Source organism: Idiotropiscis lumnitzeri, chromosome 17, assembly GCF_059441095.1.
Source record: "Idiotropiscis lumnitzeri isolate Australia: NSW breed Sydney's pygmy pipehorse chromosome 17, RoL_Ilum_1.0, whole genome shotgun sequence".
NCBI classification, from domain to species: domain Eukaryota; kingdom Metazoa; phylum Chordata; class Actinopteri; order Syngnathiformes; family Syngnathidae; genus Idiotropiscis; species Idiotropiscis lumnitzeri.
The window spans coordinates 3,577,077-3,718,960 of NC_142407.1; the positions used below are offsets into that span (position 1 = coordinate 3,577,077).

General features: G+C 40.9%; 10 protein-coding genes, 1 long non-coding RNA gene and 1 pseudogene across 16 annotated transcripts in view; 7 read left to right on the forward strand and 5 right to left on the reverse strand.

The window, feature by feature from the left end:
• The window catches only part of hsd20b2 (hydroxysteroid (20-beta) dehydrogenase 2), a 4,180-nt gene extending 1,124 nt beyond the window's left edge, over positions 1–3,056 (reverse strand). The window contains 9 exon segments of the mRNA XM_088279810.1: positions 642–718; positions 721–884; positions 971–1,005; positions 1,088–1,132; positions 1,231–1,298; positions 2,187–2,297; positions 2,399–2,474; positions 2,589–2,635; positions 2,891–3,056. Of these exon segments, the coding sequence (XP_088135936.1) occupies positions 642–718; positions 721–884; positions 971–1,005; positions 1,088–1,132; positions 1,231–1,298; positions 2,187–2,297; positions 2,399–2,474; positions 2,589–2,635; positions 2,891–3,041 (774 nt within the window). The 5' untranslated portion in view covers positions 3,042–3,056.
• A 3,996-nt stretch (positions 3,057–7,052) lies between these two features.
• gucy2d (guanylate cyclase 2D, retinal) lies at positions 7,053–22,527 on the forward strand. 2 transcript variants are annotated; one of them, XM_088279357.1, is made up of 19 exons: positions 7,053–7,443; positions 9,301–10,299; positions 10,372–10,673; positions 10,756–11,128; positions 11,200–11,281; positions 11,360–11,465; positions 12,545–12,664; positions 12,748–12,828; positions 12,906–13,082; positions 13,149–13,305; positions 13,406–13,555; positions 13,930–14,078; positions 14,159–14,322; positions 15,468–15,660; positions 15,730–15,904; positions 17,153–17,251; positions 20,038–20,132; positions 20,218–20,300; positions 21,621–22,527. In XM_088279357.1, the coding sequence occupies exons 2-19, from the start codon at positions 9,453–9,455 to the stop codon at positions 21,703–21,705; spliced, it is 3,438 nt and encodes a 1,145-aa protein (XP_088135483.1). In that variant the 5' UTR covers positions 7,053–7,443; positions 9,301–9,452; the 3' UTR covers positions 21,706–22,527. The 2 variants fall into 2 exon arrangements, with proteins under 2 accessions (XP_088135483.1, XP_088135482.1); XM_088279356.1 differs by having other exon boundaries at positions 9,305–10,299.
• Positions 22,528–24,050: 1,523 nt separating this feature from the next.
• Positions 24,051–37,625, forward strand: LOC148319748 (insulin receptor substrate 1-B). 2 transcript variants are annotated; one of them, XM_088280137.1, is made up of 4 exons: positions 24,051–24,713; positions 26,484–29,498; positions 33,068–33,141; positions 33,505–37,625. In XM_088280137.1, the coding sequence occupies exons 1-3, from the start codon at positions 24,365–24,367 to the stop codon at positions 33,094–33,096; spliced, it is 3,393 nt and encodes a 1,130-aa protein (XP_088136263.1). In that variant the 5' UTR covers positions 24,051–24,364; the 3' UTR covers positions 33,097–33,141; positions 33,505–37,625. The 2 variants fall into 2 exon arrangements, with proteins under 2 accessions (XP_088136263.1, XP_088136264.1); XM_088280138.1 differs by lacking the exon at positions 33,068–33,141.
• Positions 37,626–43,887: 6,262 nt separating this feature from the next.
• slc25a15b (solute carrier family 25 member 15b) lies at positions 43,888–48,180 on the forward strand. Its single transcript, XM_088280044.1, has 6 exons — positions 43,888–43,942; positions 44,725–44,983; positions 45,076–45,213; positions 46,714–46,889; positions 46,984–47,142; positions 47,223–48,180. The coding sequence occupies exons 1-6, from the start codon at positions 43,888–43,890 to the stop codon at positions 47,342–47,344; spliced, it is 909 nt and encodes a 302-aa protein (XP_088136170.1). The 3' UTR covers positions 47,345–48,180.
• Positions 48,055–51,652, reverse strand: tm4sf21a (transmembrane 4 L six family member 21a). Its single transcript, XM_088280045.1, has 5 exons — positions 51,313–51,652; positions 50,740–50,805; positions 49,536–49,669; positions 48,682–48,893; positions 48,055–48,586 (listed from the first exon to the last, which is right to left on the reverse strand). The coding sequence occupies exons 1-4, from the start codon at positions 51,487–51,489 to the stop codon at positions 48,698–48,700; spliced, it is 573 nt and encodes a 190-aa protein (XP_088136171.1). The 5' UTR covers positions 51,490–51,652; the 3' UTR covers positions 48,055–48,586; positions 48,682–48,697.
• A 2,259-nt stretch (positions 51,653–53,911) lies between these two features.
• LOC148319751 (mannose-P-dolichol utilization defect 1 protein-like) lies at positions 53,912–65,512 on the forward strand (annotated as a pseudogene). Its single transcript, XR_015839640.1, has 6 exons — positions 53,912–54,010; positions 63,376–63,508; positions 63,853–64,027; positions 64,590–64,699; positions 65,303–65,422; positions 65,500–65,512. The product of XR_015839640.1 is annotated as a mannose-P-dolichol utilization defect 1 protein-like (transcript).
• Positions 65,513–66,053: 541 nt separating this feature from the next.
• On the reverse strand, positions 66,054–74,415 carry slc25a35 (solute carrier family 25 member 35). Its single transcript, XM_088280329.1, has 5 exons — positions 73,884–74,415; positions 72,921–72,986; positions 72,184–72,336; positions 70,577–70,711; positions 66,054–67,518 (listed from the first exon to the last, which is right to left on the reverse strand). Exons 1-5 carry the CDS (start codon positions 74,253–74,255, stop codon positions 67,348–67,350), a joined length of 897 nt encoding a protein of 298 aa, XP_088136455.1. The 5' UTR covers positions 74,256–74,415; the 3' UTR covers positions 66,054–67,347.
• A 2,943-nt stretch (positions 74,416–77,358) lies between these two features.
• Positions 77,359–88,791, forward strand: grk1b (G protein-coupled receptor kinase 1 b). Its single transcript, XM_088280328.1, has 8 exons — positions 77,359–77,517; positions 79,810–80,522; positions 82,702–82,829; positions 83,747–83,904; positions 86,526–86,609; positions 86,705–86,829; positions 86,908–87,109; positions 87,901–88,791. The coding sequence occupies exons 2-8, from the start codon at positions 79,824–79,826 to the stop codon at positions 88,182–88,184; spliced, it is 1,680 nt and encodes a 559-aa protein (XP_088136454.1). The 5' UTR covers positions 77,359–77,517; positions 79,810–79,823; the 3' UTR covers positions 88,185–88,791.
• Positions 88,792–94,123: 5,332 nt separating this feature from the next.
• Positions 94,124–97,885, forward strand: LOC148319754 (claudin-15-like). Its single transcript, XM_088280330.1, has 5 exons — positions 94,124–94,340; positions 95,127–95,291; positions 97,461–97,542; positions 97,611–97,721; positions 97,792–97,885. The coding sequence occupies exons 1-5, from the start codon at positions 94,124–94,126 to the stop codon at positions 97,883–97,885; spliced, it is 669 nt and encodes a 222-aa protein (XP_088136456.1).
• Positions 97,886–100,782: 2,897 nt separating this feature from the next.
• Positions 100,783–103,465, reverse strand: LOC148319755 (uncharacterized). The gene is made up of 3 exons (XR_015839654.1): positions 103,264–103,465; positions 103,087–103,138; positions 100,783–102,636 (listed from the first exon to the last, which is right to left on the reverse strand). It is a non-coding gene; the product is annotated as an uncharacterized LOC148319755 (long non-coding RNA).
• Positions 103,466–109,411: 5,946 nt separating this feature from the next.
• sat2b (spermidine/spermine N1-acetyltransferase family member 2b) lies at positions 109,412–118,878 on the reverse strand. 2 transcript variants are annotated; one of them, XM_088279708.1, is made up of 7 exons: positions 118,715–118,864; positions 113,922–114,765; positions 113,662–113,713; positions 111,756–111,839; positions 110,337–110,438; positions 109,865–109,905; positions 109,412–109,790 (listed from the first exon to the last, which is right to left on the reverse strand). In XM_088279708.1, the coding sequence occupies exons 3-7, from the start codon at positions 113,690–113,692 to the stop codon at positions 109,611–109,613; spliced, it is 438 nt and encodes a 145-aa protein (XP_088135834.1). In that variant the 5' UTR covers positions 113,693–113,713; positions 113,922–114,765; positions 118,715–118,864; the 3' UTR covers positions 109,412–109,610. The 2 variants fall into 2 exon arrangements, with proteins under 2 accessions (XP_088135834.1, XP_088135833.1); XM_088279707.1 differs by lacking the exon at positions 113,922–114,765 and having other exon boundaries at positions 118,715–118,878.
• A 446-nt stretch (positions 118,879–119,324) lies between these two features.
• Positions 119,325–124,998, forward strand: cdc23 (CDC23 (cell division cycle 23, yeast, homolog)). 2 transcript variants are annotated; one of them, XM_088279705.1, is made up of 16 exons: positions 119,325–119,463; positions 120,122–120,194; positions 120,370–120,507; positions 120,589–120,631; positions 120,708–120,813; positions 121,429–121,561; positions 121,654–121,831; positions 122,240–122,337; positions 122,452–122,533; positions 123,186–123,339; positions 123,409–123,528; positions 123,601–123,676; positions 123,753–123,814; positions 124,194–124,272; positions 124,501–124,620; positions 124,707–124,998. In XM_088279705.1, the coding sequence occupies exons 1-16, from the start codon at positions 119,351–119,353 to the stop codon at positions 124,869–124,871; spliced, it is 1,740 nt and encodes a 579-aa protein (XP_088135831.1). In that variant the 5' UTR covers positions 119,325–119,350; the 3' UTR covers positions 124,872–124,998. The 2 variants fall into 2 exon arrangements, with proteins under 2 accessions (XP_088135831.1, XP_088135832.1); XM_088279706.1 differs by lacking the exon at positions 119,325–119,463 and adding an exon at positions 119,496–119,663.
• The last annotated feature ends 16,886 nt before the right edge of the window (positions 124,999–141,884 follow it).

Below are 141,884 nucleotides of genomic sequence, written 5' to 3' on the forward strand. Positions count from 1 at the left end.
CAAGTTTTTGAGCGATAGCATCCCCCTTTTCTTACAAAATCTGAAATAAATGGGTAGGTATGTAAATGAAACACTAAGATGGAATAGTTAAAAAAAGACAGCATAAAGTAAACTTACAAAAGTTGCCCATTACAAGGTTTAAGCAAAAACCAGCACTAATCATTTTAATTCCTACTATACCAATTTCTTGTTTGCAGATTTTGATAGTACTGACCTTTTGGGAGCTGTACACACCTCTCTCCAATCTCTCAATTGTGACTGCACAAATTGCCATGTAGCTGTAGATGAGTCCAAACAAAATGAGCTCTTCTTACTACAGTAGCTAATCAGTGAAATTTAGCTTATCTGGAGGGTAAAGATGTGGAGAAAAAAACTTGTCATGCTAGAAAAAAAAAACGTCTGCAATTTGGGAATCAGCATGCCAATTTGGGATTAATCATCATAAAAATCTCACTTTTTTTCCCCAACCTGTTCTTCATGTTTACTGGCGGATTTTTGTTATTCACGGCACTCCTTAGCCTATTGTAGTTTGTGGTGCAATGAGTTTTCCGACATCAGTCTTTAGGAAGCATAAAGAGCGCTCTGCAAGTGAATGTGATTTTTTTTTTTAAACGTGTTTTTAAAAGTGTCACTTTGTTTACCTGGACCGTAATCCCTTCTGCCTTGTACTCAGCATGCAGACACTGAGAGAAATACATCACAAACGCCTGCAATAAATCCAAATCACAGAAGGGTTTGAAAGAGCAAAACAAACACATGAAAGTGAAAGTTGATGGCACACTTGAATGACAATGGACTATACCTTGGTGGCAGAGTAAAGTGCCAGCAGAGGCTGTGGATGGATTCCCATTTGCGAGGAGATATTGATGATCAATCCTGTCCTTCTGTAGTGGGCGTGAGAGGCAACCGTGAAATGATTGGTAATCCAGCAGTAAATTCTATTAATCGTGTGACATCATCATTAGCATACCGTTCAAGCATGCCAGGCAGAACTAATCTTGTCGTCTGAGAGACGAGGGGAAAAAGAAATCTACTGTAAAGTGCAGATAAGCCCATCATGACTCATGTTATCATCACATGATCTTACTTGAGCAACAGACAACGTGTTACAGTCGAGGACCTCTGTGATTTTCTGGTATTGAGAAATACATGGGAGAGAAACGGGGTGTCAACAACAACTGGGATGTGATCCACAAGTAACGGAAGTGTTTGAATGCATTAAAAACAGACCTTTTCAGCATCAGGAATTTCAAGGAATGTGGCAAAATCGTCAGAGTAGGACATCGCCACATTGTTAACTGTGTAACAGATATTAACAAGCAGATTGACCATTTATTATTGTTTCTTGGTTTGTTCTGGTGTAAAACTATCGACTGACAAAATTATTTTGTATTAGATTTGAACAATTAATGAAATTCAATTCCACAAGCGGCACGCAATTAGATTATTTTTTTAAATCGTTCTGACTTAATTGAGGCCCTGAAGTATCATGTAAAAATACTTAGGCTTATTCCATTTAACATTTCATCTTTGTTGAACCACATTTATATCGGGAAAAGTCTAAAAAAAAAAAAAAAAACAATACCAACAATATTTCCAACGAATTTAATTTTTAAATTTGTCTTAATACATTTCTCAAAGCATGTTCTATTAGGATCTACTATCCTAACCCCAAGACAAGGAGTTTGTACTAAACAACAAATTAGCCACATAGTGTGATGAAGCAAGGTGCCACTTACAGTGTGGTCGCCAGTTGCCCATCCCTGCTACACTTAAATACAACATTTGAGTCCTTGTATACTCTCTAGCCTGCCTCTCTAAATTTATCACCTGTTCTCGACACGCACACACACGCACACACCCCCCCCCCCACCCACGCACACACACACACACACACACGCACACACCAATGGAACTAAAAGTCTTGTGTTGCTAGGCAACAAGCATCCGCCTCTCAAAGCCCCCTTTCACTGGAGAGAAATGCCCCCCCCCGCCGCGCACACTCTTAACATTTTTTTGAGTCACTCTTGCTTTTGGCAAATGTACTCAGTCTGTCAGGTAATGCTAATGCTACGCTAACGGTAAATGACCGCTGCTTTGTGTTATAACTGACAGCAACACTTCAATATTAATAATTCTAATTTCATATATGATGTCATCACAATCCCATTCCCTTGTCTGCTTACCCAAAATTCCAATCTCCAGACCTTGTAGTTGCTTGGCTATAAAAGGGTAAATATCATGGCCGTGCGTGAAGTCCACTCGGATGGTGTGAGTCTTTCGACCATACTGTCCCTCTGAAGGAGAAAAAAACAATGAGTTTTTACGTTTGTTATGAGAGAAATAATTTGGATTTGAAGAATGTCATGTCCGTGCTCTTTGTTGTTATTTTGCTCACCGATCTCTTTGGTCACCTGTCGAAGTTTCTCAGCACATCGGCTTACTAAAACGACATCCAGGCCTCTTTGAGCCAGCTGAAGGAGAGAACACACACGCATAATTAAATCAAATACGAACCGTCAGTGTCTACTTGGATTGAAAAATAAAAATAATAATCAAGGATTTTTGCAGCATTTTCAAAGCCTCACCTCCATGGCATATGCTTTACCGATGCCAGATGTGGCTCCTGTGACAACTGTGGGAACAATGAAGAGAGAAGTTTTTCAACTCTATCATAGCTAGCAAAACCTTTCTGTCCTTTTTTTAGATGATTTTAATGACAGGAACTACTGCATTGTCTAATTGAGTATTTTTCTTACCTTACAAGAGAAGAAAGACAAACAGAGAGGTTGCTCACTATACAGTGTATTTTGGTTGAACTCGGACACTCAATGTAACAAAAGTTTCAATAAATTCTACAATCAAAAATGAAATTGAATTTGAACTTTACCTGCCCACTGCCCATAAGTCCTTAAATCCACTTGCCAAAACCAAGATAAAATAAACTCTCTGAATCCGGAGTAACATTTCCAGGCTGCTTTTATCGTGTAGAAAACTAATGTGAATCCACCAATAACGACCAGTGCATCAGTCAAAGACATTTTTGCACAGTCAACAACGATCGTCCCTCCAACCTACAACTCAACATGAGAGCGAATAACAAGTATTTATGTTCTGTGATAACCTGTGCTCCTCCCTTTTTGCTCCACCTCTTACCGTGTGTGTCATTGCCTTGTATGCATTTTAATGTTAGAAAACACATCAGGGAGAAAGAAAAAAAGAACGACAATTCAAATGGATGCGTAGACTCATATAAGCCAATATGAACATCATAACTAAAGATAAAAATGCACCAAACAGATTAAAATGAGTTCCCCAAACTCAATTTGTTGACAAGCTGTCAAAGTTGAGGATAGTCCCCCCTTCTCCATCTTCACAGTTTTGTAATCACCATGCTGAACGTTTGTTGTGAAAAAGCCCATGTAAGAGATAACCATGCCTACATCACAATGACATCATCAAATTGAGCCGCTGAGGTTCACGTCCAGTAAAATACACGCTGCCAATCTAATCAGAGCAGATTGGAGAAGACGTTTTGTTTACCTCATTAACAATACGTACATCCATCTATTTCCTGCCTCACTTATCAGACGGGCAGACTATACTATGCTGACTGGCAGTCATTAACAAAATGAAGACTATTATATCGTACAGTCAAGCTTTGTCTTGAATTCTGATACGCTGAGTCTAAAACGTGTTTCCAATACAATGTTGTGAATGTGTGTGGTGTGGGATACAAATGGAGCAGAGTTAAATTATATAATATGAAGCAACGTCCGTACATTGATAAGCTGACAATGATTAAATGTTAGAATGATAATATATGCTGCTTGTTGTGAAGTGATTTCACTGCCACCATATGGTACTTGTACTTCAATTTTTTCAAGTCGAAGCAAAAAAAAATAAATCAATTGAAAGATCGCTCGTATCTTCCAAAAAGTCATATGTGAAGTTTGTCTTAAGAAAATAAAGAAATCACTCAATTTTAGATTATTATAATGTGTTACTAATATTTTAAAATCAGTCAAATAAAATGCAGGGTGTGTGTGCTCTGCAGCTGGCTGGGAGCCAAAGTCATCTGGGATAGGCTTGAGCTCACCAGCAACCCTAATGAAGGACCAGGGCTCCAGAAGGTGGTTGGGTCGGTGGATTTCTGTAATACCTGGCCATTGGTTGAAGTGACAATTCTCATTTTATTTGCTGGGAAGTTTAAAAAAACAAACAAAAAAAAAAACAAGAACGTTTGCCAGAAAAGGCCTGAATTGAGATCCGGTGAGCCACTAGAGGGAGCCAGAACTGGCTCAGACTTTTTACAGGACAGAAGTTGATGAGGAAGAACCCATCATGTACAATACAATACAACTTTATTTATATAGCACATTTCACAAAAGCGGGAGCTGTAAAAAACAGAAAACAACGGAAAACACCATTTTACTTTTACTTTTAACATAGACCTGACTGAAATGCAAGTTGTTTTTCTGTCATAACTGTGTATGTTATTTTGTGCATGATTGTATGATCCAAACAGATTATTCCTTTCTGTTTATCTTCTGATGACTTAATCAATTTACGTAAAATTCCCAATCTCACTGCTTTCAGACTACTAGTACGTTTGAGTTGATTAAAACAAATGCTTATGTAAGAAGCCACAGAGAATCAATACAAACAGCATGCACACATATATCCATAGACATTCACATAAAACACAAACAAGAACACCCGCGGCCATTTTGTAGAGTTGTGATCCTGGAAAGACATGCATGCCATAGTGCCACCGTCGTGGTGCCCATGTTAATTGACTTGATCAATTAAGGGAGGTCAATGAGGAGGCAAATGTCTAAGCCACTCCTTGGCTCCTCCTACAGGGTTTGATTAATTCCTGGTGGCAAGAAGCTTCCTCTGAGAGAATAAGGAATTCCCGGAGGGATGTTCTTATAAAATTGACCAATGTCAATGACTACATCGTAAATAAGAAAACTCAGGACTTGTTGGAGGGCAACAATTTCTGCCAACGTTCAGAGGTTATGTTAAGTTCAGATCAGTGCTCAATGTTGCCATTGCTGCTTCTCATCTTTGGCACAAGCTGCTTCTTCGCAGAACGTGGCCGACTTTACTTGGCGAGGCTCTCCGTCAGTGCCGTGAGCCATGTCACTAAGAGGCTTGCAGGCAGCAAGATGAGTTTAGCACAGCCTCCCCTGACTAATCTGATTATTGCAACGAGGCAGCTATCAGTGCGCGAGTCAAGACAAACACATCATCGCACTTGCATGTGGAGGAGGGCCAGAGATGTGAAGGATCACAATGGAGCCTGATTGAATGCATTCATATGCTGACTGTGGGGCTGTTTTGCACTTATCGAAATGGGAGGTTCATTTCCAACTGCTCTATACTGGAGAGAAGAGCAGAGCATGCCTCCGGTTATTTTCAGCCATCACCTCCAGATCATCTAACACTTGAGTGGCACAGCCATGTGGAAAATGCTCAGCTTCAGCTTTACCACTATGGCTTTCTTGAGCCTGTAAATTTGTGGGACGAATTTTGTTAAATGGTTAGTGAAGCTGCCTCACAGTTTTGAGGGTCGGGTGTTCGAATTCGATTACTTCAAGGATACTGTAGCTAATGAAAAATAACAAAATAACTAGACATAACATAAGATATTTTGGTTAAAGGGCAAGTCAACCCAAAACAAGTCATTGCAATAAAATGTTCTATGCACATTCACTAGTCTAAACATGGCATTCTGTTTAATATTACGTTTGTGGAATGAGTTAAGCAGCAAAATCCACCCCTTTTTAACCATCCGAGCGGGTGGCCATTTTGTCACTACTGTCGATTGAAAATGAATGAAAATGAAGCGACATCACTGTTGACCAGAGCTCAGCTAATGACCAATAATGGCTCAGCTTCAGAAAACAAGTCTGCTTAACTCATATTCCGAAAATGCAATATTAGTCAGAATGCCATGTTTTGACTTGTGGGCCTGCATAGGACATATTGTAATGAACATTTTGGCGTTGACCTGCCCTTTAACAAATTAAAATAAAAATATAAACACTTTGTAAAATTAAAACGTCATCTCACATTTCTAAAACAAATGATTAGAATCTAATTAAACCCAAATTAATTTAACGAAACAAAACTCAAAATGAAATAACGCTGATTCATACAAATTCACACACACACACACACACCCCCCACACACACACACACACACATATATATATATATATATATATATATATATATATATATTTATCCATCCATTATCTGTACTACTTCTCACTAGGGTCACGGGGTGTTCTGGACCCTATACCAGCTGTCTACGGGCAGTAGGCGGGGGACACCCTGAATTTGTAGCCAGCCAATCGCAGGGAACACAAAGACGAACAACCATCCATGCTCACCTAGGGCCAATTTAGAGTCTCCAATCAACCTGCCATGCATGTTTTTCGGAAAGTGGGAGGAAACCGGAGTACCCGGAGGAAAACCACGCAGGCACAGGGAGAACATGCAAACTCCACACAGGGAGGCCGGAGCCGGAATCGGCACGATCCCCCGACTGGTTAGCATGATGGCCTCACAGTGAGAGACAGCATCGGTCATGGGTTCAGTCACGGCTCAGGCCATCCTGTGTGGAGTTTGTATGTTCTCCCCGTGCCTGCGTGGGTTTCCTCCGGGTACTCCGGTTTCCTCCCACATTCCAAAAACATGCATGGCAGGTCGATTGAACACTCTAAATTGCCCCTCGGTATGAGTGCGAGCGCGGATGGTTGTTCGTCCCTGTGTGCCCTGCAATTGGCTGGCAACCAGTTCAGGGTGTCCCCCGCCTACTGCCCGAAGATAGCTGGGATAGGCTCCAGCACCCCCCGCAAACCTAGTGTGGACAAGCGGTACAGATAATGGATGATGTGTCTGATTTTAACCATCTAACCAGCCTAGTGGTCATGATAATGATGATGCCACTGTCCCATGCTGTGGGAATCCCGTCCGAGGTCCGTGAACATCCTAACTTTCACCTCATCTCCTTGAGCCCTCCCCCCACGCTCACTCTCCCTACACTAGTATGGATTAAAAGCTAAAGAAGGCTGAGAAGTCACAGCTTGAATGTCCTCCCTGGTCCTTTTCATGTCCTTTTACCTTTTATCTTGTCCTATTATTCCACCCCCCTCGTTTCTCATTTTTCAAAATGAGAATTTAATTTTTTAACTTGTTCTTGTTCTCATGCATCACCTGAGATTTGGGGAGGGTCCCAGGCCCAGGCAGGGAAGCAACAAGCGATGGGAGATTTAACAAATGGACATATGGAACTGTGGCTGTATTTTTAAATTTAAAGAAAGATAATACTTTTTTTGTGTTGTTTTTCTCTTGGATGACTGTAAACTAGCTGGAATTTGGACAGCATGCAACAGTGATATGGATCCTCAAAATAGAGAACCAATGCAGGTAAGAACTTTCCAGTGAACAATGTCATTATCACTCTGACTGGAAATATTTTTAAAGAGTGATCCTCTTGAGAACCTGTTTAAGAAAAGCTACTGTTTCTGTGAACCTGTTAGCACCTGATACTGTTAGTCATCATCATTAGTCTTTGTGATTTATCTAACATCTTCTTAATTTATTTATTTAAATTAAACTGCACCAACAATCTTGCAAAAAACATTTTTTTCAGAATGCAAGTGTGCAATTAAAGTTCAGACAAATTAGCAGTTGACCTTCGTTTGAGCAAAGCTTTAAGTCAATTCACTGCCACCGTGCATGAAATCGCACTATGTGGTTAAGGAATCATTTAATACAAATTTCAGGATAGCCAATGCAAATGAAGAAACCTTTTTCAACAAAGTGGGGACGTTTTTTTTTTTATTTAGTCTGACTGATTCTTTGGATGAAAAAAGCGATGCAAGACCAAATGGACATTAAGGCCAGATTTACCTGTATAGCCACAGCAGCGCTAATAGGCTTGCTAAGCACATGCGAGTAATTCTGAATCAGGAACATCACTTTAGGGACGGCGCACTCAAGGAGAGAGCGGGATGTTAATTTGAAAATTGTATCCTATTCAAAGTTTGGGTCAAAGTTCATGTCTGAATTCTGCCCAAAAATTCCCCAGCCCTCCTCCAAAAATGCTACACAAAATGGTTTTCTAATTTGTAAAAGCATGAGCTGTCAGGCATAGGCGGTTGCACGGGGAGTTTGCACCACCTTGTGGAATTGCCCTTAGTAGGACAGATACACATGGCGATGCACTAACTCTTAGCAATTGAACACCTTTTGGAGATCATTTCCACCTCAGGGCTGAATTATGAACAAAGCATTTGAACAACTCTTTGAAATCAACTGATTCTCGTGATTCAGTGCAATCAAAAGAAATATCCTTCGCAGGGAAAACAAACATGGTGGTGATTGATCAGAATATTTGTGTAAAAACAAAATTATATTTCAACATTTATCAAATTGGTAGAACACATACAACAATTTCATAAATAATACTGAAATCCAAACATGATTAATCATTTTGGGAAGTGGGATGTCATGCTATTGCGACAGTCACTGGCTGTAATTAGTATCGTGCATGTCTGTCTGACTGTGCCTGTTCCTGCCATGCCGGCGGCGCGTTTGCCATTCAGGGGTGGGCTACTTGCAAAGGGCTCACATGAGAAACCACAATGGCTTCCAAGGGCCAAGCTAACCTTATCTTAAAAAAAAAAAAAAAGCTGTGTGTGTGTAAACATGGTATGTGCTGTTATAATTAGGAAATGCAAATTTTATACAAAACAAAACATTCTTTAAAAGTTGTAACATTCATTTCATGCAACTCACTAGCCGTTGCTAGGCAGGACTACCAAATCTCTAAATAATGGAAAGTGATCTCTGCTATCATAAATCATACCAAAACTTTCAAATATAAGAGCACCGCACACAGTATTTAACATTTTATTTTGACTTCATGGTCATTGTGTGGGCTGGCCAAAGACTGTGGGCTGGCCGTATTTGGCCCCCGGGCCGTATTTTGCTTTGGTCTGGCCTACTGGGTGGGGCTGGAATATGCCAATTTACAGTGGTTCAAGGTGTAGTTAGTATGGGGGATATGAACAACAAATGACTATAAAAAAATAACATGCCAATTTTCAAGTTTCAACATAACTAAGTATAATAAATGTATACATATTTGGTTTTTGGGTGAAATTTTTGGCTGAATCTAAAGTGCACTATAACCTTCACAGCTGAACTTAAATTATTCAATCTTTGTAACAATACATGTGCATCTCTAACTCTCTCCGCATCTTTTCCTGTTGCCTCGAGGTAGTAATGGATCGGAGTTTTGTCGACATCTGTCCAACTTAGGACTCAAACACTGCTGAGTGCCAAGGGAGTGCCTCCCACCACCCACTGTCGCACATCCAATCCACGCACACGATCTCCCTGAGAGGACATCGTAAAAGCTGTGCCAGGGAATGGCAAGTCACAAAGACCCTCGCTTCCTGCACAACCTGTCCTACCATCCTCGATGGCAGCACGACTCATTCAAACCGAGGAGGAAAAGACACACATGGACAAACAGAGGCATATCTCATAGTCTCTTTCTTTCCTCGTCCACATCATCATCATTGTTCAAACCACAGTTGCCATGGTCCCCAGTGCAGCGTTTTAAGAGCTGTTGGGCAAGTTGGCTTCTAATGCCCTTACTCCTAATCTCATCCCTACCTTGTCAAGCCTGGGCAACCACATTCAAGGTGGCCCTGGTTGGACCTTGGACTTGTGACCCCTTTTACTCCAAAGCCCTGCCCGACACTGCGGCCCGCCTCGCCACTGCACGCATCAACAAGGACCCCCATCTTAACAAAGGCTACTGGTACGACTATACGCTGATCAACGAGGATTGCAAGTCCTCCCGTGCCATGGCTCGCTTCGCTGAGCTGGAAGGATACGGTGCGGCGTTCCTGGGCCCAGCCAACCCGGGTTATTGCTCTTCAGCTGCTTTGTATGCAAAAGAGTGGGATGTTGGAATTCTCTCTTGGAGTTGCTTGAAACCAAACATGGGGGAAGGAGGGATGTATTCCACTTTCCTCCGCCCGCAGCCGTTGTCTTCACGTGTTCTTTTCACGGTGCTACGCTACTTCCGGTGGGCCCATGTGGCCATCATCTCGGAGGAGAGTGACATCTGGGAGGCCACTGGACATGAGCTGGGTTCTTCTCTGAGGGCTTTGGGCCTGCCCGTTAACCCTGTAGTGACCATGGAGGAGGGCAAGGACGGGCCGAGGAAGGCCTTGACAAAAGTCCGGGAAACAGATCGGGTTAGAGGTGAGTTGTGTTGCGTTATGGCAAAAATCTCAACGATAATAACCTGCTAATGAAGGCGCTTTCTCTTCACAGTGATCATTATGTGCATGCCTTCTGTGCTGATTGGTGGCCAATCGCAGTACGAACTTTTGATATCTGCTTTAACAATGCGAATGATCGACCGGGGCTATATTTTTATCCCCTACGACACACTGCTCTACTCACTTCCGTACAACGACGCTTTCTACTACATCCTCGGCAATGATACCAAGCTGAGGAAAGCCTACGATGGGGTGCTAACCATCACCATGGACTCTGGAGCCCGCAATTTTTATCAGGCTTTTAAAGAGGCTCAGGACAGCTATGAAATCCGCAGCAGCACCGCAGCAGAGAACGTGAGAACATCTGTTCGAAGTATGCATGACTTTCAGGAAGCGCAATCATTATCACATTATCACCATCTGTCTCCCTTTCTAGGTTTCGCCATTCTTCGGCTCCATCTACAACATGATGTATTACATAGCTATGGCAGCTGAGCAGGCTCGTGCGGATAGCGGCAGATGGGTGACCGGTGAGATCCTCAGTGCCAGCGAAGGCGGCTTTGAATTTGAGGGCTTCAATCAACACTTGAGGGCGGGTAGGGACGGGGAAGGCATGCAGGCGCGCTACGTCGTGCTGGACTACAGCGGGATGGGAAACTCTCTGTACTCCACTCATGCTCTGGAGGCTGCACACACAGACGGAAGAATTGGAGGGTTGAAATATCTCGGTCGTTCAATTCATTTTGCTGGCAGTACCCCCTACACAGACTCCAGTTGTTGGTTTAGTCCTTATTTTGCCTGCAGTGGAGGTGGGTGACACTGCTGGGCCATCATAAGAATTTTGCATTCCACCATAGTGAACCTCTTGTCCTCCTCATAGGAATGGACGCTACTAGTATCTTCTTTTTCCTCCTCTTCGCTATGGTGGCTGCTGGTGCTGTAAACATCTTCATTCATTTCAAGTATGCACAATGGGAAATTCTCATCCGCCCAATGCCCGTGCGGGTATACATTTTCATTTGTTTATCTTTTTCATCCAGGAGGAGTGGAAGAGTGGGCTTTACCTTTGGAGATAGTGGTGGATCCACCAAAGTACTCCTAAATCTGGACGACCTGGTCTTCATTAACACTCAAATCAGCAAAAGGGTCAGTTTTCATAGCGTTGTCTCGATTCCTCAAAAGAACGTTTCTCATCCATTGTTGTTAGCTTGTCTTGCTCAGAGGTGTGCTGTGTGCGGCGTGGTTTTTGTAATTTAACTTGGTTTGGTTTTGAAGTGGACTGCCTATTTTCCAATGATGTCGTGAACTAGGGGCTTTTCTTGGGGTTTTCTTTGGAGGGACAGTTGCTCATTCCAACTTTTAATACCAGAAAATTATTGTAGTTGGACTCTTTTGTATAAGCTAAAAAAATATTTACAATAATAATAATACAAGGTGTCCCAAAGTCACAATACCCATTTATTCGACTTTATTTAATTTCTCGTTAAAATGTGTGACAATTTACAGTTTTTATAAGCATACTGTACCATTTGCATGTCCATGGCTCACCAATTGACATTGGAGCAACATTGCAAAATTGCCATCTGGCAAAACCCTTTTCTGTCCTTGACTGCAGTACGGTGCCAATTTGAGAAGCGTTATGTCTGTCTCACTGCTCTCAGTAAAATTCTGCTGAAAACAATGAACTCTTGCAAGCGTTCACACAAGCCCAAATAAAGTCAATCCATACAGCTGCACTGAAACTAAGCATCAACAAAAGATAGATTCAAAAGCGGATGGAGAGGTTGATAAAGCTGCACCTGTACTGACTTCAGTTTGCTGAGTATTATAACCTTCCATTTAAAGCCTTTGAACAACCTGAAACTTGCGGTGGATCGTGTAAAGTGTACTAAGATTCAGAGGAGTGAGACAGCCATCAGGCTTCTTAAACTTGCAACTAAACTGCAGTTGGGGACACAAAATCTTCATGCTAGGTGTAAATTGCGAACACTGCTCCATCTGGCTCGCCAATTGATTAGTGACATGCACAAAAAAACTGTAATGCCTGCGCTGTCAAATTCTGATGGCCACACATCTGGACAAATGAGACCTGAAATAAAATAGAAAACCTGTATTAGCATACATATCTTTTCTCCCATAATCTTCCCGAGCATTTTCTCCTTGATGTACTGTTTAGATGTACCAATAATTTTGTGAACATACATTTGCTGTGATGTTGAAAGCAGAAGCTGAACGATGAAAGCATCATGAAAAGTCAACTGGACATGAAGACGCCTCACCACTCGGTGTCTGGTCGCAGTTATTTAGCCTGTACACCAGACAGCTCCAATGTTGCTGTTTTTGAGGTGAGTTCTGTTAGGATCGTAGCTACGTTTTTGTCCGCATTTTTTTTCAAACAAAATTCTGTGATGTTTCCTTCAAATCTCAGGGTGATTGGGTTTGGTTGAAGAAAGGCCCACCTGGAGCTGTATCAAGCGTCAATAGCAGCACTGAGTCAGTCTTCATCAAGGTCAGTGTTTGAAGGGATGAGAGTTCTGCACGGGAATGATTTGCATTCTGTTTACATTTTGTCATTATTTTTTGCAGCTCAGAGATATGAGACATGAGAATCTCAATCTGTTCCTGGGAATCTTCTACGACTCTGGCATTTTTGGAGTGGTGACGGAACATTGTTCCAGAGGTAGCTTGGAGGACCTGCTCTTGAACGAGGATGTACGTCTGGACTGGATGTTCAAGTCCTCCCTGCTGATGGATCTTATCAGGGTACGGAAGAAACAAAAACAACTTGTGCTTGTAGTGCGTTTTTTCAATGGCGGCATGTCTCAACAGGGAATGAAGTACCTGCACAATCGAGGAATCATCCACGGACGCCTCAAATCTCGAAACTGTGTGGTGGACGGGCGCTTTGTGCTGAAGGTCACCGATTATGGCTTTAATGAACTTCTCAGTGCGCAAAGCGTCAGCATGGAGGAGGAAAAGCCGGAGGGTGAGTTTCTGTCAGGTTCTGTCTTTCCTTTCCTCTATACAAAACATAACTTTCATCTTCGTCTTTGTGTTATCGTCATCTTTTTGGCTTCAACAAAAAGATCTGTTCTGGACTGCTCCCGAGCTGCTACGTAATCTTTCTATGAGGAGAAGGGGGACATTTCCAGGGGACATCTACAGTTTTTCCATCACTGCACAGGAAGTGATTTCCCGTTCTGCACCTTTTTGCATGCTGGACATGCCACCCAAGGGTGAGTGGCATGTCAGTGACGTCAGTCCCCATTAAAGACGGACCACAATATTTGTCTTTCTTACAAGTATATTTATCAAGAGCATGTCATAGTCATAATATTAGCTCTAGAAGAAATAGAAATTGTGTCTTAAAGTTTTCTGGAATGTAACCTATTAAGGGTCACTGAATATTTTTAATCTTGTCATCATTGTCTCGCATCAGTTAGAAGAGGGAAATAAGCATTACAACTGTGGCTGAAAATTCAAAACAATGCCTTGTTTTCATCACTGTAATGCAACAATAGTCAGTGTACATGATAAGACAAAGATATTCAATCTGCATGTGCGTCTCGATGTTATTGTTTATGGCAGTGTTGTCTGTGTGTTTTTGCAGAGATTATCAGCAAGGTCAAAGAGCCCCCTCCTTTGTGTCGGCCCTCTCTTTCAGTGGATGAGGCACCCCTGGATGTCATCCAGGTCATCAAGCAGGCCTGGAGTGAAGAACCCGACAGGAGGCCCACATTTCATGACATTTTCAAACAGGTGAAAATATACAAAACACACCTGTGGTGGACATGAAAACTGTATCCTGGTGTCATTCTGTCTCCATTTTGTCTGAACAGTTTAAAAGCATCACCAAAGGCAAGAAAACCAATATTATCGACTCAATGTTGCGCATGCTGGAGCAGTATTCCTCCAACTTGGAGGATCTGATCCGGGAGAGGACAGAAGAGTTGGAGGTGGAGAGACAAAAGACGGACCAACTGGTGGCTCAGATGTTGCCCAAGTGAGTGACAACAACATCACACACGTGGGAGAAAATCTAACCAATTATTGTTATTATATTATGATTGTTTTGAAAACCCGATGTGATATTGAAAAAAAATGAGGGCAGATTCTGAATCAGCGCAAAAAATATCTAAAAATGTTTACCTGCATTTCTGATTAAATAGTAAAAATTTCTTGACGAGTATAATTGAAAAAATACTGAACAAAATGTGTTTCTTATATCACATGTTACGTCCGCTATGGTTGCATTGCTTTTGTAATGTCTACTGTTTCATCAACCTGGATATCAACGTGTACCATTATATTTCAACATCAATCCATACATATAATGGCAAAAAATTGTCCATCAAGTCAAATTTCATCTAATTTATTTTAAACATCATTTACGGTATGTATACCGGTTCAGAAAGTGTAATGTGTCAAATTAGCCATTTAGCCAAGTCAAGTCAGATTTGACTCAGATGCCACATACTGCACCGCAAGACCATAAAACCAGGTTGTGACGATTAAGGACATTGTTTTCATCAAATATAATTAATGAAATGTATGTTATACTAATTTGTTAATAATATGAACATAAAATTTGCAGTGGAGAAGGAGTTTGCATTGCTAAAACTAAACTGAGATTTCAAAGATTTCAATGTAGCATCACTTCACTAATCCCTCCCCCCCTCGAGTCATGTGTCCAAAGCCAGACCCGTCACGCACATACAAAATTCTCAAATATGGTTATTAATGATTGCATATGTTTATGAAATTGCATAGAGAATGCATATCTTGCTTCAACAAAATAGCAGTGCTAGCTGTACTAAGCTAGTCTTAGCAATGCATAAGCCGACATTGGCTACAGCTGCTACGTCGCTAGCATGACTCTTTTGGAATAGAGTGTTGCTATAACAAAAAGGTTTCCTATTTTGGAATGTACAATCAATTCAAACTCCAAAAGAGTTGATAAAAGTATCCACTGAGCATAAATGCTGCTAATTCCGCTCACTTTTGAATCGTCAGCGGCCCAAGTTCCCTTGGTGTTGCTTCTGTTTGCTAGTTTGGGATATTGAGGAAAGTTCCTCGCGTGAATGTAATACATGGAGTCACTTTGTGATGGTGAAGTGACAATCCTGTTGTCTGCGTTTTTGCCCCCAGGTCTGTGGCCCAGGCGCTGAAAACAGGCAAGCCGGTCAAACCTGAGCACTTCAGCGAAGTCACGCTCTACTTTAGCGACATTGTAGGCTTTACCACCATCTCGGCACTCAGCGAACCTATTGAGGTGGTTGACCTTCTGAACGACCTCTACACACTCTTTGACGCCATCATCGGGCTGCATGACGTGTACAAGGTGAGTGCTTCGTTATCTAACCTGGAGACACATAAATGGCATTTAATGTCTCATTATGGGGGCCTTTAGGTGGAAACTATTGGAGATGCATACATGGTGGCCTCCGGAGTTCCCAATAGGAATGGCAACCGTCATGCGGCTGAGATGGCCAACATGTCTCTTGACATCCTCCACTGCATCGGCACCTTCAAGATGAGACACATGCCTGAATTAAAAGTCAGGATCCGTATCGGCTTGCACTCTGGTGAGCAATGTCACGTTAAGAACTATTAAATTAACAGGAATGAAGTAGAATTTGGTAAAATTGCAAGTTTGTCTATAAAAAGTAACAAAGCATGCTTGGTTAAAAGAGGCTGACTTAGTACCTATTCAGTTACATTTACAAACAGAACAGAATTTTTTGGAAGCCAATTGAGCACACACTCTTCTGCACATACTTTTTTTCATTTAAACATCACCGCATTTTTGTCGCGGGCCAGTGTGTACTTTGGAGAGCCGTTATGATTGTGAAACCAAATAAATGCAGCATGATCGCCTCATATTATATATACAGAAGAAATAGATGAATAATATTTTTGGCATTTTATGAAGAAAAATACAGACGATGCTTTCGAAGGCCGCATAAAATGATGTGGTGAGCCAGATTTGTCCCCCGGGCCTAGGCTTTGACACTGGTGATCTACACTAATCATCGTGCATTATTTTTTATTTTTATTTATATATTTGATTTGTTTGTGGAAAAAAATAATGATTCAAAAGATGTGATTTCATTTGTGTGTCATCAATCCAGTTATTTGTTCAATGCAATAAGTTGCAGAAAATATTATTCACAAATAAGACAAAGTATTGAAAAAAGCCATTTAAAAAAAAATCCTTATTTATTTCTATTGTGCCCTACTTTTAAGATTTTCCTATTACCTCATCGTTTTTTGTTTTTATTTTCAGAAAGAATGCACCATAAATCCTTCCCAGATCTAATAATGCTTCAAAACATATACTGTAATTCTGTACATATACTTGCAGCGTAACTGTTGCCGGTAATTTGGTATATAGATAGGAAATAAAATACAATAAATTGAAAGTTAATTTGTAGCTGATTGGTACGCATGAGGTAACGCAAGCTGCTAAGGAAAAGAGGTATTTTTACTTCCTAATCCCCGTCTGGAACTTATTCCAGGAATAGTGAAGCGCTATCCACTTATGGTGCTGTCATCCAATTAACACGCAGCATCCACCTCAAGTCAATGCTATTCATCCAATGATAGAGGAATGCTTTCATTTTTCAAAAAGCATATTTTGGAAATTGGAACGGGTATTACACGCTTTTCAATTATATTAATTGACAAAGATGAAAACAAAGGATACTTTGACACTTCTTTTTAAAGCATTTTTGTTTATTTTATTTTGTTAACAAAAAAGTCTTTTCAATATTAGTTTTATTAATTTGTTAGTTTTCATGAACTGTAATAACCTTTGTGCGTGTGCTTTCAAGGCCCAGTCGTGGCAGGAGTTGTGGGCCTCACGATGCCTCGCTACTGCCTCTTTGGAGACACAGTCAACACAGCATCTCGAATGGAGTCCACCGGGTTGCGTGAGTATGAATTCACATACTTTCTAGAAGAACAGAAATTGTGTGTGGGTTTTTTTCCCGCCTAGGACTAACATGTGGCTGAGGACAGGTGAGTGCATGTTGCTTGAGGCTAAACAGGGCTTTAAGTGACGAGTCCTTTCTAATCTCTTAAGACTATAAACAGAATTAGAGGTCAATTCAAAGTTTTACTGTAAATAAGCTGGGATGCCCTGGTGGCCCGCTGCATGTTCCAGGAATGAAGTACAAAAGCCATTTCCAAGGAGATGAACTGAAATGCTACATGCACAGATCATAAGGTGGCATTTAACATCATGCTGGGATGGAGTTAGCTTTCAATGGAACCTCTCAGATAAAGCGCCATTTGTCCCAAGACACTGGTCGACCTCCAACTTGAAAAGAGTTAGAAAAATGTTTTCCTGTAGAAAATAATGGAAATTGATTTGATCCTTGCTCGTGACAAAAAATGCCACCATCATAAAGCCTCAAACTATTCAGTGAGAGTACACTCCTATTTACAAGTTCACTTGCTTATGTTTTTTGTAGGGCTGTCAAGCAATTACATTTTTTTAACCAATTAATCACCAAAATATTCCATAATTAATTGCGATGAATCGCATTTTTTCTACTTCTATTTTTCCTGTAGCTTTTAACAGGTATTTACTTAAAGAATATTTTGTAATTAATTTAAAATCACCAAATATAAAGTGCATTTTAAATCAAAGACTGTTCTAATAGCTTTCTTTGATCCTTGAATACGATCTAAATTGAGTCATCTTTACAGGAATTTTTTTTCAAAGCAATTATCTAAACTTATATATACAGTACATTTAGTTGTAAGCGCCACACTCCAGCAGTGTTGGTTTGCAAGGCCCAGTGGTTAATTTAGCACGGTGTTTTATTCTGAGATGATGTGCTAAAGATGTACAGCTAATATGGTGTTTGAATATGGCTTACAAGTATGCAAATTAATTTTTGAAGTAAATAAAACTGAGTTAACTGTGTTTATCCATCCATCCATCTTCTGTACCGCTTCTCCTCACTAGGGTCGCAGGGGGTGCTGGAGCCTATCCCAGCTATCTTCGGGCAGTAGGCGGGGGACACCCTGAACTGGTTGCCAGCCAATTGCAGGGCACACAGGGACGAACAACCATCCGCGCTCGCACTCATACCGAGGGGCAATTTCGAGTGTTCAATCGGCCTGCCATGCATGTTTTTGGAATGTGGGAGGAAACCGGAGTACCCGGAGGAAACCCACGCAAGCACGGGGAGAACATGCAAACTCCACACAGGATGGCCGGAGCCGGGATCGAACCCACGCCCGATCCTGAGTTAACGCAGTGCTTCTCAATTATTTTATGTCACCAAGAAGAAAACAATTCGCGCCCCCCAACCACCAATTTTTTCACATTTTGTACGAATGTACATGTTCATTGTATATTGATGTTAGAGTATGTCAATAAAATTAGCAAAGCTAAATTGATAATGAATATAATTTTGAGAACTATTATTGAGAGGATCTCGAAACTCAGTACTCTGTGGGGCAAATATTGATGATACGACAAATATTTGCTATACGTTTGACATCAAACCTCTTCGTTGTGGTGACATCATCCGTTTCCGGGTTACTGTCTGAGAGCGTCTGCTAAATTGCTAATGTAGCCATCGTCTTATTTTGTTTCTATACGTAATGGCTAGAATACAACATTTCTGTTCATAGCTGCTGGCTCTCCGCCCAAACGCGGTTCGAGTCAGACTTCTGTTAAAAGTCGAGCGTACATCGAAGCACTTATTACTCTGTAATTCGTTTTAGCGATGACCTCCTTCTCGTTCGTCGACTCGTTTAGAACGCTTCTTGTTAGCGGGGTCGTTTATTTGTCATCGCGCAGCTCATTGCTGCTGCTGTGCACCGACTTAGCTATCGTACAAGTAAAACTCATACTGCTGAGGTGCAAGATAGCTTGGCGGCTAGTATTCAAGTAGCGGCAAAAGAAATTACTTCCGGGACAATGAGCGACAGGGCAACGTTTTTTTTTTTAAAATCAGTACTGCAAGACCTACTGTGTGAACTAGAGGCACAAAGTGCAGCTTTGACAATTTTAAATTTGCGTTGTATGAGATTGCAATTTCGGTTCCAAAACCATACATCGTTCAGCCGTACTACAGTGGAAAAAAGAAAAGCATGTTTCCCAAGGGGAACACGCGCCCCCCAGCGATGCTGAGGGGGTGCACCCCACTGTTTGAGAACCACTGAGTTAACGCTTCAATTTTGACAGCCCTAGTTTTTTGTGCTCTTTCTGTAATGTTCCAACGTGACAAAGGATGGGGGCCAAAGACCTGAAATGAATTGCTGTTTCAGAAATTATGTTGAGGTGTCACATATCCCATATATATTGGAGGTGATTGTAGCTCGGGGAGTGAGTTGGAGGGTTGTTCCATGTAAAATCACCCAGCGGGTGTAACCAAGCAGATTTTGATTTCAATCAAACTTGGTGTATTTGTTGATAGTAATAACACAACACTAAAGCTAAAATTTAAGTTCAATTGGGAGAAGGGGTTTGGGAGGTACAACCTGCTGAATTTGAATTCATTAACTTGAAACACTAGACATATGGAGCAAGTCTAAGAACTAAAAACTCCCACCCACAATCAAAAAACTCTTGAAACACCAAGGTCTACTGCCTCCAAGTGGTTGAATCTCGCATATCAAATCACATTTTAACAAATGGATTTCAGTTTTGTACATACACGAATATTAACTTAGTGTGTGTGTGTGTGTATGTGTGTAGCTTACAGAATACACGTCAACCAGTGCACAGTAGACATCCTTAACAGTTTGAAGCTGGGATACAAAATTCAAGTTCGAGGTCTGACGGAATTAAAGGTAAATTGAGTAAAACTCACCGAATGAATAGAAAAACCAAGAATGTTCAAAATGCATGCAACTTGGAAATCTTTTTTTGCAACAGGGTAAAGGTATTGAGAACACATACTGGTTGGTGGGAAGGGAAGATTTCAAGAAACCTCTGCCCATTCCACCAGACCTTCAAGGGTAAGAGACACTGCAGTGATTTTTGAAATGCAGTTCTTAAGATATTTAATAGACCGCCACCATCTAATTGCCTTGGAGACCTCAGGGCTCATGGAGTGCTTTAAATGCAAACTTTCAGCTCTTTTGATTTCAGTGAGCTCTTTAAGATGACCATTTATGAACAGAAATGAGAAATTTCAAACTGAATCACTCAGTGGGCTCACTTTCTCAGTTTTTTTATTAAAACAAAACTGTACGTTTGAGAAATAATTGTTCAAGATTAAAATGCTTCAAAGTGGTGCATTAAATAATAATTTGGATATATTGTAAAACATAGATGCGTCTATTTTGGTGCTCTAAAATTTAGTCTCAAATCAAAATATTGATTCTTTTGATACTTCAGTCATTCAAAATACTGGAGATCATAAACAGGAACACAGTGGAAAGTAACCAAAACTATTGACATTAGTCGCTAATTCTTAGACAAAAAGAGATTGCGTGAAGTCATGTGTGGAATTATGTCAGTTCCACAAACAAGCCAAGACAGGGCTAGTGGAAAAATGGTCTGGCGTTCAGGCAGACACTATCCAGGTACAGATGGACAAAATGCGAAGCTTTACACGGCACTATGCAGTTTTTCAGTTGTTCAATTAATAAATACTGTCATGAAACAAGTAACATAACAAATGCATGCGTCAACTAATAGATGCGTGATTTGATCTTTGCGTAATAATATGTATATCACTGATATAATAATGGCACACAGAAAAATAAAGCGCAGCTTTACTCAGGGACGGTTTCCTAAATAATTAATTCGTTCAAGTGGATCGCATAGAACAGCAGGGATAAATACATTGCAAGAGAAATTGTGATAAAATAGCCATTGTGAATTTTGAAAAAAAAAATATTCAAGAAAAAACATAAAAAATAAAATGACTAGTAATTTATTGAAAAAATATATAAATCATTTACATTCAGTCTAAAATCCTTCAACTGTTAAATTATTGACAAACAGGTGCCAGAATTGGGCATTTTTTTTGTTTAAAGAAATATTTACTAGTTATTCAAATTTGAGTCAACCAGTAATATGAAACAACAAATTATCCTTTTGATCTTATAATAAATAAATAATAAATAAAAGTACTCTGTAAAAACACTTTCTTAATATATTTACCAGATACGTTTGGTATATTTTTTGCAAAACATCACCAATATTACTTTTAATTTTACTCAAGTTTGAAAGCGAAATTGGCGGTCTCAAATCTCGCTACAACATTAGTTGGTGATCCAATGCATTTTGCACTCTTTTGATCCTGTCTTTTGTCTGCATTTCTCTTCCAGGGGAAGTAATCACGGTATAGGCTTGGATGAGATTCCTCCTGACAGAAGACAGAAGTTTCTGGATCGACAGAAGAAGATGGGCTAGATTGGTGCTTAATGCTTCGTTTTGGTTTTAAACAAACCACACCCGTTGAGATTGTGAAAAGAAGCGTGTGCACCATTATCAAATACACATGACATAATAAAGCAATATGTCCTGTTGAGGTCTAAAATGTGGGCTGCTAGTAGAAGAGACTGACGTAAAACAACTTGACTGCTGTTTTACCTTCATTTATAGTAATGCTGCACAAACTCATTGCATATCTGGTCCCAGGTATAGTGAGCGTTACTCACACTAGACATGAAAACTTTAGATAATTTCATTGATATTGAGTCATCAATTGCCTCTGTATTACAGTAAATTCATCAAAAGTGATGATATCAGAACTTGTACAGCTCTGCTCAGTGGATCGTGACCAAGGGTGTGACCATCTCTTCACCAGGCGTTAGTTAGGGGGCAGCATTTTCGAGGAAAAAAAATGTTGACTCATATGAAGTGTAAAGATTAACCAGAAAACAATAATCACAATATATGTTATAAGGCGATACAGAATATATATTTTGATGATGTGTGTATTTTTAACATTTTTTATGTTCGCCCCTTGCAGAAGACAAATGCAATAATAATAATAATAATAATAATAACAACAGAGTTTGAATTTCAGGGGAAGGTTATTTTTCATTGTTGGCTTGAAGTATGTATCTTCTTGGATAGCAGTAGTAGGACCTTCTTTTCATAGACTTTGAATCATTTTTGCCAAATACAGTTAGATACACCTGACTCACCCCAAATGAAGTGGGCTGTGCTGATCATTTTGAAAGGAAACTTCTTTGTGTTTATATAAATAAATTATGACTTCAGTGAAAATGCTTGTTGACTGTTTTGCTGCCTGAACCTTGATGGGTTTAATACACTAAAATGGAGACCATTGTACAGATAACATTTAGTCCATCCATCCATTTTCTAAAGCAATCATCCTCACAAATGAAATTTCTCCACGATGCAGATTTCAGCGTTTTGTTTCCATATACTGTATGGTCTTTTGTTTTAGCCAACGCTCAAATGCAAACAATGTTATGAAAAACCTCCATCCAAAATATGCATTGTGTTTATAACACCATCAGGCTCTTGTCTGTTATATTGAGGTGAAATCTTTCATAAACCTCGAGCACGAAAGAAAAAAAGCTGCTCATTTCGCCCCCGTGTCAGACGTACATCGTGTTCCAGGCGCACCTCCGGTGTCCTGAAGCCGCCCTGGATTTTGACTGGCACCGGCTTAAGCGTGCCAGTCTGACAGAAATTTGTGAAGTCAACTAAAGAAAACCAGAACACATCCGGAAGTCCACAAAACTGACTTTCAAAATAAGAGTGTCTACTCTTGCGGTAATTGGAGTCGCATTCTATGGAAGACTAAATACCTACAGCCAGTAGAGTTGCCCAAATAATACCGATGGAATACTTCACATAAGAAACAGATGACCTCTACCGAACTTTTATGACTTTTCAAAGTTGTGAACTGGGGTTACTTTGTAATTTTTCACACTGTGTTTATATATACCTATTTTGTGTTTCACACCATTGCACCAAACCACACACATGCAGGCATGCAAGGAGAGATGCGAAATGAGCGAGCAATTTTGCCTCACCTTGAGTTCAGGTGTGATTTACATGAGGACCCCTCAACGGAAGCCACGAAGTCGAGTGGCATGTCTGCAACAACCCGCCATTTTTACATTTTTCTTACCCCACTATGAGTTGATGGTTCCGAAGCTGACAGATTGATCAACTGCAACACACCAGTGTGCAGAAATGTTAAGGGTGTTTAAGTATTATGTCTGCTTGTCTTGATGAAATAAACTCTTTTTAGGGGTTATGCAAATGGGCAACTGTTTACGCAGTCCCCTATACAACTGAGCCAATTGCAATTCCGACTGTTGTTACAATGACAACCAGGGGTGGAGCTTAATTGCGTCAAAATATAACGTGTATGATGACGTGGTTTGTTTAAATACTAATGATCCAGGACATGTACTGGAAGGATTCACGCATCAAACTCCTGATTTGAATTTTACAGTTCAGCGCCTAGCTACAGCACACCAAGCGTTGCACACTTGCGTACAATGACAATAAAGGGATTTCTGATTCTGATTCTGATTCTGATCTTTTTTTGAGTAGTGCAATTCACCAAATTCACCAAGGTATTTTTTTATAGCTTATAAAAACGGTATCAACAAAATATTACTTATAGTCTATCAACTATTTGTGGCTTATTGTACAAAATATAGAAAAAACAAGTCAATTATGCTTTTATTGCGAAACAACGTGGCAAGTTGTCGTGTTTCAATCCGCCCAACTTGACCTATGTGTCTGGAAACTGAGGGCAGCCTCAGTCAGACAGGTGGAGGAGAGGAGACGTTGCGGCTCGACTGAGTTGCACCCAGCGTATTTCGGACTTGGATTTGGGCAGGACCGAGCCGGACAGCGCAGGACGCCGTTTGTATCCTCCTGCAGCTGCTGAAGCGTGCATGGAAGCTCACTGCGGCTCGGTTCTCCATCCTAATCACCGCGCACATGCTTGAACACTTCGGCGAGGACGCGGCGAGGAGGAGAAGGAGGCATGTAGTTGCAATGGATTAATTAACGAGGGCCACATGGACGTGTTCGTTTTTTGACATCGTGAGTGCTTTCTAGTAACGAGTGGGCCATGGAGAACCAAGGCGCCGAGTTGCAGAATTTCGAAGACGTGCAGCGAAGCGGCTACCTCCGCAAGCACAAATCAATGCACCGGCGCTTCTTCGTACTGAGGACGACCTCTGAGCGTGGTCCCGCTCGCTTGGAGTATTACGAGAACGAGAAGAAATTCCGCAGCAAATCTCCCGTGCCCAAGAAAGTGCTGAACCTGGAGACGTGCTTCAACATCAACAAGCGGGCGGATTCCAAGAACAAGCACCTGATCGTGCTCTACACGCGCAGCGAGAGCTTTGCCATCGCCGCGGACAGCGAGGAGGTCCAAAACGAGTGGTACCAAGCCATGCTGGACCTCCAGTGCAATTGTAAGATGGCAAAAGTCGAATCATTGATGTTGCTCTCTGCTGTGTGTCTCCGCATCGGGCCCATCCTGCCTTAGGCTGTTTTTGCTCCCCATCTGTCCGCATGGGCCATTGGATGCAGTTCATTTCATTTTATTACCCACGTTGTTCATATTTAGCTCCTTTAGCGCTAGATGAATTAAACGCGTCTTATTATTGGGGATTTAAAAACAATCTAAATCAACTGGGTCCAAGTGAACCGGTGCGTTTTAAGGGCGGCATGTGCTGATTGTGCAAATTTGGAATTCACATACAACCAACATCTTATTCCATTCCAGCTAAAATATAACAGGTAGTATTATCCAAAGTAAGGCGCAGCCTTATTTTTGCATGGCGCAGAGGGCATATAGCAACCATCCACGGGATGCATCATATAGCGCTAGCCTATCGCCGAGCACTCCGCTCCAGCCCGTGTTGTTGTTTTTCTGCTCAGCCCCGAGAACCCGCCCGCCTCTAATAACCTACATTTGTGCAGGAGGCGGCATTACCGCGCATCCATGCTCTCTGCGTGGCTGCATGTTGAAAAGAGAAAAAAAGGGAGCAAAAAAAAAAAAAAAAGATTTTTGTGCGAGTCTCCTCGTGTTGTCTACGTTCACGTTGGGAGCAGAACTGCAACACCAGTACCACAACCCCTCCTTTTCCCCTCACTGTGCACCCACTGACGGGCTTTCCCAGCTCTGCATGCACTATACATGAATGCTGCGTGATACGCGTCCCATTTTGTTCGAAATGATGCCTCAGAGCTTTATAATAACGCCTTTGTTGAATTAATCTGGTTAATCTTTTTGAATTTATGGGCTTCTGCGTATTGTTTGGAACTAACCAATATCGTGGTTTGTAGTGGTTTCTTCAAACACATTTCATATTGCAGTAGTCTAAAGAAATGAACATTGAGTCTTGTGTGGTAGAAATACAATGGAGCAAGATATACAGACATCCATCCATCCACCCATCTTCTGTACCGCTTCTCCTCCCGCGGGGGGTGCTGGAGCCTATCCCAGCTATCTTCGGGCAGTAAGCGGGGGACACCCTGAACTGGTTGCCAGCCAATTGCAGGGCACACAGAGACGAACAACCATCCGCGCTCACACTCATACCTAGGGGCAATTTAGAGTGTTCAATCGGCCTGCCATGCATGTTTTTTGGAATGTGGGAGGAAACCGGAGTACCCGGAGGAAACCCACGCAAGCACGGGGAGAACTCCACACAGGATGGCCGGAGCCGGGATTGAACCCACGCCCGATGCTGTTTCTCACTGTGAGGCCATCGTGCTAACCAGTTGGCCACCGTGCTGCCCGATATACAGACAACAGCATAATTAAACTCATTTCAGTATTCATTAAAGAATATGCTTATTTACATGATTGTAGTTTGCGGTGGTGTAAAACTGCGCCGCTTCCGGTTTCAAATCATTTGGCCATTTAATTTTTTGACATACTTGATATGGTTTGGGAAATAGGCAACATACTGTGTATGTTGACGTCACATTTGCGAAGTTCTTCCCATGCTTTCACCAAAACTACATATTTGTGGTTAGATATGTGTGGCCGAGTAGCAGGCTAGGACCGTTGTTTGGGGAGCACAACTTGTGTATTAAGTGATATTTTGTGGCGCCAGTAGACCAAATTTATTTGAAATATCCTACTACTATTTTTAGTAATCTATTTTTATTTCCATTCATCTTTTGGGAAAGGGTTCCTCATGTTCATTCACTTCCCTTCTTTTCATTTACAGGTAAATCTCCGGAAGACTATGGCAGTAGTGGAGAGTGTAGCTCTCCGTCTCCAATTCCAACTTTCAAGGAAGTGTGGCAGGTTAAAGTTTGGCCAAAAGGTCTTGGACATGCCAGGAACTTAGTAGGCATCTACCGCCTGTGCCTAACTGACAAGACAGTTAACTTTGTCAAGCTCAACTCTGACGTGGCAGCTGTCGTGCTCCAGCTGATGAATGTTCGCAGATGTGGACATTCAGAGAACTTTTTCTTCATTGAGGTGGGTCGTTCAGCCATAACAGGACCCGGGGAGTTTTGGATGCAAGTGGATGATTCTGTGGTGGCTCAGAACATGCATGAGACCTTGCTGGAAGCCATGAAAGCGCTAAGCGAGGAGTTCCGTCAACGCAGTAAATCTCAATCTGTGGGGACGTCATGTGGGGGCGGAACTGCTTCAAACCCCATCAGTGTTCCGAGTCGCCGACATCATCCGAATTTGCCACCCAGCCAAGTGGGCTTCACCAGGCGAGCCCGCACAGAGACCCCGGGTGGTAGCAGTACCAGCACCTCACCAACATCACGCCATGGATTTCCACGGGCTCGAACGGCAAGCATTGGGGCCAGGTCGGAAGAGAGTGGAGCAAGTACCAGATCAACATGGGCCAGTTCCAGCCCGAGTCTTAATGGATCCTGTTCAACTACACCAACGCTCAGGCCCAAGCCCACCAGGGCCCCCACACCTGCAAAGATTACCCTCAGCCTTGCACGTTACACGCCTATCCCTGCTCCCTCTCCCGCTCCGAGTCTCTCCTCCAGCTCTGGTCATGGATCTGAGTGTGGTCTTGTGGGCGCGGCAGTGGGAGGCATGACGGTGTGTTCCTACCCGCGTGTGTCTCAAAGAGTTTCTGTTTCAGGTTCACCAAGCGACTACGGCTCCTCTGACGAATACGGTTCTAGTCCTGGTGAACACTCACTGCTCATGCCCAGTATGGCTGCCCATCACGGGCACGGAGAAGGGCCATCAAGCTACATCGTTATGGGTCAGCGAGAGGGCCTCCTTGGTTCCCATCATCGCTCCAAAGGCAGACGTATTCTTCGGCGCTCGTCTAGTCGGGATTCTGAGGCAGAACGAAGACTACTAAGTAAGAGAGCTTCCCTGCCTTTAGCCACCCACGAACGACTAGCTCAACATCGAAAGGTTGATGACGAGGAAGTAGAAGAATATGCCATAATGTCACAGAGTGCTAACAGAGAAGGCTCTGTCAGCTTGGCTGTGGGGTGTGGGCGAGGTAATATGGCAGGGGAGAACAGAAAGAGATTTGACAAAAGGAGAGAAGCGGATGCAAGAGCTCCTTCAGATAGCGGCTACATGTCGATGCTGCCTGGAGTCACGTCTCCAGCTGCAGACGATGAGTACATGGCCATGACGCCGAACAATAGTGTGTCCCCGCCTCAGCACATGCGGCAGCCCAGCTCCGAGGGATACATGGTCATGTCCCCCAATGGTAGTGTCTCCACAGAGTTACAAGGATTGGGTATGTGGGATAGCAGGGGGAGCATAGAAAGCCGAGTTGCCAGCGACTACATGAACGTCTCACCCGTCAGTAGCCGCTCTGCCTGTAGCACACCACCTTCCCACCCTGAACAGCACCAACTACAACCAAAAATGTTTAATTCCTACTTTTCTCTGCCGCGGGCTTATCAGCATACTCTCTATAGTCGCTTTGAGGAGGATCTAAACAAAGGGGAGTGCAAAAAAGACAGTAGTGATAGCGCTGGAATGAGTGGAGGAGTGGGGTACAACAAGAGAAACAAAATGGGAGTGGGCCCTACCGGAGGCTTCCAACTCTCCATGTCTTCCTCTTCTTTCTCCTCTAGCTCAGCCAGCAGTGAAAGCCTGGAGGACAAGTGCATATCAGCGGGGAAAGGGTTAAGTATGTACAAGAGTGCAGGAACATGCACCAAAGATAGCCGTCACCTCCAAAAACGTGGATCGAGCTGCAAGAGCCCAAAGCAACAAAGGAGGGGCCGCCCCCTCAGTATGTCTTCAGATATTGCGAAAGCAAACACATTGCCTCGGGTGAAAGAGAATCTACCACCGATGGCGACTCACAACGTTGGTGAGTATGTCAGTATTGCTTTTAAGGAAGACAATAAGTATAATGGCGGAAGATGTCCAGGGTCAGATCGAGCGCAACTCGTCATTCATGGAACCCTGCGGCCCTCAAACCAGCCCCTCCTTGTTCCCGATAATGCTGCTAACCTTCCTCGAAGCTTCTCTGCACCTTTGTCCACCTCTGCTGAGTATGTCAGCATGGATGTAGGGAAGTCATCAACACCCCAAAGGTCAACATTTAGCCCCCCGCAGGGCCCACCAGCTGTCGTACCCAAGGGCCGACTTGAACATGGCACATCATCTCTGGCAGCAGAAGGAAACAGTCTTTATCGATCCAAAGGCAAGATGGCAGGAGACACCCTTAATTCGTTCATTGACAACAACATTTCAGATCCCAGCCTTTCAGCGAGACCTGCCACCCACTCAGGTCCACCTGTGTCCATCGGGGAGGAAACAGGGTTAGGGTTTTCTCCCATCAAGACCTTCCAGTCGCCTGAGCATGGTAGTAGACTTGTCCGAGCTGACGCTCCGGGTCGGCGGGGCCTCCACTCGGAGACCTTGAACTCCCCTCCCTCTGCACCTAGACACCCACCCTCCACTATCAACATATTCCCAGAGGGCGACCAGCCGGTGGGCCACCGGCACACTTTGGACTGCTCACTGTGGGAAAGCAGTCAGCCAACTAGTTTGTCTGACACGCCGCCTCCACAAGCCTCTGCTGAACAAGGCCTTAACTATATTGACCTTGACTTGGCCATTAAGGAGAGCCCTCAAGCGGGAGCTGAGCGTTCCTCTGGCGCCTACATCGGCGCAGGCGCTATGGGCAGTGGTGCCGGCCCTAGCCTCAATATGTACGCCAGTATTGACTTCTATAAGTCAGAGGAACTGAGAGCACACCAAATTGGCAGAAAGGATGATCAAGGTAAGGGCTCACCTGGCCACAGGTTAATTTGGAGTTTACTTGTGTTAATTTAGTTGTTTGAGGAACAACTTTAATCCCAAGTGCATTAACTGTCGCTGTTCACGGACGATAGGGACTGAGCCCTGCTACAAATAATGAAAACCTGCAAGTAAATTGACGCCTTCATAATTGCCTGTACATACCACAAAATGACAGCTAAATGAAACTCCTCGACTCACTTCAACATTGTTCCTTGGCATCAGGGTCTAACAGCAAAGAAATGTAAAGTTTAGTTTAGTTTGGTTAGGTCGGTCGGTTTGATGGATAGACTGACAGACATACTTTATTGAGTGTGTTTATTGTACAATATTGGTAGTGCCCACATTCCTTAGCATTCCATAGTTAACAGATCATATAACGTCAGATTTGTCCATTTAAAGTCATCATAATAAGTAAAGTTAATATATAATATTAGTTTTAAATTGCGACACTAGTCTTCCTGCTAGGAATTTAATGATGATGGTTTATGTACATTGAACAACAAAGAGTGTTTTCCAATTAGAACATGGGCGCATAGAACTTTACCAAGGCTGACTGAAGGGAGCCACTTGTCCCAATGAATTATCAATGTCAACAATTGCAAACGATTAGGTTATAAATAGTGTCGTCAAGCGATTACGATTTTTTTAACTAATTAATCACAAATATTTACATAATTGAACGCGATTAATCATGTTTTTCAATAAAATTTTTTACAAAGCTTGGAACTGATATTTACTTATGTAAAATATTGGAATTAATGTGAAATAAATATAAAAGTATATTCTACTCAGACTGTTCTCATAGTTTTCGCTGATCTTTGAATATGATTATTTTCATGTAAAATACAGAAATAACAGTTGAACTATACACCAAAGACGTACAACTATTATGGTATTTGAATTTGGCTTTGCAAAAGGTCGCAAATTATTTTGGACTTCTCCAATGAGACGTTGAGCCGATATTTAAGTAAAACTATCTGAAAGTCCGTCTTTGCGACTGTAACTCTCCTCTAAGTTTGCACAGTGAGCAGAGGTCACCTGGTACAGGGAGTAAACACAACTGAGTTAATTATTTTTAGTGTGTTATAAAATTGTAATTAATCTCTATAGTTAATTCTTTAACTTTGTCATACAGCTTGATGCGAGCTGTCTCAAAAACTTGCCTGTGCCTCTCAGTTAGCTGCGTACATTAGAGTGCCAAGTCACTAAGCTGAGGGTTGTCTGCAAGGTCTCTTATTATGACAAGTGGGTGTCGAGTGAGAGCGGAGCCAATTGATGTGTCTGCTGGTGGTAATGAGCCTTTCACATAAACGGTGATAGACAGAGGGGAACACGGGCCAGGTATTTGTGTTTCTGTGTGAGCGAGTTGTTGACCGCACCGGTTCACGCGGCAACCTTGAAGTCTCCCATCATGCCATGCATGGCTCAAAGTCGTGTATTGGTTAATGGTTTTGATGGATAGTTTACTGAAGTCCATTAGAGATGAGCAGCTCTCTCATGTCAAGAAATAACATATTTTAGGCAAATTCGCACTAACCTGACACTTCATCAAGTACGCCTGTACAATATAATGAGTTACCATATAAGAGAGGCATCATATATTTTACAATAGTATTGCTCCGTTTTGTGTATTGTTGTTCCAGTTTATAATTGCTTTGGGAGTGCTCATCTCATGTACCTTAATAAGTTACCCAAATTGCACTACAGTTCCATCACCACTGCACCATTGTACTAATAAGCATTTTAAATAAACCTCTTAAAATGAAGCATTATTAGCTTTTTGAAATATAGAATTGTGATACTGGCGCTACTGTTCTGTGCAGGAGCCTCGTTTGAGCATCATTTGAAGTGTCCAAGTTGTGCACATTACTATATAGAAAACCAGGAACATAAATGATTCATTAGGAACACACAATTTGTCCGTCTTATTTATTCAGGCAATTCACATTTGCATAATTGATTCATCGAATGCATATGTGTGATCATAATACTGTAATTGGCCACTTATTGTGAGTGGGGACGGCGTGTTTATGCATTTAACATGAATAACAAGGAAAGCTCTTGTCGTATTCCGTCATTAGCCCCTATACATGTTTCCACTGAGACTGTTGATTGGATGTGCTGCTTCTCCTATTTGCTACATGTTGTATGTGCTTATATTAAGCCTTTATGTACGGGATATGGCATACACAATGATAAGCACCTCATCACTCACACAATGCTGCTAATTTTGCTTAACAAAAATATTGGAATTGCTTCCAACTGAAATGTGTACTGAACATCATAATTGAATTCAGATGTTTGTTTACCCATCATGTACTAATTATATTCTTAGTCAGAGTTGCATAAAGCGCAAAGTGTTCTTCTGCAGAACTCTGAAAGTTAAAGGTAGTGTTGACCTCAGTGACCCTTTCTCATTTTTATTTAAAATACTTACATCAATAAGTATGCAACACAATATCTGTCACCTTTTCTAGGGCTTAAGAACACCATGGCCTGAATGAATATTAACCTTCAGTAGACTTGTTTTTCTGTGTTTAAATATAGCACAAGACTGTAATGACAGGCGCCTGCATCGCTGAATCACAGCTGTTTTTGAACAAAAGCCTTCCTGTGGTCATACTCGTAGTTGACTGATGTGATTTGTCTGGATGTTGAATTTAGAAATTTCCCATGATAAATAATGGAAATTGAAGTAATTAAGGGTAAAACTGCTGCAACCTTTTAATAATTATGCACACATTTTTAACATTTTAACATTATCTGACATGCAAGTGTGGAAATATGTTTCAAAACATTTAAGTATTGTCAACCATAAAGCTCCTGTGAAGTGAAAATAAATGTCTTCTAAATTTGACACACCACAGAGTGTTAACAACCCTGCCAAATTTGAATCATAGCATAGTGTCCAAATGCGTGAAACCCACTACACTGAAAAAAAACTCTTATACACCATATCCCGAAATATCTGAGCTGTGCAAATGTACCTGCTTAAAGATTTCAGTGGCTGCAAAATATTTCACAGTCATCGTGGGGCTTTCCACACAGCAATGAGAGGCGCTAAGCGCCAGCTAGCTTCGAAGCTAACAAGCTTGCAGGCCTCCTCTAGGCGGGTGGACATGCGGCACTCATCACCTCATCACTTCCTTGCTTAGGAATTTAAATAACACTAAGCCGATGTATACATTTTCACATACAGGGAAGATATATTTTGTTTGAGTAGGCAAAAAAAGGCATGGCTAGCTAGCTAACCGAACGCTGTCGGGGCAGAGATTGTGTCGAAGGGGAAGGGGCATTATGTGTGCCTCGCCCCCCCAAAAAATTTGAGAAAATGAAATGATGAAAAACAGTTTAACGGTATAATCTCCATAATTCAGTACCACGCAATTTTCAGTTATCTTTAAACATAGTTTAGTTGTTGTTTCACTGTATTCACAATTATTTGATTAAATCCATCTCATGAGCATTTGAGAAAAAGAAATAAAAGGAAAAGATCTCTTCTCTTAAACATTGTGTTTTTTTCGTTCCACACCATCATTTTCCTCTTAGGGGGGGAAAGGAGCAAGTGGTCAGCCTGAGTCAAGTTGATGTATGGACACTTTTATCCATAAGTGTCCCCTGAGGTACAAACTAGTTGCTTTATGAGGCTATTCTTTAATAAAGAGAGGGTCGTTTAGTCTCAGTGGATCACTTCGGGGCACATTCATGGCCACTGCAAGCTGATTATTGCTACGCTCATTTGTTTTCCTGATAGCATTGGTGCTGATGAAATTGCATAATTTTAACACGTGCGTCACTGGGCCCTTATCATTAAAATCTTTAAAGAAAGATCTCACACCTCATGTGATGTTTACACAAGCAGCCAAAGATCAAATGTTTTAAATATCTCTTTAAACGACATGAATAAGAATCGATAAAGTGATTATCAGTTGTTTCCAAAAAGGCCCAACTTAAATTCCTGCCTGTGTTTGATTGTTTTCCTCCAGATTGTTGATTTGCGCTCAAGTCTACCATGGGAGGCGCGTGATGCCCAACTGTTGCCGCAAAACAACTGTACGCCGAGTCCAAAACACTGGAACTCTGGACCCCATTTCTTATCCGTCTGCCATGTTCTGAAACCAAACATGTGCCAAACACACACACACACACACACACACACACACGCCAGCACGCACGCACACCCATATACACACACACACGGGCTGAGGAAACTGTCTGTATGCCTTGCTCTGATTAGCTAATGTAAACTTGATAAAGGATTATGTGTGATTATGTGGGTTCACAGGTCGGCTTTATGTCCATTTGACACGATTAAAGCACTATGACAATCGGGCAAAGCCATAAAGTCGGTAAAAATGTCAAACATTTGGTTTGATTGCATCCAAGATTAACATCATTGTGATTGGTAGATAAGCAGATGTAATGAAATGTGATCATTCAAGGCTCAATAGTGACGTCCATTAGTTTATGTAATCTTATTGCATCTTAAAATCCCAAAAGGCTTTGTTTTTGTCCTGTGTGTTAAACCATCCTTTGTCCATTTTCTGAAAATGTGTCAATGGAATACAGCTTTCACACAATTATACACTTTGTCATGTTTCTCAATTTAATACGTACATACAGGTGCCATTAAAGCCATAATGCTTCTTCAGGACCTTTATTTAAATGTAAAAAAAAAACAAAAAAAAAAAAAAAATTTTCCCTACAAACCACTTTGACTGTGACATGGTGCTGTACAAAAAAAAAGACGGCAGATTTGTCAAATTTGAACGCAGCATTTACTCAAAATTCTACGAGTACACTCTTTTGTCCTCACTGGTTAGACGAAGCAGTACACTAGCAGATGAATGTCTTACCAGTGATGATTTTTTTTCCACCAGTGTCTTCCATTTCTGCAGATGAGAGTGCACTACAATTACATGCTACTAGTGAGGCAAATTGCACTACCTGACAACCGCATGCTAACAATGACATTATGAAATTCTACTTGTCCTATCAGTGTGAAGAAGTCATTCAGTAATGGAAAAAAACATTACTATCGACAATCAGCTAGTGTACCCGAGGCACTCTACTAGTGAGGACAAAGATCATACTGGTAGGCGCAGAGCATAAAAGTACACAGACAAAATCGAAAGAAATTGGTAGCTCACTCAATAATATTGTCAGGATGGTTTAGTCATAGTTTACCGGTAAGAACCGTCATTTTGGGCCACTTCTGGGGATGTCACATATAACTCCACTTGAGGCTTTTACAGCCTCTGATGTGATTATTTTATTAACCATCTCCTGTCAAGTCCCCACTCTAAGATGCATTATTGCCAGTTGCCAAGGCTTTTTATGCTGCATGCATCTTGGTACAAACAGTGCATAACAATTGGCAAATTTGCATAACATTCTTCTGCGGCAATGTTGGTCAGTGTGTCCTCAGTATAACGGAAAGAACCTCACACAAATGGAATTCTACAGTGATGCAAAAGTTGCCTTCAGTCCAAAAAAAAAAAAAAAAGGAAAATTAATAATACTCAACAGTTAAATACATTACAGACAGACTTTTAGAGGTTCCCGTTTTAGCATTAAATATGTAGCACAATTTCCACAGAAAGTGTGTACATTATTTTTGGGGGCAATGCTTTTTTTTATTTATAATATGTGTATATTATACGACGGTTCAAACTACAGTGTACAAGCAAACAGCATTTAAAACACTGAAGCTTGTTTTTGTCATTCGCAAAACAGTTTACACAAGTTATAATGTGACACATATGTTATTTAAGATATACACTATACATACAGTATTTTGATTAATACTATTTAGCCTAGATATCTATATACGCTTTTATAAAGTGCCTCTTTTTTGATTGTAGCTGTTTTACACAGGTAATCTTAAAATGGGTTGTGAAAAAAACTAATGAAAAAAGACAAGACAAACACTATGATATCAGTAAATAATATTTAAAATTGCCTTACTGTTTATCTGAAACGTGAAAAGATTTGGGTTTTTTTGGGGGGGGCCTAACAGTTAAGCCACTATGTAAGCATTCCCTCACACGTGTTTGACGTTGTCAAGTTGAGGTTTGGCCCAACTAAGTGAAGCAAAACAAAAAAAAAATCCAGAACATGGGCTGCTGTTTCATCCTAAAGAAATGTTACTGGACAACACGAGGATTCTAAATTGTACACATTTTAATGTTAAAACCTATTTTAATGACTTTCTGCATAGTTTTTACCTGACAGCTATCATTCTCTTGTGTATAAAATACTAACAAAGCAGGCTAATATTACACTGCAAATGAAATGTACGTATTTATTTAGGCTTGTGGTGTATTTTGAACCTCAAAGCAAACGAGTGGAGGTCATTTGAACTCTTCAGAGCAGCTAAGTGTTTACCTGGGCTAGAACACTACGAACACGCTTGTATGTGTTGTTTTTCTATATTTGGATGTGGATTCAGTCCCCAAATGTGTGACTATAGTGCTCCTTTCTGTCTTTACTCAAACCCAAGACCTAGTCCGGTTCTCTCATGACCCACTATTTGTATTATTTCTATTGATTATGCTGCTGTTGGATTGCCAAATTGCCAAACAATCAAAAATACAGTATGACAACAAGAGCATTTGTAAACAAATGTTAACTCTGATTTCAAATGAATAATTCTTTAATTAAAGTGCTACGGGGCCAAAATCTGTTTTTATTTTTTTTCGATGAAAGATTTTTGAAGAGTGTTTTTTATAAAGTTCATGTGAGTTTCTGACTGGTTGCATACCATACCCAGAGCATTTGAAGTCTGGTTTGGTCCAGTTGCATCTTAAGTGAAACATACACAATATACAATAAATCGGGATATACTGCATTGCTCTGGTTTAAAAAAAACATCAGTACACAACAATGCCAAAGGTTTCAGTAACAATGATGACCAAACTCAGCAAGTTTCTGGTTGTGTGTATACAGGGTACAAGGGGAGAAGGCTTCCTCCATGTATTTTTCACACTGGTAACTTTTCCCACATTTAGAATCACATTTTTGACAAGGCTCCTGAAAAAAAAAAAATCAAACGCATGGCCAAATGTGGTGCTAAAGTGAATTTTATTTTTTGAGTGAGTATATGATGACACAAACACAAAAAGTGACAAAGGACGTTCATAAGTTGTGCCACAGATACATTTTCCTAAATATTCACCATTGTTGTCTGTTGACATGACTTCTTAACAGTCCTTTGACACTTTTCTAGCAAAGAGATCCATTCCAAAATACAGTGGATAATACAATACAATACAACTTCATTTATATATAAAAGGTTTGCACAGTCCTGTCCAATGCCAAGTGGTTGTAATTTGAAACTTGTACAACCACATTTGATTTGTTTATTTTTACTTCCCCGCTTGAAAAGATTCGAAAAAATTCAATAGAATTGTACCGGTTCTAGATCATATTAGAGGTGGAAAATGTTCTCAAATTATTATCTTAGTCTTGTTTGATTGTTTTTTTTTTTTTAATTACAAAGCCTGGCATTTGAACAGGGGTGTGCAAACTTTTCAAATCCACTTTGGTCCATGCTTTGAATTTATGTCTCTTCGTCATTGGCTTTCAAACAATCCCATTAAATTATTGCCTTTGACTCATCTATCGTCTAAATCAGAATAGCCCACCACTGCCAACAGTTTGTCCTTCGAAATGACAACGTTACTGCCTGACACTTATAGAATCATTCAATTAACTGGTCGAGTTGGTTGAAGTGGTCCTTAGAAATCTATTTGTTATTAATACAGTACTACTCTCCTAATTAGAGATTACGGAGCCTCTCTGACTGTACCTCATAATCTCAAGACCATGCAGACATAACAGTTGGTCATTTAAAACCCTTACAGTCTGAGAGCACTACAGGACATCAACGGATACGAGTAAAATATCGATTAACGCTCTTTGACTTAACACTGCTTCTTAGTGGTGGAACAGAATCTAAGTGTGGGAAATGATACCGTATGTACAATCAAGATAGCATCTGTAATTACAATTGAAAGAGCATTCTATGTATTTTAAAGTTATTGATACTACTTTGATATTGATGTACAAAGACTGAACCGGAACTCTGTAAAATATAATGTGTATAGAGGAGATCACTGATGGGGGTCGGGGTGGGACAGTTGGGGTGCGTGTGGTTCATTCAATTCATGACAAATTGTTTCCAAACAGATTATTGACGATACTTGTCTGTGACGTAGACAACCTCAATGTTTTTTTTTTCTAATTATAAAAAGGCAAAGTGGGGAAAAAGGTCATTTGTGAGTGTTTTATTGACCATGTGTTCAAAGTCAATGTTGCAACATTTACATTGAGCAAGTGCAGATTGTAACGAGACGACACTGGTCGGGCTTTTTAAGGTATTAGCCAGACTGTTTTAAATCCCAGACTCCTCTGCCCTAACAGATGGTATTTTGGAAAGATCAAAACATGACTTTGCAGGTTTACCGTAAAACTAAACACACAACAAAAAGAATTACACACATAAATACCAATATTTAAGTTAACTTGTGCCAGTTGAAAAAAACAAACATATATATATATCTATATATATATATATATATATATCTATGTATATATATATCTATCTATATCTCTATCTATATCTATATCTATATATATATATATATATATATATATATATATATATATATATATATATATATATATATATATATATATACATAGATATATATCTATATATATATATAGATATATATATAGTAGTCACCTGGGATTGTCTCCAGCACCCTCCCGCGACCCTGTACACGATAAGTGGTGTGGATAATGACATGACATGACATATATATATTTTGTGCTATATTAAAAGAATAATTCATTTATAAATTATTATTTCCGTGTAATCCTACATGACTTCAGACGGTTTGTTGAAAGTCGTACAAGTCCAAGCAACACACTTAGCTACTTTCAAGGAGATGGAACCATAAAGAGATCAATACAGCTGCGGTGTTACAAACCATTAAGAAATCCATCTGCCACATCATTATTTTTACAGACGTAACACCTGCACATTGACCCCATATGCAGGAACACTGCTCAGTTTGTTTGTAATGTGGCCCTTGTTGTACTCTTGATCATTGCAGCTGAACACTGTGTTTGCACATTTTATGGGAAATGTCGAACAGTTGAACTTTGCTCTGTAATAGACTGTAGTGTGGTGTCAATTCTCAGACAATACTAAAGCAAAACATTGGATGGTAGTAATTGCACTGCATTCTACAGTTTTTCTTTCATCAGTTTTTAAAGTGCTTAACACTAACATTTATCTAACATTTACAAATGCCAATACATTTGCAAGACATTTTCTACTGCAGTACCATTGGTGCAGAGTAATAATACTTCAGTAGATTTTTCAGATCTTCAGTATGTTCTTGAGTATTTTCTTTTCTGATGACGTCTTAATTGTACTCGCTACGTTGGATAACAGATATCTGTACTTTGTACTCCTTGACTGGTCATAATAGGCTCATTACTTTTTTTCCCTACCTCAGCAGATAATGACACAACGTAACTAGTCAGAGGTCGAGTAATCTGCAGTTCACAGCTTGATTGATTGAGACATAGGGTCTTATAAAGCTGGGGGGGGACAGCAAGAGCAGTGACAAGGAGGAATGTGTATTAGCAATGTGGCTTAATGGGAAGTATATATTTTTTAGAGGGTAAAAATACTGCTTAACTGGGTGGAGTGTGATATTGTGAGGTCGCAAAAACTTCTTAATTTTTAAATAAAAAAAAAATAAAATAAAATGAAAGTGTCATTTGTAACTGCGGTTTTATGAATGTTGAATGACCACCAGAGGGCGGCGCTTCCTAATGGTCAGGGCGGTTCAACTAGAACCACTGTTTCCATAAATAATATAAATCTAAATGATTTAAAGTACATTTCATCCACTCAACCATCTATCCATCCATTAATTGGGTCGTGGGAGGTGCTGGAGCCTATCCCAGCTATCTTCAGGCAGTAGGCGGGGTACACGCTGAATTGGTTGCCAGCCAATCGCAGCGCACACGTAGACGAACAACCATCCGCTCTCACACTCATAACCAAGGGACAATTTAGAGTGTCCAATCAACCATGCATGTTTTTGGAATGTGGGATGAAACCGGAGTACCCGCAGGAAACCCACGCAGGGAAGGGAAAAACATGCAAACTCCACACAGGAAGCCCACGACCTCTGCATTGTGAGGCCATCGTGCTAACCAGTCAGGCCACCGTGCCACCCAAGTACATTTCAGACAGTATAATCGTATTTTGTTTTTTACTCATATTCAGAACTGAATTAATATCTCTACGGTTATTCACTCAAGTGACTGTACTTGTACTTGAAGGGATGCTTCATTGACGTTGACATTGGCATTTATATAATCGGTTTGTAAATAAAAATGACATCACTACAAAAATGTCCCCCCACAAAAGAATCTGTAGTGATGTTTTGTTGTTTTTGTTCATTTATTTTATTTTTAATTTTTTTTTTATGAGATTTATGACAAATTGGCATGACACCTCTTGGAGCTCAGCTTGTTTTTTTTTTTTTTCAGTTTCAGCGCCTACCTCACAACAGGGAGGCAAGCGAGGTAATATTGCTCTGCTTTGTCAGTGCGATTGTCTAAAACGGCGACTGATCGCCATCAAAATGCAAATGCACTTCACTACACTTGTCCACTTGAATCTGTAAAAGCGTTGAGCGCACTGGTTTGGTTTTATTGACATCAAACGTGAGCTCATGTGATTACCTCCACAAAATCAAAAATTCCGTGCCAATCGATTCTCCACTTACACAGGCTGAAGCGGACAAGAGCAAGAGTGTTCACACAAACCCTGACTGGTTATAGTTCGGTCATTTAGCTACGCTAATCTTTTGTTAAGTGCGAGGAGGCAGCCAGGTGTTGATGTTTACACCCCCACAGTTAACAACGTACATTCTTCAACGGTGTTAAAATTAACAGCACTGCTCAGGGCAGCAATTAGATTTTGGTCGCTAAACGGATGACGTTAGCACAGCGAAATAAGCTTCTTACCGGCGACTTCGTGCCGGGGATGCCTTGCTGTTGCCACTCATGCACATTCGCGTCCACCACCGCTTGCAACCATTTCAGGAAGCTGTCAGCGTTGCGGCGCGAGTCTGCGTCGATTGTGATAAACGCCTCATCGGTGATCCCTGAACGTGGTCTTCTTGAACGGTGCGGATCGTGGAGCGGCATGTGCTTTTAGTCGGGCCGCTTTGGAAGCGTCAATGTTCGCCGAACAAAAGTTCCAGCGAGGAGGCCGAATTCACAGCTGAGTGTTGCTGCTTTGGAACGTAACATTGAGTGGTGTCTGCATAGCTCATAGCTGTTACATTCCAAATAATAAAACGGACTGTTGTAGTTTCGTCGCCTACCGTCAAAAAACTGGAGCCAGTCCTAATGCAAATACATGTGTATGTCTACTCTTTCCCACTTCAGTCTCTGTAAATATTCCGACTGGTGCTTTTATGCTGTGCATCCTCACAGTAATCAGCAAAGAAGCAGTGTGCCGCATCCTAACATCATCATCTATGTCCCTCCACTCACTTCCACAGTTCCTCATTCTCATATGTATCAGACACTGAGAGGTTAGTCCTTTTGATATGTTGAAATGGTCATAGGTAGGGATTTCCAGATGAATTTTAGTGCCAACTGATGAACGTTTTTTGACGTTATAAGCAATGAGAGTACAATAATTTCCAATGGAGAGTTTATATTCCGCCCCTTTAATGACTCTTGCAGTACCATGGGTAGAGGGGAGGGGGGCGCGGCCATATCCTCATTAAAAGTAGGCATTTTTAAAGTCGTCTTGTATTTCCTAATTTCTCCAAAATGAATAGGTAAAAAGATAATGATAACTAATTATGTTAATTGATCAAAAAATACACAATTTGAGCTTGCTAATGAAAAATTATCTGACCTCAGATAATCACCAACTGTTATTGTCCAACGTTTCACAAAATAAACAGCAGAGGGCGCTCTAACAATGTGTCCCACCAAACAAAACATTGAACCGGACGTTTTCACATGCATGAAATTCATAGAAAGAGGCTCACTTACACTATTCTTTCTAATATACTCCAAACAAAATTTTAAAAAATCCGAAATCCAGCTGCATTTTTCTTTAATTGTCACGAAATCTGAGCGGCTGTGAAACAAAAGTCCATTATATTCCAGAACGGCTCAAGAGTCAACGTGGAGAGGCTTCGGTACCTGAAAATGGAGCAGAGAAAGACCTCTTTACTATTGAGATGTGCTGCACCACGGTTTTATTATTCTGATCTGTAGCTCTGTTCTCGTTGCCCATTCATTCATCCCTTGACGCCACACTGCATGAGGGAGATAACATTTGAGATAATCATGTGTGCTCTGCTAGGGTAACGTAGCATGCTCTACGTTAGCTCCAGTTAGCAAGTCGCTGCAGTTCACCACTGAGGTCACTCCGAGTGAAAATACTCACTCTCCCCAAAGGTAAGTAATACCGACAAAACACACGATTACGACATCGCTACGAACAGTGACTTCGCTACAATATAATGGCAGAAAATTAGAATCAGAATCGCGAAGTGAGTCTCCTAAAGGCCCATTATAGAAAACTTTAAGGGAAAAAAACTGAAAAAGAAAGTATTAACGTCAATAAAATTCAAAGAAGTACAAGCTCGTAGAAAACTTTCTTATTTAAATGAGTTAAAATGCATAGCGTCGAGCCATCGCCCACATCTGCTGGTTACCTTCATAGGTAATAACCTTAACATATACTACTAACCTTGCAATAACGGTTCCATTGCAAGGTTGTAAATCATTTTTTGTTTTCTTTAAGGGTCATCTTTGCTAATCCATGACTTTATTTCAGGTGCAACTTTCTCATTTTTGCCGGTTAATCCTGAGCTAGGGTTTTATTAAACAATAAAAATATGACAACGTGGGGAGATGAAAGTAGGGCTGTAGGTCTTATATGTTCAATTTGGGGCAGTATTTGACACCAAAATTGTCATTAAAGTGGCGTACCACTTATTTAAGGTTTGTATAAATGCATTTGGGCACACAAAATAAAAATATTATTTTGTTTCTAGAGTGTATTTGTATTCAACGTAATACATAAGCAACAAATAAACACTTACATACATATTTACGAATAATAATTTTGCCACGCCGGCGGATAATCTGTGACCCGGTCAATGACGTGACATCACCTTTTATACACGTTTCCCCATGAAATTACGTCATGGATGAGTTATTGTGACTGATTGTCTCATTACCTCCAAACATTTCCACCTCCTCCATGCTCTTTTGGAAATCTTGGACAATTGAGGAAATGGGAAATTACAAACGGAGAACTTGGATGAGCCCCAAACCCTTTTTGCGTGCAGCTGACGTAAACGTCTTGTGCCAGATTGTTTGTGAGGCGCAACATTGACTTACACTGATGTACAGTACTTGTACAATGCAGCATATGGGCAGAAGATGTACTAAAACATCTATTAACAAAAGAACATTTAGGATATTTTAATTTATATAATAGATTAGTCCGTTTGTAAAGGATTTCTCAAACTTTTACAGTTGAGGTATGTCAGAAAAGTGCATTGTAAAGGGTTTTTTAAAAGCCAACTTTTCGTTCACGTTGGAACTAATCACCCAGAGGTCTGTCAAAGACACTTTCCCAGTTTTCTCTGCCACACCTCATGCACTCCTGGAAGTAGTCTTCCGGGATCTTCCTCAGTTGCCTTGTCCCATGTCTTCAAAACGGGTCCCCTAGAAGACCCTTTTGAGCTTGGGAAAGACGGGGCAAAAAAATTATACCAAACCAAGTCGTGTTGCTGAGTAGGGAGATTACTCCAGGCAACAATGTTTTTGTTTTTCTCAGCTAAGATGCTCAGGGCATTGTGATCAGGCCCGCATTTGTTATGGTAACTATTCTCGCGCACTAAATCAAGCAAATGCTACAGGATCACTTTGCAGACATACCTGTTTGAACGTCGGGTCCTCAATGAAGGGGGAAAACTTAGTTTGGCGTGAAATCAGAACAGTACTGGAACATTTCTGACACATCTTGTACAAGAGAAATTATGTTATTCATAAAACAAAGGATGGATTTTATTTATTATGTAATGTTCACCTTTCTTGATTTTCTATGAGCTATAATTTCTCAAAGTTGTAAAAAAACACATTTCACTCTGTGTATAGTGAATCTATGATATTTACTTTTTTTATACAACTACTGAAATAATTAGTTTTACGCAATGTATTAAAACGCTTCCTTTCTATCTTCAATGTGTTTGTCAGGTGGCTGACAGAAAGAACCTCTTGTGACAATTTTGGGCACAATGGCACCTCATGCTGTGGTTCAGGCCATCATCGATCTCTCTGCTGGAGCTATAGGTAACCTGACTCACTTTTGCCTACTCCTAAAATTATGAAAACAAATCACAGTAGAGTACAATATCCTTTACTGCACTGTGTGTTCTTTGTGCCTCGACTGTAGACTTTCAGTTTTAAAGAATGTGGTCACTTACAGGTGAATGTGAGCAAATATTGATACCTGTTCATAGTGCGCCAAAATATCTGTAGGCATCTGTCTGGAGTTTTTTTTTTTTGATCACTTGCCACTGCTGTGCTTTTGCACTACTCACATTTCCTGTGTTTTAATTCTTTGGTTTGTCAAGTCTTGTCTGTGCAAACAGTTGAGAGAGCACTCAAAACACATTGTTGAATGCATAACAATCGATTGTTCATTTGCCTAGTGGCAAAACAGCTCGCTACTGGCCACTCTTCCATGGATTAAGACAATTTTTGGGGGAGAGATGCCAGGACATTATCAGGACAAAAGATCCTCCTCAAGGCCCTTTTAGCTTCAACAAACAAGAACATTTGCAGAATAGCGTGACCTGGTGGACTAACAATGTAGACAGACATCCTCTGTTGTTGAAAATTAGCATGTTTGGAGGGTGGGGCCCTGTCTCATTCAAGAGACAGTAACTCTTTTTCTAAATTTCTGCCATGAAGATTATTTTCCCACATTTAGTGTAGAAAGAAATTGGTGGCGACCCCAGGAGGAAATAGTCCATGAAGGCAGAAAATCCACATTTTTTATTTCCCACATAAAAAGAAGATAAAGTGCCTCATATAGTGTTTGTTGACCATCTTTGTTTATCTCCTGCTAGGAGGGGCAGCGTGTGTCTTCAGTGGACAACCTTTGGACACAGCCAAGGTCAAGATGCAGACATTTCCCACACTCTACAGAGGTTTCATCCACTGCATCACGTCTACATACAAACAAGTTGGTATCCGCGGTCTCTACCAGGGAACCTCGCCGGCCCTGATGGCCAACATCGCTGAGAATTCCGTGCTCTTCATGAGTTACGGCTTCTGTCAGCAGGTCATCCGCTTCACGGTGGGACTGCACAGTGATGCTGTGCTAAGGTAAGAGAATACCAACAATAAATGCCTCTGTCTATCGGTGTAAGAAGGGGTAAAATCTGTCTCTGTTTGTGTGTTCCTCCTCTGCTTGTTAGCGACATGCAAAAAGCGTGTGCCGGATCAGTGGCGTCCATCTTCTCTTCGCTGGTTCTTTGCCCAACGGAGCTTGTCAAGTGCCGTCTGCAAGCCATGTATGAAATGGAGGCGTCGGGAAAGATTGCAAGGAGTCAGAAGTAAGTGGTTTCAACAAGTCACTTCTATTCACCGAGCACTATACTAAAGTAGATTATGGAATAGGATGGGTTTTAGACAGAAAGCTTTTCCCAAGTAATTAAATTTTATGCAATGGCATCACGGTGTGGTTAGCATATCCGCATCACTGTTCTGAGGTTATTAGTTTGAATTGTCAGTAGGTGTGAATGTGAGTTTGAATAGTTGTCATACAGACACAAACGAATAAAAGTTGCACAATTACTGTAAGTGAAACAATGGACTTCAGTAATATTGGTTATTGTCTGTCTACATGTGTTGCTGCACCGTTTATGTGCAAGCATCAGCGCCGCATAGATACTATTCATTAACTTGTCCTTACCGTCTTCTATTTTGCGTTAACATTAAGCTAGGAGAATTAAAAACAAAGTTATGTAATTGTTTTGTTATGCACCAGTGGTTTTCAAACCTTTGCACCATGTACCACCTCAAAAATGACTTAGCTCTCCAAGTACCACCAGACTTATAATCAGGGTAAAAACTGTGCTTAAATATTGATTCATTCACGATGTATGGCACACACAATTTAAATAAAATGGTTCCTAAATAATTGTTTAAAAAGAAACAGTTCGGGTGGCACGGTGGCCGACTCGTTAGCACGATGGCCGCACAGTGCAGAGGTCATGGGATTGATCTGGCCTTCCTGTATGGAGCTTCCCCGTGCCTGCGAAGGTTTCTCCAAAGACATGCATGATAGGTTGATTGAAAACTCTAAAATGTCTCTAGGTATGAGTGTGAGCGCAGATGGTTGTCTGTCTCTGTGTGCCCTGCAATTGGCTAGCAACCAGTTCATGGTGTAATCCCCCCCCCCCTACTGCCCAAACACAGCTGGGATAGGCTCCAGCACCCCCGCGACCCTTGTGAAGAGAAGCGGCTTAGAAAATGAATGGACAGAAGAAACATTTCTTAGTGGTTAAATGCAAATATATTGAACTCAAAAGTTAAATAGAACTGAGTCTGACTTGGCCAGTGATTCGTTCACCACTAGAGGGCGCCCACGTTCTACACTTAGAGAATCACTGATTTACTTAGCTTTTTTTTTTAGTCTGACAGTACACTGCAACTTGGAGATCGCATTAAACGGCTCTTTTTTGAATAATTGTTCTAATTTACAAACTGCTGCTTGCTGGGAAGTGAAGTGAGGTGAGATGAGTTGACCTAAGTTCACAAACAGCGCTCAATCACAAATTTTTATTGTGAAGTCAAAGCAAAAATAAAAATTTGCCGAGCGATGGCTTGTATCTCAAAAAGTCTTAAGGTGACTGACGGGTATTTCACAACAGCACTGTATTTTTTGTTAGAAAATGCAGGAAAACGTCAGTTTTTGTTTTCAGGTTTCACTTTGTGTAAACAGGTTACATTTCAGTTCAGTGGTCCAAACAAGAACAACATCTGAAAAAAGACCACTACTCTTGTGAGAAAGGAGGTTTTCTGATCCATACCTCTGTGTCGTCTCTCTGCAGCTCGGTGTGGTCTGTGGTGAAATCCATCATGAAGAACGAAGGTCCACAGGGCTTCTTCCAGGGCCTGACCACGACCATCGCTAGAGAGGTCCCAGGCTACTTCTGCTTCTTTGGTGCCTATGAGCTCTGCCGCAGTGCCTTTGCAGACTACATGAAGTGTGAAAAAGACGACATAGGTGAGCGCGCCGCCGCTGCAGCGGCACTCTGGGAGGTCATCATGAAAGCAATCATCATCACATGCGTCATACTCGGCATCTTACTGTTGCGTAGGCGTTGCTCCAATCGTATTCAGCGGAGGTTTCGGAGGGGCGTGCTTGTGGCTGGTGGTCTATCCCATGGATTGTGTCAAGTCTCGAATCCAAGTCATGTCCATGACGGGCAAACAGGGTGGATTTTTCAAAACCTTTATGACCATCACACGCACCGAAGGTAGTAAATCTTTAGCATTTCATCAAGTCTTAACGAGTATAAACCATCTTGGTTCCTTCTGTTTTATTTCTTATTCATAGGTATGAGAGCACTCTACTCCGGTCTCACTCCCACCATGGTGCGCACCTTTCCTGCTAATGGAGCACTTTTCCTGGGTTATGAGGTCAGCCGCAAGGTCATGATGAAACAGTTTGATTGCTGAGTTGCACATTTTAAAACACATTATGAAGGAGCAGTGGTCAGGACCTGTAAGGACTTCAAGACCTCACCCAAACTCATGTGAGGAATCATTTTTTTGCTTTTTCTTGCTCAAGTTCATCTCCGTTTCTTTTGAACTCACACACTGTGTTTGCATTTTGGAAATCACAATGTCAATGTAATTTTAGAGCTAACTATTGTTTGTATTGTTCCCTTTACTGCCAATATTTCGGAGACATCTATTCTATTTTATGTGGTCTTGACCACACTACATTCTCGCCTACCTCAGTGTCGTGAAATGCACAAAAATATACAATATTTGAAGCCTTAAATGAAGAAGAAAAAAAACACTCCTTTTTAATTCATGTTTGTTTATGAGGCCGAAAACAGACCAAACGTGTACTCTGGTCTAATGATGACTCTTGGGAGTTTTGTCTAACTTTTAGCATTCGTAAATACAATTATGGAGTCATGCGTTTTTAGAACTTAAGTTATTTATTTCCTAGATTTTCCAATTTTATGCTTTTTGACTGAGTAGTTCCAAACTAACTGACTGGTGTCTTGGATTTCAATAACATGGTGTGTTCTGCCAAACCAAATTAATCTAACTAATGTTATAACTCCGTATATTTTTCCAAGATCACTAATGTGCCATTTGCACTCCATGTACAGGCTTGTTCAATGTTTTGTAATACACAAGCAATCTCAGTCATATTCCTGTTAATAGACATGTTTTTATTAAGAAAATACCAACAATTGAACGCTAAACATATTGGTATATTGATTACCTTGATATTGTTGTTCTAATATCTACATTAAACCTTTCACTGAAGCATCTTATTTTCCTGTTTCATTTTGGCATCTGTAACAGATTTTTACTGTGAAGCAGAATCCATATTGCTGTTATGGTTAATATTATAATGCTTTGCATATAGCGTGTATTTAACATTCTTAAAATGAATGTGAGGCATTGTATGTCATACTTTTACATTTCTAATTTACTAGTTCTTACATGATTCGCAATAAGTGAGAGATAATCACCTTTCTTTAAGGATCATAGTACTACATTTAAAGTTCAACCTGAAATTTCTGCCAAAAGTGACAAATGTTTTGTTAGTAGCGTGTGTACAGCAAGGCACTTAATGTGGAAAGCACAATGAATGAACTTGACATGTTTTAAAAAGCATGTGATGCAGCTGCTTGCCAACAGGGGCCGCTTGGCACCTCAGACTTTTCCACAATGCGGCTGCAAAGCAAAAGACAAATTACGCAATATATTGGGACTACAAAGGTTCAGGTGGAAAAAGCAAATCATGTCAGCTGACAGTGTTACGTTCCAACCTGTCTGTGACGGGATTTAGATGACGGTTTTGCTAGTGCAGGTTCCGCATAGGCAGCCGAAGAGGCCGTTAATCATCTGGATGGCACACAGAACCGCTTGCAGGCAGCTACAGGCCAGCAGGGTGCTGAACAATCCAGTGTTGAACTGCACAATGTTCTCGGGCTCCGTGCATTTCAACCACCCTGTGTTATCAGTCAGGTAACTTGGGTCTCTGGGCACAAAGAGTTTTATTAGCACGACTGCCTCAGTTCTGACATTCTGGATGGATCAAATCCATTCATTTTCAGTTTATTTTACAATGATTTCAATGTGTCATTCAAAAAAAAAACGGGGTGATCAGCAATCATAGGATTACAAGACACTGAAAGAAACGAAATAAACTCATCACAGTAACTACAGTATGAGGAGGAGGGGGAAAAAAGGTGAAACAAAGCGCCATGCTAACCTTTTTAATCAAGATAATTTGATTTCCATAAAATCTCATCAATCCACAAGTATTGATTTAATTTGGATGAAATAACACCTTGATTTATTTCTACACTAGAGACCAGCCTTATCAAATATTTTTTCTTATTTTCATCATTGGTCCTTTAGGTCAACATTGTATGATTCAGAAATCTTGTGCCTATGTAACCAGTCTTTTGGGACACCTTTTGTGGAAATAGTGGGGGAGAAAAAAAAGTGTAGTCACACAATTCCTGTTGCACCATCCCTCTAAAAAATCTTTTGTTCCTCTTGATTTAGTTTTTTTTTGCCTGTCCTACGAACTTATCTGATGGAGACAAGCTAAAGCTAAAAGAGAGATAAAATGTCATGTGTGGCACTCATACCATAAAGTTCATCAGCGGGTTACCTGTCTTTGAAGGGCGTGGTCCATATCAAGATGACTTTACAAAGGGGGCCGTTCTTCAAACCGAGTGCGGCCACACTCAAACTGTACAGGGCGCCGGCTACACCCACTGCGGCAAATGCAATTGATAAGAACATCTGAGGAAGTGAAAAGATGATTTAAAATGTTTAGGAACATCTTTTGGTCCTCATTTAGACGTTGCTGCAACTAATGATTGCTTGATGGGATAACATTAGTTTTTGTTTAGTCCTCACATGCTCTGAAAGTCACAAGTGCAAAGTTTGCCTGACTACTGCAAAAGTTTTGGAACAGTCAATTAACCAAAAGATTAATAATACACAAGAGATCAACGTTTTAGCTTTGATTTCCAGTTATTTCGTTTAGATCTGATCAACAAGTATTATTCAGATCAAACTGCCAGTTTTGTTTATTAGTAAAAGTATTGGAACTTGAGAGCGATTCAACTGAGTGAGAGTTAATATTTTGTTGAAAAGCTTTTGCGTGCAAAAACTACATTGAGCATGTGACCCAGTGACTTCACCAGAGATTTCGGCAGTGATGCTGTTTGTTCAGCAGGGTTACTCCATTCTGGTTCCTCTTTAGCTGGTTGCATACATGCTCTACAGGGTTTAAATCTGGAGATTGACATATTTGGTTACTGTCATCACGGGTTTCATCAGTGATGACTAAAACCGCAAGCCACATTTGAGTTTGTATGTTTAGGATCATAAGCATATAACAGTATTCCTTTCTCCCACCTTTCGTGCTTCCTTGACTTCGGTAAAAGTTAATCTATGCTCACTCGTCCGTAAAGCATTTTCCCTGAATTTTCCTATTCTTCCAGGTAATGAGTGGTTTTTCCATCATCTCCTCTATGTGTTAGGCCATGAAGTCTGTAAACAGTTGATTGTGAAACCTTTACTCCACCCCTCTGGAAGTTGATGTTACCCAGTTGTTTTGGGGGCTTTACAACTCTCATGATCAACCTGTTTAGTGTCTCTTCCTTTGTCCACCAATAATTTGTTTCTTCTTCAAGAGTATTCCAAATGATAGTACTGTGAACATTTTTTGTGTAATTGCTCTGATTGATTTTTAATCAGCTCAGCATCAGGAAGTTTGTAGTTCACAGGCATAGAGTAGACATTGAGCTCTACCTGTATTTATTGTTTATTGATTTCTTTATACCTGGCAGGATTGACTCACTCACCCCACAGCGATTTCCACAGCATCCTTGTTTTCCAGTCAGGTTGATGTAAAGTGCTGGTAGCAACACCTATAACAGATTGATATTAAACTTCATTACATCAACTCGATTATGCACTAATGGAAATGTGACAGATCCTATCTGGAAGCTGATTCAAATTACATTGCGTTTATCCTGACAACATCTGATACAGCAGCCCAATGTAATGAGTTTCAACAAATACAGAAGCTGTATCAAAAATTCCGACATTAAAATGACATTGAGGCTCAGTTATGAGAGATACATTATTCCGTGAGGAAATTTGAATATCCATCTGCTGATGCTCAGTTAGGGATACATATACATATGAATAGACTGCATTATTTAAACCATCTTCTGGCAGGAGCAATCAAAATTCAACATTACTATCTTCTGTAAATTTTAATCAAATGTATGTGTTCAATTTTTTGAGCGCCTAATATAATTTGTGCATATTTCAGCATGTTGGGTAACATTTTTCTAAAGGTTCAAAAAAACAAAGGAATGTGCAACAACTTGCAGTCACACCCTTCAGGAAGATGTTTGTAGACAACTTACCATTACTCCCCCGCCAATGAGTCCTCCCATATATTTCACCTCCTCAGTAATATGTCCATCTTTGGCGTACTTGATGTCCCCATCAGGAAAGAACAACACAATGTTACAAATGATGGATATGAGTGCTAATGGGTACAAAGTCACAGCAATACAACGCGAACATGATCCAGTGCACATGTTGGCTGAATAAAATTGCTGCAGTTGGAAGAAAAAAGAAAAAAAAAATGAATTCCTGCTCAGGACGTTTAGGCTGCTCCTTTCCTCCTTCCCCAATTGAGGACACTGACCCTAGGAGGGTGAAAGCATGTGTACTTGTACGTTCCTTGTGAGTGATGTTAGGGTGTGGGAGGTGGAATGACAAGCAGATATCATGGACAAACAAAATCTGGGATAGGCGGCAGAAGCAAATGTGACTCATTCCAAACGAGACAATCCCCGTTTTGTTGAGTGCACATGCACATTTCAATAGGTAAACCATTTACATGGCCTGTAAAAGACATCAAGAGGTTAAGAGGTAGTTCAGGTGCATTAACCACACGTCATTGAAGAATCTCAGTGAGAAGCATAAGACTTCAATTTCATCAATGTGCTATATTGCGACTGCAGATTCACAGCGCGTTTTGGACTTTGAACACTCTGAAGTTTTGCGGGAAGAATGTCATTGACATCGACTGCAAGTAAAACATTTATTAACAACCGCTGTGGTTAAATATGACTTACACAGGCTACACTTTTATGTTGATAGTGCTTGTCTGAGCATATGCGGAGCACTGGAAATTTCTAGTATATGGGTAGGAATGACTGAGAAGAAAATATACCAAAACATGTTTTGCTTCCTGGTAACCCACAATCAGGGGAACTACGTTTCTTTGTTCAAAACAAAGCACAGTAAGTTCGCAGTCATGAGTTCACCACATGTAAAGCTTTCATACTGTATATGTAAAAAGTACTGGAACACATTAAAAATGTGGTCAAATCACACCTTTGGTCATGTAAAGTTCATTCACTTTGAGGTTACAGTAATTGTTGCGATTCACACTGCTATTGTTGTTAAGAAAAATGGAGATAGCAGAAATGCAAGATTTGGCTCACAATCTGATATGTAGTAAACCTGAGAAAGGTCAATATTGTTCTTTGTGCATGAGCCTCATTTTGTTTGGCTTTGGACTTGAAGAACACTGGCTATTTTTATTGTAGGAAAAAAATGGGTACACCAACACCACAGGTGTGCTACTCAAAACCCTTGAGTCCAGTTTTGGCACGCTGCATCACTTTGTGTGCCAATAAAGTAAATAAGGTTTGTTTCCTTCATGTTTCTGTCTCAGATGTTTGTTTTAGTTTTTTTTTTTTCATTTTGGCAGAAAAATAAGTCACCTGTCCATAACCCTTCAACAGGGAGGCATCCACAGGCACCTTAACCAGATGCCGAGCCACTTCATTTGGCTCTTCTCAATGTGGAGAATCAGCAGAAAAGCTGTACCAAAATTGCTATTTGCACAGACTTTTAACATTGAACATATTTTGCATTAGTATAGCTCTTGTAATTGAAAGCAAGTTTTCTACTAACCCCTTAACATACATTGAGTAGGTAATCATATTGGCAGTTAGATGAAATGATCCTCCTGACAACAAATTATTTGCTTTCGGTTCAATGAAAGATTAATGTTAAGTAGATCAGGATCTTATCATGAATGACTGTTCTATACTGTGTCTTCATTCAATGAGAATAGTGAGTTAATGTGTGCACTACCATTTGGTTTAGGTGGTTAGTCCATAGGTTAAAAATTAACTCAATATTGCCGCAGATTTTCCACTGTTTTATTCAGGCAATAAAGAGGCAGGTCACCCTCTGTTTAATAAATGAATTGGATTAGAGGAAATGTTGCAATGGTGTCAGAAAATGGAATTCTCTTTTACTTAAAATTCCAAAACATTATACAACTAGGTAATCAAATTCTTCCTCCTTGAGATTCTTGTCTCACAAAAGACCATACATGCCATTGTTCCTTCATGATTATGATGATATTGCATACCATTCGTGTACCATTAAACAGAATAGGCTTTTTCGCCGGGCTCTCACTTCTGTAATTAGATTATGCACATCGTCCTGTTTCCAGTCCCTGTTATCACCAGACTGCCGTCCTAGCTGTTGTTGACAAGGACAAGAGCATTCATTTAGCTGTGCTATTTTATATGGGGATCCAGACTTGTGTCATGTAAATGTCATTATTAGCATCTGGAATTGTGGCATAACCACCAATGCCACAGAATAATTTATTGTATGTAGGAAAACGGGAGTAGCGTCATTTTCGTTACCGCTCAATTCTACCATTTGGGGCAGTGGTGCGGCTTTCAAAACGTTTTGGCGCACAGTTTCCTCGTCCATGACTCAAATGACAATTTGTGCCGGGGAAATGTTGTAGTTGAATTATAATGTATCATCTTAGAACTATTTTAATAGCACCCAAGTCACTAGCAAGGTGGTTTCCAATTGTGCATGTCACCGACTACATCATCCGCAAAGGGAGATCTTACAGTTTACTTGCCTCTGTCATGCGTCCAGTAAGTCCATTTCTGTTTTATTTCTATTTCATTAAAGACTAATGGACCCGTTTGACGCTCTCCGTCTCCAATTACTTATTCTGAGGGAGAGCAAGAAGGGGTAGTCAAAAGATGCATGGTCATTGCAAGAAATACGGTAAGTTTGCATTTAAAATCCTTTCAATTAATGACAGCAATCGCCCTCCGCTGCCTGAGGAAGTAGCAGTTTTTGTGAAAGTGAATGAAGACTGGGAGTGAGGGGGCTGTTTCTTCAATCAATAATTGCAATCTCTGCTATCCCTGGTCTCAGTGATGGTGAAGAAATCTTAAGTTGTTGACAGCGATGAAATCATTGCAAAGGAAATCTTTATTACTGACTTTCAAGAAACAGGAGCGTGCTGGGATGTGGGACAAGTTAGCGGTGACTTTGGCATCAACTGTTATGATTACAGTGAATGGTGGCTATCACATGAGAATGTTTCAACTGTCTGTGGGTGATGTGGACGGAAAGAGAACATTCTGAGCCATGGTTGGTTACAACAGAGGGTGTTTTTGTTTATGGAAGGTCAAGAAGGCGCTGAAGGGAAGAATATTGGGAGGCAATTTGTTCTGAGAATGACTATTGATGGTCATTTACAGAATTGTCCCTCCAATTAATTGTTATGGAGTTGTTGGAGTTTAGTCACCGAGGAAATGGAAAAGTATTTAGTAAATGAACTTTAAAAGCCAAACTTACTCCAATGCATGCTCGTTTTTCTGTACTCAAGAAGAAAAGGGTCAAATAAAGACTCAACAACTGATTAGAGTTCCTATATTTAGTTTCTTCGATCTCTGGAGTTCAGGAAATAGTACAAAGACAGATATCACGGCGGCTTTTTCTTAATTTCACGAGAAACTGTACTCGGGCGAGCACAGTCTAAAAATGGCGCGCATCTTTCAGCCCAGCTTCAGATTTTATAGGAGTTTTTTTTATATGTCAAGGGGAATGTAAGTTGAATCGGTCGTTCTCGTTCCCTCTCATGGCGCGGGTCCACTTCCAAAGGAAGGTCCTCTGCAGGTTAGTCATCGTCTGGATGGTTGATACCCGTCTGGTTCCCAAGACTGGCACGCCAAGGCTGGCCTTCTCCGGCGGGCAGTCTCTCTGTCTCTCATGCTGGCATTTACCTGTAATCTTGTCGGTGTGCATTTGTGCGTGTGTATGTGCAGGTGTATGTGTATGTGCTCCGATCTCAAATTGTTATGTCTTTTGGAATGTGTTTTTGCGATAGCGTCCCTGCGACACCTCCAGTGCCCAATTTGATATGTTTGCATCTTCTACGGCCCATGTGGAGAATGTGCTTTGTCGTATTTGTCCATGAAGTGCTGTGAATGTGAGTGCAGGTCATGGAAATGCTATGTGTGCAAGTTTGTCTCACTACTGAAAATTTCAAGAAAGTTCACACATTTAAACTCAGTACTATACATTTAGCAAATGAGAATAATATAATAAATCAGTAAAACTACAATCCCAGTCATTCTTGTGACCTGTGCTTCTAGTGTCATTTGATAAATGCTTCTTGTTTCATCAATGTTTAACATATTAAGTAAATATGAACCTGCTAAATTAAATAATTGACATTCTGTCCCATAAGTGTTTAAAATAATGCCATTGATCGTAATACAATCCTTCAGAGTGTATATTGTTTCCAACAAAATGAATTTCAAAAGTCATGGAAATTTGTGGCATGCAAAGTAAACAAAACCATCTGCATGTACCATTCCTTCAACCTAGTAGGTATAACAAAGCCCCCAAATCCCACCCCATGCCCCCTCCTGTTTTTTGGTGCAAGTATGATTAACCCATTTAATTTCTGCCTTTGCAACATGTCTACCACATACGAGACATGTTTTTAGGCACACTGTGTAGTCTACAATGGTGTTTTTTTTAACACCAAAGTACTACTTCTGCTTCACAGTTTATTCCTTTCTCAAATAACCATTGTCATAGTTTTTGTCAACAAACTCATAACAATGCTTTTTTTTAATTGTATACAAATGTGTAAAATGTATTTTACTGGAAATACTCGGAAACTTTAAACATGCCTCAACTTTTTTATTTTATTTTAATCCTCTAAATGGTTTTAGGAGACTAAAACTAGATTTAAACTATACTACTGTAATGTTTTGGGTTATAATAATGACAAACTCTGCTTTTCTACTCCGACGTACGTGCGCCAACTTTTATTGCTTATAACATAACATCCGTATTCCCTTCGTGTGTGTGCTTATGTGACTAAGTAGTGGGTGTACAACATGCCAAAATACTACAATTACCATATTAAGACAAATTGCATGTTAGAACCAAAACAATACATTATCGGCAAACTAGGAAAAAAAAAAAAAAGAACACCATTTTGCATCTCAATACCATACCTTTACAAAACTCAACTGTATTTTATGGCGTCACCATTGAGCAAGTGATTATAACATTGAGAAATATAGTATAGCAAGAGAAGGCATCTTAGAGTAAGATGCATTTTTTCCCATGCAGGAGGCAGTACATTTTGGAGAACCGCCTGAAGATCACTGCAGTCAGGCCAGCCTCCACTCGCAAAGACGAAGTCAAGCCAAAATTTGACAGTCGCACCCGAAGGTTGAGAATTCTTCCGCATTTTATTTTGAAATGCCACATCAGATTTTGATGAAAGTACTGTGGTTGGATATTTGGGGTGGCCTAGTGTGGCCCAGCACCGGTCTGGTTGTGGGATAACAAAAACTAAATTTTTTAGGGTTTTTCGAAATCGGGTGTATTGGTGAATAGTTGAGCTTTCTTCTGCTTTTTATTTTGAAATGCCACATCAGATTTCATTCAAAGTACTTTGGTTGGATACCTGGGGTGGTCTAGTGTTCCCCAGCGCCCATCTGGTTGCGGGATAATGAAAACTTAATTTTTAATCATTTTTCAAATTCAGGTTTATTGGTCAAAAGTTGAGATTTCTTCTGTGTTTTATTTTGAAATACCACATCACAATTTGATAAAAGTACCTTGGTTGGATAGCTGGGGTGGCCTTGTGTGCCCCAGCACCAGTCTTGTTGTAGGATAACGAAAACTTTATTTTTTTAATGATTTTTCGAAATCGGGAGTCACGGTCAAATTTTGAGATTTTGTTTGCCTTTTATTCTGAAATACCAGATCAGATTTCATTTAAAGTACTTTGTTTGGATACTTTGGTTGACCTAGTGTTCCCCAGCACCGGGCTGGTTGTGGGATAACAAAAACAGATTTTCTAATGATTTTCCAAAATCCGGTCTAAGGGTCAAATTTGTATATTTCTTTGGCGTTTTATTTTGAAATGCCACATCAGATTTTAATGAAAGTACTTTGGTTGGCCCCCCGCGAGCTGTCACCTTACCGTGGTGGAGGGGTTTGCCTGTCCCAATGATCCTAGGAGCTAAGTTGTCGGGGGCTTTTGCCCCTGGTAGGGTCACCCATGGCAAACAGGTCCTCTGTGAGGGTCCAGACAAAGCACGGCTCACCAAACCCCCTTATGATGCTCAAAATTATTGGACCACGGTTTCCCTTGCCCGGACGCGGGTCACCGGGGCCCCCCTCTGGAGCCAGGCCTGGAGATGGGGCTCGTCGGCGAGCGCCTGGTGGCCGGGCCTGCACCCATGGGGCTCGGCCGGGCACAGCCCGAAAAGGCAACGTAGGTCCCCCTTCCCATGGGCTCACCACTTATGGGAGGGGCCAAAGGGGTGGGGTGCAATGTGAGTCGGGCAGCGGCAAGAGGCAGGGACTTTGGCGCTCTGGTCCCCGGCTACAGAAACTAGCTCTTGGGACATGGAATGTCACCTCTCTGGCGGGGAAGGAGCCTGAGCTGGTGTGCGAGGCAGAGAAATTCCGACTAGATATAGTCGGGCTCACCTCCACACACAGCTTAGGCTCTGGTACCAGTCCTCTTGAGAGGGGTTGGACACTCTTCCACTCTGGAGTTGCCCAAGGTGAGAGACGCCGAGCAGGTGTGGGCATACTTATTGCCCCCCGGCTTGGCGCCTGTACGCTGGGGTTCACCCCAGTGGACGAGAGGGTAGCCTCCCTCCGCCTTAAGGTGGGGGGACGGGTGCTGACTGTTGTTTGTGCTTATGCACCAAACAGCAGTTCAGAGTACCCACCCTTTTTGGAGTCTTTGGAGGGTGTGCTGGAGAGCGTTCCCCCTGGAGACTCACTCGTTCTGCTGGGGGACTTCAATGCTCACGTGGGTAATGACAGTGAGACCTGGAAGGGCGTGATTGGGAGGAATGGCCCCCCCAATTTGAACCCGAGCGGTGTTCTGTTACTAGACTTCTGTGCTCGTCATGGATTGTCGATAACGGACACCATGTTCAAACATAAGGGTGTTCATATGTGCACTTGGCACCAGGACACCCTTGGCCGCAGTTCGATGATCGACTTTGTAGTCGTGTCATCGGATTTGCGGCCGCATGTTTTGGACACTCGGGTGAAGAGAGGGGCGGAGCTGTCAACTGATCACCACCTGGTGGTGAGTTGGCTCCGATGGAGGGGGAAGATGCCGGTCCGACCCGGCAGACCCAAACGTATTGTGAGGGTCCGCTGGGAACACTTGGCAGAATTCCCTGTCAGAAAGAGTTTCAACTCCCACCTCCGGCAGAAGTTTGCCCACGTACCGGGGGAGCCGGGGGACATTGAGACTGAGTGAACCATGTTTCGTGCCTCCATTGTTGAGGCAGCCGATCGAAGCTGTGGACGTAAGGTGGTCGGTGCCTGTCGTGGCGGCAACCCCCGAACCCGCTGGTGGACACCGGCGGTAAGGGATGCTGTCAGGCTGAAGAAGGAGTCCTATCGGGCCTTTCTGGCCTGTGGGACTCCGGAGGCAGCTGACAGGTACCGACTGGCCAAGCGGAATGCGGCTTCGGTGGTTGCCGAAGCAAAAACTCGGGCGTGGGAGGAGTTCGGTGAGGACATGGAAAACGACTTCCAGACGGCTTCGAAGAAATTCTGGTCCACCATCCGTCGTCTCAGGAGAGGGAAGCAATGCACCACCAACACTATTTATAGTGGAGATGGGGTGCTGCTGACCTCGACTCGGGACGTTGTGAGTCGGTGGGGAGAATACTTCGAAGACCTCCTCAATTCTACCGACACGCCTTCCTTTGAGGAAGCCGAGCCTGAAGACTCCGTGTTGGACTCACCTATCTCGGGGGCTGAAGTAACCGAGGTGGTTAACAAGCTCCTCGGTGGCAAGGCCCCGGGGGTGGATGAGATCCGCCCGGAGTTCCTTAGGGCTCTGGATGTTGTGGGGCTGTCATGGTTGACACGCCTCTACAGCATTGCGTGGACATCGGGGACAGTGCCTCTGGATTGGCAGACCAGGGTGGTGGCCCCCCTTTTTAAGAAGGGGGGGTGTGTTCCAATTATAGAGGAATCACACTCCTCAGCCTCCCTGGTAAGGTCTACTCAGGGGTACTGGAGAGGAGGGTCCGTCGGGTGGTTGAATCTCAGATCCAAGAGGAGCAGTGCGGTTTTCGTCCTGGCCATGGAACAGTGGACCAGCTCTACACTCTCTACAGGGTCCTTGAGGGTGCATGGGAGTTCGCCCAACCAGTCTACATGTGTTTTGTGGACTTGGAGAAGGCGTTCGACCGTGTCCCACGGGGAGTTCTATGGAGCGTGCTTCGGGAGTACGGGCTACCGAGCCCCTTGATACGGGCAGTTGGGTCCCTGTACCACCGATGTCAGAGTTTGGTCCGCATTGCCGGCAGTAAGTCGGATTCGTTTCCAGTGAGGGTTGGACTCCGCCAAGGCTGCCCTTTGTCACCGATTCTGTTCATAATTTTTATGGACAGAATTTCTAGGCGCAGTCGGGGCGATGAGGGGATCCGGTTTGGTGACCTCAGTATTTCAGCTCTGCTTTTTGCAGATGATGTGGTACTGTTGGCTTCGTCAAGCCGTGATCTCCAACTGTCATTGGAGCGGTTCGCAGTCGAGTGTGAAGCGGTTGGGATGAAGATCAACGCCTCTAAATCTGAGACCATGTTCCTCAGTCGGAAAAGGGTGGAGTACCCTCTCCAGGTCGGTGAGGAGATCCTACTCCAAGTGGAGGAGTTTAAGTATCTTGGGGTCTTGTTTACAAGTGAGGGGAGGATGGAGCGAGAGATCGACAGGCGGATCGGTGCAGCCTCCGCTGTGATGCGGACGCTGTATCGGTCTGTCGTGGTGAAGAGGGAGCTGAGCCAGAAGACAAAGCTCTCGATTTACCGGTCGATCTTCGTTCCTACCCTCTCCTATGGTCTATGGTCACGAGCTGTGGGTCGCGACCGAAAGAACAAGATCTCGGATACAAGCGGCCGAAATGAGTTTCCTCCGCAGGGTGTCTGGGCTCTCCCTTAGAGATAGGGTGAGAAGCTCGGCCATCCGGGAGGGACTCAGTGTCGAGCCGCTGCTCCTCCACGTAGAGAGGAGCCAGATAAGGTGGCTCGGGCATCTGTTTAGGATGCCTCCTGGATGCCTCCCTGGCGAGGTGTTCCAGGCATGTCCCACCGGCAGGAAACCCAGAGGACGACCCAGGACACGCTGGAGAGACTATGTCTCCCGGCTGGCCTGGGAACGCCTGGGCATCCCTCCGGCAGAGCTGGAAGATGTGGCTGGGGAGCAGGAAGTCTGGGCTTCCCTGCTGAAGCTGCTGCCCCCGCGACCCGACCCGGGATAAGCGGCGGATAATGGATGGATGGATGGATACTTTGGTTGGATACTTGGGGTGATCTAGTGTTGCCTAGCACTGGTCTGGTTGCGTGATAACGAAAACTTAATTTTTAATTATTTTTTTAAATCAGTTGTAATGTCAGCCATTGATGCACAGTCAACAATTTCTTTTCCTACCTCAATTCAGAACATTTCTTGGTGCAATTCTGAGACAGTTTGCATTCCACCTGGGTGAACAGAGAAGTTTAATAACATTATTTTAAATCCAAACTACTGACGCGCATATGAGTTTCTGAGCTTTTATTTTGAAGGTGGCCAACAGCAAGCGCTTTCGGCGCATTACCGTAATGCACCGTGATGCGCAGTATTAAAAATAACACTGGCGGCTGGCTTGACTTCGTCTTTGCGAGTGGAGGCTGGCCTGATTGCAGTTGAAGATCTGACGTGACGTGCAGCACATGCAACATGTCTTGGACTTCCTAGTCACCCATTAAATGCCGGAGAAATGTTGTGTAGAGCTTATCGTCAACTTGCACGATGAGGCTTACTGTCAACACATTTGTCCGCTTGATGGGGGCTTGCTCAACTGTCAAGTATGCGAAAATTGTTTCATACTTGCAGGAGGAGGGGCGTTTAAATGCAGCCGGTGCTTCACATTACTTTTACGAGCGTGCAGCTCCATTCGTTTTTATTTTCAGTACCATGTTTGACGTTAGGACTGTGGATTCTTTTGGACACTGTTTTTGTGAAGACAGAATATTCATAGATGGCGGACAAAGATGTGCTCAGTATTGATCTAAAATCCGATTTACACATCATGTGATGCTGGTCAAATATTAAGAGTTCAACTATAAACACTGCAGAAACACACTTTGGCATGTGTTCAGCACTACACTATTAAAACAACAGATTTAATTTGCTATTCATATGTTGCACAGTGGTACAATCTTTAACAGGGTTATCACTACGTTGATTGCTTATGGTGTCAAACTTCAGGCCCAAAAGCCAGATTTGTGTCTCTGTGTCATTTTATGTGGCTGCAAAAAGTTGCCACACATTTTACTCAACGTTTGTTTTCAATTCCCGTATTTTTGCAGTCATAAGGCGCACTTAAAAGTCCCAAATCTTCCCCTAAACTAACACAGCGCCTTGTAAGGCGACTGCGCTCATTATATGGACAAAGTATCACTCGCGACCATCAACCCTTTTACTCATTGGGCTGTTCGGAGTGCATGTTAGCACACCCTGCTGGACAAAGTGTGAGTCATCTATGTTTCAAAGTGACCATGACTATACATTATGTGACTAAGCTGGACAAAAAGCAGCTGTCCACAATGTTGTAGTCTGTCTTATCATTTATGTTATTGCAAGCAAGAAACGTCCCAAGTTTAGACAACAGACAAAAAGCCCAAAGCATAACAGCAAATCTCTCAAAACAGCCATGTGATTTGGCTGAGTCTGAGTGGCTCCCAGAAGGCATTGCTCTAATGGCTCCCAAGAAGCCATTGCTATATCATTTTGTGTTATTTTTATTTCTTTTTGATATATTGATGGCATGAGAGATACATGTTTTGTGTTAATCTTATTTCTTTGTTTCATTGTTAGCTTGTATGCTGAGTATTTTTTTTTTTTGAAACCGTGACTCTAAGGAGTGTGGTGACCAGTGAAGTCCCTCCCCTGACGTAGTCTTGTAGACTATTGCCATGATACCTAGTATTGGTTAGAGTCATTGTTAATGATAGTGATTGTCAATGGTATCATAGCAACTGTCTTTGAAATGTGGCGATTGCTTATGGTATTGAGGCAAAGTGAATTGCCATGTGCTGAGTCAGCGTGAGCAGCCGAGCTATTGCTATGCTAAAAGCAGCTGAGCAAGCGCCGGCGCGCGCCTCAACAGGTTTTGCGCCCTTTGAGGCAGCGCGTCCTATGACTGCGACTGCGAAACGGTACATCCAATAGTTCTTTAAATCGTGCAGTACAACATAATGCACCAAATTTTTGGCATACGGCACCCCAACCAAGTACACATGTTTGTGGCTTCACCAGTTTCACCAGTTATAACCGGCACCCCGGGTAACTATGATGTGGCCGGTGATGAAAACAATTTTGACATCGCTGATATTCCAGTAAAGTGGGTCCTTGGTTTAGGCCACTTATGGGGTTGCAAGGTTAAGCACAATGTGCAAGGAACTAGTTTGTTGTAAAGCGGCGTGGGAATACATTATCATTGGACACAAGAAGACATGCTCAGTTACTGCTGTACTTACTGTTTTTCATTTCACTGAGATATATTTATGTCCTACAAGTGTTTCAAATACAAATATTTGCTGTAATTACGACCACTGTCGAAGCATAGTTTAGTGGTAGACTAAAGCACATACAACTCGTATATGTATTTATTAAAAAAGACAGGTAGGTGAGAAAGAACCAAAGATTTTTTTTTTTAGGATTTTAAGTCAATCAGTAGCCCTGTCTCCCACTAGAATAGATCCGCTTCTGTACTGAGCAGCTGTAGAATCACATCTCCACATACAAAACTAAACTAAACTGACCTGGACATGGAGCAGAAAGTGGAACAATCACAATTGGTGGAAAACAACAAAGTATGAAGACATTTCTTTTGTTGCCTTGCCGCCCAGTGCAGAAAGTGCAATGCAGGCATATTAACATGGGCCATGTCAATTGTTACTTTCAGTGCTGCATATTAAACAGGCAGCTAAATAACAGACATGGGGTTGTTTTGTTTTAGAATGTTAAACCTTGCCCCAAATCCCAAAAAGTTAAGTATTTGTCCCCATTAGCCATTTGCGTTGTGCCTATAGCTCAATTCCTGCAGCTGCTGAAGATTCTATGGAGACGGAATGCAGAGGACGTGAATTCAGCATCCATCCTACTGCAACTCTACGCCTCGTCTGGACGTGTTCTGTTCGCCATGACCCACAACTTCCCACTTTTGTGAGTATTTAATTAGCATGTGATGCATATTGACAATATATTCAAGCCATGTGATACATTCAACTGGTAGACGACTTTAAAATATTGGAAACAGTGCTGCATCAGTGACAACAAATGAACACATCTGCGACAGTGTCAATCAAAGCTATGTTAAGCAATGTTGTCTTTGTAAATGCAGAATTGTTGATACAACTCTGTTTTTTTCCATTATGATTGTGGCAGCTTCTTAAGTTTTATGCGTAGCCTGCAAAACGAGGTTACACCTTGTCACAGGTTTGTTCATGTTCCAAAGACTGCTGCTTTGATTGAACATCATTTTGGGTTTTGCATACCTTTTACTACAGTGTCTGGGCTGAGAGGCTTTTTGTTACTGTCCAGACAACAATGATTCTTTTTCTCATCCTGTATTATCATGGAGACACTGATGCCTGCACTTGTGAGTCTGTCTACAGGATTCAACAAGAAAAGAAAGGCATTGCAAACCTACCACGACAGTCAACACTCCAACATCTTGACAAATTATGACAACCGTGTTCGTGGGTCTTAAAAGCCAAGTAATTGTTCCCTTAAAGCAGTGATTCTCAATTTGGTATGCTGACTCCCTCTAGCGGTAAGCATGAGACTGAATTAAAGTGCAGTGTTAATGTTCCAGCTGCATGATGTTGCAGTGGCTTAAACATCTTAGGAATTAAAATTCTGCCTAATTTTTGATTAACTATATTTAATGTTGGTAAATATCGTGCTATTGGAGAATTTCTTTGAGGTGGTACTTTACTTGGTGTAACAAGTTTGAGACCCACTAAGCAAACAAAAGGCTAGCTCAATCTTGTGGTCGTAGTTACTTATTGCCATCTAACCAGACATTTTTTTAACAATGACATCACATCCTGTCTAATAGTCCGAGTGGGATCTTGTGCACCTGCAATGCTGTCTTCCAGTTTGGCATCAATAATTGCAAGCAAGATAATGGCATGAAATGTTACATTTTGGAGCCTTCTAAGACATTGGTGTGTTAAATGACCAAGGAAAGTTAATGTGCAATGTAAATTGAAGATTGGCTTAGTGGCTTGGCTCTTTCCAGGTTCTCCAGGAAGGAACTAACTAAAGTAATGGCCACATGGGTCAGCTGTCCTTTATGTCTGTTTGGCTGTCCTATACGACCTCCCTTGGCCTCTTCTTTCTTTCACTGCAGGTATGCAAATAAAACATTTTTTTGGCACTCATCAGCAGTGGCTACTGTTGGAGTTGAGTCTTTCTGGAGTTCAGGAAATAGTACAAAGACAGATATCTGGGCGGCTTTTTCTTAATCTCACGAGAAACTGCACTCGGGCGAGCACAGTCGAAAAATGCGCGCCATCTTTCAGCCCAGCTCCAGTTTTTATATGAGTTTTTTATGTCAAGGATAATGTAGGTTGAATCGGTCGTCCTCGCTCCCTCCCACGGCACGGGTCCACGTCCAAGGGAAGGTCCTCCCCAGGTTAGTCATCGTCTGGATAGTTGATTCCCGTCTGGTCCCCAAGACTGGCACGCCAAGGCTGGCCTTCTCCGGCGGGCAGTCTCTCCGTCTCTCTCCCCGCTGGCATTCCTCTGTAATCTTGTCGGTGTGCATCTGTATGCAGGTATACGTGTATGTGCGTGTGAATGTGCAGGTGTATGTGTCTGTGTACGTACATGTGTATGTGCGTGTGCTCCGTTCTCCAATTGTTATGTCCCGTATGTGTTTAAAATAATGCCAGTAATCGTAATAAAATCCTTCACTACCACTAATTATGTGAATTTAACCTTGGTTTTGTTGGACACAGGAAAGTCTCTTGCAACAGCTAGCTTGCTCATTTTGGCCTGCTTCCGCTGCATCTTGCTGGCTCAGGCCTTCTGCTATGGCAACAACACTAATTGCGCAGAAAAGAAGATTGGGTATAAACAGAGGGCAGAGAAAACCAGAACAAGTTCGGACACTTTAATGAATAATTTTGTATGTGTGTCCGTTACAGATTTCCATTATGAGCGGTTATTTATGATGACCATTAAAACAATGATTTACAGTGAACAAAATGTTGAAGTATTTCTTATTCTTAATAGGAAGATAATTCCAATAAGCTTTGATTTTGCAAAATGTTAGAAAAAAAAATGTGACACTGTACTTTCTAAAATCTGAGGATGATCCAGCCATCCATTTTTTAAAGGGTTGGTTCTGATGAGTGCCGCGGGTAATGAAAGCCACACCCAGCTGACTTTAAATGAGAGGCTGAGAACACATTGAACTGGTCACCATTCACACGTTTGGACAATTTTCAGTGAAAAACATTCATCTTTTTGAAAAGTGGAAGATTAGAACCCAGATCCTCATACATGCTAATCACTAGGTGACTGTACACAGGATGCTGATACAAATTGTTTATTTACAATAGTGGTTACAGCAAAGTATGAAGATAACCACATTTTAGCCAAATTAAGATCAAGGATTATGACCGAGCAATAGCATTGTTTCACGCAGAAATTTCAGAGAGGAAAGAACAAAAAAATAAAAATCAGTTCGATTCAAGTATTGATTCCAAGATGATTTATTAAAGAGTAGTTGCTTCAATCAAGACATTTCATCACATTCAGTGGACATGTTACTGTATGTAATAGGCGATTAATGCAGTAAGGCTGAAGAAAATTCTTGAAAAAATACTACACTAGTCATGTGGAACCCACATTCCAGCATTTAGACAAAATCATCTCCAGTCTTTCTCCGACATATTCAAACGTCTAGTAAACCAGTATCCCTAATAATATTTGTAATAAATATTTTGAAAGTAACAAGGCAAGAATTATTTTTTTTAATCTATATCACCAAAGCTGATCCAAAGTGACTTATACGTCATTATCTTTATGTCAGAGCTCAATGATATCTGTAGACATGTGTGAACGACATAGAGCGTAACCTACTTTGCTTAATCCAGATTTGCATGAATACAGTTTTTATCTGGTTCGATCTAAAACTAACTTGTTCAAATAACTAAGCAATGGCACAGAAATTTTAGCATATTAGGAATCATGAACATTTCATTATTTAGTGACGTCTGGAAGCATGTGTTTTTATCTGTCTACTTGACTTCAAATTACTCAGTACATTAGTTATCAGACAAAAAGTTCCTGAACAAGGACACACTCGTAGAGTGCTGTCTAAGGATAAACATACTGATGTTCACTTGCACCAGATATACAGTAGAAAATCTTAAATCTAAATAGGCCAAGCCTTTGCTGTGTTGACAGTCGCACATTTTACAGTAGAAAGTTTGACACTTTGATAATGAAGCAGTTCATGACAGCACTTTGTCCATTCAATCGGGGTTCTTTTATAAATATGAACATACAGAAAAATTAATGGAGTGCTTTTTCTGGCAATGTGGACCAGTGAAATAGAGTGATTTTTTTTTTTTTTTTTTTTAAATCAACAAAACTTGATGCCAACCTGTTTGTTATATATCAGTTAACCAATACTGTACTATAATTAACAATGTCACAAAATAATCACAAGTGATGTTTGATTAGCTTCAGCACTGGATACTGACATGGTTGGAACCAACAGGATTCTTTCTCTGGCAGATCTTGAATAAGCCTCTATAGGTTGTATCATGTAATATTGGAGGTAGCACGCCATTATTATTGCTGTCTTGAATTTTTTTTTTTTTTTTTACTTCCCTTTCCTTTTTTATGTAACTGTAAATGAGAACATGAAAACGACCCCTGGTTTTTCTTTAACCTCATAATATAAACTCTTTTAATGAGAATTCCATTGAACCTTTGGCTCGTAGTTTAATGGCTCACCACTTTCAACTTCCTGGTCCCCCGTGTTATCTGAACGGCTGGTACAATTTGCGCAGTTCGTCCCAAAAGAACAAAGAAAGTATGGTGTGAGGACCAATCCGGAAATAAGAGGCTCCCAAACCTTTGTAGAGTCCCGTTAGCCCCTCCTTTCGCAATGTCTTTGAAAAACAGTCAGTAAATCCTTTATAAAGCAGCCCCTAAAAGGATGAAAAAAGGAATATTTAGCTTTGATGCAATTTGAATAAACGAAAATGGAATACTTTTCTTGTTACTCATTTAAATTTGGCAACTGTCAGTTCTATATGGCAAGTTGATCATCGGATGACAGGTTGCGGACAAAATTTAGTTTATTGTCCGGAAAACAGTAGCTTTTTCATGAAAGATTTTGTGTTGTAGCGCCTATAGCAAATATCATTGTTAAAAAAAACACCTTAAAATTAGAGCAGGGGTCTCAATCTCAATTTATCAAAGTCTGGGCAGCATCACAGCCCAAAAAGGGGTTTGACTATTAAAAAAAACTCAAACTTAGTCCTATCTTTTAAAATCTTTATTAACAACAGTTCAGAACATAAACAGTTCATTAGAACGTGAAGAAAAGTGGTGACCCGGTCCTCACTATTATCTTTCTGGTACCTTTCTTACTTCTCAGCATGTCTAGTGGAGTAATGACATTTGATTTCTTGAGCACAGCAACTTTATCTATGCATACAAGGTATGTCAGGGTGCCCCTGTGTTCAACAACAACAACAACAAAAAAACATTCTCTCTCAGTCTCTTGTTTTTCCTGAAATTGGCTGTTGTCGTAGACAACCATCTTCACGGCAGGTTTTGAAAAAGACTTGACTGGGACTGGGTGGCAGGATATATTTTCCTTACACTTGGTGTCATTTCAGATTTCATGAGCCTGAGTTATAGTAGCCCATAGGTGATTAAAAAAAATGGCTTTGATGTGAAGTAGGGGACCGCAAAATATCATCCTGCGGGCTGCAAATGGCCCCAGAGCCATGAGTTTAAGACCAGGGAATTGGCGTGTAAACACTATAACTTGATTATGTCTCAAACGATTTTCCCGACGTTTTTGTTTTGTCTGCTACTTGATGAAGCCCTTCTCAAGAACAGCAGTATGAGCAGTAGAAAAAGTCATGTACGTTGGTAATCAATATTTGTTGGTTAAGATTTTATATGCTTTTGAAGTGGTCATTCAATCGTAAAAAAAAATCCATAAGATGGTGGCCACTTATCCCTTTGGTACTGATATAGCACTGTATAGAAAAAAAAAAATATTAAGAAACTTAGCTTCGACTCAGCCGCAGGTAAAGAATGCCCAGTTTAAAGGAACTGGTCAGCCAAGATGGAAACTTGAGGAAACTGAAATTAGTTTTCATTATCTTTTTTATCCATTCATTTTGGAGGAATTAGTAAATATCTGCCAACTTGAAAAACACCTACTTTTAATGAAAAATATGGATCCGCCCCCCTCCGCTCTCCCCAAAGTACTGCGAGAGTCACGAAAGGGACGGATTACAAACTTCTTTGGAAACACTCTTTGGAATTTGGAAATTATTGTACGTTCATTGCTTGTAACGTCCAAAAACAGTGATCAATTGGCACCAAAATTCATGTGGACATCCCTACCTATGATAACTTCACATATCAAAAGCATAAACCTCTCTGTGGCTGATTTATACGAGAATGATGAACTGCGGAAGTGAGCAGTGCTACATATACAGTATGTATGATGGGAGGACACTTGCACGCTGCTTCTTTGCTGATCACGGTGAGGACGCACGGCATGAAGCACCAGTCGGAATATTTACAGAGACTGAAGTGGGAAGGAGTAGACGTCCACATTTATTTGGATGAGGATAGGTCTCTTATACTTTGGAACCAACAGCTCTGAGCTTCGCATACACAACTCAATGTTACATTCCATACCCTCAGCTGTGGAGTCTGCATCCCCGCTGCCAGCCGTCGTCTGCCTCTTGAGAGTAGACACAACTTTGGCGTAGCTAAATGTCCGCAATAAAACTAGTCAGGGTTCGTGTGTGTCATGATCCGCGTCGGGCATGACAGGGGCTTTGTTATTGTTTTCATGTGCATGCGGTTTTTGTTATTGTTTTCGTCCCCTCCTTCCCGCCATGTGTTTTCTGTTATTGTTTTGGTCAGCTGTGATAGCGCCTCCCCTCAGCACTCGTCCTCACCAGCCACGCACCTGTTCCCCGTTACCCTCATCACACACCTGATTCCTATCTGCTCCCCTAATTACTCAGACTACTTAAGCCTCCCAGACCCACAACACAGTGTCGGGTCATTTTTCCTTGCTGCCACTATTTACGGACCTTTCCACGACCACGTATTGTTGACGCTCCTGTTCACGCTCCTGCTCCCGCTCCTGCTCCCGCTCCTGCTCCCGCTCCTGCTCTCGTTCATGCTCCCAGCCCTCGTCACCTGTTCCTCTCCGCCTCGTGCGATTCCGTCTCGTTTTGTCCCTAGTCCTGTTTCCAGTTTAGTCACGTTTAGTTTGCCGTTTGTTATTTTGCACCCCGCCACGTTGTTCTGTCCTTGTTTGTCATTTAATAAATTCCCTTAGTCTACCCACCTCCCTGCCTCCTCGCTCTTTGGGTCCACCCACCTCTTCGCCCACCGGCGAACCCTAACAGTGTGCGCATTCATGCTCTTGTCTGATTCAGCCCATGTAAGTAGAGAAAGAGATCGGCACGGTATTTTTGTCTTTCTGGTGGCGATCACATGAGCTCACCTTTGATGTGAATAAATTCCAACTATTATGCAGAACGCTTTCATACCTTCACAGGTAGAAGTGGACAAGAGTAGTAATGTGCATTTGCATTTTGGTCGTTTAGACAACAGAACTGACAATTCGCGCAATATTACCTCACTTGGCTCCCTACAGTGACGTAACTAACAGCTGAAACCAGAAAAAATAAAAAGCAGAGCTCCAACAGAGGGCGTGCCAATTTGTTGTAAATCTCATCACAAAAAAAACCTTAAATCACTAGAAATTCTTTAAGGGGAGGGCATTTTAGTACTGATGTGATTTTTACATGCTAACCTATGAAATAAGTGCCAACGTTAAGCTCATCCAAGTGTCCCTTTAAGCTCCAACTCTTTGCCAACACTGTTGTTTACATGTGAAGTGAAGGCAGCAAACACACAAACACAAGCTCCACTTTTCTAATGAAAACAATCAATTTGCCCAGAGTGTACTCGTGCGTCACATGTGGCCAGCAACCTCACCTTGCCCTGCTGATCCACCGGCTGGTTGTAGAGCCTCGTGCTCACCACGTCAAAAGGCGTCATAGCCAGCACCACCGCCACGCTGCTGATCATGCCGGCACTCAGGGCCACCAACCAACTGTCCTTTTGAAAAACCTTAGGAGGAATACACAAAAGAAAGGTTCACACAAAGTTCAGGAAAAAAGACAGCCCTGAACAATGTTGACCAAGTTTGTTAAATTTTTTTCCATTGCATGAAACATCATAGTTACATTTGCCCTCCAGGGGCAGATTATAATGATGGAACCATATTAAAGTATTGCAAGGAGTGTAACGGCCCACACAAAAACACAGTTTGGTGAGTACCTTGGTTTTAACGACAAGGTATTGGGTAAAGTAAAACAACACAATGCATAAAAAAACGCTGCCTGTGCTTTGTACAAAGCGGAGCACATTTGATGATCGTGAAAATTAAACTACTTCCTTGAATCTCTTATTACGAAAGTGCAAAACCTTGTCCACTTATTAAGAAATTAAGGATGCACTTAAGTGCAAAACAAATAGTTTGAACAGTGACTCATTATGCTGTAAAACAGAAATATATAATCTCTAGCATTGAGATTTCTTTGTCACTATGTAAAGAGTACTGGAGAAGATGTTCAACTCCTGCTAGAAGTTGGGTTTCTTGTTGTTGTATTAAAAAACAAAAGAAAAAGAAAAAGGTTAGCCAAGATTTCGGCAGGACAGATGCTGAGCTGCATTGTGTTTTATGAAGTCACATTGTGGGCTAGAGCGCAAGGCTTGGTCCCTTACCAAATATAATATATCACTTTATATAATTACCCCTACATCCGATTATTATCACTTTAAGGCTAGTTTGAAACGCAAGTCAAGGAAAAATGTGGCAAGCTTTCATAAAAGGAATTGGAGGGCCGGCTCAAGCACGCAGGCCTTGAGTTTGACACATGTGATGGGGATATTGCGATGCAACCCTCTGGTGTAGTGTATAGTTCTATTATTAGTTTCTATACTCACTCACCCCAACACACAGACATGATTTCACTATCTTGGTCAGTTTCTGTTCAGACAGGAAGTGGAAACTTGCAGCACCATTAAAAGCATTTTGTACATGACCCAAGTGAGTGCTATTAAAAAAAAGCATTGTGACTAATTAATAGGGTGCATTGCTGTGAGAGGAAATAGATCTGACTAGTTAAACCAGCTCCATGAGAGGGGAAAAGGGGAACCGGTGTAACAACATTCATGGCATCTGCAGTGCTTGCATTTGGGGGCATGTTTGAACGCTGCAGTTACATTTATGCACAGGAAACTCAGGCGTTGCAGTTACGTAAGCTCTGTGTTTTGAGCATGGGGAGCGAGCGCTGAAAGGTGTCACATTTCTGTTCCAGAAGGTTGCACTGCCCGCGGCTTTGTCAATGTTACAATAACTGCTTCGAGTGAAACGTCTATCGACTGTAAATGATTTCTGTTTGAGCCTATAACGCTCACAAACCTACAGAATTTGTTCGGTTAAAATTGGCCTCAGAGTGGCTTTTTGTTATGTACAAACACACGAGCAGCCTGTACAAGATGTCCATATTTGGCTGTAAGCAGTCACGTGTTCTAACCTGAAGATCAACCACCAGTTCTTTGGCGGAGGAGAAAGTGGAGAGTTGAGACGCAGAGCCCACGCTGACCCTCGGTATGGCTGCACTCCCACCTCTCCACAGTCCTTGAATGCCGTGTTCCTTATAGATTGCCGCCAGGGCATGGGACATTCCCTTTTGGAGCAGGAACAGAAAAATTAAGAGATTACTATTCCTATTCCTAACCAATTTAAGAATCCAGTCATTTCCAACTTCACAAATTTGCATGACAAGTCTCACGACCATCAAATAAAAATGTCACAAAAAATATATTGTATACTGAAAGAACAATATTGCGTGGTGGTAGTTGACGGGTATTTAATTATTCTGTAAATCACTAAAGGTCGCAGGCATAGCTATGTCAACAAATCTAATACGGCTGTAGTTTTCTTGGACAGGACAACAAAGGCCAGAGATAAAGGTAACAGTAATTTGCCGCAATTAGAGGTAAACTAAAACCTTTTATTGTTTTGGGATATTAAAGGCGGCAAATGAGTGTGCCGTGATTGATCATCAGGTGAACTGTGGGAAATTATCCCGTTTCCCTTCTTTTGTTGAACAGGCCCAGATTTCAAATTTAGTACGTATTTTTTGGGATTACATTGAAGCAAGATTCATTTCTGGATACGTTTTGTGACATTTTATTTTGGGAGATTTTTGTGATGGAAATGCACAAATGTGCGGTGGCAGAGCAGTTGGGTGTCAGTCATGTGGGCTACCTGGTGTTTGTACTGATGCCCCACAGCAATGGAAGCAGTCGACTGACTCTGCAAATGAGTCTTTACCTGGAAGTGAGATGACAGATGAGGATACAGTTAATTTCCACAATAGCATAAAAATTAATAAAACTGCGGCTATTTTTTAAACATATAGTGTATATAACAGTTCTGCTCTTAGAGTATTACCCTTAAAAATAAATGCTGATGATTTGGAAGTGTCGTTTGGAAGACTCTCCGTAAATTCTACTAACAACCCAAGCTAAACTTAGATCAGTCCCTATATACAAAGACATTTTAATAACCAGAGCTGGGCAATTGTCCCTTTTTTGCCGGTCAGTTCACCGCCCTCGGGCCGCTATCTCTGTACCCATCCGGCCTCGACCCTCCAGCCTTATTCATAAAAATTGGCGGCCCCTTTCCGCCCCACACCCCCAAAAAAGTATCCATGCATGACGCCGCCACCCCTTGTAATGACATGCCTCAGTAGCTGGCAGGAGGCGCAGGTTAACGTGATGTCAGAATAAGGAAATACAGGAAATACTTGAACGCACGCTGCTGTCTCACGCCTCTTCATACACAAACAGTTGGGAGTGACGCTTTTGATGCGTTCTGAGGCAATTTTTGTTATTTGCCCATTTCGCGAGTAGGTTAATTACACACACGAGGTCTTTGTTAATCGGACCCTTTTTTAGAATTTGTCCGCCCCCAGACCCATAAATGGACGTCCAGCCAGGCCAGAGGGTCGGACCGTTCCACCCCCGGGACGGACTGCCCAGCTCCGGAAATAATGTATATTACATCTTGGACACCAAAATCCCATTTTATTTTTAAAATCAAAACTTTTAGGGTACTACCGGGTGGCAGAAAGAGAGGGACACTTCGGATTTGAACTAAATATGATAAAAACTTGTTGTTTAATATAATACATATACACATGTCTATAAGAGCATCAAGACGACTGACCAAATAAACAGGGCTGCCCATCACAGCTCCAACGACCCCCGCCGTAGCTCCGGCTATGATGGTCTTGGTTGCACTGACTCTTCCATCCGTGTGGATGTAGCCAGAGGACTCGATGATCGCGTACGAGCCGAGCCGGACCCCGTTCATACAAAACTGATACCATAATCCGGGCACGAGGCCTTTCTGTAAACCGGCCAGTCCGTCCACTTTCGCAATGGTATAGAAAGCGTGGAAGACATTGCGGTAATAAATCTGATAGGTGCCCCTACTTTTGAGTTCGCCTTGCAGCTGCATGCGAGTTTTGACCACTTCCAGCGGATTCGTCACAAGACACGCTCCGCACGCCGCCACTCCACTCAGGAGAAAGTCCATTATGAGACACTCGCGTGGGGTTACGACAATAGTTTGACCAGCTTCTTTAATGGACCCGGTTGCCCTTCATCCCAGGCGGCGGTGGCAGCGGTGGCGGCGAGCACTCCACCCCTTCAAGACTAAAGGGAAATATTCCCAAATGTACGCGCATGCGCAGACTCAGACTCACAGGTCGCCATCACTCGGATGAGGGCTTCGTTGACACGACGATAAATAGGAATTCTGAAACACGAAAACGAATACACGCGCACGCGCAGTATTTATATTCGGAAAATACACATCGTGTCCTTTGCTTGTTTATTCAAACATCGTTCATCTCTATTTACACACAAAATACAATATTTGTTGAAATTGTCACCAGCCTGTATTTCATTTTCTGTCTGGATAGTGTTAAATCTGTCGGTTTGATCTTTCTCGTTTTAGTTATTTTTGTAAGAATGAAAAAGAAAAGAAAAACAAACGATCTTGAACACCATCCTTGCAACTACTGGAAAACCATCGCGTTGATGGAGCGCTATCGCCATTTGTCATGACGCTATTCTTAGCCTTGGCTAATGAAAACAGTCACTTGGTCAGTCAGTTCTGTAAGCGTTACTCCTATTGGTCAAGCGTCAATTTCCTACGAGACCGCGGCAAAATGACCAGTTTCTGTGTTTTTGACGAAGTCTGAGCAAAATTTACAATTTTGTTTAATTCCCTAAACTACTGAAAAAAAACCCACCAGATGATAAATATAAATACTACGTAGCAAGTGAGAGTATTTTTTAAAATATAAAAGGAAAAAAATTTAAAATACACAACCGTGCGTATTCCAAAATAGTTTCAAAAGGTTTGACCTTGGTTCCATGAACAGGCAACAAAATCCCTCAAACACGTGGGAAAATCTCTCATGGTTAGACTAAACTAAAGGTTTTTTTCCATAATTACAAAAAGTACAGTGACGAATTGGGGTATCCGTGTTTTTATGGTGACGTTTGTGTTTGAATAGTGGTGTTGTTTCCGACTTTTTTAAATGCATCACGCGACTCTCACTGGACGAGAAGGGGAGAGCAGACGAAAGGGAGAGAGCGAGAGAGAGAGAGTGAGAGAGAGAGAGAATGAAAGAGAGAGAGAGAAAGAGAGAGAGAGAGAGTGAGAGAGAGAATCCGCTTTTTCAGTCTGACTGCGGAACGCGTTGCTCAGAGTTGGCCTCGGTTACGGCCGACAGCAGTTGCGCAAAAAGTATGTATGCATGCGGCGCATAGGGATGCCATGCTAGAGGGGGCGCCAAAGCGGTGGGAGGAAAATATTTTTTGAGTGGCCATTTTATGTAATAAACAGCTGTTTGTACACGGGTATGATTTGATCTAATCACTGATAGGCGCCCCTCTACTATGGAGGCTTTGGAAAGCGCTTAGTTACAGCTCCAGCTGTTGTGAAATGCCCTATATAAATAAAATTGTATTGTATTGTATTGTGTTGTATTGTCACCCCCCGCCCTGCTCGCCGTCTACACCCACAGACACAAACCGAGTCCAGTGCGCGCGCACTCGAGTACGCGAGCGGCGAGTGTTTACAATTCAAACGTCTGATGATGCTAAAGATGGAGAAGCAAAATAGAAAGTACTCAGGGGCACAAAACTGAAAAAGAAAGAGGAAGAAAGATTATGCAGGCATGAAAACCAACTTTTCAAAAGTTGGTGAAACGAAGGTAGGTAAGTTGTGACGTGTCCGCGTACCAAGTGCCATATGTGAAACATTCAATAAAAGTTTTAAATAAAAGCGTGACCTTCCTCCCCCCAAAATATTCATATGCTACATATAAAAATGAAACATTTTATTATTATTATTATTATTATTATTATTTATTTATTTTTAATTTGGGGGGGTTGCCTGTTATGTGTCTGCATACACCCCAGAAAGTAGGTAGTTACACCCCTGGCCGACAGTAGCCGTTTGTAACGATAAAAAAGGAGATATAAATGAAGGTGTGACGTTGTGTCTTTTGAAGACGATACAGTATGTTTGGCCCATTTCCCATTTAACAATTCTGTACACAGCCTCATCCCAATTATAAGTGTGCACACTTGTGCAACCAATTTATTTCAAGTGTTTGTTTACTGCCCCCCTAAGCATAAAAATTGTACAGATTATAGGCAGCATTAATTGTGGGAAAAGTGAACAAATTATTCTTCTTGATCTTATTTTTTTTATGTAGAAAAATACTGACATTTGAACAAGAGGGTGTGTAGACTTCTTATATTCACTATACCACGGCGTGGTGATTACTGTAAAGGTGAATGAGGGTTAATGGTGATATCACATGGGTTGGTGTTTAAGCACACCTTTACATTTAATCTTCTGAAGATGATTTAAAGCTCAGCTGGTTGTGGAGGCTTGGCAATTTGTCAACAGTGCGTGTGCCAGCATAATAGGATTTTTTCCCCTTGCACAGTCTTAATTAAAACAAAAGCACAGAAGAACTGCAACGCATCACACTGATAGCTGCAGTACTTTGCCACGCTCGTGAAGCTAAATTGTACACCTGGTAATCAATTTAATTCTGCAAAATAAATGTATTGTTATAACAAGTGAAATCCAACACACATTTGTATCAGATGCTGGAGAGATGATGTTTTCCAGTTGGGCTGGTCATGCTGGACGAAGTGGCTGGGGCGAGGAAAGAATGGGGTTCTCTTCGTAGTTTGCTCTTGCGACCCATCTCTGCATAAAGCGAAGAAAATGGATGGATGGAAATAGACCAAATCATTAAGTGGGTAGGTTTGATATTTGTCACTGGGCTGGATTAGACTTGACTCAAAATGGGCTACTTCCCATTTAAGGTACTGTATATTTCCATACATAATGCCAGATCTAAACTCTAATGGAAACAAAAACCACTAAAAGCACTTGAGTTTTGTATGAACGGCATAATAGAATGCTGTTTTGTCTTGCATTTTGCTTTGGATGGCTATTCAATTTCGGACACTAACTTGGTTAGTGACACAGAAAAAGGAAACCAGCATTCTACCAGTAACGCTAATAGCTTCTGTCAAGTGTAATCCTGGCCACCAAATGAAGCATCAAGTTGGATTTCAGGTGCACAGTAAAGCCCCACCTGATGTGTCTTTCCTTCACTACAGGGTGTGAGGGGATGACGAGACAGTGTACATAGTAGCACTGCTCTACTCAAGACCACCTTTACTGCAGTTTATGGAGGTACAAGGAGCAACCAAAATAATATTAAATTGGTCAGCAGTTGCCTCTGCAGCAGAAAGTTAAGGTGAGTGCAATTCAATATTCATCAATATGGATGTGTAATCTTGAGGGGAATAAAGGGATTGTTAAACATTAGATTGACGACTTTCCAATTAAGATGCTTTAACAATAGATATTTACTCATGCAATACCATGTTGTGCTAAACATAAAAATATGTTATACATTGTCATTATTAATAAAGTTACAATTTAGATTAACACGTATTAAGAGGCACTGCCAGGATTTGAAAACCCAAGCTCTCACTTTTCCTTCTCTAAATCAATATTACAGCAAATTAAAAATCTGATTTTCTAAGAAGCCTCAGTCACGAGGGTCTCACAATCATCAGCACTTTCTCCAAAGAGCTAAAAGAATGGATGGCTAGTGCATATAAAGTACAGAATATAGGCTACGCATGATTTTTATTGTTTTTCTAAAATACACAAACATTGATTTTGAACAGATTATAAGATTATATTTGTTTAAAAAGTAAATCCAAGAATGGGGGTTAATTACCACCAAGGCCAATTATCTGTAAATTGCAAGTATCAAAGTCAGTGTTAATTGGATTAAGCAGAAAGAAGGAGGCACTGGATCACTTGACACAAGTGATCCAGGTCAAGGCATTTACACCCAGGAAGTTTTAAGTAAACAATCCACTTTTCGTGTTCCATTTTGTTGCTGGTGTAGGGAGATTTTTAACCAAGACAGATCCATGATTGAAATGAAAGTACAGTGCACAATCTGAGTTGCACTATCAAACAATATTTACTGTATGTTTAGGAGTTGAACAGCAGGGTGCAGCACAGCAACATGCAATATTCCTCTGATCTCCACCTCATTATAAAAAAAAATCTACTTTTGATAGAAGAAAATACTGTACAGTGGCGGGCAGTCCATTTCACACCTAGGCCTTCAGTGAAGTCCTACTTAGTCCGACTTGAATAAATCACTCTCATATTGCCATTATTTATGACACCTGGTGGAATAATATACAGAAAGACACGCACTACTGAGTGAGTGTTGGACGACCTAGCTTCTCTTGAAAGGTCCGTCTTGAAAATGGCCTCGCAAATGTATCTGAAATGAAATCCACAATTTTCTCTCCCTCGGCCAATGTGGTTTAAAAAAAGTAAGAACATATTTTAGTTACCACTTTCTGGTGTGTTGATTCCGCATAGCGCTGCCCCCTCACCAGTTATAAAACGCGTTCATCGCCTTCAGCAAAAGGCCAGCGAGAATGCTCACTGTAACCAACTCGTGATCTGATTGGCTATCGCAACTGTCCGTCAAATCTGAAAGCCCATTGACTCACAGAGAGTAGACGCCCGCACAATTGTATCCGAAGGCCTCGGACCAATAGTGCGTGCTACTGTTATTATGAAATCTGCCTGCCAACACGAGCTAGCCTAATTCTAATTGGATAAAAACGCTCACCTGAAAATACAACACTAGGATATAATAGGACATCAATGTGAAGAATATGATCATGGTTTCTTGATTACATATTAGCCTTTAACACCCTCCACTGCATAAAGGCATCTCTGATTAACATTTGCTGTTGAACAGTCCTATTATTGAGCAGGTAGTTTACAATTATTTGTCAATAGTATTAGATACCTGAGCAGACATTAGATCGGTAAAACAAGCAATACAGTTCATGACCACTGTGAGTCTATAGTTTGATTATAGGTTTAATTAATCAAACAGCATCACATTGAAACACGCTAGTAAACTTGGTAAAATAACTAAAAAAAAAATAACTAAAGCTAGTAAAATTGGCTATATGTCACGGACCTCCGTCTACAATAAGATAGGTAGCCACCCCATTTGCCAGGATGGCCGAGTGGTCTAAGGCGCCGCGTTCCGGACCCAGTCTCCCCAGGAGGCCTGGGTTCGAATCTCGAATTTCCCCATTGTGGGACTAATAAAGGCATTATTATTATTATTATTATTATTTCCCGCCTGTCACTTGCAAAATGGCTGTGTTCTTAACGCGATCGCTGCTCGATTTACCTCCTTTTTTAATTAATTTTTTACTGACGTAAGTCGAATAATTCAATCAAATTCCTCCACGTCATCATCAAAGAAGAACAAAGGATTTGGGTTTGATTTATGTAATTTCCCTCGAGTGCCAGGTCAGCAATAGCTGGTCCTTTAGGACATCGTCTTGGTCAGGTGTGTCTGTGCTGCTCTCTTTCTCGGGAGGTCTTGGCTTTCTGTCCCAAACACTTGGTCTAGAAGGGGAGAAGTCCCGCCTTTTTCGTGGCATGTACCCCATTGGTTTGACACCCTCATCCTTTGTATATGTTGCAGACAAAAGTTGCGTGATGGACATCGGTGGTTTGGAGACAGTGGTGGCCAACTCGGCCTATGTGTCAGCAAGAGGAAGCGTTGATGGCGCGGCTGCAGCTACCCTGCGAGACAAAAAGATGCGAGCCAGGCTGAAACTCCCTCATATCAGAGATTGCGAACACATGAAAGCGTCCGTCGGCAAGAACTTTGACAGCATGTGCGTGAACGAGCCCATCGGCAAGCGGCTTTTCCAGCAGTTTCTGGAGAGCGAAGTCACCCACAAAACTGCTGGAGAGCTGTGGAAGGACCTTGAAGACTATGTCCTTTGCCAAGAAAAGGACAGAGTTCAGAAGGCTCAAAAAATGGTCAATAAATACTACGAGTCGGCGTCAAAGAACTTCTGCAGCTTCCTGGACGAGAAGGCTGTCACCCGAGTGAAGGAGGACTTTAAAAATGTCCATGGTGACTTATTTAAAGAGAGCGAGAAACAGCTTATCAAACATCTGGAGACAAAGGCCATGGCTGGCTTCAAGCAGAGCATGTACTTCCTGCGTTATGTTCAGTTCAAATGGTTGGAGGGCCAGCCCGTTGACGAGGAGTGGTTCATGGACTTCAGGGTCCTTGGCAAGGGAGGTTTCGGAGAAGTGTACGCCTGTCAGGCTAAGGCCACGGGTAAAATGTACGCTAATAAAAAGCTGGATAAAAAGAGGCTGAAGAAACGCAAAGGCTACGAGGTAAAACACAAATGAACACCATAAACCAAGAGAAAGTTGGCTCATATGAAACACAAAACACAATCAGGTACATTCAAAGGCCTGAGTACAGAGGTTTAGTATTTACTGAGTGCAAAGAAGTTTGTGACTCTTTTAAAGAGCAAGAAGCTCAGCGTAATGGAGTGCTTCCATAACCAGGGAAGGATTATGATGATTATGATACTCTAAGCACTGCAAACAATGTACTACTTACTGAGATAGTCATCTGAGTGTAACTCGTCACAATAGCAGATGCTTATTCTAATGCTGTCTACAGTTCAAAGGTTCATAGTGGTAATGCTGCAGAATGGCAAATTTCACAAGATAAATTAGATAAAACGAGCTGAGGCCTATACCAACTGACTTAAAGGAGAGGTCAAACCCAAAAAAATATTTGCAATTAAATGTTCTATGCACATTCACTAGTCTAAACATGGCATTCTGGTTAATATTGTGTTTGTGGACTAAAAAACTCTGTAGTGATTAAATTTTTTTTTTTCTGTGATGAGATTTACAATAAATTGGCACGCCTCCTTTTGGAGCTTAGCTTGTTATTTTTTTCCGATTTCAGCGTCTACGTCACAGTAGGGAGGCAAGTGTTGTAATATTGCTCAAATTGTCAGTTCTTTTGTCTAAAACTGCGACCCTTTGCCACTAAAATGCAAATGTACATTTCTACTCTTGTCCACTTCAACCTGTGAAAGTATAAAAGCGTTCTGCTCAATAGTTTGGATTTATTAACGTCAAATAATGAGCTCATGTGATCACCTCCAAAAAATCCCCAAAATGCAGAAGCAATCGATTCTCCACTTACACAGGCTGAAGACGACAAGAGCAATAATGCGCACATGAACCCCAACTGGTTATATTTTGGACATTAAGCAATTTTTTTTGTTGTGTGAGGAGGCAGCCAGGCATCAATGTTTGCACCTCCCACCCCCCCATGTGTAACAACAGCTTTTGGTCGCTAAACAGACGACACAACAAAATTAGCTTCTTACAGGCGACTCGGTGCCCAGGATGCCTGGCTGTTGCCACTCATGCGCGTTCGCATCCACCACTGCTTGCAGCCAATTCATGAAGCTGTCACCGTTAAGACGTGAGTCGGCGGCGATTTTGCATATACTCCTCATCGATGAACCCTGGAGGTGGTCATCTTGAACGATGCACATCGTGGAGCGGCATGTGATTTTACTCTGTCACCACTACAGAGAGTGGTGTGTGCGCTGCCCGGAGCTGTTACATTTAAAAAAATAAAACGGCGCATTATAGTTACTCCGCATACAGTTAAAAAACTGGGGCCAATCCTCATCCAAATAAATGTACATGTCTACTCATTCCTACTTCAGTCTCTGTAAATATCCCGCCTGGTGCTTTTATGCCATGTGTCGTCACCGTGATCAGGAAAGAAGCAGTGTGCCACTTGCGAACAGCATAATCTATGTAGCTCTGCTCACTACCACAGTTACTCATTCTCGTATAAATCAGCCACAGAGAGGTTAATGCTTTTCATTTGTGAAGTGGTCATAGGTAGGGATGTCCACATGAATTTTGGTGCCAATCGATCTTCATTTTTGGACGTTACAAGCAATGAACGTACAATGATTTCCAATGGAGGGTTTGTAATCTGTCCCTTCAATGACTCTGAGCAAACTATGGTGAGCGCAAAGGGGGGCATGGCCTTATTTCTAATTAAAAGTAAGTGTTTTTCAAGTCGTCACGTATATCCTAATTCCTTCAAAATGAATTGATAAAAAAGATAATGATAACTAATTTCAGTTTCCGGTTCAAAAAATATATAATCTGAGCGTGAAAAATTGGCCATCTTGGATATTGTCCTCCGGTAACTCATATTCTGCAAACAAAATATTAATCAGAATGCCATGTTTCGACTCGTGCGCCTGGATAGAACATTTTTTTGTAAAGAAAATTTTGGGGTTGTCTTCCCCTTTAAAGGTCGACTACACCCTCATCACCAATATTTCCCAGAAAGATTGGATTGGAAACACTGTGTTGGAATTAAACACAATGCTAGAAAAATAAGTTATGTGAAGCACTATACTACCAAAGGACTTCTTCAAAAGATCTCAAAGTGACCACCTCTTTGGATGTACAGGGTAACAATGCTCATTCAGCTAATGGTGTCCTCATCCATTTTTAGGGTGCAATTGTGGAGAAGCGCATCCTTGCCAAAGTCCACAGTCGCTTCATTGTGTCGCTGGCCTACGCCTTCCAGACCAAGACTGACCTGTGCTTAGTTATGACAATCATGAACGGTGGGGATCTCAGGTGCTTTATACAAACACTGACTGCAGCTTTTCACATGCACACAAAGTTGGAACCGCTGCACTCCATAAAATAACAATGTACTATAGCTGTGATGAATGAAGTTGTCTGCATCTGCATCCATTGCTCGTTTCTCCTCCTCCTCTTATGCGTTTCTTTCAAAATTGTGCACCTGTTGGCTTCAACGTGTCAATGTTAACGATGAATAACTGCATTACCCATCATTCCCCAGGAAAGGGGCCACTGAACCATGTATTTCTTCAACCACTTAAAAAAAATGTATTCTTAGCCCTAATAAACAAAGCATTTTTTTAAGTTGTATTTGAAAGCACTAAAATTAAACATTTTTGAAAGCATATTTGAATAGTATGTGCAGAAGTGGAAATCTTGTCTTACCACATGGATTTTCATGGGAAAAACTTAAAATATCTAAAGTGTGTTTTTGGGAATATTAATTTTTGGAGTGTACCATAAAAACCTCACTGATTTACATGTCGAAAAAAAAAAATTCACATGTTTTTTGGAGGGGAAAAGCCAACCTGAGCAACCGCACTTAGTGCACATGCCGGAAACTGCCACTGAACCTACCATGCATGTTTTGGGGATGCTGGAAGAAGCCAAATCACCTAGAGAAAACCAATTAAACAAAAGAGGAAACATGTTAACTCTTTACTGTACTGGTAATAAACTGTGAGGCAGACGTACAAACAATTAGCTCAGCACGCTGCCCTAAATACACTCCCATGTTTGCTAATTAGTTCAAGTATAGATAAACCTTAAAGCTAATATACACACTAGGCCGTCAGGTGCGTCACACTTTAAGTCAGACTGTAAGAACACTTAAGAGGCTAAAGACGTCTTTGGACCACTATTCAAATAGTTGACTCCAAAGCTGCATAATGTTCTCCCTCCTCCATCAGGTTTCATATGTATAATGTGGACGAAAAAAATCCTGGTTTCAACGAGACGAGAGCTTCTTTCTACACAGCGCAGATCATCTGTGGGCTGGAGCACCTTCACCAGCACAGGATCATCTACAGAGATCTGAAGCCAGAGAACGTGCTACTCGATGATGCAGGTTCGATCTTAGGAGCAAAGATTTTTGCAAAGAGCACAAACAACCAACACAACCACGCATTGCACAATCTCACCCCCCTTTTAGGCTTTAACCACGTCCTTGTTTCACCCGGAAGATGGGTCCAGTGACCTGTGAGATTTTCCATCCGGAGAAGAAAAAAATAAACAGACTTACCATGTGAACCTCCTCAAAGAGTGGAAGGAGCGTTCAAACCAGGCTCCAAAGGAGGTCCTACTCGCGCGGAAGGAAGGAGGAGGACGACGATGATAATGAAGAGGCAGAGCGGGAGTCCTCGACTACGACGGATGCGCCTGCACTGGCACATCTGAAACCCAAGCAAGTCACAGAGATGTGCTTAATTTTCAAGACGGTGCCTTCTCTTTTTTCCGCCAGCCCAGGGAAGACGACGGTGGTAGAACATGTCATTCGTCTCAAAGAAGGACAACCAATTCGTCAGCGCCCCTACCGAGTTCCGCAACACTTGGTGGAGAGACTGGCCAAGGAGCTAGAGGAAATGCTGAAGCTTGGAGTCATTGAGCCTTCCAAGTTGGAGTGGTGCAGTCCGGTGGTTATCATCTCCAAGAAAGATGGTTCCCTCCGCATCTGCATTGACTTCTGGATGTTCAATGCGATCTCCCAGTTTGACGCTTATCCAATGCCCAGAATTGAGGACTTGCTCGAGAAGATTGGAGCAGCTAAATTTATTACCACACTCGACCTGTGCAAAGGATACTGGCAAGTTCCTCTGGAGGAGTCAAGTCGTCCTTACACAGCGTTTCAAACGCCAGCTGGACTGTTCCAGTTCATGGTCATGCCATACGGCCTGCATGGAGCACCCGCGACCTTCCAAAGACTGATGGACAACGTGCTCCGAGGATGTGACAAGTTCAGTGCGGCGTACCTTGATGATGTGGTGATTTACAGCAAAACCTGGGAAGAACATCTCCAACACTTGTCTGTGGTGCTGAGGAAACTCCAAGAGGCGGGATTAACACTGAATCCCTCAAAGTGTGAATGGGCCCGGGAGGAGACAAGATACTTGGGGTACCAGTTGGGACGAGGAGAGGTGCGTCCTCAAATGGATAAAGTGGATGCTATCCAGAACTGTCCCCGACCCCGAACCTAGAAGGAAGTTCGGTCCTTCCTTGGACTTGTTGGCTGGTACAGGAGATTCATACCACAGTTCGCAACAATTGCCGCTCCACTCACCGACCTAACATGTAAGGACAAAAAGAATCCTGTCGAATGGTCTGAGGACTGTGAAGCAGCCTTCGACAAGCTGAAAAAGCACCTGTGTTCAGCTCCCGTTCTCAAGAGTCCTGATTTTGAGAAAAGATTCTTAGTGCAGGTGGATGAATCTGCTATCGGCCTTGGTGCCGTTTTGGCCCAAGGGGAACCAGGACAAGAACATCCGATCCTCTACCTGAGCCGCAAACTTCAGCCACGGGAAACCAGGTATTCCACAGTGGAGAAAGAGGGTTTGGCCATAAAGTGGGCCTTAGAGAGCTTGCGCTACTGCCTTATGGGACGTGAGTTTGACCTGGAAACTGACCACAGAGCCCTCACATGGATCAACAGCATGAGAGACAACAACAGTCGCCTTACCAGGTGGTATCTTTCACTGCAACCCTTCAAGTTTACCATCCGGCATCAGGTGGGCAAAACGAATGTGGTGGCAGACTGCCTGTCAAGATTGCCGCACATCGTCAATCTCCTGGAGGAGGGGGATGATGTGACGGAGCAGCTCCGTCAATAAGGACGGTACAGCATGGTCCCGGGGACGCAAATGCGCACACGCATGAACTGCACATTCCCATATTGATGCATTCAATTCCATCCCGTGTAATACATACGCACCCACCTGGCACCACATCAATACCACATCAGTCACAGTTTTAATAGAGCGACCGAGGGTGCACACTTGGTAGTTTTATTATGAATGGAAGGATACATGGACACACACACGCGCGCACGTTCAATTTAACATTCACCAGTCACGAGACGCGGCAGACAACAGACACGACATAACACGACATAGAGGAAGACCAAACAGCGGGGGAGCTTCCGCGTTTCTTAAATATGTTTGTTTCGCGCGACAATTATGTCAGCTGATGCCCAAGGGGAGGGGCAAATCATATATAGAGTGAGTTGTTTGTAAAGAGGGAGAGGAGAGGTGCTGCAGTGACGGTAGTACTGGAGAGCGAGACAGTGACGCATTTTGCAACGTAGCTGACATGGTAGTTGTGGTTGAACTCCATTCAGTGCTTTTGTAAATATATAGATAGACACCCTTATTTTTGTAAATTACTATATTGTCACTTTTTCTGGGTTTTGGGACTTTTTGGGGACTTTTCACTGTGTTGCACTTTGGAAGGGCTGCACAATAAACATCGCTGTTGCACATATTCGGGCTACGCCATTTGTTTTGGAGGAGGTCGAAAAGGAACCCGCGACAAAGTGTTAGTTAGATCTGCTTTTCAGTTGACACATTGCACTTAATCTTCTTCAAAATGTTTCTCCAGAGGTTGAATGAGATGCCGCAAAAAGATAAAAACGTCAGACTGTCCCTTAGCATTACCTGCATATATGACATTGATATGCTCATGCGTCTTATCACTCAGGACACGTCCGCTTGTCAGATTTGGGCCTGGCTGTTGAACTTCCTCCAGGAAAAGACAAAACTTCCGGTTATGCAGGAACTCCCGGTAAGTGGACTAACCTTGAAAGTCAGAAAATGTCTCTTTAAATAATAATGGGCTCTGTGAGTATTCATATATAATATCCTTAAATGGTTTATTAGGCTTCATGGCTCCAGAGCTGCTCCAGAAAAAGGAATATGACTACACAGTGGATTATTTCACTCTGGGAGTCACTCTGTTTGAGATGATTGCAGCCAAAGGACCGTTCAGAATACGAGGAGAGAAGGTTGAGGACACGGGAAAAAAGATGCATCGTCTTCTGCACGAATAAGTTGCCAAATTTGCTAATTGAGCCTTTTTTCAGGTGGAGAATGACGAGGTGGCCCGCAGAATTTTAAACGATCCGGTTCCGTACACGCCCAACTTTAGCAAAGAGTGCAAGGCAATTTGCGAAGGGCTGATGGAAAAGGATCCAGGGAAACGCCTCGGGTTCAAAAACAACGAGTGCGCTGAGCTCAAGAGCCAACCCTTTTTTAAGGAGATTAATTGGGGACGTCTGGATGCAGGTGAGTTATTCCACAAAATTATCAACACACGAAAGAAAACTTAAAGTCTGCACATGTTCACCTTATCTACGACGATAAACAGATTAGGCTCAGCTACTTGATACTGCATGAACTGTTCTACACACGTTTGTCTCCATTTATGCCCATCATGCAGAGGAATTTTTGCAGCATAAGATGAGGCATCATGCATAAAGATGACTTCCTTTGCCAAAGTTTTGTTCTTAATCTTCTACCATGGAAGAAAGTTGTCAGTCAGAAACTCCACATATTTCATTATGGGGAGGTTTGTTTAAAAACATCCAAATGATTCTCTATTAGTTGATAACTTTGAAATTATGCAGAGTGCCATTTGCATAGACTAAAAACATAATTTGGAAGGTGGTATATAAATTCAGTTTATGATCCAAATTCTAAAATAAAAAGAATATAAGTAAAAATATTTCAAAGTAAAAAAACATTATGTTGTGCAAGTGTACCTAATCACTTGTCTGTTGAGTGTAACTTGGCAGAGGCATTTTAATGCAGCTACATTAGATGAGTGTTTCCGAACCTTTATAGATCCAAGGCACCCATTTAACATTTGAAAAATATTACTGCTCACCAGCATAGAATGAATGGCAACAGGTGAAAACACAAGTTTACCTTCTGCATTGTAATGGATGTGTATTCAATTGTCGCTGGAATAGAGAGGCCAGCAAAGATATATTTGTAATTACTAAAAATAGATTATTTATTTGTATTATTTTTTTTCATGAATTAATCGAATTTTTTTTTCTCAAATTTTCACCAAGGTATGCTGACTCCACCATTTGTCCCCGATCCCAGGATGGTCTACGCCAAAGATATCGACGACGTGGGCGCATTTAGCACCATCAAAGATGTGGTCATGGATAATAAAGACACAGAGTTCTTCACCGACTTCGCCTCGGGTAACGTTCCGATCCCGTGGCAGGAGGAAATGATCGAGACGGGTGTGTTTGGCGAGTTGAACATCTGGGCTGAGAACGGAAAGTTGCCTAATGACCTCGACCCAAACTATGTGGAAGCCAAAGGTGGAGGGTGTGCGATTCTTTAAAGATTTTTTTTTGCTAAATAAGGGTATCCAAATATCAAAAACGTCTGAGTTTTGCAGTGCAATTCTATACCACTGTTAAAGGGGAAGTCAACCTCAAAATTCAATAAACAGGAATATATTCTTTGCAAGCTATGATTAATATTGCATTTTCGGAATATGAGTTAAGTAGTAAAATCCATCCCTTTTTAGCCATCTCAGTGGGCGGCCATTTTGTTACTTCTGCTGACTGAAAATGGTATGAAGAACATTTTAAATGATTCTATCATTATTATTTAAAACTGATCATTACTGTATTATCGTTGTTTTTTTTTTTTTTAATTCAACTTGGCAACGGCTCTTATTAAACTGTGGAGGTGTACCAGGAAGCATATAAATGTATTTTAGTACATTATTCTCAGAAACTGAATATATGTATGTATCACATGAATATAACATTGTTTAAAAAATGTAATTAGCATTAACTTGTAATTATGTATTTGAATGCAATGCATGTGTGGACTGTGTTAGCTTTATAAGCAGTATGTATTTAACATCAGTATAATGTATAACAACTTTTTTCATATATAATAGCTAGAAGCACAATTAATAAAATCTTGCTAAGCATAAATATGAGTTCCTCGACACTGTTTTGAGGTGTGTGAAGGCTATTGGTGCGTGAGAAGTGTGACTACAATGAAGGATTACAAATCAGCATGTATGCGCACACACAAACACACACACAAGGACAGAAGTCACGTGGAAATATGATACGGCCCGACATTAACATATTCCCTTTACTTTCAGTTTATACAGTCAGATATGTTCTCTTATGACCTATTCAGGACACCAGAGTAATATGCTAACATACCTCGACCGAGTGAATGCTGCACAGGAGGCATTAGTGGTCTTCAAATCACATTTATGCACACCTGATGGAGGCATAAACAGCTGCAGTCATAGTGATCATTCATACTGATTTATTACTCCACGTATTGAAGCTGTGACCTCACCGAAACTCTTGTTACATGCTCAAATAATGACTGTTCCAAGGCATACACACTATTTAAATATCACTTGGCTGCGAGTGAACTCAAAGTAAGCCTTTTGCAAACTTCTCACAGACTGTGTGACTGAAAATCAAATTTGATCTCAAGCATGATTGTACAACGGATAGTTTCATGACTTAAAGATAGTTAGCTAATACATCATTAGAATTAGAATATCATCACATCTCCAAGTGAGAAAAGGAGACTGGGGATACACATTTCAAATATTGTTATTATTTATACTTTATTGTATAAATTATGTAACCAAAATACTGTTAGAAATGGAAATGGTGGGAAAATTTTGGTACTTTAGGACCACATTGATTTTTTTTTTTAAACAGAGAGATGGGCTAGGTGTTTAGTATATGCGGTAAAAAAAAGATGTAAATATATTCAGGAATTATAAAAATATTCTACTGTATTTGTTAAACCTGTTTGAAAGTCTTAGAAGGTGTAGTTGGTACATTTGTCTGAGTTCTGTGCAGGTTTAGTGCCCACTCGAAGTGAACGGTTCTCAGTTTCTATGTGATTCATGCAAAGTCGGCCTGGATAGTCGCCAGTAGGATAAGTGGTACTTTAAAGTGATGCATGTTAATCATTTGTATAGATCTGTCATCTTATTTTTATATCATTAAATAATTTTACAACTATTAATATGTCATTTTCTTCCATTTAAAACAATTATGTATAGATAATTTAATTCTAATTAACTAATTATCTACTAAACTACATCCAAATTCTAAATGTAACATATACTGAAAAAATGTTTATTTTCAATAAATCAACCAACAAAGATGATCTATTTTAAATATATACACACACACATACACACATCGCAAGGCACACATAGACGAACAACCATCCGCGCTCACACTCATACTAAGGGCCAATTTAGAGTCTCCAATCAACCTGCCAAGCATGTTTTTAGAAGGTGGGGGGGAAACCGGAGTACCCGGAGAACAACCCATGCAGGCATGGGGAGAACATGCAAACTCCACACAGGAAGGCCGGAGCCGAAATCAAATCTACGACCTCTGCACTGTGAGGCCATCGTGCTAACGAGTCGCCCACCGGGCTGCCCATATAAATATATCTAAATATATCAAAATATATCAAAATACATCAAAATACAAATATATATATATATATATATATATATATATATATATATATATATATATATATATATATATATATATATATAAATATATATATATATATATATATACATATATCCATCCATCCATCATCTGTACCGCTTCTCCTCACTAGGGTCGCAGGGGGTGCTGGAGCCTATCCCAGCTATCTTCGGGCAGTAGGTGGGGGACACCCTGAACTGGTTGCCAGCCAATTGCAGGGCACACAGGGACGAACAACCATCCGCGCTCGCACTCATACCGAGGGGCAATTTCGAGTGTTCAATCGGCCTGCCATGCATGTTTTTAGAATGTGGGAGGAAACCGGAGTGCCCGGAGGAAACCCACGCAAGCATGGGGAGAACATGCAAACTCCACACAGGATGGCCGGAGCCGGGATCGAACCCACGCCCGATGCTGTCTCTCACTGTGAGGCCATATATATATATATATATATATATATATATATATATATATATATATATATATATTTTGATATGGCTCTTGCATTAGATTTCAATGGATTGTGCACATGTAAGTTGTGGCTGGAAATTGTGTACCTTATATCTTCTTGCATATTTCAGATCCCACTTTTAATGATACATTTGAGCATCACCTGTGTCTGAAACACCCCAAAAAGTCCTTCAAGTTTGTCTGAAGGCTACTTTCCCTTTAAAGCAGGGTCAACGCGGACACAAGGAAAGCACATTTCAGAAGACGAAGGGAAGGGCAAGGAAATAAAATATTAACAGAAAAAGGATTATGATTTAAAGCCTGGATGTCTGCTCAATATTGTAGGTATATGACAGAACTTTGAACTTTCCTGCTGATTACTTGACAACAGTAGAAAATTTACTTTTGATAAGATACAGACTAAAACCATAAAAAAATAAAAATTAAAAATTTTTAAAAAAAAATAAACTTTTGGTCCTTACAGTTTTTTGTATCACAATGAATCTAAATAAATACACCCAAAAAGAAGCCTCTAAATATCTGCTTCTTTTTGCAGAATTCCATATCCTGATATTTCTTAAAAAAAAAATGAATACATAGATTTTTAGAATAATTTGATATTGGCCAATTTGTTTTAATGGCAACACTGTAGTATGTCAATACAATATTTGAAAAGAACAGACATCATTGTTAAATCTATATGCTCCAGTATAGAAAAAAAAGTGTGTACCTAGCCAACAATTTCAATGAATCTTTTGTGTTTCCTACTTGTTAATGCTTAACCCGTGCTAAAATAGACACATTTGCCTCCTATAAATCACCCACCAACTGCTCTTTACCCAGGTTTCAATGTGTGCTCTGGCCTCTATTCAGTCTAGTAAATTTATGAGTATTTGCTCATCGAACTTAAAATTACCTCTCGAAAATCCCAAGCTACCAATTGCTCCAAAATCACGGAGACAAGATCATATTCATCAGGAAATTTCAACTTCACAGAATAGACAAAAACATTTCCTAATTCCTCACATCACAGTTTATCTTGTAAAACAGGCAACTTTTTGGAAAAAAAAAGAGATAAAAATTGTGACAATAATACAAACATTCATTCAGACATTCATGTCCTTAAAGAAATATAAAATTCTCCAAAATGTCTTCTGAATTAAGTTGAATAAAATGTTTATATATAACATAAAGTGTCTCCAATGGGAGATCTACAAAAGACTGCAAATATGAACAGTGTCCAAAGAATCACAGTACATTTTACAAGTATTTGCATAACATAAAGCAGTGTAAAGTATTTTACAAGATCTCACCTCTGCAAGATCAAAAAGGACGTGTTGGGGGGAGTTCCTTGTATGCTTACATTTCTATGGTAACATGCCAGACACGTGAAATGTAATCAATTTTGGGCGGGAATAGCAGACATTATGTAGCTACAGCCAATAAATCAATGTTCAAATTAGTCCCAGTTTGTTTGAGTGCAAGTGGGGGAAAAAAACTTGCGTGCACTCCAAAAATGTACATTAGATACAGAAGTTGCCATTAGAGCTCCTTAAGAGGCAATATCTTGGCTGGTTAGATAGAGAACGTTACTTGTAAAGAGCATAACTTCCAAAATGAGGGACATTATTGAAATTTCCGCACTTTCTCTTGGATTTCTAGGTTGGATCATGGTTTTTGTATCATTGCAAGACCAGTATTGGAAAGAATCCACCACAGAAGGCAGCGTAATTACAACCTCCACAATATATGAGAACTTGTGGATGTCTTGTGCTAGTGACTCAACGGGGATCTATAACTGCCGAGACTTTCCATCCCTGTTTGCCCTACCAGGTAAGTTCAAGTTCATTTAAAAATCTAATTTGGTGTTCAAATTATGGTGAGTGTGCAGGCTGCTACACACAATACAAATGCATGTACAGTACCGAAGTGCTGATGATTCAGCTATATTTTAATAGCTGAGTGTGCATTATCTTTCTTTTTAAAACATCATAACGGAGTGCTGCTTGATATTCCGGAATAAGGAATGTATTTTCCTCAATATATTATGAGGCAAATGATTATAAAGACAAAACTATGGTTGCTGTAATTTAGAATTTAGATCAGCAACTTTACTTCAGTAAAACCATTCTATTCCGTATACAGTATTTGCTTAAGATAATTTTTCTTCCCAAGTTCAGTGAATAGGAATTAGAATTAAAACCTGTTGAGTGGTTATTACCGTAGTTTTAAATGTACAGTATATGAAAAAGTGATCTTTTTTTTTACCACCCTCCTGACATTTCCGTATACTCTATTGATTGTTGACTGTGCATAATTTAACATCAAAGAAACTGCTGTGATGAGCCTTAGTCTTCAACGTTTTACATTGTTTTTTAATTTGAAATTAGACAACAAACAGCTCCTTTTCGACTCTTATCTAAATCAATATGAATCTATTTGATTCAATATAAGAAAATTAGGGCATAAAAAAATAATTACGCGGGAAAAAAATTCTGTTAATCAAGTCTTGGGAGTGGCACGTACATATACATACCCATTCTATCAATGGGTTCATAAGCAAAGTGGATCAAAATTGTCTTTGTCAACCTTATGGATCTGATGTCTTCATGCGCTTTCACATTTTAATGTTCACATCCAAAAAGGATCATTTATGTCAAGCCAGTCCATCATCACATTTCACTCGAGATATCTCCTCAAATCCGGAAATAAAAATATTCAGTGTCTGCAGGACATGTGTAACAATTTAAACTATGACAAATGCCTGCTGACAGAAAAGTCTCTCTTTTTTTTTTTCTTTTTTTTAGAGCAAATGTTTTTTGTTTTTTTTTTATCAGTGGGTGGGCACACATGTTGATGCGCCCTCACCCCTCGCGACCAATGACGTTCCCCATCATCCCTCATGTAGAGGAGCCCAAACTGGGACTCGGATCCCATCAGTACTGACTGGGAATTATTGACAGTGTTCAAAGCGACTGTCAGGAGGTGACAAATAGCTCTGAGTCTATATACGTGAGTCAGCAGGTGGTGAGGTTCAACCTCACTTCCCTTAAATTGGGTAAACATACGGACTTTTGAAAAGCTTAAGGAGATGTGCGAATAATAGAGGAAATCATAAGTGGGCTGTTTGGGATTAATCATTAATTTGGAGGTTTCTCAAGCATCCTAGCTCAAGGGTTGCTGGGAAATAGAGTAATCACACAGAGAACGCTGGGCTAAAGAAAAACAACAGGTTTGTTCTTCAAGATAGTTTAGCCAGGCGACATTTGTCAGAAGTATTTCTGGAAAGACAGAGTGGATCAAGTGCAAAGGAAATCGTGGAGTTATGAATCCCGTAGTGGAAGCGTTTGCCTTCTTTTTGGGCTTTCTGGGATGGTTGATGGTCGGGATCGCTCTTCCCAATCGATACTGGAGAGTGTCAACTGTGGACGGAAACGTTATCACCACGTCTACCATCTATGAGAATCTCTGGATGTCCTGCGCTACCGACTCGACGGGAGTTCACAACTGCCGCGATTTTCCATCGTTGCTCGCACTAAGCGGTATGTGCTTGAAATGTTTAACGTTTACGCTACTACATTGGGTTGAAAAAAAACAGCATTTGTGGAAAGTAGCATGTAGCCAGCGCAGCAATTTAGGAAAGGTTAACAGAAGGCGATTTTAATTGAACTTTTCAGTGGAGATGATGAGATTTCTTGAGTTGTTTGTTAGTCTTGACCACACTATCATCTGTGTTTCTTTGAAAACAGTCACATCCCTCAACAGGTGATGATCTTTGGTAAACAGCAGGTAATATAAGATGGGCATTATAAAAATAAAACATGATGAAAGGAGATGAACGAGAATAACCCCAGTAAAAAAAAAAAAAAACGACTGAATGTTTTTTTTCACGGCCTCTAGCTCGTAACTGTTAGAGTTGCTACGCAGCGACCATGTGCTCACAAGATAATATTGTTTTCAAGATTGTGTGCTGAATGGTAGAAAAAAAGAATACTTAATTTTTTGTGATTGTATTGTGGCTGGTGTTTAGTCGCATTTCAGATTTTGTTTTTCTTTTTAAAGACTTTCATGTTTGTGAGTAAGTTTCCAGTAGGGGGCGCAACCTATATTTACCACTGCAACCCATTGTCATTATTAAAGATTGATTTTATGAATAGATTTTATGAATACAAAGAGATTCATGTAATCAAATGTTTGTTATTGAACAACTCAAATATCTGATCAATCAAATTTTATTTATTAGTGCCACTTCAATTGTGATTTTCGTTTTGCTGTCGCTGTGTGTTGCATTACCAATAAACAATTTGTACCTTCATGTTTGTGTGCAGGGTACATACAAGCATCTCGAGCATTGATGATCGCTGCCATTGTGTTTGGGACATTTGGGCTTATGGGAACTCTGGTCGGAATGCAGTGCTCGAAAATCGGAGGAGAAAACTATGTTCTGAAGGGGAGGATTGCTGCAATTGGAGGGGCGTTCTTCTTACTACAGGGTAAGAACAAAGATGGAGGGATGAATAACTTCAATAATACAAAACAGAGCAGGTCAACAAAGGCCAAAAATCCTAGTTTGAAACAAAATACAAACATTTGAGTTTTAAAAAAATGTCTTGATCAAAACAAACCATGTTCTCCTATTCCTATGCCCCACCCCTTCATAAAGTTAAGTGCAAATAGGTTAAGTGGCTTTTGCGTAATCGTACTTGCTCAAAAACAAACCTGCAGGGGCTGAAAACAACTCCTCAACGTAGGTTTCACAATAATTGTTTCGTCGTAGCTGTCATAGAGATTTAAATTCTTTCCATACGACAAAATGACAATCACCCCATTATTACCCCCAACACCTGAAAAGCTAACATGTCAGGTACTCTAATCTGTGTATACAAGAGACAAGCTATCTTAAAGTGGATGGCCAGTTCAAAGGGTTATCGTTAGTCTCATACACAAAAGTCTCGTCTTATCAAATAGTGTTAAAATAGGCCAATCCGTGTAAAATACAGAACGTGATGCAGTGAGAGTGGCCATCTCTGCACTGCAGTTTTTCAAATTATTTGAGTATGTTACCAAATTAACTCAATATTAGCTTTTACAAAGTGAAAACATCCAAATACAGTTGACAATCAGTATTCATATTCTAGTCTGAATTCTACAGGGAATAAAGTGGAAAGAAAGTAGTAATCTATAGGGATGGCAATAGACTAGAGAGTGGTTGGGGAAGTTAAGAATTAAATTAAGTTATGAATGCGTGTGTGCGTGCGTGTGGGGGTGTGCGTGTGTGTGTGTGTGGGGGGGGGGGTGTTAGTGTGTGTGTGTGTTTTTTAAAAAGAAAATATTGGTTCTGGTACTTTTTCAATGGTAGCTTTCATATAATATCTTCTGAACACAACAACCTATTCCTGTTGTGTGACTGTCAAACAATAAGGTTATGAGTGGGGAACGAATCACAACAGACAGACTGAGTCGCAACCAGTGGGGAGTGGACCATGAATGTTTGAACAACTAATCTAGGACAAAGTGGCTGATGGATAAAATAGCATACACAAGCATAGCAATGAGTCAAAGCCACACACCAAAATAGTTCAAGTCATACGAACTTTCAGAGAAACATTCACTAAAATGAGCTAAAATAATTTGCATGTCGTTGTTTAAAGGCATACACAATAACAACTAATGTTACTCCTACTTAGTGGTGCCACTAACAGCCATTTTATGTCTGTTAAAGGGGAAGTCAACCCCCCAAAATTATTTGCAATAATATGTTCTACGTGCCTTCATTGGTCTAAACATGGCATTCTGATTAATATTGCATTTGTGGAATATGAGTTAAGCAGAAAATTCCACCCGTTTGTATCTATCTCAGGGACGGCCATTTTGTCACTTCTGTCGACTGAAAATGACATCACAGTTGCTCAGGGTTCAGGTAACGAACAATCATGGCACACCTTTTCTAAAGCTGAGCCATGATTGGTCGTTACCTGACCAACTGTGATCATTTTCAGTCGACAGCAAGTGGCAAAATGGACTGGGCGGAGTTTACCACTTAACTCATAATCCACATCTGCAATTTTAATGGGAGTGCTGTACTAGTGAGGCTGAATTTTGCAATTTTTTGGGTAGACTTCTCTTTTAACTGGCAATTGAGCGTTTCTTTGTGTAACACAACATTGTGGAAAACAATTGTATTTATTCTTGTTTGTAAAGTTCCAGACAATAATGCTGTAAGAAGGAAGAAATACAGTTTCAGTGTAGATACAGAGCAACATACGAGTGGCGTGTAATAGAACAGAATAGACGACATGTCACTGTCAAAGTTGCAAAAACAATGAAGAAAATCTGTTCTCAACAATCATTAATAGTTATTTTCAGCCATTACTATACAAATCTAAAGTGAACATATTGAAACACCCCTTTGTTTGTATTTTAAAGTTGTTGTCAGAAGCAAATTAAAAGATTCATATTTTTTGTCCAGAAGGGATGAAAATTGACACGTCTTATGGAATTAGGGCATAGCCATCACTTAACAAATTGTTATCCCCATAGGCTAATGAAATGGAAATATCCCATTTCAAAAGCAAGAAAGTGGTTCAACGTAATTTATTTAAACAGCATGTTGCCTCTATTAAAGATGAAAAATTCTTAAACCATATTGTGAGCTTTTCTAGGTATGTGCACCATGATTGCTGTGTCCTGGTATGCAGCCAACATCACACAGGAGTTCTTTGACCAGTTCTATCCAGGGACAAAGTGAGCGTGCATGATTGATTTTGAAGGTTAACATGACACAGATCGGATAATTTCGTTTGACGTTACAGGTACGAGATTGGAGAAGGTTTATACATCGGCTGGTCCTCAGCCGTACTTGCTCTGTGTGGAGGTGGCTGTCTGATGTGTTCATGCAGTTGTAAGGAGCCGGGTGAAAAAATGTACGTATGACAGAAAACACTTTCCCTGAGTACAGTGAGCATGACTAACCACATCTTTTGACTCTGTCAGGCCTTATCCATACCAGCCGTCCTCCCGGGGACGGGTGCTGTCCACTACATCCCGGTCTGCCCCCAGCAACTATGGAAGAAATGCTTACGTATGACACGTTACTGGAGCGCAAGGAGAGTTGAACACATAACAAAGCATTTGCAATAAGAAGACAGGATTAAATATTGAAATGTGCACTCAAATCTGAACCCTTTTTTGGTACTCATTTTGAACTATAAGTTGTAACGTTAATGCACAGTGATCTTTATGCTGCCATTCTAAAGTACTGACTATTACAGGACAGTCGTGTAGCAGTAAAGATAACAGTATCTAAAGAGCAATGACAACATGATCAGTATAATAGCTACTGTGCATTAGGAACCTGCATGGAAGTAGTGGTGGATTGAAAACAAGTGATTTTTTCCAAAACATGATCAAGATATATTACAATAATTAACTTTGTATTTATTTATTTTTCACACAAATAGAGGAAAGTAAACGTGTGTTTTCTCTTCAAATGTTATGGAATCAAACATCCTGACTGAAATTTTAGATGTCATCCCAACAACCCTTTCACAATAAGGTTGAGCAAAAAAAAACTAAAAGTAAGATCACTGTGAATTTGATGTATTAAGGGAACATATTTATATTTATGACATATCTGTCATATGGGGAAATACACTTTTGCTTCTGTAATTTGCATTGTTTTGTAAACAAATAAAAAATTTTTTGGAGCAATTCTGATGGGGGTTTCTATTCGATGGCACTTAATTACAACGTACAGTCAGTAGATGTAAACAAGTGTGTGCCTCACCTCAAAAGTTCTATTTGGTGATGATGCCCCCTGTGGGAAAAACGTTAAATCACAACTAGGTTTGTTTAATAATAAATAAATGAATGAATAAATGTTACCTTTACTAACTGTAAGCGTGGAAGCACAACTGGACCATCTTATTATTATGATATAATATGATATGATATAATCTAATTTTTTTCCCACTACTAAAATTGTGACGGCTCTGTTATGGTTATCCACTTGTTCATAGAATATCTTGATATATGCTAAAATAGAAGTCATTACTTTTCAAATTTACTGATACGTTAATCTTTAAGCACAGTATTATTTCTTAATATTTAAAATTATGTTTACATGCAGTCATGTAGAGGAAAACATTTCTAGTGGTTGAATGTTATGTTTGATTAATTTCTGACTTCTCGGACCAACCCAGTGAGCCAGATTAAATTTTGAATTGTGAAAAAAGAGTGCGTTAAATTATCTTTAAATTCCTCATTCATGTTCAAAATGGTAATTAATCAAGAGCACCCTGAAAGTGAAAGATTCAGGGCCTATTTTCATAGACTGGTGCACATGCGCTTGCCGTACAGGCAAAACCTCATTTTTGCCCAAGCGCAAGTCTAGTCTGCCATGTTTTGGGCCGTGTTGCGCTAGTCTGGACGTTCCGGCGCATGGAGTTGGCTCGTCTCTGATTCTTCCGATTATTTGGTAACAGAAAATAGCCTGTGCTTAGCATAAAACCAGGTGTATTGTCATTGGCCAGGCCAATGGTATTTCTCAGCGTGTTTGCAAATTTGTAGACGCGTTACGCCTCACTGAGTGTTCCTGCCGTGGCCCCCAGCACATCTGCAAATTCGGTAACAAAAAGTAGACTGGATTTTAGATTAAAAGCAGGCCCAACTTGTGGTGCCGATAAGTGTGAGGCGCTCCCTGGACGTGTGGTGGATGTCACTAGATTTCACTCATAAATATGACAACAGTGTGGGAAAATCAGTCTAAATTATTGTGGAAATCAATTCATCGACCAAATTACAATAATTATCATCTTAAAAATATTTTAACAGCTCCGCCGCTGTTGGGGGTGCGGTTCACAAACACATGCCGATAGAGGGTGCAAGGCTGTCTCCACTTGCCCTTGTCAAATGCATGGACGATGACATCATCCACAAGGGGAGATCTTGCAGGGAGTTCAATTTTGTTTACAAAATGTCAAGCGCAGCATACCTGGGTGTACCGCGCTCCGAGCACCCTGATTTTCATGCAAATGAGGGATGCTGTGAGGATTGGCCGCGAAAAGGTTACTTAAATCCCACAACGGCGCAAACGCATCATTACGCCCAATCCTACTGTTACTTCATGATATCATTTTTTTTCTCATTTTTTATGACTGATACTGAATCCATGACTTTTTTGTTAAACACTGTATAATCAGAGTTGAGAAAAATGAGACAAACAAGGTTGAAACTTTATTTAAAGCAGAAAATATTTATGCCAGAATTTTAAAATATATGTATATATATGATTTAATGAGCAGAAAAAAAAATATATTTTAATTCTTTGGGACATCATTTCCCAAATCGTCCAGGCTTTGCTCATCAAAACGTATTACATGCCACCCCTCCTTGACAGTAAGATCCTGAGCACCTCTTGCAGCATAAAAACCGAGTGATGGAGTGTTCCAATCCCACGTGTTCAATTGCAGGTATGCACAATGCTTCTCTTTGGCCACCTGCACAAATGTGAAAGTGCTTTCGAGTCTAAACATGTTACCTGTGTGAAGTTGCACACAGGTGTCCATGATTAACACGAGGGTTGGGCAATTCCGGTCCTCGAGGGCCGGTATCCTGGATGTTTTACATGTCTCCCTACTCCAACACAAGTGATTCAAATGATCAGCTCATCAGCAACCTCTTCAGAAGCTGGATAAAGATCCTCATTTCAATTAGGTGCGTTGGAGGAGGGAAACAGACATAAAACATCTAGGATACCGGCCCTCAAGGACCGGAGTTGCTCTGCTTAAGACTGACCATGCAGGTAGAGTTATATTTAGTCTACAGCAGGGGTCTCAAACTCGCGGCCCGCGGCCATTTGCGCCCCCCCCCCCTTATTATGAAAGTTTAATGTTCGTGCGGCCCGCGAATTTGATATGACTGGCACTTTACACTGTAAAGTGCCAGTCTGTAGTTATAAAGCTTTAATTACAGTGTAATTAAAGCTTTATAACTACAGAAGTAGGCCTACTCATCCCAGAACTATGGTTTATGCTTAGGATCTCTGCTATTTGACAAGATTTTGATTTGATTGACAGGAGACCCATGCGCGAACAGGATGTGCAGTCTGACGGAGCTTTGCATCAGCACTAGCACAGACGGGACTAATTATAAAATGTAGGATTACCTGGTCACAGTGGATAAAATTGAACCGCGGATTATTGTTGGGCACATCTTCAGCTTTAAAACGAGGGTAGGATTGTAATTTTTTTTCGATGTTTTAGTAGGGGTTTGATTGATGAATGTTCCACTCATGTTCAGGACAATTCATGTTCAGAAGAAGATTAAAGAACTGTTAATACAGACATTTGACTCATTATTATTATTATTATTATTATTTATTATGGATTAATTTTCTTATTAATTCCTTATTTATTTTCTTATTAATTCCTTATTTATTTTTAAATCTTATTTTGTGTTAAAAAATAAAAATAAAGACATTTGAGAAGATTAGATTTTTTTTATTTTTTTCTTGCGGAAAACCTGATGCGGCCCAGCCTCACCCAGAGTCTGCCTCTAGTGGCCCCCAGGTAAATTTAGTTTGAGACCCCTGGTCTACAGCAATCATACCTTAGCAATAGTGCTAAGTAGACAGTTTCCAATGCCAAATCGTGACAAAGACGTCAATAAACTGATGAGGCAGAAAATATGTACGCTCCAAACTTGACTCTAAATATAAAAAGGTGGTGTGTTTAAAAGGCATTGCCTTACAACGGTATCTTGCAAAAATAACAACACCCCTTGAATTTGAAATTTTCATTTTACAAACACAAATGTACATTTATTTAATCAGGATTGCATGTGATAAACCAACACAAAAAGTGTTATACTAAAATAAATCTTCCTTGAAAAGCTACCGTCTTATTGAATGTAAATTATTAGCTCAAGGGATTACATTCCACATTGAAGGACACTAAAGGACTCATCCTCCATTTCTGACAGTGAGGTGAATATTTACTAACAACACTGCAAACCCGTATTTTACCTCGGAATTCAGGCATCACATAAAAATCCTCCAAATACATCGACCTCCCCTTCCATGAGCTATATATGTAAAAATAAAAGCCGTATCCAATGGTGGTGAATCCTAATGGGACATGAAGAGACTGCTGTCATCAAAATAAGAGGACAGAAAATACTGCACTTCAAATTGCAAGGCTGGGATTGACATGCAATAATAATTGCACTTGACCACTGCATTATTTATATTTTAATTCAGTTAGATTTCACCTGCAAATGTCTCACAGGAGGACCTGACCCAAGGTGCAAACATGTCATGACTAACTACTGTACTAGGTCAATGAGCTCCTTCTTCCTTAAATAATAATAATAATAATTAAAAAAAAGGAATAAAACTATCAATTTGGTAATTTTACTACCGATTGGCTTTGCAAACAGTTCGGGGTCTACCCCGCCTACTGCTCTAAGACAGATGTGATAATGTCCAGCACACCCGCAATCCTCATGAGGATTGAGCGTGTCAGCTGATGGCTAAAACTACCAGCAAAGTGATTGTTACAATTTAGATGTTGTTTTGACATTTTTTTTCAACATAAATAAAAGGATATTATGCGATTTGAAACAAATAACCCCTCCATAATGTATTTCTGCAATAGTGAATAGACGAAAATTAATCCAATGTTTCATTCAAATATTAGCACATCTTAGATGCATGAATTAACATACAAACATTTTACCTCCAGACGATTTGTTCTTTTCTGGTACCTCTGCGATAAGACATTCAAATAGAGGATTCCGGCAGAAACCATGACGCTCCAGGTGCTAAGTCATACAGGTTAACTATAAATATAAATATAAAATATAAAAAAATAAATAAATAAACAAATACTAAATTATCGACTTCTCTACTATTTGGAAATGGAGCCTATCACAGCTATCTTCGGGCAGTAGGCAGGGGGCAGGGGCACACCCTGAACTGGTTGCCAGTCAATTGCAGGGCACACATAATCGAACAACCATCCACGCTCACACTCATACCTAGGGGCGATTTAGAGTGTTCAATCAACCTGTCATGCATGTTTATGGAATGTGGGAGGAAACCAGACTAGCCGGAGGAAACCCATGCAGGCACGGGGAGAACATGCAAACTCCACACAGGAAGGCTGGAGCTGGAATCCAACCCTCGAGCTCTGCACTGTGAAGCCATCATGCTAACCAGTCCACCACCCCTTCATTATCTTAATATCCTAAATTACTAAACTAAACAATTATATTAGAATCTGTTATCACCTTTGTATGATATCTTAATTTGATCAGCCATCTTTCCATACGTGGCCAACTCCTGGAAAAAAAAATAAAAAGCTCTTGCGGCATTATTATGCAGCTTCTAATATATTTTCTATCCATCCACGTAAAACTTCCACTGTGCTCTCTTCTCATCATGAATTGTGAACGTGCGACACTCACCATTGTCATTCTTCATATGTCTTTGCAGTCTCCTTTAGTCACAGGACGGATGTTGAAGTTCATGTTTGCAGAATAGTAGCAGAATAGTACTGGAGTCACGTTGAGTGCACTTCACACGTTCAGCTCACTCGGCCCCTGACTGTAGTCCTAGTACTGCATTCGAGGAAGGTGGGAAATCGGAATCATCCCGCCCGGATTGTCCCAATTCCAACTTTGTAGCACTCGAGGTGAGTGTAAACAATGGCTCATTCTAATATATTATTTGTTGTTCTGGTTCACCACAACACATGTTTACTTCCAGCAAATCTTCATAATCTTCCATAATTTACATAAGGAACATTGTATCTACAAAACTTTTTTTTTATTTTAATTTTTATTAGTTTGATAAAATATGGATATATACAATACAGCATTTAATAATGTGGAGACCAGCTATTCTTCCAAAGCAGCTAAATTATATATATTTTGGCTATTGTAGCTTTTAAAGGGATGCTTGGATGAGCTTAACATTAGCTCTTATATAATGGGTTTGCATGTACTAAATTGCCCCCCCAACACCCCAAAAGACTTTTTTTTGTCATGAGATTTAAGAAAAATTGGCACACCCCCTTTTGGGCTTGCCTTGTTATTTTTTTCCAGTTTCAGTGTCTACGTCACAGCAGGGAGGCAAGCGAGGTAATATTGCTCGCTTCGTCAGTTCTGTTGTCTAAAAATGGTGACCGATCGCCAACAAAATGCAAATGTACATTATTAATCTTGTCCACTTCAACGTGTGAAAGTATAAAAATGTTCTGAACAATAGTTTGGATTTATTGACAGCAAGTGTGAGCTCATGTGATCACCCCCACAAAAATCCAAAATACCGTGCCGATCTCTCCTCCACTTACACAGGCTGAAGCAGACAAGAGCAAGAATGCGCACACGAGCCCCGACTGGTTGTATTTCGGACATTTAGCTACGGTAAAGTCCTGTCAACTTACAGGAGGCGGCCGACAACAGGCAGCCAGCAGGCAGTCATGGATCTTTATTCGTCATACGTCATTCATTACATGCATTCATTTATTTTCACAATGTTGTATATAAAACTAAATATTGCCATAACATTGTGAAAAATGGTTTCCCTCTGAAGCTTAATTATCAACAGGAATCCAGCACACCACCACCTAACTAGAAATTAACTTCCTGCCGGCTGCTGTCAGACTGTTGAACAAGAACATTGGGTCAAGCCTACAAACGGGCGGGCATTTGTGCAATTGTGCAGTCCTAGGAAGCAATACACACTACACTCAAAAAAGCAACATGGGTGTCTGTTATAACAACAAAAGTGTAACATGTAGATTCTATTTGATTTATTCATGTTTAGCGGTTAAACATTTTCTAACATAACTGGCAAAATCCTTAAAACTGCATGATTGCTTCATGTCAATGCAACCTAAAGGGTTTGGATTGGACTCACATATGCACTACCTCTCCAGTGCAGAATGTAGCAGTAACGTGCAACAGACCCTTTTCATCAGGTAAGAATTTGCGCCATTGTGTAAAGAAGACCCATGACAGAAAGTGCTGACATTTCACTCACGCCAATTGAATCCGCTTGCGTCAATCAATAATTAAACAATCTATGGGAAGAAACATGTAAATCAGTAAGTTCATTTTCACTTTTATTCTCTGTGATGTTTATTTTTGTTTTGGAAAATTAGATAAGATTTATGTCCACTAGTTTTAGCATAGTGTGTTGTTGCCTTTTAGCTAAACCTAAGTTTAGCTAAAAGGCAACAACACAAGCTGTTACCTGTTAAATACGGCGCGTAAAATAGACCGGTGGAAGAAATTTTATTGGTACTAAGGTACATTAATAATTTAACAACAATTTGCTGTTGACATGCCTGTAAAAGTAACTTGTGAATTACATCTTAGGTTAAAACGACTGAAGCCAACGTGGTCATGTACAGTTCAAGTGCACAAAAGGAGTTGATCATTTTGTCTTAACAACTTAGCATGAGTGTATAATAGGCAAGTACTTCTAGCCTAGTAGTTTATAGACATATTTAATATTATTTGACCGAGTAGGAAATAAATCACATCTTTGATAACTAGCCTGCCAAAAGTATCGCTCAGGTGAGAGTCATGCCTGTTCATGTTTGGATTATGATCATTTACATCATTAAACCTTCAGGTCGAACGTACAATGTGCTACATATCAGCATGTTAGTAGAAGAACTGGTAAAGTGTTTCAAGATTTGATTTGGTGAAAGATTACAATTTAAAAGTCATTTAAAATGTTTATTAATGGTTGAACTTGCTTCAGTAACAGCATAATTCAAGAGGATCACAACAGTTTGTTTGGTGCCAAAGTTCTTCTCTGGACTGGATGGTTGCTCACCAGACTTGATAAGGATGCTGGGCAAAAAAGGTGGCGCTCAAGGAAGAAAGATTAAGAGAATGATCGTTCCCATATCCCAGGTATGGTAATGGAAATAGCCTGTCAAACCTCTACATCTTGGGGGGAAAAAGATTTGAACATTTTAAGACAACTTAAATTACATCAAAATATTTGATAAATGAAACATTAAATGAAAGTTACAGATTTACGCAATCCAATCATTTTAAATGTTTGGATTTAGAAAATAAAAAAGTTTCAGACAGTGAAGTGACTTATCAATACCTATGCATGTGTTGCAATATCTTCACTTATGATTTAAAATGGTTTTTTTTTGTTTTTTTTGGTGCATTTGTTGTGGCAAACTGACCAACGTCAGTGGCACTGCTCAGACCAACGTCATTGATGTCAGAAGAGAGTGCGTCCTCAAGGCCCAGTGTGTGTACCTCAATGATGAGCCAGAGACGATGGAAAAAGAATACATGGTATGGAACTACATTTTTATCGTCCAGGTTTTAGGCATCTGTCATTCACTAAAAATCTTACACTGGAAATATAGTGCTTGACTTTGAAACGTCAATGAATATCTGTCACAGTGGTCTTGTTCATATATCATTTAGGGGATTCGTAGATCATGAATGTTTTTTTCTTTCAGGATGCAGATGTTGAAAGAAACCAGGCTGAAATGAAGGAGACGGTTTGGAATTTATGTCATTCGAAAAGAGGGTGCCGAGCCAGTGGATAACCCATATGATATGGGTACCACCTTGGAGGGTGTCAATGTTCTGTATGAGCTGGGGAACGTCCCATTTTCTGTTGTGATGCTGTTCGTTCTGGTCAACGTACTCAACTTAAACTACCCATCAGAGTTATGGAACACCTTTGAAGTTTTGCTGAAGCTCATCATGGAGCGAGATGGAAACTCTCAAGAAAAGATCAAGTCTTGAAAACCTTGCTCTTACGCAAGTTATCCTGTATGGAATGACTCAAAATGAAGCAAGTATATTCAAGAAAAGATGTTAAATGTTAACTGTTTGGTATAGTTCAAATATTGCTCATTGCTGCTTTTTTACATTGTCCTCACGTTTAACTTTGCTTTCAGTTGCAAGAGCTCAATATGCAGATAAAGTTTTACATATAGTAGTTTTTTTGTATCACTGAGAACCTGAAAGGCTGCAACAACTGATTTTTTTTTTGAGAAATGTTCAGTTTAAATGATCCAAAGGACTTAAGACTAAAATGTTCGAAAATGGGTGAATTTTTGGGTCATTTTTGTTTATTGCAGAAGTTTTATTCATTTAAAATGTAAATGTATATTTGATATAAACTGAGATTTAATGTAAATGTATATTTGATGTAAACTGATATTTAGCATACAAAAAGCACTTATTTGAATGGAGTCGAGAGGTGTTTTATTGTTTGCCTTTTCTGTGGATTACAGTACTATTGAAAATCCAGTCAGTTTTGTGGTCTTTTATGAACTTCACACCAACAACTAAGTTGACATTTAAAAAGTGTTCAATGTAAACATTCATCAACAATGTCTTTTTTATTATTATTTTAGATTAAATTTGTATAAACAGTAAGTTATGCCTGAAAGTATTTTTTGATGTCTTGTTTCGTTAAATCAGCATTAAACAAATGGTGTTATTTTACCATTTAAGACATTTTGCTCTACATACGCTGTATAAATTAGATACCGATACTCTTATCATAGAAGTTAACCTGACCAAAGGAAAAAAAGTCAGCTTTTACCGTTGAATATATGTTAACACAACCAGAACAAATTAAGTTGGAATCAATCATAGAAAATAAGTACTGACAACATCAATACTTTATGTCCACTCAACACATTTTGGATTAGTTGGTTCAATATAATTCTATCTTGCAAAATTAAAGCATTTTATTTTGGTGGAAATTCTTTCCATAATTTTATTACGTTAACGCAACAAATGATTTTTTGGAGTGTACTACTGTACTTTTATCCAATAGTGTACTTATATTGACCAATGCTGTATATTTTGTTTACCATTGCAGTATTCTTATCAATGCAGTACTTTTATCATTGCGGCATTTTATTTATTTCCCCTCCGTAGCATGGACAGACAGGAGTGTTTCCTAACACTTGTAGATGTTGCGGGACGTATGTGTGTATATACATGGGGATTTGTGTATATACTGTTTATATTCGCATAGGTTTGTTTTTTCTGAATGTCTGCTGCTAATGTTATACATTAACAGCTACATTATTCGCCGCCTCTGTGTGATCTATATCTTTGCTCCTGTAACACTGCAAATTTCCCCATTGTGGGACTAATAAAGGACATCATTATCATATCCTTGTACTGACAAAATCAGTTTAATTTTAATGTCATTAACGAGAAGCTTGAAGCGCAAGGCAACGCCTTACAGTTTATACGAAAAAGGTCATGCAAATCAAATTTTCAGTGTGGTCCTAAAACATATGCGATTTACCAAGTTCATGTATGTTTAATTTACTCTGTCCATTAGTGCTGTAAATGATATAGAAGTATTACATATGGTAAAAACAATAAAAAACCCAAAATGTACTGACTGTTTTAACGTTGATATGATTTTATTAAAAAACATTATACACATAGTGCAACCATTCATATACATTCGTAACCTGACCTTCAAAACTGGTATCTTCCCATCGAAAATGAAAACCGCAAATGTTTTTCCGATATATAAAAGTGGAGATAAACATCAACTTACAAACAGACCAATATCACTGCTGCCACAGTTCTCCAACATTTTAGAAAAACTTCTCAAGCAGACTCGACAACTTTATTGAAAAGCAAAATCTTTTACGTGAGAATCAATATGGATTCCAAGAAAAAAACTCCATGGCAGTAATGGAACTTGTGGAAGACATTGCTATTAGTATAGATAAAAAAGAATGTACTCTTGGGATTTTCATTGACTTAAAAAAGCTTTTGACACCATAGATTAGAATTTATTCATGGATATATTTGAGTAACATGGTTTAAGAGGAATGAGATATAAATGGCTAAAAAGTTACCTAGATGACAAAGATCAGTATGTGCAATTAAACAATGTAAAATCGAAACTGTTGAAGATAACTTATGGGGTTCCCCAAGGGTCTCTGCTTGGTCCCAAATTGTTTATACTATATATTAATGATATCTGCTGTTGCTCTAAAGCACTTCAAAATACAATTTGCTGATGATACACCATTATATTACTCAGGAGAAAATCTCAAGCAGCATGTGACTACTGTGGAAAATGAATTAAATATGTTAAAAAACTGTTTCGATGCCAACAAACTGTCTTTGAATTAAATAAGACAAAGTTCATAATCTTTGGCACCAGTCAAATTAAAGTCCAGGTCAAGATTAACGTCGACTCAATTGAAATAGAAAGAGTAAATGAAATTAAATTTCTTGGCGTTGTTATAGATGCAAAATTCTACTGGAAATCATAAATAGAAAATGTGACGAGTAAAATATGTAAAACCATAGGTATGCTTTATACAATCCAGGACCTCCTAAAAAAGGAATAACATACGAATGTTATGCTTGATTGATTTCTGACTGCTGACTAAAGTAGCTGGAAACTCCTCATTCCTGTTTGAAAATATATGGAGAGCTCCGCAAAATTAAAGCTTCAAAATTAAAGCACTTCAATATGCTGTATTCTCTTTTTTTAGTTTTATTTGTTTTTTGACTGACGGTAAAATATGTTTTTATGCACTAATGAGTTATAATAGAGAAAATAGGAGACAAATAAGGTTTATTTATTTTATTTAATATATACACAATATTTATTTTTAAAATATGTGTATGTCTACCAACATGAACAAAAACTCAAAAAACATTTTGAATTTCAGTAAAATAGGAATTGCATCTATGGTATAAAAAAAACTGTTGGACATGAACAATATGGCATGTTTTATGGAAAAATAATGAGCAGGAAAAAATACATTTTAATTCTTTGGTGCATCATTTCCCAAATCATTCAGGCTTTGTCCATCAAAACGTATTAAGTGCCAACCTTCCTTGTCAGTGAGATCCTGAGCTCCTCTCATATTGTAGAAGTCTCGTGATGGAGTGTTCCATTCCAACACGGTCAATTGCAAGCGGGCACAATGCTTCTCTTTGGCCACCTGCACAATCATGACAGCGCTTTAGAACATGAACTTGCAGGTAGAGCTATATTTATCGTCTACAGCAATCTTACCTTAGCAACAGTGCTCAGTAAACGTTTTCCAATACCAAATCCTAACAAACACATCAATAAAATGATGAGGCAGAAAATATGCTTGTGCCAAGTTAGACTCTCAATATGAAAAGTACTGTTGTATGTTTCAGGGTATAATGACAACACCTTGCAAAACTAATCGGGACAACCCTTGAACTGTTGACATTGATTTTTATTGATTTAGAAACACAAATGTAATTTATGTACGTATTTGATCAGGATTTCATGTGATACACCAAAAATAATTATGAATTGGGAAGAAAACGGATTTTATGACTTACAAAACAAGTCTTAAATATGTGGTAAAGAGCCTTGTTCTTTGAAAAGCTTATTGAATGTGAATTATTAGCTTGAGGGATAGATTGCACATTGAAGGACACAAAATGATTCATCCTCCGTTTCTGACAGTGTGGTTAATATTTACTAACAATACTGCAAAACTGTATCTTACCTCTGAACTCAGGCATCACATACAAATCCTCCAAATACATTGACTGTCCCTTCCATGTGCTGTATGTGTAAAAGTAGAGCCCATATCCAACAATGGTGAATCCTAACGGGACATAAAGCGACTGCTATCATCAAAATAAGAGGACAGAAAATACTGCACTTCAAATTGCAAGGCTGGGATTGACATGCAACAATAATTGCATTAGATCACTCCAATTGTCGACAGAAAAAGGAAAAAAAAAGAAATTAATTATACTTGAATTCAATTAGATTTCAAGTACAAATTTCTTAGAAGAGGACCCGACAGGAGGTAAAAACTAGTGATAGACCAATTATTGTCCGGGCCGTTTATCAGGGCCGATATTTAGTATTTTGACGATTATCAGCATTGGATAGGTTTTAACTTTCAAGGCCGATAAATTAAAAGCTGGCTTATTTTGGCTCACTGCAGCATAATTTTTCTCTCTCGGCTGTGCTTGTGGCCCTGCCTGCAGAAGCAGATTGGCCCGCCCACGACACCATGTGATTGGTTTCTTGTGCAGTGGGTAACACCCAATCGGCAGTAAGCTGCCTGTTTGCCTTTTCACCTTGAGTCACACGCACTGCGGGAGAAGTCCCACGAGCAGAGGAAGGTAAGGTAACACGGTTTGCTGAAATTTGAATAAATACCAGTCTATTTCAGCTCACAACAAATAGACAACTATGTGCCTTAGTAAATTTCAAACAGATGTTTGTTTTCATTGAACTATAAGGCATACAACCGAGCTTGGAAGCACCGTTCTTTTTGTTAGACTTTAAAAATTAAGTTGTCTATTTTCCAAGATCAAAAAAATAAGCTTTAACATGTAAATCACTAAAGTTGTTGAATAAACATGTGCTTAAATGCATTTACAGCTCCAGCTGTTGTGAAATGCGGTGTATAAATAAAGTTGTATTTTATTGTATTGTATTTAAAGTAAGTCAAGTTTTGGAGTGTTTATTTTTCAAAATGCTGACACCGTTCTACCCTTTTTTCAACAAATGAATATCATCTTCAAATATTGGTTATCGGCCTCTATAACAACTAAAAATCGGTATTGCTATCGGCACTGAAAAAACATATCGGTCTATCACTAGTTCAAACACCTCGTGACTGTGAGGCAGCTAGCTGTATTAACTACTGTACTAGGTCATCGTGCCCCTTCTTCCATGAAAACAAACAAACAAACAAACAAATCAAATAAACGTACCAACATTGTTTAATCTTTTTTTTTTAACTGCTGATAATATGGTTAAAAAACTACCAGGATATGAGTTTTGAAACAAATAGCCCAGCCATACTGTCTCTGCACAAGGGGAAAAAACAGATGCAAATGAATCCAGTGCTTCATTTAAACATTATTATAACCAGGACAAATGAAATTACATGCAAATATTTTACCTTCTTCAGATTTGTTCTCTTCTGGTACCTCTGCGACAAGACATTCAAATAAGGGATTCTTGCAGAAACCATCACGCTCCAGTTCTAAATTAAACAACAAAAAGCATGGTTCACCTGTGTATAGCCTAAACCAGTTGTACCCAAACGTTTTTTTGCAATGACCCCACTTTGGAGATTAAATTGTTTGCAGCATATTCACATTTAAGCATTTGAAAATTCACCCATATGTGGATTTTATTTAAGAAGCTATTTCTCTTAGTCACTGAAAAACTCAACAAATTGTTGCTGTTGTGCTCAGGCCAAAAACATGCCTCACATTAGGGCTGGGCGATATGACCTCAAATCAATATCGCGAGAAATTGACCAATTTTACCTCGATAACGATAAATGCACGATAAATTCCCCCCGTGGACTAAAAAAAATCAAAATAAATGCAGGAAATGCATATTGACTGTTTTTATTATTGACCAACTGGTACACATTACTTTCAATGAAAAATAAAAGTACAAAAATCATTTGTATAAACATTCCAAATAGCTTGCTTTGCATGACTTGAACAATGTCACAAAGAAAAAGGGTAACTCTTGCAAAATCTTTTTATGCAAATAGATTGCGCCAAGATGCTCTCAAGATGTAAATAATGGCAAATAAAAAAATGCGAAATAAAATTAAAGAAAATGTCAATGCAAGCCAAATAAACATGTGTGCGTCATCGGGGAAAATGTGCCGTCTTGAGTACTCTGGTGCGCAGTCGCCACTTGTCATCTATGTAATGCACAGTCAGGCTCAATCAGGGATCCATGTTGCGACCCGACCACAAGTCGGATGTAGATGCAAAATGCTTGACATGTCTAAGCTCCCGGCCCGATTTAGTCCATATCGGGAAATACGGCTTTCATGAAGCGTTTAAATCCTGTGCGCGCCACTGTAACTAGAGGAGCTTTATCTTTAGCTATGTGCTAGGCTATCGCGTCCACCTCTGAGACGTTCTCTCGTATGGTGTCGCCTCCGTTAATGGGCTGTTGTCACTTGTCGAACCTTGCTTCTCACTTTGAACTTTCAGCATAGTTGTGTTGTGGGTGGTGAAAAAGCTTCTGGATTTGAATCGCCAGCTACGACAGCTACGTCTGTTTTCTTTCTCGATCAGACCGGTGGAGTCACGTGACTAGAGGCGCTGTAGCGGTCTTAAAGGGGCATGAACATTGCCGCAGACAGAAAAGGCTTTTCTTTTTTTTTTAAACACCGAATTTACCGACATGGGCAAAATGATTTCGGTCATTGTAATAAATTTCGGTAACGGTAAATTTTCGGTTTATCGCCCAGCCCTACCTCACATAAACTATTGCTTTGCCACCATATTGTGAAGTGAAGTGAGTGGCGGAGCTTTATTTAGTCAAGCCAGAGCCTTGTCTAATTGGAAGAAAATGCTTTGCTGACATCTTGTGGAATCTATAGGTAAAAAAACATTCTGAGTGGGCTTCATTAATCCCAGATTTTTGCTTTTTGTGGTAGGGCTCAGTCCGATCCGTTCAATGTATTGACGTGTTTGAATGTCAGCCTGATCATTTTCGAACCAAATTATGGGGGTGACCTAGGGTTGTTGGGGGTGCGGTTATTCAGTCAAAGCACAGAACAAAGATATTTGCAATATGGGCAATCATTTACTGAGATCCGATAATTGGGCCTTTGATCAGAAGTGGAAAAAAAAATTCAAATTTGTTCCAATTATTGGTATGCGTATAACCTGTTTTAATGCCAATTACTGAAAGGGGCACAGAAAATAGGATTTTCAATTTGTGGGATTGAGGTGGTAGAGCTCGAAACATTTCTACGATATCAACACTTGAAAATATCTTAATTATCATAATTTACTCATTGAAATTATTTGTTTTGAAGTCAGTATTACCTTCGCATGATAGCTTAACTTGATCAGTCATCTTTTCATGTAACGCCAACTCCTGAAAAACAAGCACTTGCAGCATTAATACCCACCTCCTTTTATATTATATTGTACTACTATGAAACTCATGGAGTAAGATTGCTGCCAAAAAGGCAAATGTGTAATTAAACCATCCGTATCAGCAAATGTAAGATTTGTATCCGTAATTATTTCCCTGTGAGTATGAATCAGTTGAGAGAGTGAAATGTTTTGTGAATACAACTCACGTTTGTACGACTACAAATCTTCACTTTGCACAAATTGCCAGCTGAGGATACAAATCTCGTTGTGAAAAGACGAATCTGCACAACAGGTAAATTAGGATGACGTCACGCAGGCCGCAGGTATGTCCCAAGGGAAGCCAGTCGAGCGGCGATTCCTCCACCCACGCATGCGCAAAGAAGAAAGCAAATTGGCCGTCAGCGTTTCGGCCCGTTGCAAGGTGCGGATAGGTTTCCAACAGCTCAGGTAGAGCATCTTCACAACAGGCAACTACGCGTATATACAAATTATTTATTATAATTTATTTCATAATATTGGTCTTAAATATTAGCTTTGGACTCACAGGCCTACGGCTATAGATTGCTTTCTAATGACGCATTTTTCTGTCAACATTGTTACGTACGTGACTCCCCACCGGGTTTTCAAATGTGTCATGAAGGTGTGACATGACACATTTTAATTGAAAATATTAGTTTTAATGTCATTTATCTTTTACTTTTAAAGTAGTAGCAACAAAATGGCTTGTCTTGCCTGAAGAACAGTAGCAGTATTTATTTGATCAAAAAGACGAGGATAACACCAATTCATTTTGTTTTGTATTTTTTTTTTTAATTTAGAGCCAACATTGATCAATGTTATCATTTAGTTTAATAATATATGTTGATTACATATAATCCAAGTTACCATCACCTCAAACAACAACTTTGCATGATGACAATTTTATGTCATTATATTTTCAGAAATATTGACTGTCATGTCCAGGATGTGTTCTTTGCTGACGGTCGCAACTCTGACCAGGCATGCTGTGACTGCAAGTCACTGAAACAGCTGAGATCCAGATGGAGTGGTCTGAAAAAAAAAAAAACAGCAGACTTAGATATTGAGATGGACAGTGTTGATAATCTAGATGAGATCAACGATTAATTCATTATGCCCCTTGTGGGCCTCTATGAATGAGGACACGAAGATGCTGCCATCGAACAGAGCCACGAGAAAATGACATCATGAGAATTTATATAATTGACAATAAACACATGATAGTATAAATAGACATCATCATCAGAGTATTAATTCAGTGGATATACTATTGAGAGGCATTACATTTATTATTCGTGATAACTGGATGGATACTATGAATTTTTGTGAAATTGTATTGATGAACATTAATTTATATCAGTTGAAATCTTATTTAACACATTATTTGATATTCATTTTCTAGGGATGTAACGATTCATCTAAAATTGATTAAAACTGTCGTTTCGTTTATTTATATAATTTTTTGCCGCTGTTTTTTCTCTCTCAAAAATGCCTCATCTCCTGACAAAAAAAGGATTGGTGCCTGAGAAGAGTTAACTATGTTTACTAAGTACAGTATTTATTTTAGTATTTATAGGTAGTTTAGGATTAGTGCTATTCAGCATAGTTTATATTGTTTGGTTCCATTTTAAAATGCACTAAACATTTACAGCCCATAAAAATGAAAGCCACAGTATCCTTCAATTTCAATTACTCCATCATTTAATAAAACAATGTCAGTAATGCTTGTACAAGCGGCACATTTTAGTATAAATTGAATTCACTATCTTCTTAATTGTCTTCATCATTTTTTGCACATACATTTAAAGAATTCTGCTGTAAGCTACCAATGGTCATATAAGATCATTTACATATGATCTGATTAGTCGACTAATTGCAGCTACTGTTGGTCAGTAGTCGACAAGCAACAAATTTGTTTGTGGCAGCCCTACTTGACACGCTGGTGCCAAATATAATAGCGGATTGCGTTTGTGAATGGCTGCAGCACCACACACAACACACAGAGACAAGGCAGCGATAAAATCGAATCAAGGCTTGAGTGAAACGTTACATCCCTAATATTTACAGTAGATCTATTAAAATAATTTCAGGGTATGTTGATGATGTTGCAGTTGACTTTGGAGGTGGTTTACAATATAGCTGCTCCGGACTGATTTTCTCAGAGAATGTAGAAACTACAAAAGAAAATGAGAATAGTTGGTTAGACAAGTATTGTAGGATCACAATTGTGTATTGAAAATAGCTCACTCTGAATGACTTGCTTTACAGCTGCAGAATAAACAACACTGAACAAATTTGTATAATTATTCAACTTTATTTTTGGCAAGTGGTTGTATGAAATAAAAGCGTCTGGATTCCTGATACATTTTAAGTATACTATACATCTACTTAAACATGTATCTGGATCCTTATGATTTTAATTTGAAGAACATGCATAGTCTATTTAAAATGTATTTGGATTCTGAGGGTTTTATTTCATGCAACCAATTGCCAAAATAAAATTGTGTAAATTCAACATGTACAGACAAACTATAATCTGAAGCATATAAAACAGTGACATTTCATACCATTTCTTGCAATACACTATTCTCACAGGTTTGCGCCATGGGACGGATTCATAGTTTGCTGTTATTGTGCGCAACAACTATACTGTAATTATAAATATGTAATATTTGTACCACAGAAAAAAAAATAAAATAAAAATAAAAAATATGAAAGGACAATGACACTCAATTACTAAAATGTTGATAAACCTCACTCCTCAATTGTGTCACTACATGCTCGTAGTATAACAAAATAACACTGTGATAAGTTGACAAGACATGTTTTGCATCTTTGTCTTTTGCATTAAGCACTATAATGTCCTTTTTTGTGTTCTGAGGGACTACTTTAATTAATCAAAAATGGAGTGTCCAATTTAGTGAGTGATTAATGGTATCCGAACAATGCAGAACATTTTTCTTGATGTGAAACAGCCACGTACATAATGCTGACAGCAAAACGCATCATTAGATCTATAGCCGTAAACCTGTGAGTCCAAAGCTAAGATTTAAGAGCAATATTATGAAATAAATTATAATTAATTAATTGGATATCCACGTAGTTGACTTTACCTGCTGTGAAGATGCTCTACCTGAGCTGTTGCAACTTGCAACAGGCCGAATCGCTGACGGACATTTTGCTTTCTTCTTTGCGCATGTGTGGGTAGCAGAATCGCCGCTCGACTGAGAAGGGTCCAGCTACAGCCGGGGCGTTACTGTTAGGACACAAGAACTGAGCGTTCCTGTCAGCGTTTAGTCGACCAATGAGAAGGATCCAGTTAGAACCGGGGTGTTCCCAATACGACAGTGTCGCGCAGTGGGCCTTGGTGTTATGATCGACCTATTTTATGGCGTTATGCCACAATTACGTAAGCATAATGTTAAATACTGCGTATGAAAACATGTTTCATGCGTACAAAAATGTGTTTCGTGTGTAAAAGACCCTCCAAGTGTACGCACAAAATAGGTTTTACGCTTACGGCTTTTCTCTCCTCCACACGTACAAAACGCTGATTCGCGCTTGTGATGCAAGTGTGACAATTGTGCCACAATTCTTAACCAATCAGGAGTCGGACACTCGGGCTGATTCTGATTGGCTGCATACTGTCCAATCATAACTCAGAGGTGGGGAAAAATTAGGGCTGTCAAAATTAAAGCATTAACTCAGGTGATTAATCCACATTCTTTTAACCCAGTTAAATATTTTAACTCAGTTAACTCAAGTTTGATTTACTTAAAAAATAATTTGCATACTTTGCAAATATTGTGCCATATTAGCTGTCTTTAGCACGTCTCAGAACAAAACACTGTGTTTAAGCTACCACTGGGCCTTGCAAACCAACACTGGTGGAGTGTGGCGCTTGTGGGGCAGTTTTGAGAAATGTTTAAAAAATACATGTCTGCAAAGATGTCTCCATTTAGATCGTATTAAAAAATCCAAGGAAGCTATTAGAACAGTCTTTGAATTAAATATACTTCATATTTGGTGATTTTGCCTCAATTCCAAGATATTATTCAAGTAAATATCTGTTATAAGCTTCGCAAAAAATAGTAGTTGAAAAATGTGATTAATCATGGAATTTTTTGTGATTAATTAGTTTAAAAAAATTTATCAATTGACAGCACTAGGAAAAATACAAAACAACTTTATTTATATAGCGCATTTCACAACAGCTGGAGCTGTAAACAAAGCGCTTTCCATATGGTGTAATAGAAATTGGAATAGACCGGCGCGGTGCTATTGCAAAACAACTACCTTGGCGACAACTAATGATGAAGACGCAAAAAAATTAAATAAAGAAAGAAAAAAATAAAGAAATAAAACGAACAGAAAAACGATGATAGAAGCACATACAACTAAAGGGACAACAACATTAAGCCAATCAAAGATATTTGAAAAAAAATGTTTTTTTAATTATTACTATAACAATAAGAACAACGTGTCAGAATGCAGAAGACCCTTCTATCGAGTGTTTGTGTTTGAGGTGTTTGCCTTTTTGACTTGCATAAATCTAACGCCATAGAGAACAGGCGACAACAGGACGTGGCCCGTGGTGTGAGCGGGCGTTCCTGTGGAACGCCCATTTGTGCCTACAGCTCGACCATATTGGCTCGACTGTTTTCCGTTGGGACCTGGCTGTGGCCTTCGTGACGTCATCCTAATTTGCATGTTGTGCAGATTCGTCCTCACACAACGAGATTCTTATCCTCAGCTGGAAATTCATGCGTTGTAAAGAGTCGTAGTAGTAATAGAAACGTGAGTTGTATTCACAAAACATTTCACCCTCACAATTTTGATTCGTACTGACAGGGAAATAATTGACCAATATTACATTTGCTGATACGGATCGTTTAATTACGCATTTGCCTTTTTGTCAGCGATCTTACGCCAAAGAAACTGTCCTCTGAAATCTCATCTCAGGTGAACACACTGCACTCACCATTATCATTCTCGATATATCTTTGCAGTCTCCCTGAGTCGCAGGACGTATGCTAAAGTTCATGTTTGATGCAGTAGAATAAAACTTGAGTCAGGGTAAACGCACTTCGCACGTTTAGCAGCAGACTACTGACTTAATCAAGGCGTTTCCACTAACTTCCGTGTTAAAACAGGACGCAGCAGGTGTGTTTTCGTGCTCCTCGCATCCCTTCAAAATAAAATGAGAACATCTTTTTTTTTGATCGAGGATTGTATTTTACATTTAAATACAATCCAACAGTAGCTTATTAATGCGCATCACCTGCAAGATAATTTTTCTTGTTGAATAATGATCATAATCAAGTTTAGGTGAAAGTGAGTGTGTTACAACATACATGGGTCTGCATATACAAAGATAATTCTTACTAGATCTCAATGTGTCCATGATATGTGAACAAAGTAATTTTAGTTTCTAATAATATTACATTAATAATGTTCATAATATAATAATCATAAATGAAAAATTACCCTCATAAAATGATATAAAATTGATGGACTTGACATCGATGTGACTCCAACCGGAAAAGGTTTGAAATAGCGGAAGTGACGCAAAAAGGACCCGAAAACATCCACCAATAGCGGCCGTTCTTTGTCGAGTATGAACATGGCGGCGCTCCACAGTGAGTTTGAGGATCTGATGCAAATTAAAAAGCAACTCCTGTCTGTTACTTGGCTTTGCAAAGAAAGAGGACTTATACATAGCGCCAAGTGGTAAGACTGACACCCAGTAACTGTCGAGGCACTGAGTATTTATTGCTTACCCAAGTGACGCTATTATGTTGTTGTTTACCTGACTGTTAGCTACTTTAGCATTTACTTCTTTTTAATGTAAGTTAAAAATACGTAGTACGATCGCACCATACGTCTTGCTGACTGAATTGCTTGATGATAGATGGAGGAATATATTTAACGTAAGTGCACGCACGTACTTAAAAGTCTATTAGCTTTATGTGTCCGATACAATCATTTGGCAATGCGTATAATGTGTTGTAATATATAGGAAAAAGTCTCAAATTAGGTCCTGTAAGTGGTTGAATTTGGGTTAAAATCCATTCACGTATGTCACTCTCACTTTTTGTGTTACAATTCTTGTTTTGGATCTCATTAGATCAGTGTTTCCCACCCTCTGTTGAACCATTTTACATATATTTTGCATAAAACCTCACTCAACAACAGAACAACTAACAAAAGGTAATTGTGAAATAATGTTCATATTTGGTGGTGTCATTATACATCACTGATTTAGATGGGTGAACAAAGAGAGTCTATTTGCAGAAATAAATCATTTTCAGACCAATTAAGTGAAATTCGATGATTTCCCGTTGATGATCTCATTACACATAGCTGCTCTGTTTTCTGACTGATTTAGGGCTTCTGAGTTGGCCTTTGCTTTGGATCCTCTTCCCAAGGATACATTACCACTACCAAATCCCCTTTCAGAGGTTTGTACTGTGGATTATTACTCAACACTAAATGATACTTGGTGCAAGTAAAAATCACATCACGCGCTGTCTGGGGGAAATATACTCATTGAGTGTATCTAAATCAGATTATGTCGTCCCTGAATTGACTGCTTACGTTTTTAAACCTTTTTTTTCACCTGTCTCGCATCTACAGGAGGACATACAAGACCTCGATGCCCTTACGTTGGCCAAATCCTACTTTGATTTGAAAGAGTACGATCGCGCGGCCTACTTTTTGAAGGGTTGCACCAGTCAGAAGGCTTACTTCCTCTACATGTATTCACGTTACCTGGTAAAACTCTGGCCTCTGGCATCAATATTCACTTGGATAACACTTTCACACTAATGAACTGCTTATATCTTTTGTTTGCAGTCTGGTGAGAAAAAGAAGGATGATGAGACTGTTGACAGCCTGGGTAAGGACAAAGTAATAGAGAATTAAAGTGTGAATGGGGTTTTATAACTATAAAAGATAACATGCCTTTTTTTTAGGTCCTCTGGAGAAGGGTCAGGTGCGCAACGAAGCTTTGCGAGAACTAAGGGTGGAGCTGAGTAAGAAGCACAAAGCGGGAGAGTTGGATGGTTTTGCCTTGTACCTGTAAGAAATACTCTTTTTCAACAGATGTAGAGTAGGGTTGTGATTCTCAACCATTGTGTAGTGAGCAGTCATCAGGGTATACCCACCTTTTGTGACTTTTTAAAAAAATATATATTATGGGTAAAGTGGAAATAAATATCTTTTGACTTTGGCACACCAAAGAGTATTGTCAAAAACCAGAGCTGTGCACTTGACTCTTTTTTGACGGTCAGTCACCGCCCTCCGGCCATGATCTCTGTACCGTTCCGGCCTCGAACCCCCGGCCTTATTCATAATACTTGTCGGCCCCCAACCCCGTTCCAACCCCCCACCGCCCCTCAAAAAGGAAAACGTCTGTGTAGGACGCCGCCGCGGGAGAGATGCTAACAGCAGAGTTTTATTCAAACATCATTAGCTGGCTAATATACTATTCAAGTCCGCTTACCTTGATATGGGTTTATTATGGTTGTATTTATCTACTTCTTCTTATTAGGTCTCCTCCTTTTTTCCTCTTCTTCACGAACGTGTAACAACACACACATATACATATACGTATATATTTTAAATTGGTGCCTTGTCGCAAAGTTTGGGACACTGCAGTAAGTTTATGTGTGCATTATGTGCGTAAAATGGCAGGTATGGAGTGGTGCTTCGAAAATTGGATCTGCTAAAGGAAGCGGTGGAAGTTTTCGTGGAAGCTATTCACGCACTTCCTCTTCACTGGGGGGCGTGGTTGGAGCTCAGCAACCTTGTCACCAACATTGAAATGGTTAAAAATCTAACATTTACACAAGCAAGTATTCGTCCTGCCACACGCTAAGTGCCAATCATCTAAAAATCCATCTTCTGGTCCTCTTCTAGCTCAAGTCTCTGTCTTTGGCCGACTGCTGGATGAAGGACTTCTTCTTGGCCCACATGTACACAGAACTGCAGATGATCAAGGAGGCGCTGCAGAAGTACCAGAACCTCATGGACGCTGGCTTCACCAAGAGCACTTACATCATTTCGCAGATGGCCGTTGCCTACCACAACATTCGAGGTTTTTTTATTTCAACTTGCAAAAAAAACTTCCACCATCTCAGGAAATACTTTCTCTCATGCTGGGCTTTGGGTTTTTGGAAGGCTTTTCTTTTCACACCTCTCCTAAATATTGTGATTTAATATGCAATTATGTGTCAATATAAGACTTAATATACATAGGTTTTGGGTCATTTGTCCTAGAGTTATGTCAAAATAAAGGCAACTGAACCATGAATTATTTTTAAAGACAGTTTATCCATCTCAATTAGATTTTTTATTTTATTTTATTTTATACACTTTTGACTTGCAGTCTTTTTCTTTTCTTCACTCTGCCAACTTAGCAATATTTTGCCAAACAAGTGTGGCGTGAACTGACGTCAGTCCTCTCCATTGGGCCTGATTTGCTCTTATTGTGCCATCATTGCAGATATTGATCAGGCGGTGGCTCTGTTCAACAAGCTAAGAGAAAACGATCCCTATCGCATCGACAACATGGATACGTTCTCCAACCTACTCTATGTCAAAGTGAGGATTGAAGTGGAAGAAAAACTGGCATTTCTTAGTTTATATATATATATATATATATATATATATATTTGTATTTATTATAAAAAGGTGAACATTTGTGTGCTTCCACAGATCATGAAGCCAGAATTGAGTTACTTGGCCCACACTTTGGTGGAGATTGACAAGTACAGAGTGGAGACGTGCTGTGTCATTGGTAAGTAGTGATCATGCGCTAAAATGACCTTGGTTGCTTTTTAGATGTAAATGAGTGCCTGTTGTGAGGTGGTGATAAATACAGCTACATAATTTTAATGTTTGATCCGCAATATTTTGCGACACACTCACTGGTAAAGTAATCCCCCTGAATTCACGCACCACTATTTTTTATGTATTTATTTTTTCCTTTAAAATGGCCCAAGATGCTGCCCAAGCCCTGTTGTCCAAATAGGAATTGGTGTCAAGGAAGTATATTAGAGGGAAAGATCCCACCTGAGAGGTGGGGGGACATTTTTGGGGAGGATCTAAATTTAACCTGGGTTGGTCGTGAAAGTTAAGGAAAGTCTTCGCCACATGGGCATGAACATTTGTATTTCCGATGCTGACTTATGTACGGAATTTTTTTATAATTGCTGTAATTATATGGTTTAAATGATAGTGACTATGTTTCGGGTCATTTGTGTGGTGCAGTCAATGTTGAAATTATTAATACAGGCATTTTTTTAAAAAAATGTAGGAGGGAAATAAATACTTTCTTTTTAACGACAGACTATGCGGCAAGGCTCAGTCCCTGTGCCCCACTTACGGGTTATGAGTAATTCATCTTAATGGCGGTATTGTCGTTGAACAAAAGTGGTTTGTTGTGGCAGGCAATTACTACAGCTTGCGCTCGCAGCACGAAAAAGCAGCCCTGTATTTTCAGCGAGCCCTCAAACTAAACCCTCGCTGCCTGAGCGCCTGGACCCTCATGGGCCACGAGTACATGGAGATGAAGAACACATCGGCCGCCATTCAAGCTTACAGGTCAGTCACCGCCCCCGTTTTGGTGATCACATAAGGGTGAGTGTCATATTATAATTGCGTCTCTGCCAGACACGCCATTGAAGTGAACAAACGGGACTATCGAGCCTGGTATGGCTTAGGTCAGACTTATGAGATTCTCAAGATGCCCTTCTACTGTCTCTACTACTATCGAAAGGCTCACCAGCTCAGGTTTGTATCTGACTGTAGTATATTGTTGAAATGGAAACAAATATACACGCACGCGACTTATTGTCGTTGCAGGCCCAATGATTCTCGCATGTTGGTTGCACTGGGCGAAAGCTATGAAAAACTGTCCCAGACCGCCGAAGCCAAGAAGGTAGTTTACCACAAAAGACGGTATTCTTTCCATGACTATGTGCATGTTAAGAGACACATGTGTGTTTTGGTTTTAGTGTTACTGGAGGGCGTACTCTGTTGGAGACGTGGAAAAGATGGCGTTACTCAAATTGGCAAAGTAGGTGGCACTGACTCTCTTGTATGTCTACAAATGACAGTGTGTTATTATGCATTTCTGTTATTTACATTGTGGTGGGAGCAAACTTGTCTTTAGGACAAAAAATATGCATTTAGATTGTAGATACAGGGTAGGAAGTGTTTCAAAATGTAAAGGGTTGTGAACAATATATTAATATATAGAACTGCACAATAATAATCTTAGTTATTACCACTGGCATGAAACATGAAGTACTTTTATCTTTGCAAAGGCCTATTTAATACAGCTCTTGTATTAGATTCCATTACAATGTACTGATACAGTATATCAGATGAAGTGTTTGGAGGGTGTATTTTGTGTAATTAACATTACGCTAAATGGGAATATTTGTCTTGTTAAGGCTCCACGAACAGCTGAATGAAAATGATGAGGCTGCCCAAAGTTACATGCTCTACACTCAAGACGTCTTCTCCTGTAGGGTAAGCATTTTTTGTAAACACACGCTCCGGTTACGTTTGTTGGAAGTAGAGCCTTTGAAAGGGGGCATATAGTACTGTTAGAAATAATTGTCTTTTTAATAGCTTATTTACAAATATTAGTGATCTGGAGGGCCTGGACACCCACTTCCCCTTCTGATTTCCAGTTATGTATGGCCTGAAATGGCTGACGCTCCGACAACTTTCTTCCAAATACTTTTGTTCACACAGGAACAGTTGGAACACACTGAAGTCAGCACAGCCCTCAAATATCTTGGCCAGCACTATTTCAAGAACAAACTCTACGATGAAGCGTCTCTCTGTGCCCAGCGCTGCTGTGACTACAACGATGTGAGCATTAATGTTTACTGTTACTGAATTTTGGAACACACACAACCCCCATGCCCCGCCCCCTTTCTCTATGCATACTTTTATAGGCACGAGAAGAAGGAAAAGCTCTATTGAGGCAAATCTCTCAGGTGAGAGATCAGACGGAGACACCTTCATGCGATCTGTTTGCGCCGCTCTCCAACAACAACAATAATGACACAACTCCCGTTCGGAGGGTGTCACCACTCAATGTCATCTCCTTCACACCCTGACGCTCCTGCCTTTTTTTGAACTAACTTATAATTGCATTGCAGAAAATGATGGGAAGACTTAACAGAATCTGTTCAAAAGATTTACTGGATGTTGCATACATTTTGATATTAAAGCTACACTTGGTAATCAGTGTGTTCTTTTTTACCTTCAGTTGTTGACATTTAAACAGCATGCTTAGACTCAAAGAACCTTGTTACAAAGATTGTTTGATGTTATATAATATATGAAAAACATGGGCAAAAAATAAAGCCCAAGAAGAATTTTAAGCGCTGCATCCCTGGAAGTCGGTGCTTCCCTATGGAATGAGCTCCCATTAAGTGTTTGGCAAGCCCCCTCTGTCCACTTTTAAAACCCTGTTTGAAGACACATTTTTATTCTTTAGCTATCGTCTCAACATGAAACTGTCGCTGTTCTTCTGGTTTCTATTGTTTGTGTTTTCATTCGTGTTATAATTTGCCGTTAATTTATATTACACCATACAGAAAACGCTTTGTGTATAAATACAGTTCCTCTATCAAAGTTTTCTCCTTGGTTGAACAGCAGGACTATTTGGCATAAAACCAATCAGGTAACAAAACAAAAAAGGCTGGATGACCTGCGCGTCAAGTCGGCCTTGAGGAGGGTCAGACCGTTGTGAAGCTGGGATCTGGTCCGAAGAGGAAGTGAGTCAACAGGGTTAAACAGTGCAGCGAAGGCGTGGTCACCCAAAGGAGTAAGGACCGAAAACCCTCCACATGCTCTAGCACAAAATTCACCCCATGTTGTCATTGTATTAAATCAATTAGTCATCAAACTGGTTGTGCAGAGGAAGATTTTATTGAAAATAAAAGGGAGAAGAAAAAAGAAAAATTGCTTGGAGAATTCCTGAAAAAGACATCCAACTATTTTTCTCACTAAAATCATTGACGCATCAACTCTTCTCAGCGAATCAGTAGAGCACGAATATGACTCATACTCTAAACACTTAAAGAATATAAGACTATTGCGAATACGGTTTCTTTTGTGTTCCTTTGCTGAAAGGCTTATAATACTGCAACAAAAATGTTATTTAGCGTTAGCATTAAGCCAGTGGTCCCCACTCTTTTTTCCGGTGAAGACCGTTTCATCAAAGAACATACGTATTGCGGACGATTGACACTTTTTTAATACCTCCCTCCCACACACGTAACACATTTGAACTTAAAACTCTCTTTCTAAACAACAAAACGACTGTTGGGAAATGTAAAATATGTTCTTGCTTTTTTAAACCCCTTTTCATGAAGGACCTTTAAAGAGAAGCTATACGCTCATAGTGTCTAAGTGTCTTCCTGTATATCATCTGTATATTATTTATCCTGCTGTAGTGTCATAAATGATGGCAATGTGAGGGGGATTTATTTCAGTCGGATTAAGTACGTTTTCTCTGAAATGCACTGCCCACCACGGATTTTGAATTCATATTACATTGCATTACTGACCATGATCAATCTCGAAATGTCTGCAGTCTGCTTTGGTTGCATCGTGTATATGTTAACGTCCATGTTCCCTTCTCGTTTTTTTTTTTCATGTTTGATTTATGCCACAATTACGTAAACGTAATTTCAAATATCGCGTACAAAAGTGAGTTTTGTGTAGACGTAATGTGAAATAGCGCATACAAGCCCCAATTACGTAAGCGTAATGTCCAATACCGCGTACGAAAACATGTATTGTACGTACCAAAATGTGTTTCGCATGTACAAGACCCACGCACAAACTAGGTTTTACGCTTACGGCTTCTCTCCTCTACGGTACAAAACGCAGATTTACGCTTACGATGCAAGCGTGATAACCGTGCCACTATTATTAATCAGGAGTCGGACACTAGGGCTGATTCTGATTGGCTGTTTACTGTCCAATCGCATTTTACAACAGTATGACATCCGGTGTCGTGCCAAAGTACTTACCCCCTGCCAAAATCTGTATCCCCTGTCGCGGGAGCGCGCACGCATTGACTGAAGGCGGCGCGATGTTACTACGTTTGTTTTCATTGAAAGGCACGAAGAATGTATGATTTTGTGTTTTTGATTTGCTGTAATTTAAACTATGGTTTCCATAAAAGTGGTAGTCTTCGTCGGTGTGGTTTTCAGCACACCATTCGCTACAATTTAACACGTAAAGTAAGCGTTTGACTGCGCCGAAAGCGGGGGGAAATTCCCTGCATTTGCATTAGTTAGACCAAAGAAATTTTGCAATCAATGAAGCTACCATAAGGGAATTTTAGTGATCAAAACACGATGGAAAGGGGAGAGGATGAGTGATTCCAGTGAGATCAAATTAAGTGGCAAAATACAGATAGGTGGCATCCTGTTAGAGAACACGTAATTGTATTCCAATTGACTGATTTGTTTATTTTTTTATAACCACTGATAGCCGCGTCAAGAGTAGCAAAAGAATAAAAAAATAAATAAAGTCACTCGCGTTCTGCGTCGCCCTGTCACGCAATACTGATTAAAAAAAGCGTCGCCCCGTCGCTCGTTGACCTGGAAGTGATTTATTTCGCCGCTATTTAAATGCACCGCGCTAAGCTATCTTGCACCGTAGCAGAACGGACTTTATTTGAACTATATGTAAGTCCGCGCACAGCAGAAGCAACAAGCTATGTGATGGCAAATTAACGACTTAGTAAACAAGTAGCTAGGCGAGCAAGGCGGCGCTAAGCGCGCTAATCGCTAAAATGAATTGCTTCGATGCATGCTTGACTTTTAACAGAAGTCTGACTCGAACCGCGTTTGGGCGGAGAGCCAGCAGCTATGAACAGAAATGTTGTATTGCAACAATTACATACCTAAACAAAATAAGACGGTGGCTACGCTAGCAATTTAGCAGACGCTCTCATTCTGGAACACGGAAATGGATGACACACAACGAAGAGGTTTGAAGAGGTATTGTAAACATAAAAAAATACGTATAGTAAACAAAACTGTTGCTTTATGTTATTTAAATAGATTTTATTGTTTAAAATCCCCCTGGCTCTTTTTGTCTTTTCCATATTATGTACGTATTAATAACTGTTTGGTTTGTTCATGTTAATAAAGTTAAAAAAAACAATACAAAAACGTAAAGTAAATATTTATCATCTCATCAATATTTGCACAACAGTAGTGAGTTTTGAGATCCTCACAATATCATTCTCAAAATTATATTTTTTTTCATCAATTTAGCTTTGTTAGGGGACATTCTATTGACAATCTAACATTAATATACAAAGAACATGTACATTAGTACGAAATGTAAAAAAAAAATGGTGGTGGGGGGGCCGCGAATTGTTTTCTTCTTGGTAGGGGGGGCGTGACAAGAAATAATTGAGAACCACTGCCTTGATGCTACAGGTCAGTGCTGCCGCCCAGTGTCCATTTTGCAAAACAAAATACTCTAGAATTTATTAATATATATTAGACAGAATAAGACAATTAAAATCACCCAAAATATGACTCTTTGATGGAAAGAAACAAACATTATATTTCAACAAAACACTAATTGCCACACGCACAGTGTCACATGTGGCTGGAGGACTGCAAATGTTGTGTCGTGGCCGAATAACTCAACACAGCTTATTCTGTTCAGTCACCCGCAAAGTTCCAATACACTTGACATGTTTATGTACATCTTGCTCTCTCTTAATATCATCACATTGTATGTAAGAGGTGACTTCGCCCTCTACTGGAGAATCTTGTAATAGTAACAGTATTTACTACTCACACTCAGTACCACATATCCCCCACCTTTAAGCAAAAACATGCCTGTTTTAGGTTAAACAACTATAGAACCAGCATATATCAAATTAAATAAATGTAATAATAAACCAAAAATAACTTGCATTACTCATAAATACTCATATGAATACTCATGAAAATATACTTTAATAAACAGTCTTTGAGATGAACTGGTGTATGTCTCTCTCCCTGAGAACATCTTCACTCCGGCTCAATGGGTAAGACTTTCTCAACCTGTCTCTCTGGAACCTGTGCGATCTCTAACACCCTCTCTGCACTAGAGTTTTGTTCTAATATTAGGGGTTTGTTCATTTCCGGATAAGTAACATTGCAGGTGACATCTGGAAACCCTAAACTGTGCTCTTTCTCAACATTCAGCTCTGGAACAAGAAGTCTGCCACTGACCTGATCTACGTGCCTTTTAATAACTTTACCAGTACAAACACTAACAGGATACAAATGAACAGGAATCCATTTTGGTCCATAGGAATAGTTCTTGACGAGAACATCATATCCTGATGTAAATCCTCTCCGTTTACTGTGGGGTTATTTTCTGTCTGTTTCCATTGCTTTTGTTGCATGTTTTTCACATCTGGAACAACCAAATCCAGGGCCGACCTCAGTCTGCGTGACATCATGAGTTCTGCAGGTGACAAGCCTGTCGTTGTGTGGCGTAGGGCTGGGCGATAAACCGAAAATTTACCATTACCGAAATTTATTACAATGACCGAAATCATTTTGCCCATGTCGGTAAATTCGGTGTTTAAAAAAAAAAGAAAAGCCTTTTCTGTCTGCGGCAATGTTCATGCCCCTTTAAGACCGCTACTGTCACGATCCGTCTGCGGCGTCTCCAGCAAGTGGGCGTGGCCCGGCGGCTCCGCTCCGGGAAGCGGCCACGAGCGAGACGCGCTCCCGATCGCCACAGCTGAATGTCATTAAGACACTAATCATTGGACTACTTAAGCAGCCGACGCGGACATACCCGCGTCGGATTATTGTCCCACGTTGCTCATGCTATTGCTCATGCTCTCGTTCACAGTTTGTTCTGCTCGCGATTTGCTCTTGTTCTGTTGGTTGCGTTTTCATGTTTTGAATTTCACCAGCTACTTTTCGGCTCGCTTTAAGTTTATCGTTCTCAATTGGATTTGGTCTTCACCCTTTCGTGGTAAGCATTGTTTTTCGGTTTCTTGCGTTGCAAGCGTTTTCTGTTGATTCCTTATTTTTTCCTGGAGTGACTCGGTCTCCCAGCGTTTTGTGTTTCGCCTCTCCGGCGGCTGTACTCATAGAACCCTTGCGGTTACTAAATTTATAGATACTGCTTCATAGTGATTATTGTGTATTGCTTGACGGCTTCCAATAAACCTCCTGTCAATCAATTCCTCCTTAGTCTGCGATTAAGGATCCACCTTCCACCGCTTTCCAGCCTCGGCTGGGAAGCGGTCCTGACAGCTACAGCGCCTCTAGTCACGTGACTCCACCGGTCTGATCGAGAAAGAAAACAGACATAGCTGTCGTAGCTGACGATTCAAATCCAGAAGCTTTTTCACCACCCACAACACAACCATGCTGTGCTGAAAGTTCAAAGTGAGAAGCAAGGTTCGACAAGTGACAACAGCCCATTAACGGAGGCGACACCATACGAGAGAGCGTCTCAGAGGTGGACGCGATAGCCTAGCACATAGCTAAAGATAAAGCTCCTCTAGTTACAGTGGCGCGCACAGGATTTAAACGCTTCATGAAAGCCGTATTTCCCGATATGGACTAAATCGGGCCGGGAGCTTAGACATGTCAAGCATTTTGCATCTACATCCGACTTGTGGTCGGGTCGCAACATGGATCCCTGATTGAGCCTGACTGTGCATTACATAGATGACAAGTGGCGACTGCGCACCAGAGTACTCAAGACGGCACATTTTCCCCGATGATGCACACGTTTATTTGGCTTGCATTGACATTTTCTTTAATTTTATTTCGCATTTTTTTATTTGCCATTATTTACATCTTGAGAGCATCTTGGCGCAATCTATTTGCAGAAAAAGATTTTGCAAGAGTTACCCTTTTTCTTTGTGACATTGTTCAAGTCATGCAAAGCAAGCTATTTGGAATGTTTATACAAATAATTTTTGTACTTTTATTTTTCATTGAAAGTAATGTGTACCAGTTGGTCAATAATAAAAACAGTCAATATGCATTTCCTGCATTTATTTTGATTTTAGTCCACGGGGGGAATTTATCGTGCATTTATCGTTAGAGGTAAAATTGCTCAATTTCTCGCGATATTGATTTGAGGTCATATCGCCCAGCCCTAGTGTGACGTGTGATCAGGTAGCGAAGCAAAAATCTAGACAACTTTGTTTGTATTGTCCTTTCTTTCATCCCCTCCTTGAAGGTCTGGACTGCTCTCTCTGCAAGTCCATTTGAGGATGGGTGAAACGTTTCTGTTGTGGAGGCTTTGTCGATAGCAGTGTGTGTCAGTCTTGACTGTTAATTGGGTGGTTCAGATTTTTTATCTTACCGGAGCTGGGGGCGCCAGCCAGAGTGCCACTTCGTGGCCAGGATGTTGGAAGGGCAAGTGGTGCAGGATGGCGGAATAAGGAGGAGGCAGGTGGCTGCTTTAAGCAATTTATCCAACAGTTTGGCAATTAACATCCAAATTCACAACAGTGTCTATTAAAGTCCATTACAATGTGTCCCTTTGGTTTGGTTTCCTGCCGTGGTGACCACTAGGTGAAACGTCGAGTGGTTGGATGAGTCTTGTGTGTTTGGGGTCCGTGATTATGGATATATGTCAAAACAGGGCTGGCAATAAGGAATATCTATGGCCTGGAGATGTGTATGTGTGGTCTCTAAAACAGGGAGAAATAAACCAAAATAAGCAACTACACTTAGAAAGTTAAATATGCTTATCCATTTGACATCAAGCAGGTGAACAAGCCGAAATAACATACGCGAGCATACAACGTAGCGCTAGCTAATGCTAACCGCGTCCACTCGTTGGTAGCAGGAGGAAGACTTAAGCTTCGCCATCAGAGGAAAGATAAACACTGAAAGGCAACGCGACTCACCTCTCATGGACGCACACTCGAGATTGGCACATATACAGCTCAGAGGAAAACACACGGGTCAATTCACGAACGTCTATCGGCGGCTTTGTTGTAACTGCTCGGACGGGTCGCACTTTTCTCTCTCTCTCTCCCTCTCTCTCGCTCGACCGCGGCGCCAAAGCGATGAAGGACCCTGCCTAGCTGCCCGAACACTGGCTGCATAAAAATAAGGAAATATGAGTCTTTTGTAGAGTTGCAGATCTCACATAATGAATGCCATTTTGCTTCATAAATGCTTTGAACCCTTCACTGGTAAAGCAAGCCCCATTGTCTGACAGAAGCATTTTTGGTCTTCCAAAAATACTGAAACTCTGAACCCATGGGTGTAGAGGTGCAGGGGCAGGTGCTTTTTGGTGCGCCTGACATTCAGCACATGCCTGAACAGTTCTTTCGACATCTTGATCCATCACTGGCCACCATATATATGATCTGGCCAGTCTTTTCATTTTGGTCATTCCTGTATGAGTTTGACGTAACAATTTGAGCATCCTTTCTCTTCCTCTTGTAGGATTACAACGCTACAACCTACTCCATAAGGTGAAATGTCACATGACAAAATAAACTGTCGGTCTGCTGAGTTGTGTAAAAGAATATCTGAAGTGATTAGCAAGTTCTTGGCAATTTGAAATGTCTCTTCTTGTTCCTTATTCCATTTCCACCGAACATCATGTCTCAACAGTTCATGTAATGGTGCCAACCGGATGGTCAGGTTGGGAAGGAACTTGTAGTAATTTAAGAACGATTTGAGCTCTGTAACGCGATAGGTCTGGAGCATCCTGGATGATTTTGACCTCTCTAGTCACTGGGTGTAGTCCATGTGTGTCGACTCTATAGCCAAGGTACTCCACATCCACTGGATCTCCTATGTAAGTCTGCAACTTGATTCTGACTTGTTGGATCTGAAGAGAATTTGTATTTCCCCAAAGCTTCTTAAATGTCTTTTCATTCATTACAGCGAGACTGTAGCCTGTATCAATTTCAAATGTGACTCTTTTCCCCTTTATATTCATGCTCTACGTGTATGGCTCAACTTTCCTCACATGTATTTCACTCATACGTCCTAGCTTGAACTTCACACTTTGTAATACAAAATGATCTTCCTCTGAACTGTGTAGTCCGGAACTCTTGCTGTTCCTGAACTTTATGTGAATGGTAACTTGAATGTGACTGCTTCTTTTTCACACCAGCGCATTTAGCCTTTCCCTTTTCCCTCTCTGGCAATGTGTCCCATTTTTCCACATGCGTGCCATTTCTCTGTTTTAAACTTACATTCTGCAGCCAAGTGGTGTTCTCCTTTGCAATGATAACATTCTTGACCACTGCCGCTCTTGAACGTGCTTTTCTGATGTCTGCCTTTGTTTATGTTGAAGCATTTTGCCGTTGCGCCAAGATTCTGGTGGTCAAGTGTATTTTTATTTGCCGTTTCTGCTGTGACTGCAATGGTCAAGGCCTTTTCACACGTTAAATCTGTTTCTTCCAGGAGCCCTCTTTGGATCTGATCATCAAACGATCCTGTCGCTCATCTTCTGTTCCAATGTTTTTCCATAGTCACAATCTTGCAATCTTGGCTTTCGACTGCAAGAATCAAACTTGTACCTTTGGACAATTTCACTCAACTTTGGGTCGAAATATTTTTTTTAGCAGTGTCATCAACTCTGTGTAAGTCTTCTCTTTTGGTTTACTCGGGCTGAGGAGGTTCCGTATTAAACTCTAAGTAGATGCGCCGAACACACTGAGGAGTATAGCTCGCTGCTTATCCCCGTCATCAATCTCATTGCCATAAAAATAAAATTGATCCATCATTTCACAGTAATCTTCCCAGCTTTGACTTTTTAGCATCAACGCGACCAGGGTCACTTTCACGGGTCTTGTACTCTGGTAACGCTGCTTGGCAGATCTCAGAAATGACTTTCCTTAGTTCTTCTCGCTCTGTTTCGTTCACTCCAAAGAGCCTGAGGTTGCACCTCAGTGAATACCTCTCCAGTTAGCTGATTCGTAGTTACACGAACCTCCTCTTTAGAGACTCTTGCTTCTTGATTGAGCACTTTTTCTTTAAATTCTTTGATTTCCTCACATACAAAGTCCATGTAGTCTTTTTAAAACATTCCATCTTCATAGCAAGGGAAAATGATCTGACATTGATTCGCTCTGACAAGCTGGCAACAACTTCCACATTTTCTGCATCCCGTCTTTTGTGCATACCTTTCTTTGGCACTGGACTTACTGGGTGTCACGATCCGTGCCTCGTCGTTGCAGCAGAGTGGGCGGGGTCGACGGCGCGTTGCCCGGAGACGCGGCCACGAGCGGGGCGAGCTCACGAGACGCTCAGCTGTAACTCATCACCCCATTGATTACTAACTATATAAGCCTCCGACACGCACTTCCGCGTGTCGGATTATTGCTGACCCAACTTGCTCTCGCCATTGTGCCATTGCCATAGTTTTGCCAACCTTGTTCCGTGTGTTTGTCGTGATTGCTTGCTCGTTTGTTTGCTTGCTTGTTTGCTTGTTTGTTTGCTCGTTTCTTCTACAGCTACGTTTCGGCTCGCTTTCTGTTTTCGATGTTTGGACTTAACCTTACCCTTTTGAGGAAGGACATTTTCGTTTTCGGGTTTCTTGCATTGCAAGCTCCTTTTGTTAGTCGTTTTGGTTCCCCTGGGGGAAGATCTTTCCCCCAGCGTTTTCCGTTCGTGTCTACCGACGTCAGTAAATATAGTTCCTCTATTATTATTGATAGCAACCCTCTTTGCCTATCGCCTGCCAATTGTTTTTTGCCGGCCACAATAAATATTGTTCCTACCATATTTTCCCTTGTCTGCGCTTTAAGAATCCACCCACACCGCTTCCCAGCCCCGGCTGGGGAGCGATCCTCACAGAATAATCCGACCATGGATTCTGCAGACAAGGAGAAAATTTTTCATGCCTTGACCAGCCAAGGACGCCTAGTGGGCCAACAGGCGACCGAGCTCGCGACCCTGCGCGCCGCGGTCGGCCAACTGGTCCAGCAACTCATGAGCCTAGGGGTCCGACTGAGTACCCCAGTTCACCCTGCCTCGCCGGTTCCCAACCCGGTCGATCCCCCTTCCGGGGCTCCGCCCCCAGGTTACCCGGTTAAGGAGCCTAACCTGGCTCATCCCGACCGCTACGGCGGAGAGCCTGGCCTTTGCGGCCCATTTATTCATCATTGTATGCTGATTTTTGACCAGCAGCCCCTAACCTATGCGCTAGACAGCTCAAAAGTAGCTTTTATGATGAGCCTCCTGACTGGTCAAGCGAGTGCATGGGCCATGGCCGTGAGCAACGCGCACCCAGCAATCCGCTCCTCATTTCCTAACTTCCTCGCCGAGTTTCAAAGGGTGTTCCACCACCCGGTCCGCGGGAAGGAGGCCGGAGCCGAACTGTTGGACTGTATCCAGGGCTCACGATCTGTTGCGGATTATTCGATCACCTTCCGCATCCGAGCAGCCGAGAGTGGGTTCGACGACTGCGCCCTGAGGTCCGTGTTCCGGAGAGGCCTGAACTCGGCTCTAAAAGATGAGCTGGCAGCCCGTGACAACGCCGAGACGCTGGAGGAGCTGATCACCCTGGCGATTCGGCTGGACAACCGCCTGCGAGAGCGTCGCCGAGAGCGAGGGGTGGAGCAGCGCCGCGCCGAGCTACCGCTTTTCCGGGTACCAGAGCCTGCACCAGCTGACGAGCCCATGCAGATAGGGGCAACCCGCCAGGCGCCCCGGGAGCAGCTTCGAGAGCGGGAGTGGGAGCAGCGCCGTCCCGAACGTCCACGCATCCGGGATTCCGAGTGGTCAACCTCCGACGAGTCCAGGCAGCCGGGTCCGGGCCGCCCGGATCTTCGTGAGAGGGAGCGTCGGCGCAGCACGGGGGCGTGTTTCTACTGTGGCCTGCCAGGACACCGAGTAGCAGGGTGCCCGGAGAAGGCCGCTCGCCAGGGATCGTCTCCTCGCCCCCCAACTAACTGTGAGTCCGCGGACCGCTCCTCCGCGGCCAAAGAACCCCGACAAGAGCCGGCTGCCAGCGTGGCAGGGGATCCGGACAGTCCCGGCACCCCCTTGAGACTGGAGATGGCCGGGGAGATCATGGGACTCGGTGGTAGCATCAAGATTCGCGCACTCATTGACTCTGGCGCTGACGAATGCTTTATTGATGCGGGCTTAGTGTCCCGACTCGGCTGCGTGGTCACCGAGCTCGATAGATCCAAGAAAATCTATGACCTCGACGGGCGCGAGCTGGCCGATGTCCGGCGCTTAACCGAGCCTCTTACCTTAAAGTTGTCGGGTAACCATATCGAGAAGCGCTCCTTCTTCGTCATGCCGGCCAGGTCAGCCCCCGTCGTGCTAGGAATTCCGTGGCTAACCTCACACAACCCAGTCATCGACTGGGGGCGCCTTTCAATCCAAAATTGGAGCCCGTTTTGCTACGCGCATTGCCTACGGTCCGCCGAGGAGGGCGTGCAGGTTAGGGATCAGGTTCCCCGTCTCGGCTGCGCCCGGTCCACCTGCTGCGCCCGGCCCGCCGCAGCCTCTCCGTCAGCGGCACAGACCAGGCCGCCTCCTCGCCAGCTGCTGAGCCCAGTCCCGGCTCCCCGCCAGCTGCTGAGCCCCGTCCCGGCTCCCCGCCAGCTGCTGAGTCCCGTTCCGGCTCCTCGCCAACTGCTGAGCCCCGTTCTGGCGCTTCAAGTTCCTGTTCCGGCGGTGCACGTCCCGCGTCCGTCCCAAGTCCACGTTCCGGCGGAGCACGCCCTGCGTTCGTCCCAAGTTCACGTTCCGGCGGAGCACGTCGTGCGTTCGTCCCAAGTTCTCGTTCAAGCGGAGCACTCCCTGCGTCCGTCCCAAGTTCACGTCTCGGCGGAGCACATCGTGCGTCCGCCTCAAGTCCACGTTCCCGTCTCGACGGGGTTCGACGATCAGCCGCCGCTCCACGTTCCAGTCCCGGCGGGGCTCGACGACCAGCCGCCGCTCCACGTTCCAGTCCCGGCGGGGCTCGACGACCAGCCGCCGCTCCACGTTCCAGTCCCGGCGGGGCTCGACGACCAGCCACCGTTCCACGTTCCTGTCCCTGGTCTGGCCTCCCGGACATCCGCCAGACCGGTCTCGAACTCGGGTGGTGGTCCCACCTCCCAACCCCTTCCGCCCACCCTTGTTCTTGGACTGTGTATTTGTGTTGTTTGGGACGTCTGGAATCCGTCCGTTAAGGGGGGGGTACTGTCACGATCCGTGCCTCGTCGTTGCAGCAGAGTGGGCGGGGTCGACGGCGCGTTGCCCGGAGACGCGGCCACGAGCGGGGCGAGCTCACGAGACGCTCAGCTGTAACTCATCACCCCATTGATTACTAACTATATAAGCCTCCGACACGCACTTCCGCGTGTCGGATTATTGCTGACCCAACTTGCTCTCGCCATTGTGCCATTGCCATAGTTTTGCCAACCTTGTTCCGTGTGTTTGTCGTGATTGCTTGCTCGTTTGTTTGCTTGCTTGTTTGCTTGTTTGTTTGCTCGTTTCTTCTACAGCTACGTTTCGGCTCGCTTTCTGTTTTCGATGTTTGGACTTAACCTTACCCTTTTGAGGAAGGACATTTTCGTTTTCGGGTTTCTTGCATTGCAAGCTCCTTTTGTTAGTCGTTTTGGTTCCCCTGGGGGAAGATCTTTCCCCCAGCGTTTTCCGTTCGTGTCTACCGACGTCAGTAAATATAGTTCCTCTATTATTATTGATAGCAACCCTCTTTGCCTATCGCCTGCCAATTGTTTTTTGCCGGCCACAATAAATATTGTTCCTACCATATTTTCCCTTGTCTGCGCTTTAAGAATCCACCCACACCGCTTCCCAGCCCCGGCTGGGGAGCGATCCTCACACTGGGTGTATTAGGAAGAGCTGGGAATTCTTAATCCATGCTTCTGCCAGGCGGCATGGTGGACGACTGGTTAACACAATGGCCTCACAGTGCAGAGAGTGTGGGATCAATTCCGGCTACGGCCTTCCTGTGTGGAGTTCGCATGTTCTCCTTGTTTTTGCGTGGGTTTTCTCCGGGTACTCCGGTTTCCTCCCACATTCCAAAGACATGCATGGCAGGTTGATTGAAAACTCAAAATTGCCGCTAGGTATGAGTGTGTGTGCAGATGCTTGTTCATCTATGTGTGCGATTGGATGGCAAATAGTTCAGGGTGTACCCTGCCTTCTGCCCAAAGATAGCTAGGATAGGCTCCAGCACCCCCCGACCCTTGTGAGGAGAAGCGGTACAGATAATGGATGGATGGATGTCTTCTGTCAACGGAATGGCCAGCCAGGCATTGTAGTCTTTGCAATTATCGATGAGAACATTGCAAGCCACTCTGAGAAATAGTCGAAATAACTCTTTTTTTCTCTCTTAGTTTCAGTTACCAGTCCTACGACGTCGTTGAGACAATTTCCAACAACAGACGTGGTAAATTTAAGTCCTTGGAGAAAACTTGTTTCCCTCAGTGCTGAGAAACAATAATCATCCTAGTAAAAAATACTAGGAGGGACAACAGTGTGCTTTTGATCTACTTTGTATGGCCCTTGGATTTAGTCAGGTATGTTTTTACAAAGTGTGAAAATGGTTACTCATCTGTAAAAAAAAAACAAAAAAAAAACGGTTGACTTATTTACATTCTATTAGATTCTGTCACGACTGTATGTTTTTATAAAGAACAACATTACAAAGTACTATTTTTCTTGAAAATAATTGGCAAAAGTGTTGTATTGACATTTCTGTTCATGTCAAGGGGAAAGATAATCTCATGTCACCACTCTCAGTGAAGTACAGAAAACCTTTGTGTGACAAAGTATTTGTTCTTCATTACTTCATTATTACTGTTCAAATTGTCTGCAAATACAAATGTTCTTCATTGGTGAACAATATATAGATTTTTCGACACAACCCCTTTCCTTGGATTTCATGAGATCATGCAGGTGTACCTAATGCAGTCTCTGTCTGTGCAGTCCAACTGTAGAATGCGAGAGCACACAACATGGCACACTTCTGCTGAGAGACATGAGGCGTGGGTGAGCCACTGGCGACGAGGAGAGAGAACAAGGTCAGGACCCGGATCTGGAAGCGAAATTAGCCTCTCGCTGTTGAGGTGTACTGCTGAGTGCAGGTACGTGCGTCATCAGTGTGGGCACCCACACCGCTGCAATGGCGAAAGTGGAGCGGAGAGGAGATCTTGGTAAATTCTTTTATGTCACACAGGATATTTCATGATCTTAGCTGCAGACTTGAAAAAATACGAGCAGAGAGACACAGGTTGCATTACGCAAGTCGGCCTTTGCTAGGCAGAGACAAGTCTTCTGGGCTCAAGATTTGGCTTCCACTGTAAAAGACGCTGCATCTCAATATATCACCAGCCATGTGATCTAGTCAATACTGCTCCCCTAAGAGAGGCATAAATAAACATTTATGAAATATGGTGTGGTGTACAATTAAAAATAAAATTGAAAAAATTTAGTGGTTGTATTGTCGCTCTTCATCAATTACAATAATACAAAAAGTAGCAGCAACAAAAACATTGTAACGTATCGTCCACTTTTCATCAATTCTTGCCTCTGAAAATGAAATGTACCATATTTGGTGAATTCGATTGATTCAAAATGAACTCTAGAAATACATAAACCATAAAATAAAAAAACAAAAAATGGATGCCTGAATTATCCATCCATCCATCTTCTGTACTGCTTCTCCTCACTAGGGTGCTGGAGCCTATCCCAGCTATCTTCGGGCAGTATGCGGGGGACACCCCGAACTGGTTGCCAGCCAATTGCAGGGCATACAGAGACGAACAACCATCCGCGCTCACACTCATACATGGGGCCAATTTAGAGTGTCCAATCGACCTGCCATGCATGTTTTTGGAATGTGGGAGGAAACCGGAGTACCCGGAGGAAACCCACGCAGGTACGGGGAGAACATGCAAACTCCACACAGGATGGCCGGAGCTGGGATTGAACCCACGCCCGATGCTGTCTTTCACTGTGAGGCCACCATGCTAACCAGTCGGGCCACCGTGCCGCCCATACCAGAATCAATATATCTTTATTTTATTTTTTTCTAATATAAATTAATTAGTTAATTGATTTATTGAAGGCCTACCAGTAAAAAATAAATCATAAACATTTTTAGTAAATAAAAGAAATGCATATGTTTAACTTTTAAAATTTATATGATTAAATACTTGTTCAATTCATCATAAATGTATAAATTCCAAATTAAAAAAATATATAACAATTAAATGGCTAGTGGAAGTTCATTGAATCCACTATAGGCTCACCTCCAAATCGTTTTTTGCAATGTGCTTTTTAAATAATGAAAACAGCCTTCTATAATACTTTAATTTCTAAAAACATATAAAAGATACATAATTCAACAGAATTGAATAGTTCAACCATCATAATTAATTAATTGTGTCTCTTTTTGCTGTGTTAGGAAGGGTTTTACTACTGTAAGTGACTCGATAAAATGCAGTGACATTAGTCGGTTTTCACTAAGGATAAATAATATAAGCCTGTGAGTATTGTTATATTGTCTGTTTAAAAGTGTTGCTGCACTATTTGTGTTTTAATATCTGTTACCTAAAGCGTTATGACCCCGTCACTTAGATGATATTCGTTAGCCTGTCTATGGCACTTTGCATGGTCAGTTGTATTGAGTGAATGACCTCCTGAGGAAATGAAGCATTTAAGTTTTCCTTCATCCCTCCACTGCGAGCAATCCTGACATTTTGAAGTACTAATTGTGCTAACAAGCACAGAGACATGTAAGCAAGCAAAACGCATAGCAGATAAAGCAAATGCTTCCAAGATATATTCCTCAAGTACTATATGCAAAAAGTACCACTTAAGATGGTTTTGGTGATGGCTTTAAGTTTTATTTTGGGAACCTCTTTGTGGATTGTTCCTTCTTTTAACCTTATCTCAGCTGCCAGCTTGACAGGTCAATTCCTTGGCAGCTGCCGATGAATGTGCCGGCGCGTGAAATTACCATAGGTGAAGATGCCAAGTGAGCTCAGCCCAGACAGCTGACTTGAGAAGGACTATTATCGTAGAAGTGTAAGTGATCGCCTGTTTGAGGATCTTTTGGATTTTTTGGGTTATATTAATATGCAAAACACTCACGACAAGACAAAATGGAAACGAAATGAAAGAACCAAAATAGTACCAAGGATTCCTTGGCTTTATAAGTATTATCCCTTGTTGCCCTTTTCCGAAACATTTCTGTAGTGTGAAAATTAAAAGAACTCCCAAATGTGCCTATAGTATATAAAGTTCAAATAAAGAGAACATTTGATCCGATTGCAGATGCAGATGCCGATGCAGAACAGCAACAGCAACGTGATGTGTTTTTATATATCTTATTCAGTATTATTTTCCATTGCACAAACTATTATCTGAATTATTGTTGTATTGCACTGAAGAGGGGAGCGCTCTAATCTCGTTGCACACTTGAGTACAATGACAATAAAGGGATTTCTGATTCTGATTCTGATTCTGATTCTGATGTTCCATGCGATTGTTAAGCAAATAAATCTTCAGAGGGACTGACTTACTGTTAAAACCCCCCCAAATAGCCACACGTGCTTGACTAATGAGGCACGATCCTACATCGTAATGGCGTTGCTGAATTGAATGGAATTGAATCGCATTGATGTCAACCATAAAAGACTTCACAGACTCATTGTAACATATGCATAAAACGGACTAGGGTGGAAGGACTCCTTTAAAAAAAATCTTTCTAAATGGAAAACAACATCCCTCCCATAGAGATCAATGCGTACCCCGAGAATGTGCTTCAATTGTCAACATGAGAAGCCGCAAATTCACGAACAAATTTGATTCATTAGTGCTAGAAGTTAATTGTCACGTCAAATTTGTTGTTAAAAGGTCAACATGCAGTGAATGAAACACCAAAAAAGACATATCCGCATCTCTATTCTCTTCTACTCCTATTCAATTTTGTTTGCTTTTTGGAGCAGACATAAATTAGCCTGCATGGCTGCTTGTGTGCGTGTGCGTGAGCCAGCTTGTGTGTGTGCGTGTGTGCGTGCGTGTTTGTGTCTAACGTGGTCTTGGTTTGAACTTGGCGGCTGCACGCATAGTCTGGCTCAGAGCTGCGGGGAAATGTGGGCGTTGTGTCTGCCAGGCCTCTTA

What these genes read in the sequence shown, in the direction of transcription:
- sat2b (XM_088279707.1), bottom strand. Translation starts at nt 118,777, where the DNA reads ATGAACTTTAGCATACGTCCTGCGACTCAGGGAGACTGCAAAGATATA. An exon ending in AGTTAAGCTATCATGCGAAG is followed by an intron (nt 111,840 to 113,661) that starts GTAATACTGACT and finishes TGTTTAATTTAG; the next exon opens with AACTGGAGCGTGATGGTTTC. An exon ending in AGAGAACAAATCTGAAGAAG is followed by an intron (nt 110,439 to 111,755) that starts GTAAAATATTTG and finishes ATGTCCCGTTAG; the next exon opens with GATTCACCATTGTTGGATAT.
- grk1b (XM_088280328.1), top strand. Translation starts at nt 79,824, where the DNA reads ATGGACATCGGTGGTTTGGAGACAGTGGTGGCCAACTCGGCCTATGTG. An exon ending in ATGAACGGTGGGGATCTCAG is followed by an intron (nt 82,830 to 83,746) that starts GTGCTTTATACA and finishes CTCCTCCATCAG; the next exon opens with GTTTCATATGTATAATGTGG. An exon ending in CGGTTATGCAGGAACTCCCG is followed by an intron (nt 86,610 to 86,704) that starts GTAAGTGGACTA and finishes ATGGTTTATTAG; the next exon opens with GCTTCATGGCTCCAGAGCTG.
- LOC148319748 (XM_088280137.1), top strand. Translation starts at nt 24,365, where the DNA reads ATGGAGAACCAAGGCGCCGAGTTGCAGAATTTCGAAGACGTGCAGCGA. An exon ending in GCTGGACCTCCAGTGCAATT is followed by an intron (nt 24,714 to 26,483) that starts GTAAGATGGCAA and finishes TTTCATTTACAG; the next exon opens with GTAAATCTCCGGAAGACTAT. An exon ending in TGGCAGAAAGGATGATCAAG is followed by an intron (nt 29,499 to 33,067) that starts GTAAGGGCTCAC and finishes TTTTCCTCTTAG; the next exon opens with GGGGGGAAAGGAGCAAGTGG.
- cdc23 (XM_088279705.1), top strand. Translation starts at nt 119,351, where the DNA reads ATGAACATGGCGGCGCTCCACAGTGAGTTTGAGGATCTGATGCAAATT. An exon ending in TGAGACTGTTGACAGCCTGG is followed by an intron (nt 120,632 to 120,707) that starts GTAAGGACAAAG and finishes CCTTTTTTTTAG; the next exon opens with GTCCTCTGGAGAAGGGTCAG. An exon ending in CCAACCTACTCTATGTCAAA is followed by an intron (nt 122,338 to 122,451) that starts GTGAGGATTGAA and finishes GTGCTTCCACAG; the next exon opens with ATCATGAAGCCAGAATTGAG.
- gucy2d (XM_088279357.1), top strand. Translation starts at nt 9,453, where the DNA reads ATGGCAAGTCACAAAGACCCTCGCTTCCTGCACAACCTGTCCTACCAT. An exon ending in GGAAACAGATCGGGTTAGAG is followed by an intron (nt 10,300 to 10,371) that starts GTGAGTTGTGTT and finishes TTCTCTTCACAG; the next exon opens with TGATCATTATGTGCATGCCT. An exon ending in TTCATGACATTTTCAAACAG is followed by an intron (nt 14,079 to 14,158) that starts GTGAAAATATAC and finishes TTGTCTGAACAG; the next exon opens with TTTAAAAGCATCACCAAAGG.
- LOC148319754 (XM_088280330.1), top strand. Translation starts at nt 94,124, where the DNA reads ATGAATCCCGTAGTGGAAGCGTTTGCCTTCTTTTTGGGCTTTCTGGGA. An exon ending in GGCGTTCTTCTTACTACAGG is followed by an intron (nt 95,292 to 97,460) that starts GTAAGAACAAAG and finishes GAGCTTTTCTAG; the next exon opens with GTATGTGCACCATGATTGCT. An exon ending in AAGGAGCCGGGTGAAAAAAT is followed by an intron (nt 97,722 to 97,791) that starts GTACGTATGACA and finishes TGACTCTGTCAG; the next exon opens with GCCTTATCCATACCAGCCGT.
- slc25a35 (XM_088280329.1), bottom strand. Translation starts at nt 74,255, where the DNA reads ATGGACTTTCTCCTGAGTGGAGTGGCGGCGTGCGGAGCGTGTCTTGTG. An exon ending in GGCATCAGTACAAACACCAG is followed by an intron (nt 72,337 to 72,920) that starts GTAGCCCACATG and finishes CTGCTCCAAAAG; the next exon opens with GGAATGTCCCATGCCCTGGC. An exon ending in AACTGGTGGTTGATCTTCAG is followed by an intron (nt 70,712 to 72,183) that starts GTTAGAACACGT and finishes ATTCCTCCTAAG; the next exon opens with GTTTTTCAAAAGGACAGTTG.
- slc25a15b (XM_088280044.1), top strand. Translation starts at nt 43,888, where the DNA reads ATGGCACCTCATGCTGTGGTTCAGGCCATCATCGATCTCTCTGCTGGA. An exon ending in AAGATTGCAAGGAGTCAGAA is followed by an intron (nt 45,214 to 46,713) that starts GTAAGTGGTTTC and finishes GTCTCTCTGCAG; the next exon opens with CTCGGTGTGGTCTGTGGTGA. An exon ending in GTGTGAAAAAGACGACATAG is followed by an intron (nt 46,890 to 46,983) that starts GTGAGCGCGCCG and finishes ACTGTTGCGTAG; the next exon opens with GCGTTGCTCCAATCGTATTC.
- tm4sf21a (XM_088280045.1), bottom strand. Translation starts at nt 51,489, where the DNA reads ATGTGCACTGGATCATGTTCGCGTTGTATTGCTGTGACTTTGTACCCA. An exon ending in TCATTGGCGGGGGAGTAATG is followed by an intron (nt 50,806 to 51,312) that starts GTAAGTTGTCTA and finishes AATCTGTTATAG; the next exon opens with GTGTTGCTACCAGCACTTTA. An exon ending in ACCACGCCCTTCAAAGACAG is followed by an intron (nt 48,894 to 49,535) that starts GTAACCCGCTGA and finishes CTTTGTGCCCAG; the next exon opens with AGACCCAAGTTACCTGACTG.